Source organism: Amblyomma americanum, chromosome 11, assembly GCF_052857255.1.
Source record: "Amblyomma americanum isolate KBUSLIRL-KWMA chromosome 11, ASM5285725v1, whole genome shotgun sequence".
NCBI classification, from domain to species: Eukaryota; Metazoa; Arthropoda; class Arachnida; order Ixodida; family Ixodidae; genus Amblyomma; species Amblyomma americanum.
Genome location: NC_135507.1, coordinates 123,009,209 through 123,134,816, shown reverse-complemented (window position 1 = coordinate 123,134,816; position 125,608 = coordinate 123,009,209). Strand labels below are relative to the sequence as shown.

At 46.7% G+C, this 125,608-nt stretch overlaps 2 protein-coding genes across 2 annotated transcripts; both read left to right on the top strand.

Moving 5' to 3' along the window:
• Positions 1-7,885: 7,885 nt before the first annotated feature.
• omd (integrator complex subunit 5 omd) lies at positions 7,886-73,808 on the top strand. The gene is made up of 7 exons (XM_077643688.1): positions 7,886-9,017; positions 21,453-21,649; positions 26,794-27,078; positions 40,414-40,557; positions 51,529-51,864; positions 65,335-65,733; positions 70,830-73,808. The coding sequence occupies exons 1-7, from the start codon at positions 8,081-8,083 to the stop codon at positions 71,349-71,351; spliced, it is 2,820 nt and encodes a 939-aa protein (XP_077499814.1). The 5' UTR covers positions 7,886-8,080; the 3' UTR covers positions 71,352-73,808.
• A 2,750-nt stretch (positions 73,809-76,558) lies between these two features.
• On the top strand, positions 76,559-77,218 carry LOC144110593 (alpha-crystallin B chain-like). The gene has a single exon (XM_077643612.1). It carries the CDS (start codon positions 76,559-76,561, stop codon positions 77,060-77,062), a length of 504 nt encoding a protein of 167 aa, XP_077499738.1. The 3' UTR covers positions 77,063-77,218.
• Positions 77,219-125,608: the final 48,390 nt, after the last annotated feature.

Sequence of the window (125,608 nt, the reverse complement as noted above, 5' to 3'; positions counted from 1 at the left end):
CATTGATTACGAGAAAGCATTCGACTCAGTGGAAACCTCAGCACTCATACAGGCATTGCGTAATCAGGGCGTAGAAGATCCTTATGTCAAAATACTGGAAGTATATATAGCAACTGCACAGCTACCGTAGTCGTCCATAAAATCAGCAATAAAATTCCAATAAGGAAGGGCGTCAAGCAAGAAGACACGATCTCGCCAATGCTATTCATCGCCTGTTTACAGGGGGTATTCCGAGGCCGTAATTGGGAACAGTTGGGGATAAGGATTATTGGAGAATACCTAAATAATCTGCGATTCGCTGATGGCATTGCCTTGTCGAGTCACTCAGGAGGTTAACTGCAAATCATGATCAATGAGTTTGACAGGCAGTGCAGAACAGTTGGTCTAAAAATTAACATGCAGAAAATCAAAGTAATGTCCAACAGTATTACAAGGGAACAGCAGTTCACAATTAGCAGTGAGGTGCTGGAAGTGGTAAGGGAACGCGTCTACTTAGTGCAGGTAGTGACCGCTGATCCGTATCTATACAGGCAAATAACTAGAAGGATAAGGATGTGGTGCATCGCATATGGCAAGTTCTCTCAGATCATGAATGGCAGTTTACCAATATCACTCAAGAGGAAAGTATACAACAGCTGTATCTTACCGGTACTCACCTACGGGGCAGAAAATTGGAAGCTAACGAAAAGAGTTCAGCTTTAGTTAAGGACAACGCAGCGATCGAGCCATGGAAAGAAAAATGGTAGGTGTAACGTTAAGAGACCGGAAGCGGGCAGAGTGGGTGAGGGAACAAACGCGAGTGAATGACATCCTAGTCGAAATCAAGAAGAAATGGGCTTGGGCAGGGCATGTGATGCGAAGGCAAGATAACCGCTGCTCCTTAAGGTTAATGGAGTGGATTCCAAGAGAAGGCAAGCGTAGCAGGGGGCGGCAGCAGGTTAGACGGGCGGATGATATTAAGAAGTTTGCAAGCAAAGGGTGGATGCAGCTGGCAAAGGACAGGGTTAATTGGAGAGACATGGGAGCGGATCTACTTTGCCCTGCAGTGGGTGTAGTCAGGGTGAGGATTATTATTATGATAGTTTGATTTCAAGCGTTTACGTAAATGCTAAACAATTTTTTGCAATTGTGAAGTCGACTATAAACAACCGCTTCATTAGCAACCTCTGCGATTACCTCAGCGCAACGGGTGTTCACTCCTTCTTTTAACTTTCAATCCCGTGCATTCCTTGCCCCCCCCCCCCCCCTCTTCCTTTTTTTTCAACTTATGCCTCATGGCACACTTCTCGAATAAAAAAAAATTCTCTATGATTGTAAGGTACACATTGCATGCATTAAATTGCGTGCATTCATTGTGCACAGACTGATCCTTCTTTCTGTATTGCGTGAAAACTAAGCAGGAGTGATCGCTTATGTATTGCGTGAATGATGCACGAAATGATGTACTGAAAAGTTAGTTGCCACGTTTGAGATAAATTTACTTGACCCCTATGGTGCGTCGACGCGCATTATCTCTATTGTACGGAATGCTGTAACGTAGACATAGCGTATTTTGAGAAATATCTCTTTTTGACTGAAAGTAACGGGAAGGATATTGTATCGCGGTCTGATGGAAAACGGCGCGAAAATAAGAGAAGACACCGGGCAGGGAGCCCCAACCTCCGGTAACGGCGAACAAAACAAAAAAGCTTTTATTTGGGGTAAGTGGGTTATATAGGCTGCATTCCAATACTCCCAAGTAGACGGCTACTTAGACGTCTAGCCGGACAGCCGCCATCTTGGGACGCGTTCCATTTCTCGGCGAAGCAGTCTCATAAGACTGCTTCTCCGAAGTCCACATCGATGCAGGCTAACTTGCTGTCTAAAGATGGCGGAGCTGATGTACGCGGATGAGCGAGTCGTACTCTTGCGGGCGTCGGAGTGTACACGGACTATAGGAAAGGAAAATGTGAGTCATTTCATTATTATTTGGCACGCAAACTAGTGGCTAATTAATCTTCGTGCACGTGCGATTCCTAGCAGTGAATCACGCAGGAGAAAATCGTGCAGTTGAGAGCTTTGCTACAGCAGCGGACGCTGTAGGTCTGTTTACGTGATCCGGCATCTGACGATGCTGGATCTTAATTAGCACCTTGATTTTAGAGAATACTCGTCGCTGTCGTTGGTTTCCTCGACGGGCGTTAAGACGGCTGGCGTGACGGTTAACAAATGTGTTCTTCTGTTGCTGTATTAGTTGCATCAACTCTTTCGCGTGCGTTCTTTTTTATCTCTACACTCTCGGAACAAATACACCGGCATGTTGCGAATTGATTTTAGTCTTTGCAGGATTAAATATCGCTGCTGTATTTAGGTCTCTCGCTGTTTCCGAGTGCCACGTACGGCAGACAGCAGGTTTAATGTCACGTATGTGTTTTCCTGTTGCAGTGTATATTAGCTGTATCGCATTTCGCGCAAATTGATTACAGTCTTTCGTATTCTTTCTTATGTTTACAGGACCGTCTGGACGAGCACGTTCGAGGAGCATGTACAGTTTAGCATCAATAATAAAAGAATAATCTCATATCTCTTTAGCGTCGTCTTCGGGGAGCGGCCCCGTCTGCTACAAGTAGATTGACCGATAGGCACATCCACCAGTCCGGTTTACGCGCAAAGTCATTGCAGAAGAAATGTGTAAACTTGTTGAAAACACGTTTTTAATTATCGTTATTGCTCAGTTTGTGAAAAATAGTAGTACAACTGTTCATAAGCTTTAGTTACATTATTATGCCGCGAGGCGGCGTGAGCAGTAGACAAGTTCCAATACATGGACATGTAGACTGCTTCCTAGACGTCTTGTTAGACGTCTAGTGTATTGGAACGCAGCCGTAGACTGCTTCCTAGACGTCACACTAGACGTCTTGTTAGACGTCTAGAGTATTGGAACGCAGCCATACCCTCGGCTAGGGGGCGCACAATGTTGTTTGCACAGAAATGAGTTCAACAGGTTGCCAACACGCAACATGGAAACGGTACACCTGAGAACGCCACAGACATGTGTCAATAATGCCATGGAAAATGTTTTCTTTTCTTCATACATTGGCCGGCTGGGAGGTATACGAAGTTTCACCCCTCTGCTTCCACGAGGGCATCTCTCTCTTTCTTATTTCACTCACCTTTCTCCCTTCCCTTCAGGAAAAAAAAAACCTAATGAGCATGGACGCCTCACTTCAGGTGTAGTTTGCAAGGTGTTGTGCGCGGGTGCTTTTTTCTTTCTTTATTACGGACATAACACGCGTGCAACCAGCACATATATTATTATTTAAATAGATTATTTCTGTATATTACCTCTCGTCCTATCCTCTCTTCCTGTCCCCTCACCTCTTTCATTTAATTTCTCACTTCTGCCTGCTATGCTTTATTTCCGCTGCCGCAGCTCAGGTGCTAGTATCGGTGGCAGATGCCGGGGCTAGCAGAAATCTATTCATTCCTTTTTTATTATTATTTTAATAAACCACTTACTACTAGTAGTAGTAATACTTCATGAGCACTAGCCACGTGGCCGCTTGAAGTCAGACTCTCTCCTGAATTTTTTTTTCTCCTTGGCAAGCACCCTGAGGCTTGTTCACTTTGTGTCTTCAAGAAACACATCTGTCGGCCTTCTCTCTACCATGTACATCGTATCGACAGCAAATGCACGTCTGATAAATTTGCTGCCGCTGTTAGTAGTTATTTATGAATAAAAATATTGAAGAAAAATATGTTGGTGCCCCAGCATCTGCCATCGAAACCTGAAACACGTGTGCTGCGGCTAGCGTGAATAAAACGACAGGGAGAGGGAAAGAAAGGGGGGGGGGGCGATAATAAGAAAGCATAGGGTTAGGGCGGAGTTTTTTTTTAGAAAAGACTGCGCAAAACAGACAACACAGGAAGAAGACAGACGAAACATGCGCAACTTGCAACTGCTTATTCAATTAGGAATTGCAAGTATATATATATATATATATATATATATATATATATATATATATATATATATATATATATATATATATATATATATATATATATATATATATATATATATATAATAGCTTAACGGGGGTCTCGGTTCTGGCAGTCTTGATGCCATAGGTAGCATAAGAGGGCTCTCGCACAGTTTCCGCCCTCGCCGTTAGATGACGTTCTACTTCACACTTGCGGTATTACAGGACGTGCTACGTCCACCGCTATGGACGAGGGTGGCGCTGGTGAACACTCTCAAAGTTCGCTTACACGCAAAACATAAACACCCTCGAAAGCAGCAGATTGGACAGCCGTCGCCGTAGCTCAGTTGGTAAGAGCACCGGATGCGATATTCGGAGGTCGTGGGTTCGGATCCCACCGGCGGCATGGTTGTTTTTTCTGCTGCTTAATAAGTAATTTTCTTTAAAAAAACTAATTGATTGGCACTAGATATTAAAAAAAAGAAACATTCCCCTATGCACCTTGTCATATATATATATATATATATATATATATATATATATATATATATATATATATATATATATACACTGTGGGGTTTGAATGGGGAGATAAGTACGTTCTCCCCACTCAATCGCGGCTGACACGGTTCAAAGCCGCCCGGACCCCACCCCGTGATCGCGTACGCTACCGAGCGCACGCCAACCACGGCGGGCCTTGCTCTGAGGGAACAAAGGAACGACACATTGGCTGACACAAACAGGCATTTATTGCTACAGAAACAATAACGCCAGCTAGCAACAAGGTACGCTAATGAATCGAGGTCGTCCGACTCACCAGCAAGGTTCCGAGCGAATGTTCGCCCGCGCCAGGGCAAGGGATATAAACTCCGCAGGCCGGACGGGACGAGTACGGGAGCCTGTCTCCCCGTCGCTTCTTCGCCCCGCCGGCGAAGAGCGGAGCCGTGAGCGACGCGTCCGCTTGCGCCGACGATCCCCGCCCAAGCCCCCATGCCCCTCTCCCGCGCGCGGGCTTTGGCAGTCTCCGCGCAGCGATGCTGGCGCCCTCTCTTGCCAGTTAAGGTAACTCACAAGGGAATGCGCTCAGCCTCGAGGTGAGACCGCCGCTGCACGGTGCCTCGCGGGAAAGCAATCTCAGGTGGCTGCATATATATATATATATATATATATATATATATATATATATATATATATATATATATATGGAGAGTGGAACGAGGGCAGGAGAGTGGAACGAGGGCAGCAGAAAATGGAGGAATGTCTGTGTCACTGGCGACGAGGAGTTTTTGCAGGCCGGGTAGGGACGTCACACAAGACGGTATCACAAAGAGGTAAAAAGGAAACTTCCGCGCGGGCGCAGTCAATAACGGCATGATGAGTGGAAAGGAAATCGTAGCCCAGGATGATGTCGTGTGAGCAGCGAGACAGTACAATAAACTCGATGGTGTATAAGACGTCTTCGATGAGAACACGGGCCGTGCACGCCGCTGAGGGATGAATGCGCTGTGATGAGGCGGTGCGAAGCGAAAAGTCGGAAAGTGCGGTGGTCACCTTACGAAGACGACGGCAAAGAGCTTCACTGATGACTGATACGGCAGCGCCCGTGTCGACTAGAGCGAGTACTGCGACGCCGTCGACAAACACTTGAATTACGTTAGTGGGAGAACACCGAGGACTTGAAGAGTTCGAACCAAGCGCAGTTCTTGCCCCGGGAACTGCGACTGTTAGTTTCCCTCAACGGTGCCGGTAGAACGTCGGAGTGGGGACGGGGAACGGCGACGAGGGGAAGGTGATCGGCGAGCTGTGTACGTTTGATTGTCACGAGATACAAATTCGGAACTGGGCGGATTTCTCGGAGAGGGCTGGTCTGTATTGTAGGAGTAGTTCCATAGTTCAGGTCGAGAAGGTGGAAGGCGTTGGCGGCAAAGGCGTGCGACATGGCCCGGCAGCCCCGACCTTTCCGCCTGGACTCCAGCCTGCGATAAAGCCTTTGACACTTTACGCCGCCTTTTGGTTTCGCCGCCCATTCTACGCCACTTTGATCCGGCTGCGCCTACGGAGATCCACACTGATGCCAGTGTAGTGTGGTAATCTTCATCGATATAACCACTGACATGCGGCTTCTTAGTTCCAGGGTGGACGGGAACGTACCCCGCACCTCCACCAATTGTGGGGGTGTGTTTATTCGGTGAACCCAGATGATTCCAGCCGCTCAGGGGAGACTCGCAGCGAAGCGTCAGGCGTGGCGAAAGAGCAAGGCAGCGAACAACTTCTTCGTCCTTGAGAGCGGCAGCACGCGACGCATGTCGGTGGTTATATCGATGAAGATTACCACACTACAATATATATATATATATATATATATATATATATATATATATATATATATATATATATATATATATATATATGCAAATAGGCAAGAGCAGAGAGGAGAACCCAGACATGCCCACAAATAGAAACGATAAGATAACAATTGCCTGGAGAAAAAACGTGTCTTAGCACATATCTATAAAGACATTTTCTTTTTTGTAAATTGTAAACGAGGATGTGCTTACACAATCGCTTCCGCCTTTGTTGATGTGGAACGTCTCTATAAGTTCACGGGCTGTGGGATCTTTGCCCCTGATTAGGATTTTGTTTTCTAATAAACAATAAGCTCATAGGTAAAATTTAAACAGTTCTCTTGCAGCTTAGAACTACCCAAAACCAGGCTTCCCGAAGTCTAGAAGTTGCAGTTTTTGGAGATTAGCATAACCCTCATGCAATGGCGATAGCGCTTGCTGGATGTATTGCCCACGTGCACGGAACGAACTGTTGCCATTTGATTCAGCCCACTCTAAAGCAGTTAAAACGCGCCATCGCTGTAATGTGCCTTCAAGCTTGCATGAAAAAATCTTGCTGCCACAAAGCGCAGGCACTTAGGCTGCAACAAACTTACTTTGCTGATAAGCTCAGTTAATTGGTGAAGCGTTACTGAAAAAGGTGAAAAAAGAAAGGTGCGATAACTGTGCAAAAAAAAAAACGATGTTTCCAAACAGAAAAGTAAACCTGTGATAATTCCTTATATTCAGAAGGTGGCACACAATCTGAAACATATGTTGCGGCAAAGTTTAAAGTTCCTGTAGTTTTTTTTTTCCCGCCCCTACGAACCTGCCCTCCTAGTGTTGCAAAACAGATCCTAACAAACCGAAAAAAGTAGAATGCTAGGTAAAACATGCCACGCCGTTCGTAAAATGTGCAATGGGCGTAGTATATCAGACCCGCTGGCGGGTGTGAAATCTCACATTGGACGATTAAACGGGCCGATGTATTAATGATCGCCTTGCTGACCATAACCACGCGTTAAAGAACGCGCGGGTACTCTCTGACCACATCATCTGTAAAGCTTGCGAAGAGAAATAAGAGAGAAAATATCAGGCGAAGCTGAAGGAAACGAAAATCAAAAGCAGGGGCAAGGGTACCACAGCCTGTGAACTTATAGTGGCGTTCTACATACACAAAGGCGGAAGCGATTGTGTAAGCACGCACACCCTCGCTTACAATTTGCAAAAAAGAAAGTGTCTTTTTAGATATGTGCTGAGACACGCTTTTTTTCTATAGCAAATTGATATCTTTTTGTTTCTATTCGTGTGCATGTGTGGATCCTCCTCTCTGCTCTTGCCTAATTCACTCGGTTCCTAAGTGAATAAGCAGTTGCAAGTTGCGCATGTTTCGTCTGTCTTCCTCCTGCGTTGTCTGTTTTGAGCATAGCCTTTTTTGAAAACCACGCATTAACTAGCCCCCCAGAGTGTATTGGTAGGGCGGCAATGTACACCGTACTCCTCAGATAATCATGCATGAAGTGAACTGAAACCGAAACTTCACACAGTGGCTTGTGGCTTGCGGAAATAAGTTGTATTGCTGGAGCCGGAGTGCAATCCAAATCCGGATGGGGCTCAACGGCGAGCTGCAAAGCGCACAACGCGCTGAATTTGTGGTCTTGTCTCGAAGTAAATTTCATTTCGCCAAAGAGGGCAGCTTTGGTCCACAGTGCCTACGCGATCATGCACATCTTGTACCCCTTCGCGCAAGCAGATTAGCTGGTGCCAACAAGCGTTCCGGGCGCCGCGCGGGGCATGTCAAGCGCGATGCATTCACACGGCGACAAGGGCGGCGGCACAGCGCCGGACTCGACGATGGCCGTGCTCGGCGACTTGCGTCTCTTCCTGGCGGGCACCTCGGGTTACGATAGCAAAGTACGGGGCCCGGATGCCGCCAAGGCGGCCATCCGGCTCTTGAAGACGCTGCCCGTGGCCCGGGAAGCCGTGCTCGAGTACATGCACAACCTGTTCGACGACGCCGTGAACCGGCACATCATGCGGCTCGACTCCGAGGAGACCGGCGTGCCCGTCGAGGTCGAGGACGAGATGGCCGTCGAGGAGGTGCAGCAGGTGCTGTCGGGCTTCATCGAGAGCAACCTGGGCGCCTGGGCGCCCATCATCTCGAGCTGGTCGCTCGAGCTGCTGGGCCACCTGACGCGCAAGTACGCGGACCGGCGCATCGTGCACTGCTCGTCGAGCCTGCCCGAAGTGCTGCAGATGTGGATGGCGTGTCCGGCGACGCGCACGCTCATCGACCTGACCACGCAGTGCCTTTCGACGCTGATCGACACGAGCCCGGACAGGTGCATCGACACGCTGCTCGAGACGTCGGTGCAGCATTCGCCCCACTTCGACTGGGTGGTGGCGCACATCGGCTCGTGCTTCCCGCACACGGTGATCACGCGGGTGCTCGCCTGCGGACTCAAGGACTTCGTCAGCCACGAGGATGAGCCCGAGGCCGTGCTGCGGCTCGAGAAGAAGGTGCCCAAGCTGGCCTCGGTCGTCGGCATCTTGGGCCACCTGGCGGGGCCACACGCGGCCGACATCCGGCGCGCGCTCGTGGCCCTCATGCAGGAGAGCTTCGCGGCGAGCCCGACGCGCGAGCAGCTGGCCACCATCCCGTTCCTGTTGCAGCTGGCCTCCATGTCCGAGCACCTGCTCACCGCCGTCGTGTCCGAGTTCACCAGAGTCCGTGAGTCCGCACCAAGTGGTGGTGCTCAGGAAATCACCGCTGCGCACAAACGCCAACAGGCAGAAACTAGAACGGCATCGTGCTGTTAGCTGGCGCTTTGTTTCAGTTTCAAAACACCAATAGTCACACCAGCAAGCAGCAGGGCAACATACTCCATTTTGCCCTTTCGTGACTCTAGTTAAAGGGACACTGAGGAGAAATTGAAGCTGGACAAAAGCACCACTCTTTCTGAAAACAAAGCTCTTGTAAGGTAGAAAAGAGCAAGAACTAAAATACAGGTATAGCCGTAACAGGCCAATTTTGTAACTACAAGTGTGATGATGAAATAGAATAGAAAAGACACCACAGATCTCCCAGGCTGAGAAACGTGCATGACGGTTACGGGTTTCATAGCTATTGATGTATATAAGTTTTGTTGTGAAACCACCAGGACACTTTTATCGCACGAAAAAGACGGAAAAAAGTCAACCTGAATATTTGAAGTGAAAGAAAACCTCCAATTGGAAGTGCAGCAAGCGGCCAGCATAGTTTCGACATGTTTTGGTGTGCTTCGCCGCTATGCGTTCTGCATGCCTGCATGATTTTGTTATGCGCCTCAATTTACAAGGGCGGACCAGCAAAGGACCTTGAAGTGCCTCTGTCAGCGCCTCCACGCTAGCAAATGCACCTTTTGGGGTGTTCGCTTCGTCAACATAGCAAGACGCTGGGCTGCATAACCAGCCCTACGAGGACTATTATTACAGAATTTAAATATGCCCGCATGTACCATTCACTGCACATCAGTCGTGATGGTGGCTCAGCGGTGACAGTGACGCTTCTGACTCCTCGGCGCTAGGACTTTCTTGCCAGACCCACCGCCTCAGCCCTCAAACGTATCACACGCTGTGTGGGGTTGAGGTCGCTGAATGCAGGCTCCAGTTCTTAACTGCGACAGCTTCGTTGTCAAAACTGGGATCCATTGTAATGTTGGTGCAAACATAAACGAAATGACGACGGCTGATAAAGGCCTTCAATGTCCGTCCGGCAGTAGTTTTCATTTCGGCAGCTGCTAGGCAGGAGCGCAGCACTCGCTGCTAGCAATCACGGAATTCTCATTTCTATTCCCACCGCTTTTATGTCACTCTTGTCCTCTTTCGTCATCAGAGAGTCCCAAGTTTGAATCGTGACGGCGGGAAAAAGTTTTTCGACTTCGAATCCAAATCTCTTAGCAATAAATGCACCTTTCTCTGCTGGACAAGCGACAACAGAGCCACAAAATGCCGAACTATTGGCATTGATAGCATTGTCCCCAGTGTCCTTTTATGGGTCATTGCAGAATTTGACAGGTCCACACGCCAACACTGACTCTAATGTCACAAATCAGGTTACCGGCTATCCCAATGTCACTGCGCAGTCTTCAAAAACCTGCATCTGTTGCATAATGAGAACCCTAATGCCAAGTTTTCCAAGCCTCCTCCCACTTTTCAAAGACAAAATCACTTTGCTTGAGTGGCTACACTTGCGGAATGGACAACTGGTCTTCTGACACACAGAGTAAATTTGTGATTGCATTTGGCAAAGGCTGCATTAGCCTTCTTGTGGAAAATGCTACATGGAAGCCACCACTGCTATTATTTCTTCAAGCGCCATTGCCAGCTAAGCACACCAACTCCACTCCTGTGTTGAATAAAGGGGCCCTGCATCATGTTTTAATGTATCGTCAGTAATTCCTTATTTAATATTATCTAGAAAAATTTTGGAAGAGCATGAGAATTTAGACAACCCAAACCAAAGTATTTACTTTACAACATCTTGGAGATATAAGTACAGGGCAGACTTTTTGGTTTAAACTAAAAAAAAAAAGTGATAGAATATGTCAAATCTATTTCCAAATTTGATTTCACCTGTAAAAGGGTCAGTGTGCTAGCTGGGTATCTAGAAAATTAAAAAAGTAAGCCTGTGGCCTGGTGAGACTCCGGTACCATTGGATTAACGCTGTTGTGCATTTTGAGGCATTCTTGCGTTCTTGCATGCCTCTGCAGTACAGGATGCACCACACCTTCGATTACCGTCTGCTATTGAAGCTCTGTTAATTCTGCCTCTTGAGTGCCTGGTATTTTAACCCCTTAATGACCCATTAAGTTGGGATACGGGTTTTAAAGTTTTTCTTCTTGTAAGTGTATTTTTTTATGTACATTCTGAATATGCAATTAGAGTTCGAATAGCACAATTAGAATTTGAGTCATAAACAGTTTTGTGATTTTAATTGGGCTGTTCGTTGCAGGCGATTAGACAAAAAACATATGTAGATTATTCGAAATATTTACAGAATTGAATCAGCCAAGATGCACTTTCTGTGGTCATACTGTTTTCACTCTTGCCTCAGTGCAAAATACGAACATTAGTAAAAAAAGATCTATGAACAGAACACACAAAACTGGTTGGCTGGTAATTTAGGAAAGCACTTAGTTAAATTTAATGCATAATCTGAAAGCCAGAAAAAATAGCATCACTGCAGAGCTCTCCTTTTCCTGAATAAATTTATATCAAGGTCATTTCACTCGCCTCAGGCAAACCAGATAGAAATGCCATGAGGCAGAGACTGCATTTGTGAAATCACAAATGGAGATAAAGTGGCTTGAAATCTCTGTGCTCTTATTGAGTCGTGCGAACATCCCTGTAGCTTTGGCTACGCTGATGTGATGCCATCTTAAGAGATGTCAAAAAAAGGAATGCAAAACGTGCTTACAATGGTAGCAAAATGGCGCCGATTGGAGAGCGGTTTTGGAAGTCCGAGTGCTTTAAGCGGAACACAAATTTTGACGCTCACGCTTTGTTTCTAAGCCATGCGATTCTCTAAATATTCTTTTTTTTGTACTTTGGGATTGCTTTGAGCACGGATATTTTACAGAAATATGGTTCGAAGTATATTTAATGCAAAAAACTGTTTTTTCTAAGGATCCACCTTTTCGCAATTTTTTTTCGATCTCAAGTCAGGCAGGCATTCCCCCTTAAAGAAAGGGTGGAGGGAGAGGTGTACTAAAGTGGCTAATTTTTTTTTTGTGGAATGTGGAATGCTTCAATAACATGTTTAAAAGACAAAAACATCTGTGGAAACATTTTATGGCAGAGAATAATGTGTCTCATTAGAACCTCCTTTGTCTTCAGACTCATTGTTGTTTAGTCTCTCCATATCTTCTTCCTTTCAAGAATAAAACTTGAAGTTGACATCGTTATCACTGGCGCTATGATCATCCTGAAGGAACACCTTTCCACACTATAATGCTGCACGGATGATGCTATGTTTGCTTGAAAGTGCGGGAAAATCTGATGGTAACAGGGTAAGCCTCAACACACAAGGAATGCCTCTACCATTTAGTGTGAAAACTCTCACTGTATAAAAGTGCTGGTGCTGTCATCCATGTTTTAAATGAAAAACATTATTTGATGTGCACAACTTGCCCAAACCCAGTTAAAAACCAGTGAAACACCCATGGCAGGTGAGCGTGTCATAAGGAAAAAGTGGCGATCGCTCATGACCCCTTAAGGTATTAAATGGGTTCCGCCACTGCATGTTAGGACAGTGACACAAAACCATGCAGAACTTTCCCGGAAAAGTGTCATGTTCTGGCTGCTACAATGATTGTCACGGATCTTCCCGGAGAACACTCAGACCGAAAGAATGGACTAGGCGATAAATGTACCCACATAGACGCACATTTAATACACCCTACGTGACACAAACACTAGCACATGAAACTAACTAACAAAACTAACACAAAACACAAAAGCTATCAATACACACGACCCGGGAACACTGCTACTAGCGTCTACTACTGGCGTCCTACTGTTAGCTGTCGGCATTCGTGCTCACGGTTGATTCGGTGCAGATGCGGCGTTGCATAGGTCCAGTAGCCAGCATCCAGGTGGCGTTCGACATGCTCGGGCGGGCGTTGTTGGCTGCGTCATACAAGCTCCCGGTCCAAGCGCCCGTGGAGGTGATGCCGGTGATGTTGGCGTTGTGGGCACCACCCGGATGGGTGGCAACTGCACTGAAGACATCCCTGGCCGTAGCAGGTGGTAGTGTCCTCTGTTGACTCCCCGGCACGGGCTCACAAATGACAGGAAGTCCACTGTGCGAAGCCGTAGAACTCCAGCTCACCGGAGCAGTAGCTGGCGTTGCCCTCTTCCAACCGAAGCGTTCCTGATCTGCCGGCGCCTCCCCCCCCCCCCCCCCCTCCCCCCATGCCTCGCTTTCCCTGGCGCTTTTATAGCCTTGGCGTTAGTCCAAGTAATCCTTGTCGTCGTCCTCTTCTTCGTCTCTTCTCCACCAGTCACCTCTTTTCACCTCACTGAATACTTCTTGTTCATCTTCTTTATTCTTTGGTTATTCCACGTCATCCTTATATCGCCATCCTTGTCGTCTTCTTCAAACCTCTTTCATTCATACTTTTATTTCAGACTCCTTATTATATACGACAATGATTCAGCGGCAGTTTTATTGGTGCCAGCAGCATACAGACATTGTGGTGACCCACTTATTCACTCAACTTAGCCCAACGATAACATTTTTGTCCGACAGCTCCATCATTTAAATTCGGAAATCTTCTTGTTCTTTTAATGGCAACATCATTTCCCTTTACAATCACAGCTCTTAGTATGGCCACTTGTGCATTAATTACTGCTAAATTGACTGCCCATGCTGACAAAAAGACATACATAAACTTAATGCGACTTTACTGCACAGGAATACCTCAGTATATTATTGAAAATAAAACGATATTCACTAGTAGAAAATAATATTCACTGGAAAAAAAATAAAACTGAAACTGTGTTCTGAAATAAACTTTAGTTCACCATACTTGAAAAAAAGTTACTGGGGGAACTTAATGAACCTACGTGCAAGTAATGCAAAACAATTGCAGTTCTATTCCAGTCCTATTTCAATCCTCTTCAAATTCTCTTTTAATTATCTCCTATTCTTTTGTAGTTGGTGCAGTTGTATATACTAGCACTGACTATTGCTGGTTAACATTTCTTATTTTCCCACCTTTCATGACATAACTGTTTTGACAGTCGCGTGTTCTGCAACGCCTTTTTTTGGCGATGCCAGGTATTCGTGTCGATAAGCCACCTAATGCTTTTGCATTAATGAAAACTGAGAACTCCAGCGCCTAGATATAAGGAATATTTGAAGTTGTTTGCCCTAGACTTGCATTTGGGATAGAGGTCTGCTTGCCCTGCAGCAGTACTAGTTACCAACCCAGTATTGGGAAAACTTTAGGAGACACTTAATTGCATTACGTGTTGAGAGTGCGATGGCATTGAAGTCCGCCCGGTCTGCTTCTCCTCCTCCGTCATTGCTACTCGGCGCATACACTGAGCCCGTGCAGCTGCCCATGCTCCATCTTCAGTGACATACTTGCGTGGTCGCCCTTCGCTTGCCCATTATGGTCGACATGCGGCGTTGATTCTGGCCCCATTTCAAGCTGCAACGCTTTGCAGTCTAGACATGTCTGCACACAACCAGGTGCACCTGCCAACTGACACCGAGCCTGCCACCGTGCTTGGCCATGTCACATGGTCTCATGATGTCACATACCCCTCAAACCAATCAGCATTCGGCCATGTCATATGGCCCGGTGGTGTCATCACTGTCTCAGCTAATCAGCGAATTTTATGGACCAACCACATTGTTTGTTTCATGATGAGGCTTGTAATGCTGTTGCATTAATAACAGCCACAAGGTGGCCAGGATGGAGGCTCATCATGGCACCATCCTGTGCCATGATGTCTCCTGTGCCTTCTGAGAACGCAGCTCTTGAAGCAAACATGGGAGTGACAGGTTGCAGGTTAAGACATATCGCAGACACCTTGCGATAGTGCATTGACGTCATATTGGCCTGAAGGAACACAGCCATAATGAAGGAGTCTGTGATTCTAAGTATCTACGAGAACTTTTGACCATTTCCTTGACAGGTGTCTCAAGGAGCCTTTCAAGCACACAGAACTTTTTGTTGAGACAACTTCTTCAGATCAATTCTCTTTTCTAATGCTTAGCTGAGCACATTATGTCATCCTGTCAGTTTTAAAAAGTGAGCCCTTTGTGGTGGCATTATAATCCTTCCAATTCCAGGTAGAAATATGAAATCATTCCAATCGATTGCCTCTAAATGTTTAATTGGCTATATAATAATCATTAACAGAGAATACCTAAATAACTGCAATTTTCTGGTGACATTGCCTTGCTGAATCACTCAGGAGATGAACTGCAAACCATGATCAGTGAGTTAGACAGGCGAGCAGAATGGCGGGTCTAAAAATGAACATGCAGAAAACCACAGTAATGTTCAACAGTAATGTTTAGCAAGGGAACAGCAGTTCACAATTGGAGCGAGGTGCTGGAAGTGGTAAAGAAATACTTAGGGCAGGTGGTCACTGCAGATCTGGAGCATGAGAGGGAAATAACTAGAATAAGAAGGAGGTGGAGTGCATATAGCAGATTCTCTCAGATCATTAGTGACAGTTTACCAGTATCCCTCAAGAGAAAAGTGTACAACAGCTGTATCTTACTGGCACTCACCTATGGCGCAGAAACGTAGAGGCTAATGAAAAGGGTTCAGCTTAAGTTAAGGACAGCGGAAAGAAGGCCATGGAAAGAAAAATGATAGGTGTGAGACCGGAAGCGGGCAGAGTGGGTGAGGGAACAAACGCGGGTTAATGAGATCCTAGTCGAAATCAAGTGGAAGAAATGGGCTTGGGCAGGGCATGTAATGCGATGGTTCTTAAGGGTAACGGAGTGGATTCCAAAAGAAGTCAAGCGTTGTAGGCGGCGGCAGAAAGATGGTCGGATGAGATTAATACCCCTGTCACACGGGCACTCTAAAGGCTCTTTGAACTAATGCTCCTTTACGCTCCCAAAGGAGCACTACTTCAAGGGAATTCGTCCGTGCTACACGGTCGCAGAACGACCTTCGCAAGAAGTTGTTAGCGCCCTCATCGGCGAAAAGCGTTAATAAAATTGCAAATCCCACTACACATGTAAATAGAGAAATGTAACATTTTTTTTGGTAAATTAGTTTTACAACCGTATTATGTTAAAGCAACAAACAACAAACAACATGACCAACATGGCGGCATATTTACCGTGGCTACCGTGACGCTCGTATATCTGGAACGAGAGTATGGCGTGGTGAGACTGCCACGAAACAAATGATCTTATATTTTAAAACACCGCTAATCTTATGAAGTGAATTTATAAAATGAAAATTGAACGTTTCTTTTCTCAATTTATTTATGCTGTTAACTCGCTGGGAGAGAGAGTACTCCCTTGAAGCCTCAAAGGACGAACTCGAGCTGCCTTGTTTCGAAGCTCCTTTGAGCTAGGTGTCCTTTGGCGCGTCCGTGTGGCAGCGCGCGTTTGTCCTTAGAGTAATTGAGCGTTAGTTCAAAGTACCTTTACAGTGTCCGTGTTACAGGGGTATAAGAAGTTTTCGGGGATACGGTGGGCGCAGCTGGCAAAGGAGAGAGTTACTTCGAGAAACATGGGAGAGGCCTTTGCCCAGCTGTGGGTGTAGTCAGGCTGTTGATGTACTAGACGGTGATGATGATCTGCAGTGTAATGTAGCTAGTTTAAAACTATTTATTCAATTTTCATGGCAATAAATGAGTCTCTGGTACTAGATAAATGTGAGCATGGCCATAAAGGGCCGTTGAATCAATTTCTGACGAGAATAAAAATTTGATGGAGTGGCATTCAGCGTCCTTTTCCATTTGATGTTACAGAGGTTCCAGTTTATGTGAGTGAGCACAGTTTTGTGAGGCAGCACGACTAAGATGTCAAAAAAAAAGTTTTGATGACCGCGATTTGATTTTGATGACGCAAGGGCAACTTTGCCAAAGAGCTGCCTTGTTTGCAAACATGGTTGGTTTTACAGTGTTATATTATTACATTATAGTTATTACATTATACCATCTGTTATTCTGCTCATTTGTATTCTTCCATTGTATTATGTTATGTCGACGCTGCCTTGTGGTGGTTTTCTGGGCCATGTCAAGCTGTGATTTACACCTTTAGTCCTGAAACCCACCCAGATCACTGGTCAAATAAAGTTGCATTGAATTGAATTACTCGACATGAGGGTTGAATACATATTTTCTTAAGCATTTCACCCCAGAGAAGCCGAGCACCAGGCAAGGGGAAAGCTTGTACCCATTTGGAAAACTGGTGGGTGCCTAGTAGCAGTGGTGATCAAACCACATGCAGGGTGTGTCAGAAGTTCCCAGGCCACAGGGTGCATTCTTAACCCATGTTATGGGGCATTTATGGCATCCCTGAACCTCAAAATTACTGTAGTGGTAGAGGAGAAGCATCATTCTCACCTCTGAGAACCTTAGTTGCTTTGTAGGTGTCGTTAGTGCCTCTTAACTGTGAACTTTTAATGCTCCCTTTACCTGCCACGTAAAAGATAGGCGGTAAACTTCACTTTAATGAAAAGGAAAAAAAAATTACAGTCGATTTGCGTAGTTAGGTCAAGTGCGAATTAGGTGCGCTAGCAGTGTATGGCCATTGTTTTGCATTGTTTATCTTGGGGGCCGTCACCGCTTGATGCATCAAGGAATAAGCCAATTACAGCAGGGCAGTGCCCCAAGGGCATTTATTTGCGCAGCGAGGGGCCGTCTGCTAAATTTTTGTAAAAAAACTTAAGAAATATGCGGCAATGAAAATAACTATTATTTTATTTTGCCCAAACATTGTGTTTAAAGTTGGAAAATATTAAGTAAAACAAAAAGCATTCGAAGTTGTGCTATTAAATTTGCTTGTCGGTAACTTTTGCTTCCGCGGAGATGCACTGACAGCGCTAAAACGTCAAGCCGTTTCACACGAAAGCAGCCTATTCAACACCGTGTTTATTGTTTGTTATGCGGCGTCTGAAATCAAGCTACTGTGCGGTTGACCTAAGTGCGCAGAAAAATTTGAACAAATGCAGTGAAGGCTACGTGCCTACCGAGCGAACTTGCAAGAAACGCTTGGTACGAAATCGACGAAGACAACTTATTGAAGTCTGTGTTTTCCGCCTCTTTCGATCGATCACAAAAATGCCAAAAAGGTGAGGTGTTGCAGTATGGGATGTGTGGTTATCTGTTTCTTTTCCCTTGGGAAACTGAAGACGACCACGAAGTGCGATTTGCTGGGAAAAATGAAGTGCTTTGCCAGCATAAGCATGTTTTATTTATATGTAGCTGTGGCACAGAGGTGACCGCGGGAACCCACCCCTTCTGCGCGCTAAGTTAGCAGATTGCTTCCAACACCTGCCGCACGCATTTGCTTACCATCGGTTGTGCAATGCCGACGTGTGCCTCGTTACCAACGACAGCTTGAAAGCCGCCGGTAGCAAAGAACCGCAGTGCACATAGCACCTGCGGCCGCACCGACAGGCCGCTCGCACGCAAACCTCCCAGTTCATCGGCGACTTCGTCGCATAGTCACTCCACAGTCTGCTTCTCCAGTCGAAAAAGGTGTCGGAATAGCTCGTCAGGCAAGTCAAACACGTCTTCATGTGCCCTCCTTCGCCGTTACTCGCGCCAGCGCAGCCGCCTCAGTCGTGTGGCCGCGTACACCACCGCCATTTTCTGTCAAAAACAAAACAGTCAAATTGACTGCCTCGAGGATGTCACAAAAAACTGTCAGTTAGCACCTGCATAATTAGGTGTAAAACGTCACCACTTCTGCCACATCCGTGACGTAATCTGCAGCCACCCATGACGCAAAAAAGCAAAATGGCCGCCGGCCACGACCGACCAATAGGGGCGAGGCTAATTGACACCCTTTTGACCAGTTTTTGACAACTTTGCTAATTGACAGTTTTGTAATACGGCCCCTGGTTATGTTTTGTTGTGCATGATATTGCTGTGTATTTAAATTGGTATATCAAGTGTATTCTGTTGTGTTCTGCCTGTCTGCATGGCATGGATGAGACACAATAGACTCATGGCAGAATGTTTATTGCAGTTGTTCTATGCCTGTATATCCGTCATGGTTGCAGTTAACGGTTACAAAAACTGTCTTGTCGTCATTTGGAGAGAGAGACATGCAGGCACGCGCACTATCACACACACACACACACACCCACACAAAAGCCGCCGCGGTGGCTCGGTGGTTATGGCACTCGGCTGCTGACCTGAAGGACGCGGGTTCGATCCCGGCTGCATCAATCAAATTTCAATGGAGGCGGAATTCAAGAGGGCCATGTACTGTGCGATGTCAGTGCACGTTAAAGAACCCCAGGTGGTCGAAACTTCCGGAGCCCTTCACTACGCCGTCCCTCATAGCCCGAGTCGGTTTTGGACGTTAAACCCCATAAACCATAAACACACACACACACACACACACACACACACACACACACACACACACACACACACACACACACACACACACACACACTCTCTTGAACTAAGGATTTAAAAAAAGCTGGGTGAAACCAACAACATATTGTTTCCCGTCGTGTGGCGCTCAAGGTATTTTTAATCTGCTTGATTAGTTAATTAGCTGCACTTAATTATGGAAATTTTATACTGTTACCTTTAAGGTCATGAGAATTTTGTTAAGTTTTAGATGGAGTTAAGATTTATAGCAACATCCCTAATGCCTAAAGAAAGCCCGCGAAATGTTAAAAAAAAAAAAACACGTGACTACGCTCATGCACTACAATGTTGCGGCGCTTCCAACCATATTTTGAACGCACTAAACATGCACACTGACTGTGCCCAAGTAAGTGGCTGCTGCTCAGATGACATACTGCAACATGATAAAAAATTAAAAAAAAACTGAGGCGACCTGAAAAACCCGACTTCACTGCCTTTCCTTTTTCTTTGGTTTTGTCTGTGCCTAGGCTCACTAGAAGCTCCGTCTGAACTGGCTGTTGATGACCTGCTTATCACTTATTGCAGATATTGTCGTGCACTTTCTATGTTCAGGAATATTGTGCTGACGCACTTTCAAGGCTATGCTAAGAGCGGCTTCGGCTGCTCGCTTCGAAAATGTGAGCACACACGTTCCGTTCACTCAAGGCGTGCTTGGCAGCACTATAATGTGGTAGCGCAAAAGCGCTATCATGTGGCTTTTTGCATATTTAGCGGGCTTTCTTTAAATGCCAGAAAAAAGGACCACTGTGGAGTTCGCTGACCATTCCGCGAACTCGTTGGTCTTGTGTTTGCAAGGAAGGCCGCTCCAGTGGGGTCGGAAGTCTCCAACAAAGGTGCCCGTCCCGTCCCTGCCTCCCCTTCGTGCGGCGGACGTCCTCGTTTACGCCGCGCCGTCACGGGGATGACCCGCCGGGAAAAACGCTAACCATGTACAGCTGTCGACATGTGATTGTTAAGGGGTTGACGAGGTTTCGGGGGCGCACGAGATACGGCTGAGTATTAGCCGAGTGACCGGAAACCCACTATTCCCGTAACGACTGTGTTCGTCTCGTGCCGTGTATTCAGTAAACACTTTAGGAATCGTTTTGTCGCGTGTGCGAAAGAAAGTGGTAAAGGCTGGGCCGTGGGTGCCGTGGGAGAGGGTGGTCGCGTTTGTGCTGTTTGTCTATTTGATTGCAACCTCTCCTTTCCCAAATGTTTAATCAGCACTCTTTCCCCAATCTGTGATTAGCTGGCGGAAATCCTTATTTTCCTTTCCCTAACCACTGATTGGCGAGATGGGTCGTTTGTTATCTTATTGGTTGCTGTCCCCGCTAAGGGCGGAGACAGAGGGTTTAAAACCAAGCGCTCTGGGTTGAGCGGGGGCTGAATTCGTCTGATCCACGATTTAGTCATGTAAATAGTTTTCTCCTTGCTTTGTTTCTTCTCGTTTTTTTACCTATGTTGTAAATAAATAGTTAACCTTCTCCTTTCCTTGAGTAATGTGAATGTTTGCGAGTAGAACCACCGGGTCATCAAGAAACCCCGATTTCATCATCAAGTAGTTTCCTCTCATCGCCACCGGAAGGGGAAACACAACTACCACGTAGAAGATGTGCTGCTACAAAGAACTGGATCAGTTGTTTCGTAACCCCCTCTACAACTTAAAGAAACCTATATGACCCTAAAGTGACTATTAAATTTGTTTCACAAATAACCTAAGCTAATTAACTAATTAAGCAGAGTTTTTAAAAAATACTCTCAGGAGCATCACGTGATGGGAAACAATGTTGCTGGATTCATCCAGCTCCGATGCACTACTTTCTTTTAATCCTTGGTTAAACTTACGTGAAACACCCTGTATAATATGTCGCTTGCCAGAAGGGCGAGAAGAACAAATGGCTTTCCCAAGCATGTGGGTTTGAGCGCAAGCACACTGAAAGTTATCTCTAAGAGTTATATTGGGATTGCTCATGGCGTAATTGGTGACTTGCTGGCTGATCCCCGATTGGATCTCTTCCATGTGTGTGTGTGAACCCCCTCCCATAGTGTCAGCGGACACTCTCAACAAACTGTCGACGCTGATGGCCAAGTGGGAGTCGGCCAAGATCCCGGGCACTCGAGACCTGCTCAGCCTGACGGTCATCTTGATCGTCCAAAGCGGCTCAGGCGACCTGCGCTTCCTCAGCCAGATCCTGGACATTGCGTCTGGAGAGAGCGAGTTCTCGCCCGCACTTTTGCCAGCGGTAAGTGAGGCTGTGCACTTGCACCAGAATCTCTGCGAAATGGATCTTGGAATTTTAAGAGCTTTTCAAGGTTTGCACATTTTAACGAGCCTTTTGTTGTGTGTGCACCTCTCCTCTTGTGGTCATTTGTCCCAAATTTAATAGCTTTGTAGGATTCCATTCATCTGCAAGTAATTAGAGTTGGTGATATTATGATTCAATATAAAGGGGCTCCAAAACACCTTGTGAGGAGACTACATAAACCCTCTCAATCACAGCGTTCTGTCGTCATGAACACTTCAGCCAAATAATACACTTCTGCATGCTGTAGAAAACTCACAGTCACGTGCGAAAGTTGGCAAGCCCTTTCTGGTGACTTTCCTTGCTCGCGCCTTCCTCCAGCTCATGCTGCTGTGCGTATTTCTGTTCATGGATGAATATTAGTTAAATTGTTTTTGGTGTCACTCAGCTACCATGCGCGGCCAGTGAGCTGTGCGTCGCTGCGGCTGGTCATGAAGCTCCACCCCCCCCCCCCCCCCCCCCTCTTAGAATATTTCCTATTCCAGAGCGGGTCGCGCCAACCATTGAGCTTGCAAAAAGTGACGAGGGGGGGGAATAGGCGCGAGCACACTAACATTCAAATTTGACTACACTCAGCCTCTACAAAAAGCGTTTGAAAAATTCTTGCTGGAGGATACTTGTGAAGCAGCGTCCTTCAACATCCCATGAATACCGCACCTTTTTTGAAAGTCCTTTCCTAGAGCCTCTTTAAAGCCATGTTACAAACTCTACCCATTCATTGGTGGCTGCTTTGCTCTTGCCAAACAACAAAAAGAGGTCTTTAATGCTTGTTTCTAGTAATTTTAAGAATTTCACAATGAGGTCTATTGCTTACCGGCACCAGTTCAGCCATTCAACACATGCACAAGAGCTGACTAGGGTGCAGGACTTCAGGTTTTGCTCTGTAAATGCCTGCAAATGATTAAGTGCTTCTGTCTTGTTGATTTTGACGAAATCCTTCCACCGTGCGCATATTTTCGAGGGGAGTCCCCTCCTTTTTTCCTCTTCTGTTTGCGGAGAGGGGTTGAAAACAACTCGTGGGTTGCATGGCAGCAGCAAAGCCAGTTTTATTGGTCGACATGTGAAATATGCAGGTGCTTCACCCATGCCTCGACCCTTATTTTGTGACCTCGCAATGGACATAGCACAAAGGTGAAAAGAATACATTTCAGCATTTAAAAGTGTAGGCTGCTTCTTAACTGAGGAGTGTTTGTACGTGATGGACTCTCCTGTTGTGATTTTCAGATCATGTCCTGATTTTGAAAAGTGTCCCAATAATAGGGCTAGCTGTCGTTAGACATTTACCAAGCTATTTGCTAAGAATTCATCTTGACCTTCTTGTCCCATATTGTTTCTAATTTGCGTTCAGTTTCGCAGAAAAGTACAGATTGCCCCATCGTCCAGACCTCCTTTGAAGTGCTCAGTTTTTTTTATGAATATGGGAGTTAATTGGCCATTGACTTCCACTGCTCCATTTCGTTGTTAATGAACTTGTGTCTCTGCTAAAGGGATCTTTTGTCAGCCTGCAATCCTGAGTGTCAGCTTTATGGAGAAAACTGAGTTGCCAGAGTTGTGTGTGCAAAACTTCTGAAATTTATTGGTTAGACATGCTAGTAGCACAAAAAAGAATACTAGCAGAACAAAAATAGTCTGCTGCACTGAGCCTGAAGTTGATTACAAGAAAATTAAAATATACTAAACGTTGCACATGCTCTTAGCTGCCATTCTTGTGATTTTCAGCTGCGGAGCTAATACACCGCACTTTCTGTCTCCTTTCAATTTTAAAGATTATGATGGCTGTGCCACTAGAGAGAGCAGTCACATGAGGACATGAAGCGGAGGTAGACATGGAATGAATTGCACATTACGCTTGTTCTGAGTTCTGTGCTTGATTTTTTTTATAGTACAGCTTGCAGTTCCTACCTCTTCCATTTTTTTTTTTCGGTTGGTAGTGAATGGGCCCTATGGGTGAAAAGGGGCATGACCTTCCTTGACATCCCCATGATCAAAAATCTGGTGGCACATTTGTTAAAATATCTTGGAAGTAATCTTGGAAGTATGTTGCAAAGACCCTAAAGCACTAAATAAAACCACTCTCATCATTTACGAATCAAGCACCCTGCATAAAATGCAGTGTGAATGGTAAAATGAAATGCTCGAGCATGCACAGAAGATGCCATGGGCATGTGAGACGAAGTCTCGCAATAGGAACTGAATTCCAACCATTCCACATGGTCGTCGAACTCACCACTGCTGCTCTAAAAGAGAAAAAGAAGTGCTCAGTATAGCTTGCTGCTTTCCAGCAGTCACAACAGACGCCATGAACGGTGACCAGCGGATTGCCAAAAGGCTGCAGGATCAAGAAAATGGGGCAAAAAACTGGCTTAACATTCATTGCGTTCCTACTAGTGTGATACAGGTCAAGAGATCCTTAGAATTTTTTTTTTCGCAAAGCACGTATTCTTCTGAATATTTAGTAATGCAGTGTCTATTAGCATATCTAGACTGAAAAGAAAATGTCATAGTATAAATTAAAAATTCACAAATTTGAAAACCAGAGAATGTCTTCACCCACACTGTGGTCCTAGGAGTGCAACAAAATAAACGAGGTCAAAATAGATAAAACAGCCATGAAGAAATTTGTTCTGCAATATGAATATTTGAGCAGAATAGCTTGACGGAGAGAAATGCCCATTGTTCAAGCATTTCCCTGCAAAGTACTACTGCCGTGGTTTACGAAACAGCTTTTTTTTACAGTACTTCCCAATTGATTTCAGTGATGAAACTTCAGGACAACATGAGAAACGAGGCATACAAGCGGATACAGCAAGTTTAAAAAAACTCAGTTATTTCTGGCTATTTTTTGGGGCTTCAAAGCTGTGTCCCCCCTTAAGTTTTCTCAAATATGGGTTATAACAGTTTCGTCAGTGTTAATATTTTGATGCTTCTTTAATCACACCGAATGGGGAAGCGTATCAAAGCATGCTGTATGGCAGGCGGAAAAAATTGGAGCCAATTTAGCCTACTTGGTCAAATGCGAAGTATGTGCGCTAGCATGTGTCATTTCATATCGCTTTTGGTTCAAGGATAGGGCTTCAAGGTCATGCTTCAGGCACAGATTGGTGACATCTGTGGTTGGGTGCCTTAGAGGTAGAGCACTATAAAATTTTGGGACCGCACTTAATGCACCTTGTGGGGGCACTGTTATAGCAGTGCATTCTAAATCCATTGCGCATGGATGAAAGTTGATGAGGACGATGACATGCTATACATCTATACATAGTGTGAGGGTAGCGGTAGTTAAACATGAGGGGTGACCAGTTGCGGCTATAGCATAGTGCTCTCATGCAGTGGCCAGTGAAGCTCATCTGTTCACACTGTCATGGGTTCAAAACCCAGTCGCGGCCATATTTATTTTATTTCTGCACGCCTAGCTGGCTTCAGACATGAAACAGAGAATGTTTTTTTTTTTTAGATTGGAAGTCTTTGTGCTAGCGCACTAAAATTTCAGTCTGTAACCAGTAGCATGCTGTCCTCACTTTTGTGCTGCTTGCTGAGATGCATCAGCATGACACTGATTACGCTTGGCATTTATTGTGGCTCTTATTTCTCCCACAACAGGGTGCCATATGGGTAGGCATTGTGGGTTTACCAACAGCCCTGCATGCTGTGAACTGAGTTCTCATAGTTCAGTTTATTCCACAGCCAGTTTTGCTCTCCTAAGCCGGAGAGAGTCTCTAATGTTTTGTGATTTGCTTTATCTTGCATGCAAGTTAACTTTTCAAGCAGGTGTAGTTGACCCTCAGTGTCAAGGCCTTGCTAGTAGTTTTTCTTTTTTCGCCCTTGATCCATGTTTGCCCCTTGTTTCTGTGTCATGCATCGGGTTTTGGTGGTTTATGTATACTGTGGCAAGCCGGCGCAAATGGATCAAAAGGAAATCTGGGTCAGTATATTATGAGAATTCTGAAAATGGAATTCAGCTTGGAATCAGTCATCATTATATTATACCAACCCTGGAATGTGGCTTCTCCACTCTAGAACTTATCATACTGCTTACCAGGCTACTCACTACAGCAGAGAATGCTAGGTTTGTTGTTGCTACTGTTAATGCTTTGGCGTTAACAGTAACAGTGCAAGTGTAGTTGCCAGTGGGGCCACCTGCCACGGTGTGCGCTCTGCTACAAACTTAGTTATATACCTATGCAAACATTAGTATCATCACCACCAACCTGACTTTGTCCACTGCCTCTCTTGTATCTCTCCAATTAACCCTGTTCTATGCCAGCTGCAGCCACATTATCTGCACAAACTTCTTAATCTCATCCGCCCACCTAACTTTCTGCCGCCCCCTGCTACGCTTGGCTTCTCTCGGAATCCATTCCGTTAGCTTTAAGGGCCAGCAGTTATCTTACCTTCGCATCACATGCCCTGTCCAAGCCCATTTCTTCCTCTTGATAGGATGTCATTAACCCGTGTTTGTTCCCTCACCCATTCTGCCTGCTTCCGGTCTCTTAACGTTGCACCATATCATTTTCCTTTTCACAGCTCGCTGTATTGTCCAACTTAAGTTGAACCGTTTTCGTTGGCTTACCTTGGATGTAATGAACCTTAGTATACACCTTGTGTATAACGACCTCTCATGTGTTAACTTGGGATTTAATTAATTTTTTGTGTTAAAAGAGTTAGATGTTAGGCTAGTTGGGTTTGTGATAAATTATACATATTTTTATCGCAACCAGGACAGGGACACAAAGAACAGAGACAAACAAAAATGTGTTACCCTGGGATATAATGAACCGATGTGTGCCACTTCAGATGTAACAGAATTTCGTTTCTGGACCTTGGATGAACTTAATGTGTTCACCTCATATGTAATGAGCTTAGTATGTTGACCTCGGATATAACGAACCTAAGTGTACCACCTCGGATGTAACGAATTTTAGTGTGTCAACCTCTGATATACCGTAATGAACGTTTGTCTGCTGATGCATTGAAACGCTTCACCGAGGATCGGCCAAGAGCTTTGTTTGGTTAGCTGCAAGGATTGGGCTTTTAACAATGACCATTGCAAATGCTGGGTGCGTTGTATCTGCACGTGTGCACAGGTGCCAAGTGCGGCGGGCATCCTTCTGGACAGCGTGCTGCTGGAGATGCAGCAGCGGGTGTTTGCAGGCACGGCAGAAATCCCGCTGCTGTCGGCGCTTGAGGGGCGGCTCTCGGAGCTGTGTGGCTGGCTGCAACGGACAACTCCGCGCTGTGGGCCACGCACCATGTGGCTGTGGAACGCCCTGTCGCTCATCTGTGTCCACCGCAAGGAGAAGACAGCCTTGACCGTGCTCAGCCACCTGCTGGGGCGCATTCACAGCTCAACCGAGCTGCTCTTCTTCCAGGTACTTGCTCTGCAAGACCAGCAGCCAATCACGATGAGATCACACTAGGGCCTGGCCGTAATGACAACCAAAGTGGCACTAGCAGTTGCCGTGAATGACCCTGCAGTGCCTGGCGTACCAGCTGTGGTACACGGTGGAAAAGTTTGGATAACTCTCACTGCTTCTTGCAGGGCTGCATAAATTGCCATATTTGCCAAAGCAGAGCAAAAGTGCCCACTGCCAGAGTTATGGGCAAGCTGGTCATCGAAGATGCATTCATGCAAGCACTAACCTTATGGCAGAACAGCCTAAAATTTCTTGGTCATAATGTGGCACTGGCAGGCGATGGAGCAGATTTGAACTTAACTCATGACCTACTATGCATGCCTGCGTACTCGAGCGCAGTTTTGTTGTCTTTGGAAATTTTGGAATTATCTAAATTAGGTCAATTTCATTCTAATTACATTCTAAATGCGTTTTTTTTTTTCTAGATAGCTCTCCCTTTTGTTTACATTTATGCAAGGAAGGGATTGTTTGTGGTGAAATCATAGAAGTTCATAGCCTATATGCTACATTTTCAGTGCTTAGCTGGTAGAAAGTTCAAGTTTATACAGTAATGTATACATTAACATTACATTAAACATTACATTAACATTACATCAACATACATTAAACGTGGAGGCTAATGAAAAGAGTTCAGCTTAAGTTAAGGACAACGCAGCGAGCCATGGAAAGAAAAATGATAGGTGTTACGGTAAAGGGAATATGCAAAGAATTCAAAGTCGCTTGTAAATGTTTTCTATGTTTAGAAATGATGCTAATGAGCATTCACACCAAGCATAAGTCTTCGGAACTGATCCGGCAATTTATTATAAATATAAAAAAAACGTGTTTTTTAAAATTCGCGGGCCGATTGGTGTGCTCGTAGTGACCGATTTTGGAACGAAAATCGTGGAAGGAAGACGTCACTGTACCATGACGTCGCCAGGCCACCACACGTTGTCATTCGCTGGAGCCACGGCAGCCACGATGTCACGGGCACACTTCGGTAGCCGTGAAAATCGTCTGCTTGTGCCGCCGCGCGACCCTCTCGGGCAAGCGCGGGCCAGGGCATTGCCTTCGCGCATGTGGTTTCAATTTTTCTCTGCCGCCTCCTTCTGTCGGGAGTTCCGGAGCCACTCGCACGGCTCTTCGTGCGCACGCATAAGGCTCGATGCCTATCGCGGCCGTAAGAGCGAGCAGTCGCACCTGGAGGTCCGGGTTTATTACTGCTAATTACAACAGACGAGAAGCAAAAAAACCCGATGTGCGCCGCAATCCAGGAAGGCGAAGAGAGACCGGAGAGATGCCGCCGACGCTGCTGCTGGGGGGCTAGGAGCGAGAACCGGAAGTTGCAAAGCAAACGTCATCTGGTGACGTATTCAAAGGCGGGGCCCTGTCCCCGACCTGTTTTCTTTATTTTTGTCTGGTGCCCCGCGTGTACGAGTTGAGGGAAGAGAGGAAGAGCGTAATTTTTAATCATCTTTATCTTCGTTGTTATTGATGCTAGCTTAAAAATCCTTGCGTTTGGGTGACGAGTGATGAAATGCCTATCTCTCGTCTGCTTTACGTAATCTCAATTAATTTATTGCATAGTCCCTTTAAGAGACCGGAAGTGGGCAGAGTGGGTGAGGGAACAAACGGGGCTTAAGGACATCCTAGTCGAAGTCAAGGGGAAGAAATGGGCTTGGACAGGGCATGTAATGCGAAGGCAAGATAACCGCTGCAGTCCTTAATGGTAATGGAGTGGATTCCAAGGGAAGGCAAGTGTAGCAGGGGGCGGCAGAAGGTTAGGTAAGGGGGATGAAATTAAGAAATTTGCAGGCAAAAGGATGCAGCTGGCAAATGAATGTGTCAATTGGAGAGACATGGGAGAGGCCTTTGCCCTGCAGTGGGTGCAGTAAGGCTGATGATGATACATTAATACTGAATACAATAAAATTAGTACAGAAGGAGGTCCCACAGTATTCAACTGTCAGGGGAACCTGCTAGAACATAACAAGTGGGGTAAAATCACAAAGAATGCTAAGTAGTGCATCAAGTAATTAGTATAAAAATACAATATCTAAAAAAAGCACTGGTTTCAATAAAATGCGACAATAAAAAAAGAACAGGTAAAAGAAAAGAACATTGTGACAGGTCGGAAGGATTTTATGTTGATCTTATTGCCTTTCCCTTTATAAATCGATTTCATTTTACACTGTTTTCAGCTGTGTGGAATTTGCTTATTTGTTATGACTACCTCCAATGCTTTTATCAGCATTTCCTTGCCTCCTGGGTCGAGTTCATTAATTAGCTTGATTGGAATTTCGTCTATCGCTGCGGACCTGCATTTTGGAATATTTCCTTCCGCCTTTTTTCAGTTAAGAAGGGTCACTTCTAAGCTGTTCTCTATTGTGCTGTCCTGTGTTGCTCCCTCATTTGGTGCGATTACCCCATTGTCTTTCCTAGATGACTCAGCTATAACTGATGAAATGTTGTTCACAGCATCATCTCCCCCTAAACATTTTCTCTCGGCATCGTGAATCTGTTCCTGCTTTCTTTGATTCGCTTTGCCCAGCCAGCTTATATGGTTCCAGAATTTTCTTGACCCCCCCACTTTAGTTGCATCGCGAACTTCAGCCAGCCAGCAATCAGAGGACTGCTTTATTTTAGCCTGGACGAGGACCTGCACTTGTTGTTTCTTTTGTCGATAAGATTCCCATTTTCGACCTACTTCCTCTTCACATAACTGCGCCCTCTTTGCTTCTCTGTGTTCCCGTGATGCCAGCCGTCATTCGATGGCCTCCCTAATTTCCTTATTACACCAACTTTGTGGCTTCCTCTTTCCTCTCCAGCAGTTTGCTCCTTTTACTTGTTTTATTTTTGTACTAATGAGGAGTTCTAACTTATTATAATCCCACTTTTCCATGGGATGCGTCTCTATTGCTTCCTCTATGCAAGCCGCTATTTGCGCTATTTGCTCATCATTTAATTTTGCGTACTCTTTCTGACTCCCCTTCATTTCTCTTTTGAGCTGGGCTCCAAACTAGACTAATACGCTTATAATCACTACCGAGGCTGTACGTCCCCTCTTCGTCTATTTCCATCATTGCGAGCTTGTTATACATCCCCTGCGAGATTAAACAGTAGTCAATGGTCGTTTGCCTGTTACGGGATTCCCACGTGATTAGTCCCTCACACTTAGTTTCTCTTTTTACAATAACAAGGTTGTGTCGCTCACAGAAGTCTAGCATCAACTTCCCTATGTAATCTGTGTATCCATCCAGATCCTCGATGTGGCCATTCATGTCCCCTAACAGAATAATATTGGCGCCTTCTCCAAACTGCTTTATATCGTCATTGAGACACTTAACTAGATCCGTGTTTTCTTGCCTGTATTTGTCCCCTGTCCCTAAATAAACTACTCCTAGCCATGTCCTTTTACCGGCAATTGTACCCGATACCCAGACATGTTCTTTTCATGTTGACTTTATTCTTTGCCAATTTGTTCCTTGATGTATCAGCATACCTACTCCTCCTCCCTTACTCTCCGTTGTTGTTCTGTTGCTGCCTTCCCAGACGTAGCCATCAATAAATGGTGGGTCTTCTAAATCCCTGAGATGCGTCTCGCATTGCGCGTACACACCTACTCCTTTGTCCTTCAACTGCTGTTCTATCTCTAAACACTTCGCTCTCTTTCTACCGCCTTGCATGTTTATGTACCTGATCCTGGTGTTAAATTTCTTTTTTGTAGTTTTTGTTCCTGGACCTACTAGTGGCCACTTTATTGACGTCAGCCTCCATTGCTGCACTTTCTACTTTGCTTCTACCTACCCCTATGCCCTGAGCCGCAGTGGACCCCCTAAAAAAGCTAGTGCCCGGCCTGCCAGGTGCGAGCCGATCTCTGCTCCTACCCTTTTACTAAAATGGATGTCATCTGGTATAAACCCTTTGCTAAAGCCTGCTCTATGCACTTCCCTGTTTATGTCTGCCACTTCAAAGCCTTTTTTCTGGCTTAACTTCCTTATCTCTCGATTATCAGCCACAACGTCCTCTCCATTCTGTCCTTGCACCTCCGGCACTGTGGACACCACGATCTGAACTTGCTGTGCTATTGCCCTTAAATCGTCAACTCCCTCCGCTAATCTTTCCACTACTTTTGCGGCTTCACCATTCAGGGCATCATTTAGCCCTGCCGCTACCACTACCAAATTACGCTCTGCAACATTCTCAGAAATTTCGCTTTTTGTCTCTCTCAGTACTGCGTCCATTGTCCTACCTGGGAATGCCCCGACTGCTACCCGCTTATCACCCTTTAAACTCTCCATTATAGTTCTTTCGCACCTCCTCATGTTTGAGTCACCACTGATAAGTGCTATACTACGTTTCATACATCAGGCACAACACTGTGAGAGGTACAAAAGTAGCCTGCATGGGAAAATAAAGGGAGGCGATTTACTCCACGCTTGCTCTGTGGCCAAGTGGTCTCAGCCACGAAAAATCAACAGCGTGGCATCAGCAATAAAAGTGCATTTAATCACACCCATGACAAATGTGTAATGTAGTAAGCCTGCAAGCAAAGCATTTACTAAGTTTCCCTCACCACAAATAAAGCACTACTTTTTGGTCATGGATGCAGGCAGCGCAAACAAGAACGCTAGCTTTGACAGTATCGCACCTGATGCATGAAACGGACTATAGGGCATTCTCTTCCTCACGCCGAACTTCAGGATTTCACTGCCTCTTATCAGTGACTGTGACCTCATTCCTTGGGGTTAGCTTTTTCCCCTTCTCTCCATGGCATCCAGACTTCCTAGCTGCCACCTGTGCATAGCTGTTCCAGTCTGACCCTGCCTGACCTACTTTCTTATCGCTGTCCATGCCAGCGCAGGCGCCATCCACATAGCTAGCACTGGAATGTCTACCAATATGGCCTTGGATTGCGGTGTCAGCCATTTTTGCGTCCAACAATTGACAAAGCTGTTCTTGAAGTTAGCGCTTCTCTGCCCTCTCTACCTGTAGCTCTCTTTCTAGCGCATCCATACTTAACGCTATGTTGGTGTTCGCCTGGTCAGCCCTGTCCAGGCGTGCACTTAATACGCAGCACTTGCACGTAAAATTCGCTTCTTCGGCTTCCTCTACAGATTTTAACCACGTTTTCCTTCAAAATCACCAACGCCTCACACTCCTTGCATTTAACCTTCAATTGTTTGACCATTTTAGCAGCACTCGATTACTGCTACCACAAATTGCTAGAATATCTACAGGCTAAAAGAAAAACCACTCGTAAGCACGTGATCAACTAAAATTCTGCCTACCGCCAAAGCCGATCACCTAAGAAGCGAATAGCTACCTGTCTAAACTAGTTAACCCATAAATGAGGGCTACAGATCTATAGCTGCCGGCCAGAAAAGACTCAGCCGTTAGGTCACTGACCTGCTCTTTTGCGAGCACTTCACCTAACTAGCCTGGGTCTAAAAACTAGCCTAAATCTAAGCTCTCAAAATATTAAAGGAAAGAACCCATCTATTTGTCGTAGTACGGCGCTGTCGCAGTTGTCTGTCCGGTCCCGTTCACCATGCATAATCCGAGATGCACTGAGACAAGCATCCGCATCGCGTGGCTGTCAAAGCCTTACGAAAGGTTGCTTACGTACGCGCTGTGACCCGCAGCCTCGGGCACCATCCGTGGGCTGCACATGGAAACTCCTGTGTGCACACATTTCAAAGGCTGTTCCCGCGTAAGTCACAGAAAGTTTAGGTGCGTCCCTTACAGGGATCTTTATTTTTTAATATTTCCTTGGGGAAAACAGGGTGCAGTCCATACACGGGTGCGGCTCTTGCAGGCTTTTATACGTTATATATTTTTCCAGCTAGAAGAACAGTAATTAAGGTGACTATGGCTGAATGCATAATGTTATAAAGGTGTGATGTTTGACAAATGAATGCGGAATGAAACTTTATACATGAGTGATTGAACACGGCAATGAAACTTTTAAGTGCTTATCTTGAGTGACGCCTAGAAACATGGGAGTTTCGGAAATACTAGATGCGGCATGGTTATCAAGTGCCAGTGATGGCGAAACATCTATGATTGTGAGAAGAGACTGAAATAACATGACAGTTGTTCTTTTTTTCGTATGTGGGGGGGGGGGTTCATTTGCAGCATGTTGTTTTCGGTTTAGTTTGGTTTATCAGGGTTTAAAGTCACAAAGCAACTCAGGCTGTGAGGGACACTGTAGTGAAGGGCTCTGTATAATTTCTTCGACCACCTGGGGTTCTTTAACATGCACTGGCATCGCATAGTACACGTGAATCTAGCATTTCGTCTCCATCGAAATGAAACCGTTGCAGCCGGGATCGAACCCGTGTCTTTTGGGCCAGCAGCTGAGCATCATAACCACTGAGCCACCACCGCGGCTAGTTACTTAAATAACTGTGGATGAACCCAAGGTGAGGAACGGAAATTTCTAATGATTCAAGTTTATGAACAAGTTTTAGTTTGGTTTTTGGGAGTTTAACGTCCAAAAGCGACTCAGGCTATGAGGGACGCCGTAGTGAAGGGCTCTGGAAATTTCTACCACCTGGGGTTCTTTAGCGTGCACTGACATCGCACAGTACACGGGCCTCTAGAATTTCGCCTCCATCGAAATTCGACCACCGCAGTCGGGATCGAACCCACGGCTTTCGGGTCAGCAGCCGAGCACCATAACCACTGAGCCACCGCGGCGGCATAATGAATGAGCATGTAGTGGTTAATTGTGTCGAAAGGTTTTGTTATATTAATGAAGGTGAAATTCGAGGCTAGTTACAAGCGGTAAAAAGCTGATGTGTAATTTAATATTTGCTTGTTGTGCCAGACCACATGACATCTCATAAGTGCCTTTATTGCTAGTCGAAGCAGGAAACGTGAAGATGAACCTTTGCCAGTTTTCGTATTCTACCATAGATCACACAAATATTGCAGTGCGCGTCTGTTTGTTCCGAGTCTGAAGTAATGTCTCACAAGCACAGTAAAGAAAGTGTAAAATGGGCCTCACAACATTCACTGTGTGTGAGTAGGGAACAGCGTCATTTGGCAGTGATGAGAGGCAGGCAGAGTGCTTGCGAGCAACTTGCTTATGGGTTGACGGTGTTCACGAAATGAACGTAAACCTGTAGCAAGGAAAGTTGCAACAGTATGTTCAGTGGTTATTGGTGCAATACCGTGGCATATTTGCAACTCTTCTTTTTCTTATTCTTTTTCTTATTATTATTATAATTATTTCAAAACTTTCTTTTGTTATGTAGCCAAGTGGACAGTTTTTTTACATTTTCAGAAAATGGTTCACCCACTGTTCACTTCTTTTTCTTCTTCTTCTTCTTATTATTATAATTGTTTCGAAACTTTCTTTTGTTATGTAGCCAAGTGGGCAGTTTTTTTACATTTTCAGAAAATGGTTCACCCACTGTCATGAAATAGCTGCATGAAATCTCAAGCCTACCTTGCATGGGAACAGTATCGCTATAATGCTTCTGCCTTGCAGTCATAGCAGAAAGAAGCAAAGATAACACATGTAGTGGTTGTTTAGGAATTGAGTCAGCTACCAAATTTTGGTCCTTGCCTGCGTTGCATTTAGTAACATAATCATTGGATGCGTACTGCTGAAGGTACCTCTTGGAAATAGACATTTGCAGGATGGAAAATGTTTGTTATATGCAATAACACTCATTACTACTACAATAGTGTAATAAACTATGAGGAGTCATACTAGGTGGGACTTGAAAGTGTTGTCAGGAGGCACTTTACGTTGTCGTCCACTCCCAGGCCCATTGTGTCTGTGGGTATCACATTGTGCATTTCACATTAAAGATTGGAAGTGCTGCATATGCTATCTCGGGGCCATTGCCAACCAGTTTTCCAGCGTTAGCCATGTATTTCTAGGTGGGCATTTGTGCACTCCTGTTTCATTTAGTACCAGTTTAATAAGGAGCAGAGGACTTCAAAAGTTTTTTTTTTTTATTTCTCAACGTACTGTTTGAAACTTGTCATGCACATATATCATTGAATGCTGATTTCAAATATGCATTTAGATTTCAAGTATCTCGCTTGGAAGAAAATATATGGCAAAATAACATCCTAACAAGCCTATTTCTCACAGGTTTTTGTGGTAATTTCTCGGTTAAAAAAGGTATTTTAAGAACATGTAGGTATTCCCAAATGACCTCCTCAGATCCTAAACATTTCCTTTTTCCTTTATTCATGATAAATTAGTAATGAGGTGTTACGTTCAAGGAAAGACAGGACAATGTCAGCTGTTCAGTGCAGGCGCCCGACTGACTAGGCAGTCCGCAGCACGTTTATTAGTAGCCGTTAAAAACGCCCCCTGCCGATTCGGCAGGTTGTCATAATACAACATTCCTTCCCTCTTTATAGAAGAGGGACATGCACAATAAAGCTCATGAATGAAATTAAACACAACCTGAAAGAAATGGTTTATGGCGAATATCGCACCACGCCCTCTCCTCCTCCGGGTTCGGCCGCTTCGACGAAGGGGTGTCCGCTGCGTTGGCTGCATTGTTCTGGTACACCCCGAGGCACCAGCATCCGCACAGGAAAACTCGGGCGGTGCGTTCGCGTTCTCCTCAGAATGGCCTGAGTCGATGTTTCCAGCAACATTTGCAGTCGTAGTATCAGGTGACACTACACCCTCTTCCCCAGCAACGACGTCGCCAGCCAGAGTGCTTGGAAAAACCACATGCGGTGCTACTTGTACACGATCGTGGTGCCTCGTCCACACGCAGCCATCCAGAAGTTTCAGCACTGCTGCAAACCCTTCGTCCGTCTCCACCGCTGCTGGCACGCAACTCGTCCCAGGCTGGAAATTCCGCACGAATACCTGTTTTACCCTGACTGACATCCGGTTTCTGCGAACATTTTCGTGTAGCTGCTTCACCATGACTGCCTTCCGGAGATCCGGCCGAAGTAAGTCAAGGGCTGTTTTCAGCTTCCTGCCCAGTAGCAGCTCAGCAAGACAGCAGCCAGTTACCTCGTGTGGTGTGGTCCCGTATGTTAGTAGGATTCTAGCCAGCTGTGTACGAATATCTCCCGATCCGGCCTGCTTCAGTTTCTGCTTGATGGTCTGCACTGCCCGCTCCGCTGCGCCGTTGGACGCTGGGTGGTATGGTGGCACCAGTATCTGTTGGGTGCCGTTCTTCTGTAAAAATGCCTTGAACTCCTCACACGCAAACTCTGGGCCGTTGTCCAACACGACGACGTCTGGCAAGCCCTGACCTGCAAACATCGGTCTCAGGCTCTGGATTGTAGCTGCTATGGATGGAGTCGTCACCGGATAGACCTCTATCCTTTTCGAAAATGCGTCCACCACAATGAACAAATGCACATTCCGCACCGGACCGGCGAAATCTACGTGCAAACGAGACCACAGCCTCTCTGGAAAAGGCCATGGCCTAACAGATGCTGGCCTAGGCATCCGCTGGTTCTCCTGACAAACACGGCAGGCCTGGACCGCTGCCGTAATGTCTCCATCCAGTCCCGGCCACCAAACAAGGCTGCGGGCAACCGCTTTCATTTTCGAGATCTTGGGGTGACTTTCACGTACCATTACTGAGTTAATGGTGACCTTAAAATCGCCACAAATGCGTACTCTGCCGTCTTGTTTGACCACAGGCACGACAGGTGCGGCCCACCTTGACGGCCGGACAGGGCGTACGATGCCTTCTCTTTTCATGCGTTACAGTTCTTCTATTACTTAGTCTCGTAGTGCAAATGGCACCTGCCTCGCTTTAAAAAACTCTGGTTTTGCCCCTTCCTGTTATGAAATCTTGGCTTGTACGCCTTTTAACGTACCTGGTGACACCGAGGAAACGTCTGCAAATTCCTTGACGAGGCTTGTCACGGAAGAGACTGCATTAAGGCCCTTCGGTTTCGTTATGGTAATCGCGAACGCTTCCACCCAGTCTCTCCCTAACAACGTCGGACATGGTCCTTCCACAACGAACAATGGCAGCGTTGCCTCGCGGGCTCCTAACTTTGCAACGGCCGTAATTTTCCCCAAGACTGCCGAGAGCTGCCCTGAATAACTTTTCAATTTGACGTCAGAGTGCTCTAACTGCGCTCCAGGAAACATGACGTTGAACTTATCCTCACCTATGATGGAGACACTGGCTCCGGTGTCTAATTCCATCACCAGTGGTACACCATTAACGAAGACTTGGACCGGCATAGGCTCAGGTCCGGCCACTTGTAACGTCCACATGTCGTAAGGTGCATCCGTGTCGTGCGTCCGTGGCTCGGGAATCTCGTCCATTTTGTGCACTGAACGCAGTCTCATCTGGTTTCTCTGGTCCACCGCCAGATCGCTGCAGACCCTTGCAAGATGCCCTTGCTGCCCACACTTGAAGCAAACACTGGAGCTTAGCCGGCACCGCGTCTCCGATTGTTTGCCGCTGCACCGCACGCAACCCCGCCGCTCAACCGCAGGTCTTCTCGGCGTTCGTTCCACGAAATTGGCCGCCCCTGTCTCGCTTGTAATGTCAACGCTGCTTGCGTGCACAATGCGTTTGCATCCTTCCTCGCGACTTCAATGGCAGTCACCGACTGCTTGGCCGATTCCAGGTTAAATTCGCGGCTTCCAGGAGGCGTGTCTGCATTCCTGTATACCACAGACAATCCGATCCCTCATCACGCGGTCACGCGACGTCTGTCCAAAATTGCAGTCATCCACAGGCCTGTTAAGTGCCGCAACGTAGCCGCTGACGGACTCACTTTCATGTGTCTGCCTCGAGGAAAATTTGAAACTTGCGACGATTTCGGACACCTTCGGCTTGAAGTGGGAACTCAAAACTGTGAAAATTGCCGTGCGCATCGCATCCGCAGGCTTCGTAGGCGCAAGCAAGCTTCGTAGGCGCAAGCAAGCTTCTCAGCAGCGAATATGTTGTCGGCCCACAGGTTGTCAGGAATACCGCTTTCTGCTTTTCTTTGGTGATGCCGTTAACGGCGAAACAGCTGAGCACGCTCCTGGTACTCCGCCCACTCGGTTGTGTCTGCGTCGAACGGTTCCAGCTTTCCGGTGGTCATCTTCACCTGTTAATGGTGCACACTTGCCCCGCAGCACACTAAACCAATTTTCCACCAAATCCAATCCTCGTCGCCAGTTGTCACGTCCAAGGAATGACACGACAATGTTAGCCGTTCAGTGCAGGCACCCGACTAGCTAGGCCGGCCACAGCACGTTTATTAATAGCCATTAAAAACTTCCCCTGCCGGATCGGCAGGTTGTCAAAATACAACATGAGGTCAAAAGTAGACTAAAAACTCTCTGTGGTTTTTTTTTTCTGACTGCAATTTATTTATTATCAATAAAATGACTTCATAGTCAATTTTTTGCCTTTAGGATGTGTGGTGGACCTTTGGAAATGTGTGCATAGTCTTAGAAAAGCTCTTTTTTAACTGTGAAATTACCTTAAAGGCCCTTAAGAAATGGCCTAATTAAGTTATGCTATTAAAATATGTCATACCAGGCGGGAGATGCAGCAGCTGGTAAGCGTGGGTGAAAAAACATTCTGAGGACAATTACAACACTCTGTGATGCGAAAGTGTGTGCTCTGTCTGCTTCGGCAGCGTGAATGGCAGGGTGTTCTCGGTGGTGGCGCTGAGCCTCTGCTCGGGCAGCATTTCCACCAGTTGTGTCGCTCATTCTTTAGAAAGAACTGACTAAGACTACTTTGTATTGTATTACATAAGCTAATGGTTTATGTTAGAAGGACAGCGCTGTGAGTGGCGTGGCCTACGCAGACAATCTAGCGCGTGCAGCACATTTCACAGCACCACTCGCCAGCAGAGCGGAGCATGGCGCGATTGGGAGAAGGCAGTGCATGGGTGCTCGTGGGCGCGGGCCAAAGCACACACACCTCCCCTCCCCTAACCACCCTATCTCTGCTCATGCTGTGGTGATGGACAACAGCACGCACACTCTGGCGCCATCTATGAGCGGGCGGCGATACTCTCGTTCGCTCGGTCACACTGGCAACCGCGACGCGGCTTCACCCAGGAATGGGTGTTTAGAGAATGTATGCCAGTGCCTGCCTTTTTTTGTCTTATTTTTAGCAAGGGGAACATGCTTCTCTGGAGTCTGCAAGGCTTTGGGGCTCTCAAAATCATTCGCGTGCACAGAAAGTCCTAAACATCCTGCAATGTCTCTCCATCTGCCTGAGCAGCTGTTGGCAAAAGGGAGGCAGGAGTGAAGAGGGCGGGTGCATGGAGCAGGCAGAGTTTTGGCATGCGTGCTTGTGCTTCTGGACTGTTTTCGTGGCAACCGCTTTAACGCTACACAGTCCTCTTCCATTGGAACATAGAAATTGCATTTTAGAGTCAGCTCTTAGGCGCCCAGTCCTGTGTTCCGTGTTATAGTTATTGCAGGCATCAGCGTAGTCGTCGATATTGTTGGTGTAACCAACTGTCCAAGTAGCAGAGCAAACCACCACCTGGAAGTTTGCTCCCCACTAGAAGATCCTGGAGAGTGGCTAGCAGCGTAACACGCCACCTGCCAGCGGTGACAGGGAGTGTGTGAAGAGCTCCACTCAAATTTCACATTGCCAACTACCATAATCATCTGTCAATTTTTTTAAGCTGCAGGCTACAGGGAAAACGCGGATTACAGAAACATACCTTAGAGCCAAGCCGCGCAACTGCATCTCATACATCGCTTTCCCATGCATCATTTGCCAAGACACGCTAGTTCCGTCTCCACGCCTTCTTTGGTTCGCAACGGTAATGGAGCTGCATTAACATATATTAGTGTGGGAATAGGAAAAACAAAGAAAAATACAGTCCGAGCATGATTCATGCCGCTTGTAAGTGTTCTCGGCGTCGGTGTGGGTGCAACGCACCGGAAGTCGCCGGACATGGTTGCGGCCAAGCACCGATGGAATCAATACAATTCCACTTTAGCCCTGTTGTTATTCCACACACGCTAAATGTAGGCTGTCAATATGCTGGCATGGGATGAACCTTATATCGCGGAGTGACATTTGTGACTGCCACAGTTGCCATGTCACAGCCGAGTTTGTATTTTCTTTGTTTCTGTGGAATCTTGGACACGACTGGCTCATGAAAATAAACAATCCAGAAAAACACAGCACCTAGGAACATAACAGCAGGGTTCTACTGTACCAATAACAGACACAGCCCAACATTTAAATGACCAGTCAGTGTTTGCCTTGCGTCAGCATATTTTGTGCAGCTGCACTTGTCAGATCATTGCATGTTTCATGCAGTTCAATCTGAGAAGTCCGTGTTCTACAGCACTGCCACCCCACCCCTCTACTCATGCAGGCGCTCATCTACCAGGTGGAGGTGGTGCACGTCAACTGTCTGACGCACACTATCTCGCACCTCATGGCGGAGCTGCGGTCGGGCCGCGTCTTCAACCCTGTCCAGCTGGTCGAGAACCTCAAGAGGCTCGGTGGGAACTCCCATGTAAGTGGAGAGGGAGAGCTCCCTCTCTCCTTTGCGTCTTTGGTTGTGCGCTGCAGTGAGGTGTCTCTGTACCCTTGCACTTTATCACTGTTGTTTTGAGCTGCCTGAACATAGTGCGACCATGATTAGAATATGAGGGTCATGTCTGCAGGTACAAAGCAGGAAAAAAAGGGGGGGGGGGCTCTTCTATGCCTCGTCATCATAGAAAGGCAAAGCCGCCTTCGAGCCTTAACAGAGTATGATAGTTGCTGCCACCATTACTGCGCAAAAGTTTTGCGCACCCCCCTGCTGCACATGATTCTCAGGCAAACACCAATGTGAAGATAAGCACGGACTCCCGCCTCAGTGATGTAGTGTCGATTGTCTGCTTTCGAGTCCTCATAAAAGTGGAACTATTCCCAGTCACTCAACTACATGGTGAGCCATGCTTCCCAAAAGTCAGCTACTGCTCTTGGCAATATTTAAACCAGCTGCCACCTTATGCGCAAAGGTTTTTGAAAAATTTCACAGCAGCACGCAAGTTCTGTGTGTCCGAAAAATGCGTCAGGCACTGACAGTGGCAAGCCTTCTGTGCACCTAAGCAGGTTACTCTCATTAACATGCGACATTAGTGGCACTGCAGACGTTGAAGGTGTCTGCTTAACCTGAAAGGCCAACTGAAGAACAATTTTACTCTGACCGCAGCGCTTCTTGACATGTTGGGTACATCATAAAACTAACCATGACAATGTTCTGCCTTTCTTAGAGGACCGGTAGTGTTGTTATAAGTACAGTAATCCCTCGTTATAATGAAATCGCTTTACTCGAAATATCGCTTTATTCGAAATTTTTTCCGGTCTCGAGCCAAACGCATGCATTTTAAGCCGCATTACTCGAATCGCACGAAGAGGTTGACCCGCTTAGAGCGAAGTGGCGAGTGGAGGCATCGCCACCACGGCGGCGACCCTTTTGCGCATGCAGTGTCAAATTAATACCGCCAACAAATTAGTCTCATACAGGCGCAGAACACTGGTCGCACACCCTTTGCCGTGGTCGACGCGAGGAGCTACATTAACAAATCGGGAAGACGGCTTTGAGCTAGCCGGTCTAGAAATATGCTTGCCGCTCATCATAATCAGCCTGCATCGCAATAAAACACCGCCCTTAGCTTCGTTGCACTTTTGACGGTGCAAATTGAGTGATAACTTGCCGAAAACAAGAAAAATCCGAGCGTCGCCAGCGGCGAGTCAGGCTGCCAACATCGAGGGTCAATGCAACCACGGTGTTTCCCCGGCGATTTTCTCGAGCCGGTCATGCTTGACTCGCGCCATAAGACCAGACAAACGGTCTAAATGCGTGGTAGGGTCATTGAATTTTGTTCCCAAACATCAGTCAACGGCGCGGACGCAACGCTGCACGAACACCGACACTCAAACCATAGAATTAGCACAGTGTCGTCGACAACGGTGCGCCGAAAAACTCAATTGCAAATTTCATACCTGCACACCTCAGGGGAAAAAAAAAATCTGCCCAGTAATCATACGAAGCCCCTACTGCAAAACCATTCAGTTTTCACGATCGCGCTGCATACCTACAATGAGCGGCCAATCGTTTTATGAGCACAACAAACACAACCCCAGACTCGAGCCACGGCATTTCTGTGATCCACCCCCCCCCCCCCCCTTCATGAAAACAGCCACTGCCTTCGAAATACCCCCATAAAAGCGGCCACTGCCTTTGTGATTCGAAATACTCCGAAGGTTGAATGCATGGGCGGCGACCGCGAACTCGTGCAATGCTTGGTTAGATTAGACCAGGGGTTGCACGCTCCCAGTACAGTAGCCGACGGGTAATTCGGACTCCAGTAATTCGGACTTGTATGATATTTCAGACCTCGATGAGGCACCGTCAGTCACCCCATACAAGCACATACATATATTCGCGATGGATATTTCCGACTTCAAAAGTCCGAAAGTTCGATTTTTCGGACTAATTTCAATCGCCTGCGGGCCAAAATCGGCCATCTTATCGGCTTTTCGCCGGCGCAAAAGGCGCCATTTTGGATTGAGGTGGATTTACGCTGCAATTGGATTGGCTTGACTATTGCCTCCTCTAGAAAGATGCCTGCGGCTTCGCTTGCTCACCCATTGTAGCCGCCGTGCCGTAAGTTGCAGACGGTTGTCAAGAGATGGCGCTAGCTACTTCCCTATCTGTGCCAATGCGGGAGGCTGCTCAGGATGGTGAGGTGCCGCGGCGGTAGCAGCCAGTAGCGGGCATCGGCGGCGCTGCTCTAGCTGCTCGAAAAGCGCGACGCGACCCGTCTGTTCAATTGTATTTGAGCGAAGTTGTTGTGTTATGGCCACTTGCAATGAAATTTTAGCTTTTTGCACGTATCTCAGTTGTTGCAGTCAATGTAGCTAGCGTTCACAAGTAACGTAACAAGACGCCCTCAGAAAATATTTTATTTTGACAGATTTGCCTCGTCCTGGATTGTCGCTTACGCAGCATGATGCGAGTCGCACGTAGTTTTACTTAGCGGTAAACTCGGGGCAGATTCAACGGCAACATAAAAGCAAATCATTTGAACTTGGCGTATGCTTATTAAGTCACCTACAATTTAAGCACTTTGCGGGAAATTGGCTTGCGGTCAAGAAACTTGACAACAGCATTCCTGTCGGTAGCGCTGGCGGCATAGTTGGTGAACAGCGGCTTCATGAAGTTGTGTGCATTGAGTTCCAGGCAGCGTTGGCGGTAACGCGTTACAAGTGACGGCATTACCGGTAACGCGTTACTTTTTTTGGTAACTTAGTAACGTACTCGTTACCACTTGGGAACTGTAACGGGTAACATACTTGCGTTAACATTTTTCGGTAACGTGACGTGTCACGTTACTAGTTATTTTTTGTTCCAGTTGTCACCCACTCAGTTTCCTTTTTAGAAAAAAAAGCGCAGAACACCTGAAGTGATGTTGCAAATAAACAAACAGATGCTCTCGACGACCTTTGTTGCGGCTCGCATGCATGCCAGAAAACACCTGCCCTTCGCGACGCATCCAACTAAAAAAAAAGACACAATAGCCACAAAAGAACGAAACGTGCACGAACACGCATTCACGCACTCGCCTTCGCCTACCTCCCCTTCCCAAAAGACTCACACACACAATTCTCTAATGAGTGGAAGCATGCCGAGCATTTTGGAACATCACATTTTCAGAATTACTTCAGCAATGTTTTCTTTGTGAAGTTAGAATTGATGATGAAGTGCCATTTTGTGTTTAATGCCACATTCAGAAGATGGCTTCACCATGTGCCACAGAGTTAGAATCCAACACATGTAACTCTTCAGGCAACTTTAGGCCACTATAACGTTGCTAAGCTCCTGCACATTTGTGCAAAATATCGCGTAAAATGGTTGTTTGGGCTAGAAGTTTTATGTGAAATATGGGCTATATAAAATTGTTATCTTGAGTTCTTGCAGCGAAGACGCACTAATTAAAATTTATAGCCATGAAGTAACGGCAAAGTAACGTGCGGTACTTTTTTTCGGTAACGGTAACGCGTTACTTTTCTTTATAGGTAACGTAGGGCGGTAACGTGTTCTTTTTTTTCTTAGCGTAACGAGTAACGTATTTAGTTACTTTTTTTCGGCAACGCCTACAACACTGGTTCCAGGAGAACCTTGCGATGGTCGCTGTCTGTGTTTCCACAGCTGAGAACTTTGAGTTCCATAAGCACTGCCACACTTCTTTTGACGCAGACCCCCAAAGGTTTTGTGAAATACTTTTTATGGGGAAGCACGTAGTCCACAAGCTTCCGAAGACCAATTAGCAGTTTTACGAGCTCCTGGCTCGGGTAGAAGAGCCCGCCCCGATCTTGGTGGGCAATAAGGCCAAGGAGAGGTGTGGTGCCTTTCTGACCCTGCAGTTGTGCGACGCAGTTAGAGCAAGCAATGCTTCCACTTGCAGCCTTCAAAATGAAACCTCCAACCATAGCGACGCTGGCTTTGTCCGGACCCGTTATGTGCAGTGTCGATATTGTGCAGTGATTCTTTAAGTCGTTCACTGCCTGATCGAGAAACTTATTGTTACCAGTGGCAGGCATAGTGGGGCTCCGTTGAGTCGGCAGCAGCTGCCTTGCGAAGAATGATGTCGAGCTCTGAACGTTGCTCTGGTCGGAGGCAGCAACGATGCCGGTCTTTAGGATTTTTTCAAATTCGGATATCGCGCTCCTCACATCAAGGATGTCGTTGCTACTGGAACTTCGTCACAAGAAGCCAAACATAGACTCTATCAGGTCACTCGGCAATTTGCGTGTGAGCACGAAGCGGAACTTCTTGACGGTCAGTAAGTGACAAATGCACCTCACATTTGACGTGGTCGCAAAGACAAGAGTGTGGCGAGTTTCCTTGCTTAAGAAGCTTCCAGCCGGGCTTTCGTTCCTGAGGTCTTCGATGTAAGCAAGGGAAGGAACCTCAAGCCATTCTAGTCTTGGGTCATCTGCATACGTAAACTGACGGGCGTCAGCGTTATTGCAGTGGATGTGTTGTTGGCAATTGCTGACGTCCATTATTGTGAACCACTTCTGTTTCATTTGCATGAATTCACTTGTGGGTCTTGCTGAAGCGAAGTCCAGATCACATGTGTGGTCGGCCTGATCTTTGAGGTAGCTAAGCATGGCAGTTACAGGAACGGAAAACAACTGAACCGCTGATCTGACGTTCATTTTTTTTATGTTAGATGGATACACGTGTGTTCGGGTCAAGAACCTAACCGGCTTCACTGTCGAGTTTTTCTGCATTCTCTAGAGACTTTTGACATACCGTGATGTGATCTGCTTTTCTTTGCCGAAGTCCTTCGCCAAGAACTGTGACCTCACGTTTTTTATCATGTGACTTTGGTCGAAAGAAAGAAAAAGCTCCGTAGAGGGATCGGCAGGGTGCGATGTCTGTATGTTCGCCTTGCCTCCGCACAGAATATCCGTTGCCGCGACATTCACCTTATGGTTGTCAGTCACCAACCGGACGATGTCGAATGCTACATCGGCTGTCTTCTTGAGCACGTGGCGTACAACTACAGCCAGTTGTTCTCCTGTACAGCCTTTGGTAAAAAAATATCCTACAGGTATCTTAAACCTTGCGTGAAGACCACACAGCAAAAAGCACAAAAGGGAGTTCGCTAGGACCTCGTCTTCTGAGCTGGGACTGATATCTTGAAGTTCGGGGCCCATGCCAACATCACCTACAAATGCATCACTTTGCTTGTTGTAGGTCAGCTTCTCCTGAATCCTCATCTCGTCTACCACAGGACCGCACACCTTCGACTGAGGCGTCTCCAGGTTTTCTAGTTCTGCTTCCAGGTGGCAGTGGACCAGGTCGTTAAACCCAGCTTCTCTGGCAACTGTTCCAATATATTTCTGTAGAGTGCTTCGGCATGGTAGTCTGAGGAGTCCCTTGGACCTGATATGCTCGTACGTCTTTGTCGACAGGTGTCGAATACCGATACAGTGTCTGATTGTGGTTTCAGACCACTGTGGTTTACGCTTTTTATAATTCTTCACTTGGTCTCGAAGTAGCACTGCTTTTGCACTTCCGTCTTCTGCACCGGCCGCAACTTCTAAAACTGCACTGACCAAGCAGCTTTCCTTCAGTTTCTGAAGCTCTTGCTTGTACGCGTCCACTGTTCTGTTCAGCTTGTCAATTTTCGCTCTCAGGGTGCGTTCTTTTTGTCGCCATCGTTTGCGCTGGACGAAAAAACTTGAAGAGGGTGTTGACTCTGTTTGTGTTTGAAATGAACTTTTAGCATGAGCTTTGGTTTTTCGTTTCTTCTTCTCCACAGCTGTGACCGGTTCTTTGCCATGTTGCACAGGTTCATGCGATGCACCACACGGTGCAGTCACATCATGTTCAATGTGGAGTGCGCTGCTTCTACCGTCTGTAAATTGCCCGTTGGATGGCCCAGCAGCATCTGATGTTGTCGATAGCTCACCGGGTAGTTCAACTGAAGGGGCGGCCTTGTCTTGCTCATCTTCACACACGTCTAACACGCAAGGCACACTTGGCGAAGACTCGCGTTTTTCCACTCCTCCACCCGGTTTCGTCGGAACAGCGGATTCCTCCGTGCGCGGCGTTCTGGCACCGAACACACAAGGCACTGCACCTGGATTCAGTAGACGTCGCTTGCAGTCATCCGGAATTCAGATGGTTTGAAATGCAGGCTGCACACAACAGTGTAATCACATGATGGCAACCAATCCTTTCTCGCTATTGCCCCTATCCACTGCTCCTGCGTAGCGCTGTCGGATGGTAGCTCATGAAATGAGACTCCGGGCTCCTTTCTTCGTTCGCTTGAGGTGCAGTTTGGGACGCAACAATAGTGCATAGTGCTTTACAAAACAAAATTCTTTTCAATGTGCACAATGAGCAAGTAAAACTGCTGCTGAAGGGCCAAAATACCGGAACAGTTGCAAGCAGCAGTCAGCAGACGTGTTAAACAGTTCTTCTGCTAATAGTTCTGCAACGTATTTTTCTGAAAAGAATTAAGCTTCATTTAAAGAGTGATTAAGTAGCCTATGAGAGCGTAAAATAAATTTATTTTTGACTTTTTACTTTCAGCTCTGCTCGTGCTTTTGTTTTCGTTTGCTTAAACACGCGGAAGGTGCCATCTCTGCGCTGTCTGCTATGGCGCGAGCGCGCCACAACCGCGCGGTGATGTGTGCATGCGCACATATGTTGCAAGCGGCTGCCACAAGGATCGCTAGCTACTACCTCAAGTGGAAAGGAGAAAAAAGGAAAGGTAAGGGCAGCAGGTTTTTGGCGCACACGGCAGGCGTCTTCCTAGAGGAGGCGATGGCTTGTTGCCAGTAGAGGTCCCTGCGATCTCTGACACTTCGAGGTGGCAGCCGGATTGTCATCACCATCAACTTCCTTTTGTCGCCGACGTTGTTGCGGGCAGTTATCGCTTGTCCCATATGTTGAAAATTGGTTTTTGTGGGAACGATATTGTGCAGGAGCTTACATCTCCGCAGGAAGAGATAAAGGAGGGACTGAGAGAAGACAGGAAGAAAGGCGCCGTAGTGGAGGGCTTCAGAATAATTTTGACCACCTGGGGATCTTTAACGTGCACTGACATCGCACAGCACATGGGCGCCTTTGCGTTTTGCTTCCATCGAAACGCGGCTACCGCAATCGGGTTCCAACCTGGATACTCCGGATCAGAAGCCGAGCACCCTAACCACTGAGCCACCGCGGTGGGTCTCATAAGTTCGCCATTCGCCGTTTCGTCACTTGGGTTTCTCTGACTGAGTGGCACTCAGTCTTCACGAAGTTACATCCGTTCGCCGTTTTGTGATTGCGTCCGGCGGTTCCGCCGCTTTGAACGAAGAGTGCCTTATCTTTGCGTGTGTTTGATGAGCGGTGTGGTGCACACTTGGGTTGTGGACAACATGGCCCCGCCGGGTCCGTCAAAGAAACGTGGGAAGTATTCCAACTAAATGCGGTGACCTTGCTGTCTAGCGTGTACAGTTAGAGCACAACCTTGGCACAAATTCAGGCGCAAATCGTCACCAGCAAGAGAAATTTGCCGCGAGGTAAAATCAGTGACATTTTTAATCCGATTTCATCTCAATAAAGTGATTTTTTGTACTTCACGGATACTTCGGACTGTTCGATTATTCGGACCATTTTTCGGGTCCCTTCGAGTCCAAAAAATCGGTCGGCAACTGTAATTGAACTTGAAACAGCCAAAGTTCACTACCTCTTTTGCACCTGAAGAATGTTTTGCTTCACTGAATACATTGTATTATGACTTCCTCACCGTAGCGGCGCAATTAAAGCTCGACTGCTTTAAATTTTCTTGGGTGGTCGCTTATATCGAATTACCGCTTATAATGAATTTTTCGCCGGCCCGCTCACTTCGTTATAACCAGGGATTACTGTATTTAAAAAGCCCCATAACAGACTACACATGTGCCTGGCAGCGTATTGCACAGTTAGGTAACTTACCAAGCATGACATAGGTCAACATCTGATTAGTTCTTACATTGTGCAAGAGCCATAGCGGTTGATATTACATTTAGGTCGCACAATTGCCTCCTTTCTTGAGTGCTTCTTGTTTCCTTTGGTGTATACTGACTGTTGCTTAAATCAGAGAAAATCGAAAAAAATTCCCTCGGCCTAACCTCCTGCTTGTTAGCGCTCAAAATTTGCACAAAGGTGGCATTTGGCGAACAGTTTTGTTTTAGTTACGTTTGGATGGAGTACTTGCCTGATTCACTCAAAATTAATCGGAAATCTTCACTGTTTGTGGCGAGCAATTTTATTAGATCCTTTCAGTTCTCAAACTCCCCCCGCGGCCGCCGTCGATGTGCGGCCCATTTTCGTTTCCGTTCCCCAGATGGCGTGGTGGTCATGGTTAGCCCTGAGGCCTTAGGGTTTAGAGATAAAAATAGTCGTGTAAATAAATCTGCGGTGGAAATTAGCAAAAAGCGATTGGAGGATTGGTGGCACAAAAGCAGAGAGGTGACATAAGTTTTAAAGTGTAGGAAGGCGTATTTTAAAGAAAATGGCTAATTTTATTAACAGCTTACAGCAGAGTTAAACAAAAATAAAGGAAAAGAAAACTTAGCATGGTGGCAGCTGCCGCTGCCCTGTTTCAAAGGAGACGCTCCTACCTTCCATCCATCCATCCAGCCCGGTGCACTGAAGCGGAGCACTGGCAGTTTGCAGGTCAGATAGCAATGTTTGCCTTGAAATTGTGACATGCAATGCGGCTCAGGTTTTACAGCTCATTAGGTTGTGTGAAGTCTAGTGTCTGACGGAAACCCGTCCGGTCGGGATGGTACATGACGAAAATAGAAGGCGCCAACCAAAAGAAAGGATGGGATGACGTTTCGGCTCCCCCACGGGAGCCCTGTTCACAATGAGGCGTAACGTAGCTGCGTCGTTTATTTATACACATGATGCCGGAAATTGATGCGAAGGTCGCCTGCCTGAAAGTAGCAAAATTAAACTGCACTGAAAATTTGCACATGCTTTTTTCTTTACAATTCCATGGGTGCGCTTCCTCATGTGATTTCTTATACATTTGACAATGTGGGGGACATGACACATGAAGTAGATGTTTTGGGATGGGTGCTCAATAAAGTGATGAGGCGCATCCATTTTGCCTGACATTCCAACCTGGCTCCACATAGAACCGTTGTTGCCAGCCCCGTCACTGATCAAAGCCAGCACTGGTGCACTGTTCTTTTGCAGTTCCAGGACGGCGCTGATTACAAGTTCTGAAAGAACTTTACCGGGAGCTGCTCCTTTTGTCGCAAAGCATGCAACTGGCTGCACCCAATCTCCAAAAAGTGGCATAAACATCAGTACCAATGCGTGGTCGGCAAGTTGTTTTGTGTGTGGTGCTGCAACTCCGCCATAATCGACAAATCCGTCCATTTTGCCGTCCGTAGTTCGAGAACTGGAAACAATCTAGTAACGTTGGTGGCGACGGTGAACCAAAACTGCGAGCTTTCGCAGTAATGATGCCGGTAGCGCCTTCATGTGTCCTCTTGACGAACGAGCACTCTACCGGGCAGGGAGGCTGCGGAGAAACTCATTGTAGAAACGCAAGGTGCGGGGAGGGGTGCAAATGCATGCAACAGTGTTTGCTGCGCCAAATTTTGATAAAATAGCCGAAAAAGCACTGTCAAAGTAACCGTGCAGCCGCTTCCTCCCCTTTGCATTTCGCCGGTGCCTCAATGGTAGTGTGCTCATTCCTTCGGCGAGCACAGATGGCACTGCGGGTGCGATTGCTGCAAAAGCTTGCCGTTTTGGTCCGCCATCACTGCAGACGATAGAAATTTTCGATTAATTCTGACCGAATCAGGCAAGTACCCTATCCAAACGAAGTTTAGAACAAAACTGATTGCCAAGTGGCACTTTTGTGTGAAATTGGAGCCTGAACAAGCAAGCGGTTATGCTGAGATAATTTTTTTTCAATTATCTCTAATTTACTTAACAGTCAGTATGTTGCACTATACGTCATGGATACCATGTCCCAACTTTTTTCTCTCTCTACTAGGATGTTGCCAGAACCTGCAATTCCCACTGTAGTGGAAATTCACTTATGTTCTGTGGCCGCAAGAGAAATGAGCTCGACACGTCGAGCACCAACTGCTGAGGCAAAATAAAAGTTTTCTCTGCTACTGAGTTTGCTATCAGGGAACTGAGCTTTAAAAAAAAAATTCTTTTTTTAGTGTTTGGTTTCTTTGAGACATTGTGGAGAGAAAGGTTTATCCTTTATTCTTTAGGCCAGACATCCCAATTCTACATTTTCTGCAACGAACAAAGAACATATTAGTCTAAGTGGTTTTTATTTGAGTGCACAGATTATTGTGCATTTCATTTTCAGACAAATGTGAACAATGTTTTTTAGTTGTGGGTTTCAGTCTGCATATTTTGGTATGTTTTTGTACAGTCGGGGACGAAAGTCTCTGGGATGCGGGAAAGTGATTTAGGTGCATAGGGGCAGTGTCTGCGAAAGATCACCTTGTGGAAGGGGCACCCCAGACACAAGCCGCAGGTGGCTGGTGTCCACAAATTTATTAAGAGGACTCATTCAGCCAAGAAGGAGCGGAGCCGCCGGCAGCCAGGCAGGCGCAGCAGCGAGATCCGTAGCCATCGAATTCTGATCTGCACGTGCCCTCCAGCGTGCTTATTCTGGAGCCGGGCACAACGCTGCACACTACAACCTCAATTGAATGCCACACGTGAGAGCACGTGAGTCCAGCCTTCACCTCCACTAGCCTGACATGGAGCTACCACCTAATAACAGAGCTCTTGGAGTTCGTTCTAGCAGCTCACCTATCCTGGAGGCTTTTGGTTCTGACAGTACATTTTGTTTGTTGTGCACATGAGTAGCCTGCTCGAGTGACACACTCCAAGCCCGCTTGTGGCTTGTACAGATGCGTGTCACCCATCTACATCTCTCCTCTCCACGATGATGATGTCCAGGTGGGCGTGCGTGTGAGCGGCACGGTGTGCAAGTTTGCCGAGGTGCTGGCGGAGCAGATGCAGCTGTCCTCCGACCTGACGTACGCCGACGCCGTCGCGGAGCTCCTCTCAGCATCTGTCCAGCCGGAGTCCCTGTCGCCTGTGGCTGTGGTCAAGGTGGCCGCGGCAGCCGTCGCCTACTTCTTTGCTGTCGTCTGCAACCCGTCCCACTACGGTCCTTCACGGAAGTACGCGGCCGCCTGCGTGTGCTTCCGGCTCCTGTCGACACTGTGCGCCCGCCCGGTGGCTCAGCACCTGGCACTGAGGAACCTGCTCTCCGGGGCACTTGACCCCAAGGTCAGGGCCTTCTCTCTCCGTTCTCTCATAAGAGCTGGGCTGCTTAGAAATACAAGAGATCTGGCATAGTTTACTGATACAAACTAGAATAGTTTTTTTTTTATTCATTAATACCTCAGTGCTTACAGGAAGCATTCTAGTGGGGAGGGGGCTGAGGAACATACCTGAATACAGTCTCACGTGATTTGAAGGGGATGACTTCAGCCTTCACCTGCTCAGATTAAACTGCTCTAACACGGTTTATTTTTGCAAGAACGCTGCAACAAATGCATGAGCTTAGCTATCCCACGGATTCCTCTATCCTGTACCGTCATGTTAGTTGCGGACGAAGTGGCCTTCTTGCCAGGAAAAATTTCTTGGTCCTTGTCAGCCGGAATGACAACCTTCAAATCATGCTAGACTGTATGTCCAAAAAAATATGCAGACAGAGCAGAAAACTATAGATAAATAAACACAATAGCACCAAAACAAAAACATTTAAAAGCAAAAACAAAGAATGAGAAAAAAATAAAAAGAAAATTGCAGCCATAAATGGCAGTGTGGTAGAAACTGCAGTTTTAGACGCAGGCATGAAGTTAGTTTATATTATGATTTAAGTGCTCTGTGAAAACAATCAGTATCTGTGATAGTGACTGGTGTGACAGGCAGATGTTTCCACTCAGAAGTCCTTCGTAAAAATGAATATGAATCGGTGACTGTGGGCTGTGATGGCACATTAACTTTGAAGTGATTACCAACACATGGGGAAATGTAAGATACTGGTGTAATGTGCTGGCACTTGAGCACATGCTTATCTTATTAGTGTCATTAAAGACGGAAAGACAAGGTTATTTTTCTCTGGTAAGAAAGAAGAGTAATGTTAAGTGCAAGATTTATAGTTGTGATGCTAGGAGTACGGTGATAACTGTTAAGAATGAATTAAATCGATCGATCTTGCACACCTTCAGGGATGTTAATTAGAGTAGCATGACCACTATCTCATATTGAGCATGCATATTCGAGGTTAGCTCTGACATAAGTGACCTAGAGTTGTTTTTTTAGTGACGGTGGAGCAAAGGAAAAGTTATGTTTTAGGTAGCCAAGCATGGGGTTAGCTTTTGACGTAATGTATTCGATGTGTGGTTTCCATAAGATGTTAGTAACATATGCACACCTAGATGTTTGTAAGAAGCTACCATGTCAAAGGGAGTATTATTAAGTACCATATTTGCTCTATTCTAACACGCAGCTTTTTTTTTTTCGGAAAAAAACACCTAAAAATAACATAAGATAGAATCGAGCAAGGAAATGAAACTACGCCAGGAACACATTGGCTTAACAGAATGGCATGGCAGCTTTGTATTTCTCATTGAATTTCTCAGTATTACACGAAGGGAAAGCTGGCGCCAATGTCTATGTGAGTTTCTAAAGCACACTTCTACTGCGGGAACGCCAAAAAGACGTGGCTTATTTGGCTTGGCGAGTGTTAGCCGAAAACTTGGATTCTGCCTCTGAACTGGACCCGCCGTGGTGGCTCAGTGGTTAGGGCGCTCGGCTACTGATCTAGAGTTCCCGGGTTCGAACCCGACCGCGGCGGCTGCGTTTTTATGGAGGCAAAACACTAAGGCGCCAGTGTGCTGTGCGATGTCAGTGCACGTTAAAGATCCCCAGGTGGTCGAAATTATTCCGGAGCCCTCCACTACAGCACCTCTCTCTTGCTTTCTTCTTTCACTCCCTCCTTTATCCCTTCCCTTATGGCGGGTTCAGGTGTCCAAGGATATATGAGACAGATACTGCGCCATTTCCTTTCCCCCAAAAACCAATTATTATTATTATTATTCTGAACTGGCAGCTACGCCGCTGTGCGCTGTGCTGACCACCTTTGCACTTGGATGAAATTATATTTGTAGCGCGCTTTTTAACTCTTCAATAAATATACCGTAAGTGTTAGACTGCTACGCAAACTATCACGGCATTTCTTTGAGGTTTGCCACGAGAAGAGTCGCAGTATTATGGCTCAGTCTACGTTTCATGCCCAGCAGTAGCCAACCCAAATTCGAAGCCTGATCTCCCCAGCATTTCTTTGCCTCTCCATGGCAGATGAAGTGCAGTGCCGCCTGATTTGCCTCTGGGTAACATTGAAAAGCACTTGACGGTATTTCTTGAGCGCCAGTATTATCGATATTGCCTGCCTAGCCTACAGCAGTCATGGATGCCGTTAGGCCTAACGAGCGTCAGAAAAGTGTCCCATCAGCAAGGCACTGACCTGGACTTGAGCCAGCATGGAAATGTCGGTTGTGAAGAGGCACGACGCCAGATTGAAAAAAAAAAGCGACCTTGTGGGTGGAGGCTCCCATCCAGGGTACACAGCATCTTGGTTTAAGGTGTGCACTGCGGATGCCAACAAGCATGAAGGAACAAACTAAGAAAAGCTAACGCTAAAATAAAGTGATCTTGTGCATGGACACGCAAGTGGCAGTCGGGAAACCTCGCACGCATTTGGTGTTCCTGAAACTTATATGCATGATTAGCAGATGCAGCTGTTGAGTCAGAAAGGCCTAACATGGATGGAGGTCAAAGTCAGCAGGTACTTGATTACAAATTTTGTGAAAAGGAGATTTTTGATTCGAAGTAGAGCAGCCATCTGTTAGAAAGGCAATTGAGACAGTGGCATGGCTTGCTTTGTCATGACGTTAGAGCGGTTGTAATAAAGTTTGGTTTGAGATCATTTCTGTATTGAAGCATGAACAATCTGGTGTGCATTACAACCAAAGTCACTGCACTTCTTTCTTGTGGCCTTGAAAAACGGATGCACATTACAATTGAGGGCATGTTAGAATGGAGTAAATGAGGTAAGTGGGGCAAGCTGATTGATTATGGGTAATTCTCATTGATTTGCCTTTAGGAGTGTTTTGTTGCATTTGCCAAAGCATGCATAAGGCATTAATGTTATTGAGGTCACGCTGGAAAGTTAAAGTTGGTTTGGTTTATTGGGTTTAGCGTCCCAAAGCGACTCAGGCTATGAAGGACGCCGCAGTGAAGGGCTCCGGAAATTTCGACCACCTGGGGTTCTTTAATATGCACTGACATCGCACAGTACGCGGGCCTCTAGAATTTCGCCTCCATTGAAATCCGACCGCCGCGGCCGTGATCGAACCCGTGTCTTTCGGGTCAGCAGCCGAGCGCCATAACCTTTGGGCTACCGCGGCGACGAAAGTTAAAGTGTTATTACTTTTTTAGCCTTCCGGAGTATAACGCGGTCATTAGCAAATAGACAAATTGGACTTGAGACCTGATTAGGGATATCATTAATGTAAATTAGACAAAGTGAGGGTGCTAAAGAGAGCCTTGAGGTACCCCTGAACCAACCGGCACTTCAGGAGTGTCACTAACATTTTGTGTACAGTTGGAAAGAAATTTACGAATTCTGTTAAAATCTAAAGGATCAGAGTTTAGCTTGCAGAGTTTTGGTAAAAGTAAGTGGTGGTTAACTTTGTCGTATACTTTTGCAAAATCTAAATAAATGCAGTCTGTTATAAAGGCAGTGTCCAAAAATGCATGGAGGTCATTAAGAAATGTTCATAATTGCGTTTCGCAAAGAAAGAGCACCTATCAGAACTCATGTTGACTGCTATGAAGAAATCAGTTTGATTCCAAAAAGTTAGTGAGATGAGAGAAAATGACATGTTCAAATATTTTACATGGTGCTGATGTCGAGGAAGTAGGCCTGCATACTCCATTTCACACATAGCAGTCAACGCTGCCAAAGCTAGCATACCTGTTCATGGAGGTCAAGTCTGTGCCCAAAAGGTAGTTTGCCATGCAACCAAGGTGAACACGCACATATTTTGTTGTGACAGATCTTAAGTAACGTGAATGGCACCTCCTGGACTCCATTATCCCTCTTGCCACATTTTCACTCTGCAACTCATTGAGACTTCGAGAAGGAAGAATGATATGTGGCAGTATGATACAAGGCTGGTAGGAGGCGGGTAGGGTGAATCGCTCTTACGCCATCCGCACCTTAAAGGTAGTTCACACTCACTGAAAACTCTAGCCAGGGGGTCCGAACACTGAACGCCTCATAACTTTGACCGCGAGTCCCAATGCTAGCGCTTCAATTTATACCACTCTTTGTTTTTGTCCTTGCACTCACCGAGGCTTCGGGAAGAACAAATGATACGTGGTGGAGTAACATGGCTTCGCGGACGCACTACTTCCGCAGCCTCCCCAGTGTTGCCTGCTATGTATGAAACAGAGTATCAAGAGTATCATTGTGCGGATTGTGCGTGGTGCCAGAGTTATGAAGTGGGTAAATAGTCTTTGGGTAAATAGCTGCGATAGTACCCTGCAATAATTCTAACACACGAAAAGGGCCTTTTTGAATTGTTAGTAATCGGGTGGATACCAAATGAGTTGAGCAAAATTGGTTTCATTGGAAAAAAAATAAGTGAGGTGGATGGTAGACAGTTGCTGGATGATGTGGGGCAAAATGAGTGACTGAAAGCAAGGTTAAGTACAGAAATGCAATGTATTACATCACCTTATTCATTAGTAAGGGTTATAACTTGACAATCGTGGCTTTTGATGGCATTTCGAAATCGCTTTGAGCTAGGCCTGAATAACAATGGAAGGGTAGTGTTATAGAAATTTACAACTTTAGCTTCTTTAGAGCACTGGTGCAGGCTTTTGCTGTGACTGCATAAGCGGACCACTTTTCAGCAGTTGGCGATTTTTTTGCAGCACAAAGAAGCCTGCCTTATTATTTATAATGGAATTTCTTCTCTCATGCTGTTTTGGTTTCATCAACCAAACGAAGGCTACGATGTGCACTTGGGCTTTAGGTCACGTGACGTATGGAAAAACTGCAATATAAATGCTTATAATGCTTATACATAGAGTATTACGACGTTAAAGAGCGTGGGGGAAAGAACACTTCCTTGAGGCACACCTCGTGATAGAACCCTTTCGGTGCTTAACGTACTCCCTAACCGTACACAAACCGCGCGATCACTTATAAACGTGTAAATGAATCTTAACATATGGCCCTGTATGCCCATGCCTTGCAAACTGTTTAGAATTGAGCTCTGGAGCACGTTGTCGTAAGCTTTCGCAACGTTAAGAAAAATGGCTAAGGTGGAAAAGCCGAAAGCTCTCTGGTGTTCAATGTGACTCACCAAGTCTAAGACGCTATTTTGGGCACTAAGACCTCGGCTTAATCCTGTCATACATGTTGGCAGTGCCTTGCTATCCTCAAGCCACCACAATAAGCGTTCATTTACCAGCTTCTCCATCAACTTAGCTACACAGGAGGTCAATGACAGGGAGATACAAGACAAGGTCTGTCATGTTTTTGCCAGGCTTCAGTACTGGAACTACATGTGCCACCTTTCATGACGGAGGAACATTGCCAGTCTCCCAAACTCGATTGATGTAGTTGAGGAGCTCCTTTCTGAGTTCCAAGGGCAGATTATTCAGCATTTGATTGGTGATGCCGTCGGGACCTGGTGCACACCGGCGCCGCAGGCCACTGAGCGCAGTCTGAAGCTCACGAAGCGTGAACGGGACGTCCATGATAGACCTGAAGGAAGCAGGTGGTGTATATATATCTATTCCAGAATTAGCGCGTACGAGTGCATCTGCAAATTACTCTGCCAAGCACGCAATAGGTTTTTCCTTGCATATTGCAAGAGCTTCAAAAGGCTTCGAAGGGCGAGATTCTCCAGCAAGGCTGCCAATGACTCGCCATATTCTCGTCATCGGTGAGAAAACAGTCAAACTAGCGCAGAATGAGGCCCATTGCAACCTGTACAGCTTGTTCGTGTGCCGTCTAATAGCAAAATTCAGCCTACTGAAGGTCGTCTTCAGTTGCCTGTCGTCCTTCTTCCGCACGAGTTGGCGCTCCACCCTTCTTCTCGCTGCGCAAAGGTTCCCGAGTTTTAAATCCGGGGCCGGAAAATGATCAGGTAACTTGACCGCCGTAGTTGCTGCTAGCTTACTAGAAATCATTTTGTAAACAACATCACCAGAAACACGTTCTAGGTGCTCTCTGTACTTGTCCCAGTTGACCACATTACTAATTTTAGTACCATGCATACGAAAGTCAACAGCAAACACAAAAATCGGCAGCAAACACAAAAGTCGGATAGTGATCACTTCCCATGCGGACAGGCGCAGTTGACCACCTCACGCCGACGTCGGGTGAATGCAGTGTCAGGTCTATAGCTGTCGTGAGGCTGGAAGCCTCACGAAAGTGGGGCTTCCGTCATTGGTAACACACAGGTCCAAACTGTCAATAACCTCTACAAGTTTGCGTCCACGGGAATCCGTGTTCCTGTCTCCCCAAACGGCATGATGGGCATTGAAATCACCGCAGATGATTCTAGGAGCTGGGCAGCGGTCGCAGAGCTGCTGTAGAAACAAATCCAATGCTACCTTCTTCTGCGGAGGCACGTACACAGATGCCATAGAAAGGGTTTGAGAGCCGAGCTGTATTCTCACAGCCGCTACCTCAATGTCATCCGTGCAAAGATCGGCAACGCTTAGAGAAACATGTGTAATTTCCCTTCTTATGTAAAGCTCAGCACTTCCTGCAGGAAATGACTTTATGCTGCAGTTTTTATGGGCGACATATCCAGTCAAACATCTCCCGCTTGGCAGGCCAGCTTCTGACAGGGCCAATACTGGAACACAAGTCTATTTCAAAAATAGTTTTAGTTCAGCTAACCGACTTAAAATCCCAGCGCAGTTCAACTGCAATATAAATGGCACTTTTCGGTACATATGAGATCCACGAGGTTTAACCCCATCCATATCAGATTGCAAGGAAGTTCGCTGTGAAGGTGGTAATTAGGGACTCAAAAAAAAGCACCAGCTGTAGGAAGTTCTTCAGGTTACCAGGTGCCATCGCTGGAACATGTTAACGCAGGGCCCCAAACAAAACATGAAGAAGGTCAGACATACCTTGATTTTTGAGCTCTTTATTTTGCGCAACGCACTCACTCACAACATCGACAAAAGATGCCGATGGGGACACACTCTTGGCCGCAGTAGCTGGCTTTTTGTCACTTGTGCATATGAGGGTCCCCCTTGCCGTGGAGTCTGGCTGTGATTTGGCCGCCCAGGAACATGGACACTTTTTGCTGGAGGTCGAACAGCCGACTCGCGCGCACTGGGCCTTGGCATCTTGCTGGACTCAGGTCTCTTAGGGACATTGTTGGACAATGCAACAACATTAGACTCTAACACTGGGAACTCGTCTAATCCTGGGACATGCATTTCAGTCGGTGGGGTTTTGGGACCAGCAATAAAAGATATCCGACGGTGCAGAGCGCTCACATGGAAGGGGCAGCCTACGAAACTCGCTGAATGATCACCACCGCAATTGGCGCAAGCCAAATCGGCCTTGCAGGTTTTAAAGTCGTGGTCGCCTCCGCACCGCTTACAGCGTCGATCCTTTGTGCAAACTTTGGCCATGTGCCCAAACCGTTGGCATCTAAAACAGCGTGGAGGAGCTTCAGTGAAATCTGCAACTGCGTGTTTTGTGAATCCCAGATCAATTTTTTCGGGGTGCTCTGAGTTGGGAGCGAATGTCAACTTGATAGAGTTGGTAGGTTTCGCAGCCCATTCTTTTCCTGAAGACTCCACACGACGCACAAGTCGTTTCACGTGCAGTACACCTTGTGGTTTCAGATAATCAAGTAGGTCGCGTTCTGAATACCACTTTGGTACAACCTTAATAACACAGGTGTTCTTCATGTAGGAATGGGGCAATCGCACGTTAACTTTGATGCCAAAAATCTGAGAGCTCTGCAGTAGCTTGTCAACCTGCTCTTCCGTCGAGACATCCGGCTGAAGAGCCCCGTGCATGGTGAAACAACTTTGAATCGGAGCTGATCCCAGCAGTGATTGAATGGCCGCGAAAAGTGAGATGGGATTCTTCTCTCTTAAATCAACTCCCTTTTTCTGTGGGCTCTACCACTACCGGGATCCCTACCGTTCGTTGCTTGCGATGACTCACCAACTTGAAGCCCTTGTTGTCCACGTCAGCCATATCGGCCACTGACTCGTCACCGTCCACGATCGTTGACTCAGCCCCACTAAGCGATGAGGTCTCACTGGACGGGTGGTCGAGTCCATGTTCTGGTCGCTCCACAGCCTGGGAAGCCATGGCCGCCTCTTCCGAGCCAGCCTCCATTGATTGGCGTGGTCCCTTTAAGCTTGCTGGCGCCGGAGCAGCCGTACTCTTCCCATAGGGACAGTACCGCCTTGAAGATGCTGCCATCCTTGCATATTCAAATAAAGCTAGGTAAATTAGAGAAAATTAGGTAAATAAACAGAGCTGAGGCGACAGGAGATCGAACAACGTCTTCGTCTTCCTCTTCCTCCATGCTTATACATACTCACTACAGCACTTAAACCAGCCTGCTTCAAGTAGAGAATTCCAACAAACGATGTATCAGCAGTTATATTCCTATTTTTTTGTTCCTCATGTGACCTGAAGTTCAACTACACATCACAGCCATCGTTCAGTTAATGAAACTTAAACTGAAACAGCATCAAGAAGAAATTCAATTATAAGTTATTTAACAGTCATAGGCAAATTACATGGCATGCTCCTTGTATACCAGTGTGTAACACATCATTTGAAGGAAGAAAAAACAAAACATAAGTTTTGTGTCTGTAGTCAATTAACCCTGTGGTAATGAATCAATCACAGCTCCTAAATGTACGGGCCTGAGCTCAATCAGGGCCTGCAACTTCAAGCTTGGGCCCGGCCCATTCAGTGCTCCAGCCTGTAGTGCTGGGACATTATAACACTGGGTGTTCACTACTTTTGAGTATGCAGGTAAATACTGGAAGAAGCATAGTTTGTTTTGTGGAGTCAACTTTCATGGTTTCATTTTGCCGTTTATTGCACAAGTAGGTTGTTGTCAGGTGCTTGCACTCAAGGAGAGTACAGTGACTATGTTGCTCGGGTGTGCTTGTCACCAGCCAAGGTCAATAAAGATGGAAAGACATTTCGGGAGCACTACGGCTTTCTTGTTCGTCTTGATCTTGGCCAGTGACCAGTACGGTGAACAAGCACCGAGCTGTAGTGCTCCCGAAACGTCTTTCCATCTTTATTGGCCTTGGCCAGTGACCAGCAAACCTCATCACCAGAATTCTCGACCACACGGTATGCCGTCAAACCCTCGACTACTGCTATTTTGTTTGCCAGTTTGATGAAAATTAAAGAACAGAGGAGAAGTTTAAAGCTTTATTTAGAACTTTGGCAGCATCTCTCATTTTAGAAATCCTAAGGATCCTTGAAAAAATAAATTCTGTCCCAGCCATAACACCTGCCTTAACAGCGCACCTCTATGTTACCACATGCATTGGCGACAGCAGCTTTCACAGAAGAATCAAGCCTCATGGCCTCAAGTGTGCAGGTTTCGTCGATGCTGTTGATTTCACAGCCAGTGCTTCAAATCAACAAGCTGCTCATTGCATGGCAAGACTTAGTAACTAGTAGTGCACCATACTCTAACACTGTTGTGCAGATGTCATCACTTCTTAAAGGAACAGAACACTAAATTTTGAGCGCCCAATTTTTTCCGCCACGACGGAAAGCTTGCTAAGGTGCCCAGTTCTGCAACGGTTTTGTTAAAAACACTGTAGAAAATTTTTACCGGGAATTTTTTTATCAGTGCATGAGCCTATTTCTATGTAGGACGATGCTGAAACCATAGTCAGTGAAAGTGATGGTGATTGCACGTTGGCAGATATGATGTACCAAAGAATAATACAAATATCAGCCACCAGACAGTAATGTTAGCTTTATTAGGCTAACTAAGATAGAAGAAATGAATGTATATATAGATAAGAAGACGGACTACAAATTACAATTATGAATATCGAAGTGTAATATATACACAGTGTACAATGCCCTAGTTACAACTTACAAACATCGCTCCGCTCAAGGCACCACTAAGACACACACTCGAACACACACTGCTGCACAAACTCGTCTCACTCGTTTTCCGCTCCTGCTCTGGGCCACACAAATGGTGTTCTGCTCTGTGTCATAGTTGACACTCTCTCATTTGCAAATGTACAAATACGCTCAGAAAACACATAAACACACACAGAAGAGGTGAACACGTGCAAGAGCCTCCCTTCCAAGAATTGCCGGGGATGGAAGCGGTCCCGCGTGCGAACTTCGGGTGTCCCTTCGAAACCGGGAACACTGCTTCGAGGCACAGTGTGCCCTGCCACAGCGTTCACCTACCGATTCTCGCACAGGGCAAAAGAAAGACCTCACCAGCTCATCGTTCTTAAAGAAAAAGAGGATGGTTGTTCATTAAACAAACACACAAAATGAAAATGACGCTCGCTATATAGAGTGGTATCCATTTCAGTTTCCATACCTAAAGCTGTTAGGGCACAGTGACGTGCACCTCGTCAGCAAAAGTTTTGATGGACGATGGTTTCCGCTTCAAGCAAAAATGCAAAACAAAGTGGCATCAGTGACAAAAGCTAACCGCACATCTTCAGCAATGTGAAGGGTGCGTTGCTTTTCTCCAAAGAGTGCAGTGGAGAGAATTTAAACTTTAATGAATATGGGGAACACTTCTTAAAGAAAAAAGCATGCATTTAAAACAAATCAGTGATATTTTGCTGAGGTGTGGTCACATGGTGAGCTACACTAATAATGGCAAGTTTTAATTGCAAGACGGCATTTAACTTTGTTGTATGCGATTTTTAGTGCGAAATTAAAATGGTAAATTCTTATTCCTTCGAAATTGCAGTGCTCAGTTTTCACAATATGAGGCACAATCTTTTCATTGCCACCATAAACTCCTGACTCGTTTCAGTCAGTGCTCGGTCCCTTTAAGGCCTAGAGCCACCGCGGTGGCTGAGTGGTTATGGCACTCGGCTGCTGGCCCGAAAGACGCGGGTTCGATACCGGCCGTGGTGGTCGAATTTCGATGGAGGCAAAATTCTAGAGGCCCGTGTGCTGTGCGATGTCAGTGCACGTTAAAGAACCCCAGGTGGTCGAAATTTCCGGAGTCCTTCACTACGGCGTCTCTCATAGCTTGAGTCGCTTTGGGACGTTAAACCCCCATAAACCAAAACCAAACCAACCTTTAAGGCCTAGTTGACAGGATGTTTGGGAGCTCTATTTACGGTTTGATTGTTGGGCATGTACTGAAACCAGAATTTCTTTGTCCTGACTGCTTTTCCTTTGTAGAAGCTGGGCTAAACTGTGCACCGCTGGGATGGGGTGGGCACCTGGTGTCTGAAACTTGTGCTGCTGCCTGTCTCCTCCTTTCACAACTGGTCCTGAAAGTGAGGACTGCTTGGGTTCCTGGTGACACACTGAAGCCGCTTCTTGTCAAGGCGCGATCACAACGGCAGGCTAGGTGGAGTCGGGCGTGCTTATCACTGACCAACAGCAAGCGAATTCCAGCATGCGTCTTTAAGGGCTTGCATATTTTGAGAACAATGCATAAATGGGCCACCCTACGTGCAGCATCATGTGGATTGTTGACTTTGGTTCACTCACAAAGCAAGGCAAGAATTAATTGCATCCTTTCTGTCTTGAAAATACCTCTGCCAGCCTCTGTTGTTTACTTCAAACAGCTTCAGCGGTGCTCAAGCAGAGCAGGCATGCCTGCAAACCGTTGGCAGCCAACATCTCTTTTCCATTCTTGTGTCGACAGCGCTTAAAAAACACAGACAGAAGACATAGAAGACGACGTCACTTCAACTTTATTCAAGAACACCGAAGCACTGCACATATACCCAAAACACAATGTTCGAAAAAGCCACTGTGTTAAAAAAGCACCGGAACAAGCTGACACGTGAAATAGTGGAAGCCACCGAGATTTCGAGGCACGAGGGTGAATGTGTAAGCGCACCCTCAGTTTCACTGTCGAAAAGAGTGTTAACCTTTCTTTCTGGATCTGTTTAGCTTAATCTTGGCTTTACAAAGGAGTTACATCCTCTGCTTTTTTTGCCAATCTCCTTTTTATCGATTTGATTACTATCTTTTTCTTGCTTTTAGACTTACTTTTTGTTGAATTTCATTTTTTGATGTTTTTTCTTTCTTTCGCTTTTACTGCATCTCATCTTATACCTCTAGCCGTTTTTTTTGTTGGCTTCACCTTTCTTGCTCATCCCCGTTTTTCTAACCTTTTAGTTATATAGTGCACTTCATCTTGTGTGTTTAGCTGCGTTAATTGTTGGCTTCGTCAGTTTTGTTAAATTTTCGTTTGTGTACCCGATCACTATTGTGTTTTCATTGCGTGTTTTTTTCTTGCCACTACGCCTTTCTCAATTTTCAGCACGTGTGATCTTTGTTGGTGTGTATGTTTTGGTTCAATGTTATCGGACCCCTTCTTGCAAATTCCTTTAGTCAAACCGCACCACTATTTCACGTGTCGGAGGTTTTTCTTTTTTAAATGACTTGGTAAAAGATATTTTTTTGTCTCTTCTTGTTCTGGTTTTATCCTGCCCTGTTCAATTCTTTGGTTTTTAGCCCTTGTCATTTTACCGCTACTTGTAGTATCGGTTCTGTTGCCACGAGTGCATAACATTTTCGGCCCTTGTCGGCGCCTGTGTTTTGGGTATACATGCAGTGTTTCGGTGTTCTTGAATAAAGTTGAAGTGACGCCGTCTTCTATGTCTTGTGTCCATGTTTTTTAAGCGCTGTCAACAAAAGGATGGATCACCACCAACTAGCCTGACAACTTGTCCTATTCTTTTACATGTTCCTCTAAAGCAGCAAAATTATTATTACTGGTTTATTGTAAAATACAACAAGAAAGGAGAAGATTTTTGCTGGCGATCCTAACTGGAAGCACCTGAGCTGTGGCCAACTGGAGATAAAAGGGAGAGGGCAGGGACAGGAAGAAAGGGCGGGGCTGGGGCAACACTGTACAAAAAATGCATGTGTGCAGCAAAGAGTTGTGCTCAAACCAAAGATGGCATAACAGCATCATCCACGTGCAGCTTCAAGACATCAGGAGCACACAAGAGTAGTCACCCTAAGGCCTAAATATCTTGCCCTGAAAGCTAGAGCCATAAAATGAGATGACATAGGGGCAACAACTCTGCATCCTGACTTAGCCTGAACATGTAATGGATGGCTCAAATCCACTGTTACATATTGTGACTGAAAATGCAGCCTCTCCTACTTGACACTCAGCTTTTTTTTTTATTTTTCCTTTTCGATATTTTTATCGTGAGGTATTTAAATTCATTTTACAGAAGCTCCACAGACAATTAAAGGCACGCATTTCTTGTGTTGCTCTTAAGACCGAACCATTGCTTGCATTCCATGTGACCAGGTGGAGGTGTGCCTCAAAAAGAGCGTCTCCTCTGCCGCTTCTTTTGTCTCCTGACGTTATGTCTGCCCACAGTCGGTGGACATTCTAGCTGTGGGGAATAGCAGTGCATGCCAATACCAAAGCAAGTGCTAGAGTGGCACTCGTACCGACTGCGCAGGTCTCCTGGCGGTTTGGGTCGACGTCACGACGGAGCAGTGAGGGACCCCAGCGGCGGCCGCGCTTCGTTCACCTGCTGGATGAGAACCAAAAGTTTGCGACCTCCATCAACTTCCCCCAGAGCCACTCGTCCATCGTGCGTGTCGGTGTCATCGGCTCGGGGCTGCGCAGTGTGCCTCCGCCACCAGCCATTGCTGACCAGGAGGTGGCGCTCAACAAGCAGCTGCTGCTCGAAGCCATCACCGCCTGCTGCGCCCTGCCTTGGCGCAACGACCGGCCATCGCCAACGCGGACTCCCCCCATCCCGGGCATGAAGATTGTGGCGCTGCTCCTGGTTGAGATGATCTCATCGGACGTCATGTTCAACGGCCTCCCTTGGCCTGACGAAGACTTCCTCAAGGTGACAGTTGTTCTCTAGTGTAGTAGCCCCATTTCTTCTGTTTGAAAAGTGAGTGCTTCGTGCACGTGCCGTTGTGCTTGCTTTCTGTTCACAGGTTCTTTGAGTTCGCTACCCATGCTTGGACGGCGGAGATGAGCAAACGTGTTTTGTTCATTTCAAGGATAGTGTAATTTTTGGTGTTGGTGCTATTGAAAGCTTGCGAGGGCGAGCCAACAAAGATGGTTCTTTATCGCACACTCATGGGAGGCCTGGTGGGGGAAGCACACAGTCTTTATCACGGGCATTGCAACGTACAGGCGGGGAGCATAGTCGTGCCAAGGGATGGTACCTTCGTGTGTGCTGTGATCGCGTTGAAGCGAGAGGTACCACTAAGGGGAATGCGCTGTTCACAAATTATTTCGGCCGATAAAACTATTACTGTATATATACTCGTGTAAGGACCGTAGTTTTTTTCCCCAATTCTAACCATAATTTTTCCCGGTTCTAAAGCATAATGTTTCGTCCTTTCTTGTGCGAACGCCGAGCGCACCAGACGGGACGCACCAGTGCTGCGGCGCCATGTGTTCATGGTTCCAGGTGGAGTGTGGTGCGCAGGACGGCATGTCCGTGGTCGCACAGAGTGTTGCTGGCAGTTATCTTCTATTCGCTTAAAATTGGTCAAAAATGGAATTTAGTTTGCCTGAAAAAGCTTCAAAGGGCAATTTTGGCTGCGCCAAACTGCTCCAATGTGCAAATTTGCCTGAGCCATATTGCTCCAAAGCACGATTTTACTTGCTCCAAAAATTGCTTGAAAACGACTTTGTGCAGTCCCACCTCTGTACATAGCTAAACCAAAGCTATGACAGCTGTCATTGATTCATGCGCTAAGCCGGTAAGCCTAGCTCTGCAGATTTTTAAATACGATTTTCTCAGCAATAAATGTGTCTTTTGCTGCCAGAAAATGCCATAGAATCATTTTTCACTAAGAACAGAAGTTAGATGAAGTCTCTCTTTAAGTGAAATACTGTGTCAAGCTACATTGACAGGCTAGCCAGAAAATTGCATAAAAGCATGTAAAAGTGAACTACACTTGACAGCACCACTTGCAGACTGCTGCAACTGACCTCATGCTTTCTCAAAACAGCACTATTTCGATGACAGTGGGCAAGCACCATGAGGGAACTGACTTAGTCTTATTGGCAATGCACTTGCAAAAATTATTTTAAAGGTGTGGCGAAGGAGGTTGTTATCCAGATGAGCAAGCGCATCCCAAGGTGCTGCCTCTCCAAGAATTAAGACACACTTTCTACATCCCACGGAAACAGTACTGCACCTCAGTGAATTAGGGCACAGTAAACAGATTTTTTTTACCAGAATGAATCCAACAGTAAAAGCTCATTTATTCGAAAACCCAGATAATTCAAACTGCCAGCATGGTTGCGGCCAACGCCCATGTATATCTATGGCATCGCACCGTTCTCTAATCCGGGCACTATGGTTCTCGCACCAGCTATTTCGAATGAGCTCCCGAAGGGATGCCTTGTTCAGGACCAGTGCGAAAAGCGATCATCCATATAGCCTTACCTAAAACTTAATTTCGTGTTTTATAGTCGCTTGAGCACCTCTGACATGCGTGCAGCGGCAGGCATGATGACAGCAGGATGGTCTTGTTGGTAAGAACAGTCACACTGCATAATTTCGGTTTCATTTTTCGGAGCTTCATGGCGGCCCGGATCAGCCAGTCAACAGAACTCAGCTGCGCCTCGTTCTGGTGCTGATTGGTGCATCTTGCTAGTCTTTTTCTATCGCCATTTTTGTGTCCTCACCACTACAGCACCGCTGAATGCTTCCATTCGCACGCTCACATGTGTCGTTTGCAGTTTGTACAGTGGATGGGGTGAATACTGAATCAAATATCCCCATAGTACTATATTCGATTAGTATTCAAACAAATCAAATAGTATATGTTCAAAATTATTTGAAACGAATTGAATATGCCCTCAAATTTTCGAATAATTGGCACAAAACTCGAACAAGGCGTGCCGTATTTTTCTTCCATGGCTATTTAAAAAATATAGGGACCATACACGTCGCGTTATCGTGCTGCCGCAATCGGTGTGCACGGGATGGAGGGTTCAGCGCCACGGTGCGGTCCATTCGTGCGGCGGTGTTTGTAATCTTTATACATGGCCTCACAGTTTGGACGATGTGGCAGGGCGATGTGGCATGTAGCGGTGAAGCCTCCTCACCCGTAACGCTGCCACCTGTGAGGTGTGCGACGCAGTAGCGGTGGAGCTCCAGTCTTTCACGAAAAAGTTTGCCGCGATGCAAGCGGTTCTTAGTTTTTTCGCGGTCATTCAATAATTCAAGCTTTCAGATAATTCAAACATTTTTTTTCGGTCCTTTGACTCTTGACATAACGAGCGTTTACTGTAGTTGAAAGAGGTATCAAGGTGACGACAGGTCAGTATAAAATATTACCATTGCTACACAGACTCAGAAACAGCTGCATTTCACCACCAGTCCGTGTTTATAGGCAACACCAGTTCATATTTGGGAGTGCCGCTGCGGTGACTCAGTGGTTATGGTGCTCGCCTGCTGACCCGAAAGACGCTGGTTCGATCCTGGCTGTGGCGGTCAAATTTCGATGGAGGCAAAATTCTAGAGGCCCGTGTACTGTGCGATGTCAGTGCACGTTAAAGAATGCCAGATGGTTGAAATTTCCAGAGCCCTCACTACGGCGTCCCTCATAGCCTGAGTCGCTTTGGGACATTAAACCCCCATAAACCTAAACAATCATATCTGGGAGGAATGTTTTCACCATTGTCTAGTCACTGATAAGCACAGCAAGAAACAAGATCAGCATCACCACAGAAAAGAGAAACCAATAATAAACCCCCGCCAAATCGACCGCAGTGCCATAGAATAAGCACAAATAATTAGAAATCAGCCCTAGTGCAAGCAGTAACGAATGTTATCGCCATTTTCAACTGCAGGAGAACGAAATATTCTTCCCGTCTGCAACTAAGGGACAAGCATGGAGTACACTCCTTGTACTTTTCTGTGTGATTATAAACGACTTCAGGTTTTTTCGTAATGACAAGCACACCACAAAATGCACTTGGAAGGAGTACATACGTAACAGTATTCATAACACTGGGATTTGTTCAATTTGCTTTCGTATGCTTGTGAAGAATGGATGAGATGCGGGGTGATGCAAACAGACAGACGCCGACAGGCTGCAGTTTTTTTTTTTTTTTCCACACACCGTCTTCTATGTCGTGATTATTACTTGGAAGTTATTGTGTCTGCACTAGAGATGCTGGTTCTGCACCAGGGAATGTTTTAACGTGACAGTGTTAAGGCTCCCGTTCTGCAGAAAATCTGGCATCATTGGTGTTGGCGTTGCAACTAAAAAATCCCCAGAGACACAACCTAGGTGCGCCACCTAGCTTGCTCGTGTTCTTGTGGCATCATCACAACCTGCCCACCGTATTGTGAGCCAACTGACCACCGTGGCAGGTGACAGTTAAATTATTGATCGGTCGCAAGAGGTTGCTTGAGAAGAGCAACCTTTGTCACTCAAGCCCCACCGGTAGCAGCACCTACCACCGCAGGGCTGTGGCGCATTGTTTAACCTGGGTGGGTTTTATTGGCACATTTTACAAGCTCCGCAGGGACATCCCCGCAGGGGCTTGATGGTGAACAGTGCATCACCACGGACCTGAGCACCCGCGTTTCGCCGTGTGTGGCATCGCCGTGTCCCGGGAAAACGGGATCCTGGTGGTTGAGCCGGTGCTGAGCGTTTGGACCCTTAAAGCCCCTCGGCGGAGGCAACACACCAATTTGGCCCCAGCTTCCTGTAGACGGCACCTCCTGTCTGACCCGCCCGGGGGAATCTGCAGTCGCATTTTCCTGTCCTCCCCTCCATTTTTCACTTTCCTATCTCTTTCTCACAACTCTCCTATATCCTACTCACTTCTCGGTTTTTCTTTTTTTCCTGGCGTCGAGGGTTAACCTTGTGTGACCAACTACCCTGAGTTGCGTCATATTTGGTTATAGTTCAGGTGTACAGCTGGCGTGGGCAGGACATGCTTTCAAGTTCCTTTCCCGTCCCCTTGTTGGGCTCCATGGTGGGTGGCTGGCACCACGACCGAAAAACTACATTTTTTTATGGCTCCCCCCCTTTCAAGACCAGATCGCTCCCTCAAAGGAGGGCAGGCAATTTCTTTCAAAAAAGAAAAGTAACTTTTCCAAAATATCACGTGATCCACAGTGAAGAACAATATAAGCAGGCAAGAATAATATCCCTCTTCCTTGTGTCAAAGTGCTTGACTGAAACATTAGGCATTGGCTGTAAGTTTTCCCTCTGTGCATTCCATAGTAATGGGTTATAACATACAGAAATGCGACACATTTATTGGATCCGATGTGCTGTAACACACTGCAAACTGCATAGGTGTTGCTTCATCATATCATAAACAAGGTTTCATGTTTAGTAGTTAATGTGCACTATCGGGCACGTCACAATCGTCGTCATTGCTGTTGCTCTCGTCACGATCTGAAGCCATCTCCAGCTCGCAGACGAAGTAAGAGCGACTGTCCGAAATAAGCTCTAGATCACTAGCAGCGCTGCCATCAGAACTGCTCCAAGAAGTAGCTATTTTTCTCGGGACGTCACCGCCACCGACATTCTTCATGTGTAATGCCATTATGAAATTTACTGTTGTCAGGTTTAAAATGCGCTAAAGTAGTTTCACTTGTTTCTTTAATGGACAACTGCCCTCTAGTGTTGAAAATTGTAAGCTACGCATTTTCTTTTGCATTGGAGGAAGTACAACATTAGGTCGGACGACTTTGACTCTTCATTGGTGATACTGGTGCAATTCCCACATTTAGTACAGCTCGGGGTTGGCAGTTAAGGGGTTAGATGGTTAGAGTCTTTATTTTTCATGGCCTGGTGCTTTCTTTGGACCTCAGCACTTTGCACAGTGATGCAAAAAATTGTGCATGCTTTTTTTTTTTCTGATTGAAGCCAACGAAGAAGTTGAGCCAACTGTAGTGTTTGCTGAGCCCCTCGTATGGCAAAAAAGGAAGAGCTGTGCTAACCCTCGCAGGTGACCATTGAGCGGGACCTGCACATCCAGGCCATGTTTGTGGACCAGCCGATCCTGTGGGACCTGCTGCGTTTGGTGGCATCAGTGCGGCCATCCCTGTGCTACTGCAGTGTGCTGCTCAGGGCCGTCATGGCTGTCGTCATGACCCACTGGCGCAATTGCCAGGAGAAGGTCGCCTCAGCGGCACACCCCCGGCTGCTGGAGACGACACGTACCGTGCTGCGCACCCTCTCACTGGGACAGCTGCTGCCACCGGCCATGAACAGCCTCGGAGACGTGCTGCCCCTGCTGAGCCCCTTCGAGGTGTCCTGCCTGCTGTCGGATGTGTGGCAGTACATGCGCAACAATGTGCCCAGCCCCGCCCTGTTCACCCACAAGAACCCCACAACGGGGGAGCTGTGGCGCGAGTTCAAGGTGCCTGCGGCCGATCACAAGTACATGGAGCGCCTCAGGGCCATTATGATCAACAAGGTGCAGACGTGCGGAGCAGTCTTCCAGAAGTTCTTCAATGTGGACTCCTGAGTGGGCGGTGGGGTTGTCGGTTCATGGGGTTCTCTTCCGGTCTCCGCAGTGCTACAGCTTTCCGCAGGTTTTTGAGGAACCTAGAGGGAACTCTTTCAGAACTTTGATGTGCCAGTAGCACTACTACAACTCCACCACATGGCCAGCAACCGGCCGATAGGCCTAGAAACTTTCAGATAAAAGGACAGTAGTACTTCCCTAAGTTATAATGCAAGAGCGCATCTGGCCAAGTATAGACACTATCGCCTTGACAAGAGGATGACAAGCCAACAGCTTTTTTTGTTGTTATGTCATGTCTTGCCACGTGTGCATGCAGCCATATGTGAACTGAACAGGAAGAGATTCGCTGCTTCTTAGAATGTCAATTCATCTTTTTGTTGCCAAGGAACTTCATCGATTAATTGAAAACCTGAGATGGCCATCTTACTTTATTGCCATCAGTGTCATACTTGTGCATTTTTTGATGTATTAAAGGTTGTCCATGTTTGGCCAGAAGGTTTGTCTTGCTGAAGCATAAATGAAAACTATGCACATGCAATTGCAAAAAACTGTAGTGATTTCTTAGTCAAGCTGCATGCCTTCTCAAATCTCTTTCTGGGTGGGGAAGCAGTGCTTAAAGTCTGCCGCCATCGAACGGGGTTCTCTAGTGATTCGAGCGGAGGTGGAGAGGGAAATAAAGAGGGAGAGAGAGAGAGAAATCAGCTGTCAGCATGTCTTAAAAGTCTTGTTCCACAAAGGGGAGAAATCATTTTTAAAGGTTGTTGTTTGCACAATTTATGTCACAGACCTGTAGCAAATGAGTCAGCTCTGGATCGACTCGTGGTATGAGGGCACAGGTTTTCCTTTTTCTTTCACCCTTTGTGTAGTGCTAGCTACCAACTTTGTATTTTTCTCCGTCTCGGGCTTTAGAGAACATGCTAATGGTTCTTACTAAAAATGAGAGTAAATTTTCGAAACTCGAGAAGAAATGTGCCGACCACAATTGACAAGAACGATAAGAAATGGTTGCTTGCTTCAGATGCAGGCAGTATACATTTTAGTACAGGGGTTGGGGGCCCTCAGATCGTTTGTCACTGTTGGTGGGGGGTTCTGAGACCCCAAGACCCCTAGCCCTGACCTTAATCACTGGTGGGAAGCACATCAATTTGCACAATTGTCTGTATGATCCAGCACGCTCCAGCCAGCAGCTGGGTGCAGTGTCCACCCTGTCATTTCGTTGGGATGCCATACCGAATGGGACTGCATGTGATATGTTGAAGGAGATGGCAAGCAACCGTTTGCTTCTGACAGAAGTATTTCAGAGCAAAGAAAGTGATCCTGGGACCCACATTCTTCCACACAGATTTCATGGGCAAAAGACAAACGGTAATGGTCTACAGCGACAGCCTTTGTTATGGTTCCTGTTGTCCTTAACTTAAGCTGAACCCTTTTCATTAGCCTTCACGTTTCTGCCCCGTAGGTGAGTACTGGTAAGATGCAATTATTGTACACTTTTCTCTTGAGGGAAAATTGTTTCTTATTAATGCCGTTACAAAGTTACAGCCAAAGTTGTTAGCACCTGCGCATTTTGTGAAAATGAAACTCAACGTCTTCCTGCAACATAAAAACCTGCTCATTTTTGCATTAGTAGTAATCTTTTTTTTTCATTTTTCAGTTAAGACTTATTTACTATGTATGTCTTTTTTTTTGTGTTAAAATGCTCACAAAAGTGACAAAAGATATTTGCCACACGTTACATGGTTATGTCAGGATGCCAACACGGACAGTTTGTTCGTATGATGGCATGTGTCATTTCAGCAGTGGTATCAGGGGTACACTAGACACTTCGAAGCACATTCAGATCAAACCTGGTCCGCACACACTAAAAGCTTGTCTGATAGATGACCGGTGGTGCATCTGGAAATGTTCCCTCCATTCTAAAGTTGCCACAAAAAACACTAAAAAAAGTGAGCTTCCACAGGAGTAGAATCAAAGAACAGCTAGATGGACCTACAAATGTGCTGCATTTTAACTGACCTGGATATTGGTTTATGGCGTTTGTAGCTATCCGTAACCTTTCTCATTTTTATTGTAACTCGCTTTTTGCAATTTCTTCTTACACATTAAATCCCTGAAAGCGATTTTTCGTTGAAACTTTCTATGCTTATTCCTTATATATCTAGCTGTGCAACAAACCCTAATACGTAAAATCGTCCAATTTGTTTTTTTACTGGTGTGTTTTTTCTCAACAGATGTCAATACAAAAACTGTCGTTTTTGGTCATTCCCCTGTTACGCAATGACAACTGAAGGCATCAGTTATTTTGGTTTATTGCACAGCTCATATATCTATGTGTATAACGGCAAAAGCAGTTTGACTTACGGTGAACTGAAAGTTGTGACTGCTGGCATCAGATATGTATGTTTAGTACATTTTTGAAAATGCAAAGAAAATAAACTTGGTTTTTATCTGTTTTAACATTTTGATTAGGATGAAACAATGTCCCTCTTAAGGCTCTTTTCTTGTTTTTATCTGCTATTAAAAAATTTCTTTCCAGAAAAGTGGCCTCATACCTTACACGAGTACCTTCAGTCTACGACTCCAGTACCTTAAATGTCTCAGTGCCGCAATACATGAAGCCTTCGTCGATCCTTATATGAGGCGCAATCCCATTAGGCCTTCATGCTGGGCCATAATTTTACTCCGCCAACCCATGCACCACCCCACTATGGATATCCTGGTGCTCTTGCTGCGCAGGTGATGGCCGACTTCGAGCCGCAGTTTCTAAGCTCGTTTTTTTCGTCATCCGAGCCAGAGTTTGACTGCTTGCGGTGACTCGCCAGCATTTATCCCTCAAGAGAAAAGTGTACAACAGCTGTATCTTACCGGTACTCACCTACGGGGCAAAAACGTGGAGGCTAACGAAAAGGATTCAGCTGAAGTTAAAGACAATGCAGCGAGCCATGGAAAGAAACATGATAGGTGTAACGTTAAGAGACCGGAAGCGGGCCGAGTGGGTGAGGGAACAAACGCGGGTTAGCCGAAATCAAGAGGAAGAAATGGGCTTGGGCAGGGCATGTACCGCGAAGGCAAGATAACTGCTGGTACTTAAGGGTGATGGGGAGGATTCCAAGAGAAGGCAACCGTATCAGGGGGTGGATGAGATTAAGAAGTTTGCAGGCATAGGGTGGGCGCAGCTGGGAAAGGACAGGGTTAATTGGAGCGAGACATGGGAGAGGCCTTTGCACTGCAGGCTGATGATGATGATGACCTAGCACTGAGAGAGAAAAGAAGTTTTATAAATGGCTAATGGTAACAGCTTTAAAGGAGGTCGAGTAACCTCAGCAGCCGTCCTTGGCTGGGCGAGGACCTGGGTGAGGACCTGGAATGCAGAGGCAGCATAAAATACTTCAGCGAAGCGTTATTGGTGTGTGCATGTCTTCCACTCAATGATGATGGGTTTTACCTGGTGTAACTTATGACTTGCTTCATTTTCCCGAATAGCCTGTCATTGTTCCCTCAGCTTACTCTGTATTAACTTAATGCAATCTTTGTAAGATATGTGCATTTTGTTCATTTCTTTCTTCCAAGCTTGTGCAGCACAGAAGTACGCTCTCTCGTTTCCATCTATTCTGACATGGCTCAGGACCCAGCAAAATGTCATGTGTCCTTGTGTAGTTGCTTTTTTGGTGTTGTGAACGATGCTTCCAATTGTTATGGTTCAGCTGCATCTCTTAAATCTGATGCTGTGAGTAAGCTCAAGGAATCAGAACAGATTATGCTGTTTTTGTCATTTATTATTTTGTCTACAGCTACACAGACAGCATAACATTCAGCGCTAATTATAGATGCACAGTTTGCTGTAGTCTCTTTTTTCCAATTTAGCTTGTACTTCAATAATGGCTGCATTTGGGCGAGTTGGTTTTCCATTCTGAACGTAAAAGCGCAAAAAACACAAGGACACAGACTAAGGCAGACAACACGAGCGCTCGTGTTGTCTGCCTTAGTCTGTGTCCTTGTGTTTTTTGCGCTTTTACGTTCAGAATTAGCTTGTACAACAGCACTTTCGACATAATTTCCTTTTTTTGAGCCATAGGTTTAAAATTCTGTATATTTTGTATTTTCTCTTTAATAGCGAGATATTCCTGTAGGTATATGTTCGTGTGGTGTTTGCTATTTTCCGAACTGTGTTAATGTGAAGTCACACACATTTGGAAGGGTGTACCATAGAGGCAGCGGATTTTTTCAATACCAGGCAATACCAGGGAGGGTATCCAGTATTCCCAAGTCTTGGCATTTAACCTTGAAGTGGAGTAGGAAAGGTCTCATCGGGTTTATTGATGAATAATGCTTTGGACGTGCATACTGAGACTATTGGGTCTTCGTAAGGATCGTGTTTTCAGGACATATAAGCATGGTTCTTCTGTCTGCAAGACTTGGTTCATTTGTTTCTACACAGATACTGTTTATTGGAGAAGTTCTGCATGCACCAGCTGAGAGACGTAACCCAAGGTTATGCACTGGGAAAGAAGAGAGAGAAAGAGGTGCCGTAGCGGAGGGCTCCGGAATAATTTCGACTACCCACGGGGATCTTTAACGTGCACTGACATATCGCACAGCACACAGACGCCTTTTGCGTTTCGCCTCCATCGGAATGCGGTCGTTGCGGCCTGGTTCGAACCTGAGAACTTCGACTCAATAGCTGAGCGTCCTCACCACCGCTCGACTGAGCCACCGCGGCGGGAATCCTCACGAATGGGACGAACCCTTCCATAGGAGCAGGGCGGTTTCGATGTTTCGTCTGCTTCCAGCCCCCAACAACTTACTCGCTCTCTACTTGTTCAGCTCAATAAATTACCGGATAAAGGTCGCGAAAACATCGGAAAATAACGCAACTGTCGAATTCAGTGATTTGGAATATCGTTAACGCAAACGCTCTCTCCTCCGCTACGTCTGCACAGAAACGAGCGAGATTTTTCCGGAAACGACGACAGCAGACGACAGAGGCGGAACTTGCTGCTGAGGCCACTTGACCAGTATTGACCAATCAGTGTGCGGCACTGCACGCGGATTCTGCGCGTGCAATCCAGAAAAATCCAGTACACCATAAGAGGTATATTAAAGCGAGTGCGACGATCGCAGTCGCTGCAAGGTGGATGCAAGCCGCCTTGGTCGCTGGAGAGCGTTTGTCGGATCCCGTCTGAAACAGTCCTGCGCTAGTTCTCAGCATGTCTCTTCTTCCTTTGCTGAACCAAACCTCGAACATAGCTCGGTGCCTGCTCGACAGCGGAAGTTACCTGGACGGTGAGCTGTTCGACCCCCCGTTCTACCACCAGCGGTTCTACATCCAGCCGAGCCACAGCCGGCAGGTGTGCCCCATGAGCGGTGGAGGAGACTCGGCCCTGTGCACGACACAGGACAAGTTCGCCGTGCAGGTGGACGCCCGGAACTTCGTCCCCGAAGAGCTGACGGTGAAGACGGTGGACAACTGCCTCATCATCCACGGCAAGCATGAGGAGAAGTCTGACGACCGCGGCTGCTACGTGGCGCGGGAGTTCACGCGTCGCTATGTGCTCCCCGAAGACGTAGACCCGCAGACCATCAAGTCTCACCTGACCCCCAACGGCGTGTTGGCCATCGAGGCGCCTCGCAAGGCCAAGAAAGAGCAGGCCAAGCTCATCCCCATCAAGGTGCACCACGAAGGCAAGGCTGGCAGCCACAAGTCTTCTTAAGCTAGTCGTCTAGCTCGTGGTTAGTATAGGAATACTCCGTTAAGTGTTCCTGCCTTCATTTCTCTATCCACGTGTGTGTATGAACTTGCCCCATCGCTTTCGTGTTTAACTTATTGTCATGAGAAATGCAATAAACATTCCATTTGTGGCCCCGGAGTGTTAGTGCTCTGATCCTGGCGTAAGGCTAACCAGTGAGCTCTGCCTTACTGTGCTTCGACGCAGAAGGTGGAGCCAGCGAAAACGAAACGCAGGACAAGGCAGCGGATGCACATACACAACACACTGGCGCTTCGTCCGGCGCTAAACAAACTTTCAAACGCGGCATACGACGTCTCCACATGAAGTCCACAGCCGCACCACCGTAAACGCGCGCCCGCAACGGCGCTCTTGGAGCACAGTTTATGCAATTGGAAAGCTGTGAGTGCGGAAGTTTGACAAAATACGCTGTTTACAGTGTTTACCTAGCAGCCGCAACGAGAAACGCAGACGTGCGCGATTTTCGATTCTCGGAAAACAACGCCGGGCACGCAGCGCGCAGTAATACAAGTGGTTGCAATATAGTAGTCCGTGTAAACACAAGCGGATGGCTACTGCTCTGACGTTGTAATGATAGAGTCGATGCAAGCGTGGTCAGCAATAGTTGGGCGGCATTCAGTGAACGCCGTGTGGTTAAAATTGCCGGCCGTGTGCAGCGGAGCGCCGGTCAACATAAATCACATGGCGCGCGGAGTGAGTGAATACGCGTACCGTGCTGCGACCGTTTGAAAGCGCAAGTAAGATGGCTGCCGCTTCGGAAGCGCTGTCGGAGAGCTCGGAAGAGCCAAAAAGACTGGCGGAGGCCGAGAATTCGGCGGAGCCCGAAAATCGGACGGAGCCCGAGGGCTCGGATGGCACTGAGAACACCGTGATGGTGCCTGCGGACTTGGTGGAGTCGGTGCTCTCGGAAGAACCTGACGCGCCGGAGAAGCCGCAGGAGCCCAAGAAAACGGACAAGGCCAAGAGGACGGCAAAGACCAAAAAAGCGGAGAAGCCCAAGAAGGCGGCGAAGCCCAGGAAGGGCCCCGCGAAGTCTAAAAAGACGGCCGAGAAGCGCAGGAAGTCGGAAAAGGCGTCCGACGAATCCGAGAAACAAGCAGGTAAGTCGAGAAGGTCTGACAAGTCGAAAAAATCTGACAAGTCGGACAAGTCCAAAAAGCCGGAGAAGCCCGCCAAGCCGAGGAAACCGCCGCGCGAGAAGACACCGGAGCCCGAGCCGGTGATATCTCCCGCCGATTTCCGCTACCGCACCAAGCCGTCGTTTTACCCGCTGCAGGCGAAGCAAGTGGCGCTCAACGTGCTGGGCGCCCTCATCACCGAGACCAAGAAGGGCAGCACGACGAGCATCTACGAGCGCGCCGCTGTGCTCACGGGCGTCAGCATCCGCGCGCTCTTCAAGTGGGTCGCCGAGCACGAGCGCAACGGGCACGTGCTGACGCCGCAGACCAAGCTGCGCGGCGGGAAGGGCAAGAAGCGCAAGAGGAGGAACGCCGAGGGCATCCTCGTGTCGCCCGAGGAGTACGAGCAGCAGGCAGCGGCCGCCGCCGAGGCCGCGGGCCTGGACCCGTCCGCCGTGCCGCCCAAGAAGCCGCGCAAGCAGTCGCCCAAGAAGAAACGCGCCGTGCCAGCCGCTGGGGGCGACAACCCCGGCAACGGCGCCCCGAGGCGCGCGCCGGGGGCCGCCAAGCGCGCCCCGGGCACCGCTTCGCCACGCAAGGCCCCCAAGGACCCCGCCGCCGCCCGCAGCGTGCCAGCGGCGATGATGCGGCCTCCGCCGGCGGCCGACGTGCAACGCATGGCCAACAACGCCATGGGCGGCGCGTACGGCTTCGCGACGCCCTGCTTCGATGCGCGCGAGTACGCGGCCCGGATCGCGCCCATGATCCGGCCCCAGCTGGACGTCCGCACCGGCACGGACAGCAGCTGCAGCTACGCGTCGCCCAGACCCGCGGACGACTTCGGAGCGCGGCACTCGCCGGTGGTGCGGCCGCCCGATGCCGGCCGACCGAGCTGCGGCTACGCGTCCCCGCCGGCGGACTTCGCCCGGCACTCGCCCGTGATGCGGCAACAGCCGGACGTGCGGCCGCCGGCGGACAGCAACGGCCTCATGGCAGGCCGCGTGGACCCGAGGGACTACGGTGCGCGCAACTCGCCCGTCATGCGACCGCCCGACATGCGCGTGGACGCCGCCAACAGCTGCAGTTTCGCGATGCCGCGCGCCGACGTCAGGGACTACACGGCCAGGAACACTCTGGTGACCAGGCCGTCGCAGCCGAGGCCCACAGACAGCTTCCTGCGGATCGTCGACGTGCGACACTATGAGGAGACTCAGGAGCTAGTGAACGCCGCCGCCGCCGTGCACTGTGCGCAGCAGCAGCACCCACAGCACCACCAGCAGCAGCAGCAGCAACAACACCAGCAGCAACAGCACCAGCAGCCGCCGCACCAGCAGCAGCAGCAGCAGGCATTTGCTCACGACATCACTGCACGACCCACTGCAACCTGACTGGCAGCCGTGAGAAGAGATGTTGGCAGGTAACAGACAGTCACCGCCTCACCGTGTGTAGGCACATCACCCATGCCAACGAACAATGCATCATTGACATTGCCGAATACTGTTCCTGTGTCCGTGAGTCGCTGTTAGCACATCAAAACTAAATTGCCTACACGTGGCCGGTGGTGTCTGCAATGTGTGCTTGTGGTTGAGAATGCTTGTTCATTTTGGAGTTGCCGTGCAGGGTCCGCGCTGACATGCATCACAAATGGTCATCCTTACTGCTATGCGAATCCAGGAATGCAGATTCACACGCAGGAGCTGCTCTTTCTTGCATGGCCACAAAGATTTACAAATTGCACTGCCACTAGCGCTTAAGGGGAGATGCAGGTGTTGAAATGGTAAAAAAAAATGAAAATTTAGGTTTTTCACATATAGCATATTCAGGTTCAGTATACTCCAATTCACAAAGTTAGGTACAAAGTACCTACCAACCACTAAAACCATGAATACAAATGGAGCCAATGTGGTGTCCAGTGGTCGCCATCTTCATCTTGTTCGAAAGCTGGCACCCTTTCCTATGTCTTGGTACTACTCACTAATATTGCGAAATCCTCTCGAAACGTCCACATTCCGCCATTTTTTGAGGCCTCTACAACAACCTCCGAATGGCTGGCACACCACTTCGAATGCGATTACAACTTCTTTGTTTTTCCAATTTTTTATGGTGCAATTATAATTAATCTTATACCTTTGAATTCAAAAAGAAACTAAATTGTGTACAATGCTATCTTTTTGTGGCTGAGTTGAACATATCAAATTTTGTTAACAACATGTCACCTAATTATATTTCATAATTATGGTGCTTTGACATAATTGAACATATTTAAAAGATGGTGTACATCAATATCAATATAAATAGCATAGTGCCACATGCCATGCCTTTGGCTACAGCTCCATTTCAGTCAGAAGCAAAAGATATTGAGTGAAACATCTTAACAACCCGTAAGGAATTGCCTAATTAGGCTTCAGTCCCTTAATATGAAGACTAAATAATATATACACTGAAACTAGATATGTTGTTAAAAACATGAGGAATAAATACATATATGCACATAACTTCATTATGGAATCTCTAATAATAAACATTTTCATTTTAATACCAGTGTCTCCCCTTAATGCACTCCATGATGAGATGATATACATTTTTGCTAAACTGTCTTTGAACACTAAATTCTATTTGGAACTTAAGGAGTGGTAATGCACAAATGAGTAGTCGTGAATGCTTCCCACATTTCTATTTGTTGATTTACTGCTGTGTGTGAATTGGCCTAAAAGTTGACCGTGAGACTGCTCTGTTAAAGCATGGAATATCAGGTTCCTATCGCAATTGCAGCTACTTTACTGGGGAAAATCTAAACTAAAGATGCGAGTTTCGAATTTGGAAGGAAGAGTTTGTTGTAGTGACTGCACACGGCAACTTATGCGTGTACTGTGCTGTTGAAGTACAGCCTTTCATTTTTATTCATTCAGTACATTTCTGCAACATACCTTAGATTTTCAGTTGTATGGTCCAGTGAACTTGACACAGCTCGTATGTCAGCTTTTATCTTGTTATGGGACGTACTGCGTTCCAGGCAAAAGTTCGCACCCCTAGAGTTAGTGTCTCCTGTTCAGTCAGCAGATTCTGGTATGCTCCTTGTAAACGTGCATTTCAGTTTTTTTAATCGGCAGCGTATCGCACTGGGGCACATCCCCACCATCATAAATACTTGCTCTGAGGACCAGGTCAACTTGCGAGTGTTTGGTTACAACAGACTGCATTAAGAATATATTGGCAGGTTGCAGATTTTCAGCTTTGTTTGTGACATTGGTGCCATTTAGCTTTGTGAGGCATTGGTCAGTGTATTGGCATCCTGTGCTTTCATGGCTAGAACTTCCACTTGGTTTTTTCCATGCGGGGACCGAGCCCTACCCTGAGAAGATCATTATACTCCTCGAGAGGCAGTATTGTCGTTGGAAGCAGCTTCTTCAGAGCACGGTCATGACAAACTTCCCAGCTTCATCATGGTTAGCTCTCTCTTGCAGTGCTGTGAAAATAATCTTTCAGGAGTACCGGAGGATATGTTTATGCAGAACTGTTTGATCGTGCCGGTTGCAAAACTCCCCATAGGGCCCACATATTGAAACCTGGTGGTCTGATTGTTGCTACACCTGTAGGCGAAAAAATAAGCTGCACACAGTAGCAGACTTCGAGATAGTACATATGGGAGTGTAGGAACCTTAACCCAACCTGAGCTGTACTCGTCATGGAATATTGTACAATATCGCCAATGACAAGTCACACTCATCTGGTCCGATGTTGTGTTGCTCCCACAGCCAAAGATGAGTTGTGGTCGACAGCTGCATTTCTTGCAATTTGCAACACTAGAGAGCGGAAGTTGTACTTGGAACGCGTTTTGCACCTTTATCGCGTGTTTTAATCCTGACACCAGTCACTTTCACAGAAATCTCCAGAAAAAATTTGGCACTTTTTAAAAGTTTTTAGGGAATTAATTTGGTAGTTAAAGGGTTAATGACCTTTCAGGCTATGTGTGAGTCATTTATTGTGCTTGAAGCAAGTTTTCCTGTTGTGCAGTGCCTTTTGGTCTAGCTGTTGACATTGAAGCCTCAGATCAAATCCATTGCAAACAGCCTGAAATAAGCAGCATCTGTAATCAGGTGTAAAGCAATGAAAATTGGAAACGATTAGGCTGAAGTACACATGATCGATTGCATTACCATTGGCTTTCACATTCTGTGTCCACTATACCAGGTGCCCTAGCGAAACGTATGCAAGTTTTTTGATAAGACTGAGTGACCTAGACGAGCGGAACCGAGCGCTGTTGAGAGTCGTGTGGTGTAATTTGCAGTATTTTTTCATTCTGTGAAGTTAATTAGTAAATACTTATTTATCAGCTTGACTAATTTGTTAGCATGATCAATGATCAATTTGATTTGGTTTCATCCATGTAGATGTAGGACGTGCTCTCTGAGAACAAGATACACTCTTCGGAGCAGTGCCTCCAACATGGCTTTCCATTTGCACTGGCCATAAGATATATGCCGACAACTGTAGACCCATTTGGCAGACTTTCTATTTAGGCCAGTAAAAAAGTTCATGTCAGTGGTGCCTTGGTGTAAACATTTCAGCCTGCTGTTTTTTAACGCACACCTACCGCTTCCAAATTGACACTTTTTCCAGAAGCCGGTATTTAAGAAGTGAGCTAATTAGTCTTTTTTAATTGACTAACTTTTCAGAACACAAAAATTACAGCACACTTCAGTGGTGTCACTGGCCAAGACACTTTTATCTTTTTAAAAACATGGGTTACGTTTAGCTGCAACACCTGGTTGGTACAAAACAATAATTGAAGCAGTTCAGCATTTGCACTTTTTAATGTTTCTCGACCGAACTGCAATGAACAATCAAGACCATTGCATAGACATGGCATATGGTTCGCAAGAAGATAATTGAGACAGAAGCCGGAATAAAAATGTGACCGCATGGGCGGAAAACTGTCACTGCTATAATACACAGTCATGCATATTTGGCTGGAACACCTGGGAAAGTTACCGTTGGCAACATACTGGCCTACCCATACCTAAATGTCACATGCACAGAGTAGCATAAATGTATGCTTTGCTTGAGAAGTAATTGCATTGGCTAAGTTGTCTGCATCCATTGAGAAACTGCTGGCTGTGACTCCTGTTTTGATGGATGACTCCTGGATGGATGAATGGATGGAAGACCCTCTTTAAAACAGGGCAGTGGCAGTGGCAGTCGCCACCATACGCAGCTTTTTTATTTCTTTACTTTTCTTTGAGCACTCTGTCAGACTTAACGATGTTATCTGAAAAATTGTCCATTATTCTTCAGGTTCAATTTTTAATCCTGAACTTCTGACCTTTTGTCAGCTGCCTGCATTTGAGCCATGAATCTTCCGGTCGCTGTTTTACAGCAGATTCATTCGCACGGGCTTTGTTATCTCTAAACCCTAGAGCCTCAGGGAGAGAGAGTGACTGTGCATGCAGTAACATCCGGATGGATAATCGCCGCATTCTAATGTTCAATAGTTTCCGCAGATTTACCACACATCACACACATGTCATCATCTCTGTTAAATTTCTTTGTGCAGCTCGCATTCTAAGACACCCTGATCTAGTACGGCGCTGCCTCTTCAGTTATCATAGAATGATTCCGTCTTGGTTTGCCTTTTCCCTATTTCTGTGTAGTTCTACAGTCTGCTTCATTTCCATTGAATTAATCCATCCTGTTCTGGTCATTTTTTCAAGTTGTGTCCAGCTGTGCTTGCTTGCTTGCTTGGGGAGGGTTGAAATGCACAGTGGAGCATGTAGTAGGCGGTTCTGTTATTGTCGTGTTGTGCAAACACGTGGATGTGAAACATTGCCACTGTGAGGTGGTGCTTGTACATTGTTTTTATTTTGCGCATGTCTTTTAAGCTGCAAACCCAAAGAGGTTAGAATGAGGCGGTTTTTTATTTTTTATTTGCTTTTGGTATACTGTTACTAGCCCCACGAGGTCTTTACCTGTGTGCAGTTTTGTTTCATCCATTTTGTGACTGTCTTATTGCACCGAACACAGTTGCCGTTTAGCGAACAATTCTGTCAAGTGGGCCCCTGCATATTCCACACACGTTGCAGCTGTTTTGACTTTAGTGTGCAATCTATAATGTTTCACAGTAAGTGTGTCATTCTCACTGAGTGTGTTATTTCAAACTGGTACATTAATGTTACGGGACCTAATATTTGTTAAATTATACTTGTCATCATCAAAAGTTTCTCATCGGCAAGAGCTGTTTCAGAAGCAGAATAGACTTGTAGTAGTCCACGTGGTAAAAGCGGGCAGTTGTTCTGCTGTAAGTAAACAGGACACAGTCGCATGATCTACTAAGGTTGCTGGTGCCAACGGCAGCTGGAATCCTTTGAGTGCACTGACTTGTTGCACCTATGTGCCACTGAAACACAAAAACAAAGGCACACTTTACCTGCTTAACATGCTCGTTGGTGCCAGGATCACGTTCCGTTTGCACCAAATCTGTTGCAACTTTTACCCATTTGAAAATCTCACCGCTGTCCCACCTCTCCCTCTCGTTTGCAGTTTGCATACACCATGCTTTTACATGAAATGCCCATCGTTCGTGCACCTTCGCTTCTGTGGCTGCCCAGCAGTTGTAATTTGCGGAAACCAGCTTTTACCATGCATAGAAGCAGAATTCATTGTCAAACATAAGGACTGCATCTATGCATTCCCGTTGTAATGTGTTGCACTTCTTCGTTTGCATGCAGTCTGCGTACACAGCTTGGTTTAGATGCCTCTAGCAAGTTCAGTTTACGGCATTCACGATAGAGCCACAGGTTGGCCTCTTTTTAGCATTATGTAAGCTGTTTTTTAACATGCTGATGAGCTGCTGTGTTTTTAACCTGTGCATGTTGAATACATAGCGTCATGTTCACTGAATATTATGCACATGAGTGTATGTGTGTCTGTGTTGAGTCTTGTTTCACGTGGTACCAACAGTTTGTAGTTGCTGAAATGCTTTGTCTCTGTCGGGGTGCATTTGAGTTGCAAACGTCATCGGTGCCTAATAGAAAAGAAGGCCATGAAGAACTTGTCTGTTTTAGCGTCACATTTTTTCTGTACCCATGAGGTAACTGAATCAAAACAGAGGTAACTGAATCAAAACAGAGGCCATGTGGTGTGGAGTTCAAGTGTCTATGTACTCCACTCTGGCGTGAAGTTTTTTTTCTTTTGCCCCCAGAATTTTTGGGGGTGACAAAATGACGGTTTGAGAATGCAATGTGTGCATTTTTATTTCCTCCTTGGGGCCCAGTGCTTCATGAAATGTGTACAGTCCGAAATACATTCTGCGAGACTTAACGCCTGGAGATTTCTCACTGTCGAAGTGGACAGATCCCTGTCGACAAGAGACTTCCTTGGCACCTCTTGGTTTTCCTGCGTTCTGGATGTGTCATACAAGCTTGGCTTCTTGCGCAAATGACAGCCTTTCCAAACATGAATAGTTGTTTTCTAAACACCTGCAGTGCATGCCTTGGAGACTTGCTGCCCAATTATATTCGGTGCATCATGAGATATCTTATGCCTGGTCCATGACTGTCCTTCCTTGGGTCACTGTGACGTCATGCACAACTATGGAAATCTGTTTGTGCTGGTCACCTTCACTAGCCACAGTGTCTGAGAGTTGCATCTCCTAGAGATGCAGCTGCCTACTTCCAATAGACGCAGATTTCATGTCGCAAATAAAGGTTTAATTTCAAGAGCCCTGTTGTCATGAAGACCACTGGCCTTGTTCTTCGTGGCTGATAGCAGCGAAGTGATAACTGGTGGCTGTCCAATCGTGCATCGGTAGTGTCCATTAAGCGGCTGTGACAGCGTTAATGGGCCCAGGCTCGTTCAAGAACCCCAGGCGGAGACAGGTTGCACTAATGCACATGCATCACGTTTTTGTTTTTTGTTTACGACAAGGAGACGATCTGAAGCACACAAAAGACACACAGGGGAACTAAAGCGCCACCATGATGCAAACATGATGCAAGCAATGATCGAATTAAAAACTGTTGGGCAGTAGTCCAGGGCCCCAGCAACTACTGTCCTACTGCGTGTGCTAGTGTGCGTATTGTCTGTCACATTCAGATACCAGAGCCCACCTGCACTACTAAGCAAATAAGAATGTCTCATTCCCAGTCTAGTCTTAATTGTAGTCTAGGCCATCTGCTGGATTTGAGGAAAGGAAAGGCATAACCGGCTTACTTTGTGGATGGACACCAGAAGCATGCCTAAGAGAAAAAACAATCCCGACTAAGCTAGCTGGTGTTTGTTTTTTCTCACTGGGCGTGCAGAAAAAGTCAGCCAGTTTTTCGTCTTTTCTTTCCTCAGATTCAGTGGAGGGTCTAGACTGGAAGCTAGACTTTTATTTGTTTCATCCAAGTGGGCCCTGGTTCTGTCGACTGGAACCACACTGAGACAGCTGGTGACATATCATCAGCTGACAGTGGGGTCAGCTGGCAACAGAGTGGCGAAATCTGACATGATTAGCAGGAGGCGGGTGCCAGCAGGCAACAGGGTGGTGTGGGGCTGCGCGGGCAGCCTGACCGCAGACCTGGGTGCCTGGCTGGTGCTGTCTAGCTGGCCTTCAAAACGCCAAGCTCCAAGGAGACGTGTCCCGCATTGCCTCAACCGTGTCCATACTGACCACCGATGTCCCACCACTCATGCACACAGCTGCACTTTGTCATTCTGGCCATGCTTCGCATACGAGCACAGTCCATGTCGTTGCAGTGGTCACCACTAGTATTTATTTGGTGCTGGTACGTACCTTCGGGCCAGAGAAGTCAGCATTTATTTTACCTTGTTCCTCTTATACGTACATGCACCACATCCCTCTATAATGGGACTTATTTATTAATTTAGAGTATTCGCGGAGGTACCATTGCATAGTAGAGAGGGAAGGAGCAATATGAAATGTGAAAGTGCTATAGAATACTTTTCTAGAAAATGTAAGGCATCTAGATTAAATGCAATGTGCAAAAATACATTATACAATGCTATCCAAAATAGTATGTGCAAGAAAATCGGTCTTGGGAAGGTATAAGCACATTGCAAATGCAAACTTTACATCAGGTTGTATTATGCCATTCTCAAGCTGTCAACATCAGTTATGCTGGTTACTGATGTGGGCAAGTTATTTTAGCTTTTGCTACTCCGGGGGTTGGGGTGGTGGGGGAAGTGAATAAGAATGTGGCATTGTGTTACAATGGAAAATGTTTCTTTTTTGATGGTGGTTATGGCTAGGTCAAATTTATATAGTGGTGATTGAACCTAAAGAGAGCGTTGAGTTGTGTTATGAAAGGGAAAAAGTATGAGAAAAGTAGCTTTTGCGAACAGATGATTACAGCAGGTGTTACTAATGTCATCATCATCATTCATGATCAGCCTGATTACCCCCACTGCGGGGTAAAGGCCCCTCCCAGGTCTCTCCAGTTAACCCTGTCCTTTGCCAGCTGTGGCCACCCTATCCCCGCAAACTTCCTAATCTCATACGCTCACCTGACTTTCTTTCTGTCCCCTACTACGCTTGCCTTCTCTTGGAATCCACTCCAGCGGTTATCCGGCCTTCGCATTGCATGCCCTGTCCAAGCCCATTTCTTCCTCTTGATTTTGACTAGGATGTCATTAACCCACATTAATAACACCGACTGTCCCAATATCCTTAACTGCATTGCATGGTTGTGTGTATTTGTGTTGTGAGAGATGTAATACACAATATTATCAGTGATGGTATGAATGACAAGTTTTGGTGAATGTACTTTGATTTGAACTGTGCCTTAGAGTTTGTGTGATTTCCAAGAAAGATTATTAATTAATCTGGACACCCAGGCATCCTTAATAGAGGAGCTATATCGATTGTTTTCCAGTCGTAGAGTATGGTGCCAGATTACTTGACTGTGAAAAAAGTCATTGTGGTATGCATTGAACAGTGGTCCACAGTATTTTGTAACTATTTATTGTTGATTTCATCTGCCTCACATGACAACTCAGGCTTTAGTTTTACAGCGTAACTGTCAATGGCTCACACTAGGTGTGAGGGCTGTGCATCGAGCGATGGTGTAACACCTCACGCGACATCTCCTGCATCAAGGAGCCACCCAAGTACAGAAGTCTGTATTTGATCACAAAAGCACTAGCAGCTGCTGTAGTGAACGGCACTTATGGGAAAGCCTTTTGTAGAGGAATTTTTTCATGTGGCTTTTGTGCCTGCATGCACCAAAGGCACAATAAAAATATAAACAGCAAACATTTTTGTGTAAAATATAACTCGGTCCACAAGATGGCTGTAGGATTTGTTGCAGGCAACTGACCGGTGATTACAGGGGATGAAAATGATCCAGTGACTGTTTTAAGAACAGTTGTGCAAAACATGGTCATTACTGGGGCTCCAGTACATGAGTAATGATATGGTAAGTTTCTCATGTAAGACATTAGAATCTCTTTGAATTAGTCAGTAATAACATTTGAAGGCTATAATAATAATAGTAACCTAGTGGACCTTAAAGAACTGAAATGATTTCTCGGTATTTTTTGGTGTCCTAAGCAATGTCTTAAGATTTTCTTGACGTTTGGCCTATCTGAATGAACAATATTTTTTCTGTTGGGCAATGGATTTAGAAGCCTGCTGTTTGCTTAGACGCTTCGAAGGGGAATGCACCACACAGGGAGGTCAAATTTTCTTTCAGAAATTGCTATAATTAGTTACCAGGGAGTGGTGGAAGGTAAACTGACAGAAAAGTGCCAAGAAATAAGTAGAGTTCTTTGTTGAAGGCAGAGTATCTGGTTTATTGTAGTCTCAAAACTATTTTTTTTTGCAATTTTGCTAGGTGTTTTACTAGGCAAGTGGTTTACAGTATACACATAACTGGGTAAGAGCGTATGAAGAAGTTGAGGAGTAGTGATGTGCTTTGTGCTGCACAAAGAGTGACAAGCTGTCACAAGTTGGAGCAATCAGCTGCTAGAGACAAACAGGTTGACTTCACTCAATAAAGGCCTGGGCTAGCACTCATCGACATGACCAAATGGTTAGCAAAATAGATTCATAAAGTCATGCCTGGGCTCTGGGCAAACCAATGGTAATCTAATTTTAACAGTCTTGCAGGTTATCACAAAAGGGTTAGTTCTTTGATTGTGATCAGTAGCACACACTTAGTATTAATTCTAATTCACGTTAACTGGTGCAGAACTCTATATACTCATTAATAAAGAGACTCGACTTCAATATTTGGGAATTTTATTTTCTTCCAGTACGAGGTTAGCTTCTTAATTGCTATCCCTGTCCTACCCTGCACTATATTCTCTCGCTATGATCATTTCTGACCTGACGGCTCTGAAATCTCCTGGGCAAGATGGTATTATTAGCGTGTTCTATAAACATTTTCCACTTTCCCAATGCCTGTTCAATGCCTCCTGTATACTTTCTGTGCCTGGGCGAACGCTCTCTTCAGGCCGTCGGGCGCTGGCTCCGCCGCCGCTCGCGGCACTGTGTGAGTAGAAACAATAGAACTCCTCATCCTAAAATGCGATGGTATCCATCCCGATGTCGATGCAGGCACAGTCACTCTTCCTGAGGCCTTAGGGCTTAGAGATAACAATAGTCATGTAAATAAATCTGCGGTGGAAATTAGCAAACAGCGATTGGAGAATTGGTGGCACAAAAGCAGAGAGGTGACATAAGTTTTAAAGTGTAGGAAGACGTTTTTTTAAAGGAAATGGCGAATGGTATTAACAACTTACAGCATAGTAAACAAAAATAAAGGAAAAAAAACTGAGCATAGTGGCAACAACCACTGCCCCATTCCAAAGGGGATGCTCCTACCTTCCATCCATCCATCCATTGCCAAGGACGTTGTGGCTGTGAGGAGGTTGTGGATGTTGTGGCTGTTAATAGGGAGATAAGGAAGCCAGGAGAAAGGCTTTGAAGTGGCAGACAAACAGAGAAGTGCATAGAGCTGGCTTTCGCGGAGGCTTTACACGAGGTGGCATCCACACAGGGACAAAGATGGATGCCTGCAGCCACTGAAGCTAGTGCAAACTACGTTGGACTTCTCACACGGAACAGCTGGCATATCTGTCCAAGATCAAGTTGTGAAAGCAGAAGCCATTTTTGCTATGTCCGTCGCGCCGAGATCGGGTGGCACCTGGCAGGCCGGGCAGTAGCTTTTTTAGGGGGTCCACTGCGGCTCGGAGCATAGGGGTAGGTAGAAGCAAAGTAGAAAGTGTAACAATGGCGGCTGACCCCAACAAAATGGCAACTAGGAGGTCCAGAAAGAAAACTACAAAGAAGAAATTTAACCAGAGGATCAAGTTCATAAACATGCAAGGCGGTAGAAAGAGAGCGAAGTGGTTAGAGATAGAACAGCAGTTGAAGGACGAAGAAGTAGGTGTATACGCGCTATGCAAGACACATCTCAGGGATCTAGAAGACCCACCATTTATAGATGGCTACGTCTGGGAAGGGAGCAACAAAGGAAGGGAGGAGGAGAAGGTATGCTGATACATCAAGGAACAAATTGGCAAAGAATAGTCAACTTGCAAAGAACATGTCTAGGTATCGGGTACAATTGCCGGTAAAAGGACGTGGCTAGGAGTAGTTTATTTAGGGATAGGGGACAAATGCAGGCAAGAGAACACGGATCTAGTTAAGTGTCTGAATGACGATATAAAGCAGTTTGGAGAGGCACCGATATTTTTCTGCTGGGGGACACGAATGGCCACATCAAGGATCTGGATGGATACACAGACTGTAACGGGAAGTTGATGCTAGACTTCTGTGAGCGACACAACCTAGTTATTGTAAATAGAGAAAGTGTGAGGGACAGATCACATGGGAATCCCGTAACAGGCAAACGACCACTGACTGCTGCTTAATCTCGCAGGGGATGTATAGCAAGTTCGCAATAATGGAAATAGACGAAGAGGGGAAGTACAGCCTCGGTAGTGATCATAAGCGTATTAGTCTAGATTGAAGCCCAGCTCAAAAGAGAAATGAAGGGGAGTCAAAAAGAGTACGCAAAATTAAATGACGAACAAATAGCGCAAATAGCGGCTTGCATAGAGGAAGCAATAGAGACGCATCCCATGGAAAAGTGGGATTGTAATAAGTTAGAACTACTCATTAGTACAAAAATAAAAGTAAAAGGAGTAAACCGCTGGAGAGGAAAGAGGAAGTGACGAAGTTGGTGGAATAAGGAAATTAGGGAGGCCATCGAATGACGGCCGGCATCACGGGAACACAGAGAAGCAAAGAGGGCGCAGTTATGTGAAGAGGAAATAGGCCAAAAATGGGAATCTTGTCGACAAAAAAAACAGCAAGTGCAGCTCCTTGTCCAGGCTAAAATAAAACAGTCATCTGATCGCTGGCTGGCTGAAGTTCGCGATGCAACTAAAGGGGGGCCAAGAAAATTCTCGAACCATATAAGCTGGCTGTGCAAAGCGAATCACAGAAAGCAGGAACAGATTCATGATTCCAAGGGAAAATGTTTAGAGGGAGATGACGCTGTGAACTACATTTCATCAGTTATAGCTGAGTCATTTAAGAAAGACGATAGAGTTATCACCCCAAATGAGAAAGCAACATAGGACAACACAATAGAAAACAGCGTGGAACTGACGAATCTTAACTCGCATATAGTGCACAACACCGTTCAGACTGCTGCCGATTGCCTGCGATTGGATATTGAGGCCGTGATTGTGAAAATCTACTCGAACATTTACATTTACACAGTCAGGGTGGAGTCTCAAAGAGTTTTGTGATTTTGCATCAGTGGAGTACCAACGGCGTCTGGGCTATAGCAAGACCAGGTGGCTGGCATTGATGCCAGCTGTTGAGAGGGTCCTAAAGCTCTATCCAGCTTTAAAGGCATATTTTTTTGTCCATAGACAAGTGTCCGTCTCTCATCAAGTCGTTTTTCGAAGACCCATGTGGAGATTTCTGGCTCTATTTTCTGCATAGTCAAGCTGCTATGTTTGAAGCTACTGTACTCCAAATTAAAGGAGACACGAAGACAGCTGTGCAAGTCTACAGCGCCTTAAGCCAGCTGCAGACCAAAGTGCGAGAAAGATTTGAGCAATCATTTCTGCCATCAAGTGTGTGCTCAAGGGCAACAGAGCTTGAAGAACAGGGACAAGTTCGAAGAGAACAGGCTGTGAATACTGTGGTGAAGTTTTATGCAACCTGCGCGTCATACCTCGACCAATAGTGCCAGCAGTTTGATGAAGTCAGAAGCCTTCTATGGGTCTCGCTTGGGTCATCCCCATGCTGGGATGACGTGCAGAGAACTGTAGAACTCATAACTTCAGAGTTCAATCATGTCACTGTTGATGGGAATGCCATGTTTGATGAAATCAATAATGTTTCACATTATGTGACCGCTGAAAAAATTAAGGAATGGAAGGCGCAGAAAATATCTGTTGGGGAACGCTGGGTGGAGATTCTCGGGCACTTCGAGAAGAATGATGCGCCTTGTGAGAACTTGATGACCGTGCTGTAATATTGCATGTGCCTGCCACGTTCAAATGCACCGGTAGAGACGGTGTTTTCTCTCATGAACAAGATATGGACCGCAGAGAAGATACAGCTTAAAGTGGCGACATTAAGAGCCATGCTTGTGTTGAAGGTAAATGTACGCATGACGTGCGAGCAATACTTTGCGCATCTTTGCAAAAAGGAACATTTGCTGATTGAAATACATTCTAGCCAGAAGTATTAAAGAAGGAGAAACTTTTCGCACAGGTTGATTAGAAAAACGAAATAGCTTTTGCATGTTTGAAATAAAAATGTATGATTTAATGGTCTCTTCGCGCCTATCTACCTGCCTGCCTACCCCCCCCCCCCCCCCCCCCCCACTTTGGGTTCCATAGAATATGGTCACATTAAATATTAAGCACGTCACAAAGTTCACAAAATGTGTAACGAAGGTCGTTTATAGCATTCCTCTTACGTGTAAAAAAGTGTACATAGGCCAAACAGGGCATTGTTTTAATGAAAGAGTGCTAAACACTTCAATCTAGTAAATGATGGTGTCAGCTGCCATCTTGCCGTACACTGCCGGTCGTGCAAATGAAAACCTATGTTTAAGAAAACGCAGTTTCTGGGTCACGCCAAGGACAAGCTTCAGCGTGAAATTATCGAAGCCTATTTTATTAGGAAAGCCGGTGACAATTGCGTCAGCACGCCTTCACTGTCATTGCTGGAGAATGAAATGGCTTTTTTGGATGATTGTGATTAGGTTTCACCTCATGATAACTGAATGTATTTAAACGTCGAGCTTTTTCAAACAAAATCAGTTGGAAGTGCAGCACAGTCCTGTCTTGTTTGTTCCTTGTCTTCTGTGTGCGTTCTATTCATGCTGCGAAACTTGTCTCCGTTATGAATAGGGTTTAGATATAACAATAGTCATGTAAATAAATCTGAGGTGGAAGCTAGCAAAAAGCGACTGGGGGATTGGTGGTACAAAAGCAGAGAGGTAACATGAGTTTTAAAATGTAGGAAGACGTTTTTTTAAAGGAAATGGCGAATTTTACTACCAACTTAAAAAAATAAAGGAAAAAAACAGCATGGTGGCAACTGCCATCACCCGTTTCAAACGGAACGCTCCTACCTTCCATCCATCCACGTCGGGAGTTGCGTCGGGTGCCTCCGCTCTCCTCGGGAATACCAGAAGCTGGGCTGGCGCTGATCGGCCGCGCGCGGTACGATTCTTGCTTTCGCGTTTGCATGCGTGTTTAATTGCATTCATGCTTAAGTTAGTATTCCGCATGCAATCTGTCCCTATGTATTTAGAAGCGCTGAAAAGAAAAAGATGTGGGCATACCCGTGAATTTCTCACAGACGAGACGTATATCTGGCGATTCTGCTCACTGCCTATTCCACAGTGGTGTGTGTCAAATATCTGCTGACAGAAAAGAAGTTATTTTTCGTCCCCACCCGAAAATTCAACAGCGATCCAATTGAATCCCTGTTTGGCAGTTTGCGAATGTCATCCGGGTGTATAACGACATGTTGGATGTTCGGGCTGCACTGTCAGGTCTCGGAAAGGTACTGAAGACCATGATCGCTGCGTCTAATTCAGCATCCAATATTGCCCACAAAGAATGTGCTTCGATGTCAAGGCTCATAGCCGCTGATCTCCTCTCTTCTGCGCAACCAACTTCTACTTCAGCTCCACAGCCTCCCCTGACGTCGACTGTGCAAGCAGCGCCGAAGCTGTTGAGAGAAAGATTGGTGCTTCAGAGGCTTACTACCACAATTTTGCCACAGCACCTGCCATCGCTTCTGAACTCGGCTACCGCTTATGTGGGCGGTTACATTGCACGAGTTGTCGGCGAGCATATAGAATGCGAGAACCTTACTTTGTGTACGAAGACGGTTAGCAACCAGCCACTCCTTCAGTTCACCCGCAGCCAAGACCGAGATGGGCTCCTCTACCCGTCAGATCAACTTCTATTCGTTCCCGACACAATAAGAGCTTTTGCTGACCGTGCCCTGCAGGAAGATCAGACCTTGCAAAAGCCTCTCGCTGCATTAGTAGAGCACGCCGTCCCAGCTATTTGTGCTTCAGAGATGCTAAGTGCAAGAGCAATGGCAGAAACGAGCACAAGCTTAATTAAGCGCATGAACCGGCTTGTTTCCTGAGGCCGCTCCTCTGCAACTACGCATTCAACGTTACTGGCAAGCATGACGTAGTTAAACATTTTTCAAAAAAGCCCCTTTCGCGAAAGTACGCGAAACTGTGAAACGCGAAAGTACGCGCGAACCGGCCATGTGGGAGTTGGACACCACAATAAATGTTGTTTTTTTCGATTTGGAGTAAGTTTTGAGTCACAAAGCACCGTTATTGAATACATGAACCCCTATATCTTTTTTTATTCGAAAAGTGTGCCATGAGACATAAGTTGAAAAAAAAGGGGAAGGAATGCGGGAGATAGAACGTTAAAAGAAGGATTGAAGGCCCGTTGCGCTGAGGTAGTCCGCGCAGTGCTATCTTCAGGCAGATGGTGCAGCGACACGTTACATAACTGACTGCACTTACAGCAGGGCGCATTTTTCGCGCGTACCGCTGAAAGTTGAGAGTCAACACTGCGACCCGAGAAATAGTGCTGCAGGAAAGTGCGCGGCCAATCAAGTGATGATACCACATGGCACAGCTCCACATTTTCTGGCGCCAACTGTGGCTTCGGTGGCGACAATGGTAACTCTTAAAAACTTCACGAAGGAAACGCGGGATCAGGTATCGATTTGGAAGCAGTCTAACGGCTTTACGTGCTACTTAGCGCATGCCCTTCCGGCTTGCGTCGTCTGTTACATGAGTAAACAGCACGCAACAGAGCTTTTTCAGCGCTCAAGCTTTCAGTATTAGCTGCTGCCAAACACTGCTTTCAAATAAGGACCCTCAGACAAGCGAGCTTAAAGGTGACGGAACAATATTTCACAAATTGGATTCAAACAGACGCGCGCTGTCATATCATTGCAGCTAGCAGACGACGCGCGAGCGCATTGCACAGCAATAGCCGCAAACGGCACGCCTGAAATGGGCCGGTTACCCTTAGAGACAAGAGCTTCCCAGCTCCCTTTTAAAAACGTTTTGATTGTTCTTGAAACAACATGAACGCAGTCAAAAAGTCAACGACAGAACAGCTGCGAACGGTCTGCGTTTCTATGAGCGACGGTGATGCGAAGGGCGTCCTGCTCCGGTGGCGGCACGTGGCGGCGAAAGGCCGTACTAGCCCCGACTGCCGGCTCCCATTGTTCACCTCTCCTTTTCCCAGGCACAGAAAGTTGAGGAGGGACTGGCCTGTTTTGATCACTGGTTTTGATGGATGTTTTCCAGGCTTCTTGTGATGGTTTTTTGCCCCCCACTTTCTATTGTGAGCATATTATATTAAAGGGGGCCCGAAACACATAATCAGTGCATTTATTTGCCTCTTGATTGCATATAGAATGAGTTATAGTGATGCTATTAGCATTGGTCGTACCGCATATACTCTAGTTTTTAATATTTTAATTAGCTCGCAAAAACCAATTCATGGCGCTGACGGTGTCACCATGTAGTGGCGAATTTTAGCAGTGGATATGACATCACTTGATGATTGGACAAATAGTAAATATACTGCAAATTGTGCAAATAACTAGAGATACGTTTAGTCATGTTTGTGTTTAGTCAACTTGTTTGCTTTAGCTTCGTGCAGATAAATGCACTGCAAAGTAAGTAAATTAAAAATACACCACCAGAGGCTCTGGCTACTCTTTGCATCGTAGAGTATTTGCATCGAAGGACTTAGCGCCCCTCTGTAAACATCCTACGACCTAGCACACAACACTTATGGTTACTCTCTATGTATCAGACATGGAGGAAGAAAAAAAGTTTTTTTTCCTCCATGGTATCAGATAACGGCTTTGCGGAATCGATCCGATCGAGCCATTGCACTCTATAAGCGTTCGATTCTGCTCCAAGAAAGGATGCAAAGAAAAAAGCCGTTCGTTTCACATTTAGCAGTGCGCATCGTCAGCTTGTGGAGGATCACCGGGCAGCGGCGTCAGATGGCGCCACGTCCTCGTCAACAGTAAAAGGGGCTTTAGTTGCTTTACAGCGCGCGCTCCTTGCAGCGCGAAGCAGTAGCGGTACGCCGTCACACCGTCGCAGTATCTCGCGCTCGAGTTCGAATCCAGTCAGGGAACGTCACTGATCATTGTTCCCCTCTGCGCCGTCGATATGACGATGAAACATCGCTGGGTTACAGTGAACTAGAACCTTTACAGTGGCTCGAGTGGACGCCTGACTCATCGTTCGCCACGTGCCTCCTTCGGAAGAAAGTATCTGTCGTCGCCCGCACGTGAAGCGAGCGCGCTGGTCGTCTGCTACTGCGCATCTTTTCGCATTGCTATCGTCACGGCACTTCGCCTCTTTGGTGCCTTCTCCTGCGTCAGTGTCTTGATGATGCCGCCCAAGCGGCGGTTAAACCACTGTTACGCGCCAGGCTGCACAACTGGGTACGCAAGGACAGCCCAAGAGCGGAAGTTATCTATTTTCAGGGCTCCCGAAGATGAAACCCAAAGGCTTGTTTGGAAGCGAAATCTGCGCAGGCTCAACAGGCCGCTTGGCACCGATTGTGCAGTTTGCGAACTCCACTTTGAACCGCACCTCATTTTGGGGGAGAGGGGTCCTTCAAATTGACAAGCCAGCACAGCGCGTGGTGATCGCTGACCACCTGTAACGGTCGTCCGTACAGGTAGGGGCGGAATTTTGACGTAGCCCAGATGATGGCAAAGCACTCCATCTCAGTTGTAGTATTTTTAGCCCCGGTCTTGGAAAGGGAACCGCTAGCGTATGCGATGACTTTCTCCAGCCCGTCGCTTTTTTGAACGAGGACGGCGCCTAGGCCAACGCTGCTTGCGTCGGTATGAACTTCAACGTTTTCATCAAAATGCGCGAGGATCGGTGCGGACTGTAAACGACGCTGAAATTCCTTGAAGGCTTCTGCTTGCGGCGCTTCCCATTTAAACGGAACGTCTGCCTTCGTCAGTTGGGTCAGGGACTCGGCGATGCGCGAAAAGTTTTTCACAAATCGTCGGTAATATGCGCACAGTCCGAGAAATCTGCGCACTGCTTTCTTATCGGCTGGCGGTGGAAACTGTTCAATAGCAGCTGTTTTCTGCGGGTCTGGGCGTACTCCTTCCTTGCTAACGATGTGGCCTAGAAACAGCAGCTCTTCGTAGGCAAAGTGGCATTTCTCTGCTTTCAAGGTTAGGCCAGACAACTTGATTGCGTCTAGTACTGTTCGAAGTCTTTAGAGGTGCTCTTCAAAGTTCGAGGCGAAGACAACGACGTCGTCTAAATATACCAGACAAATTTGCCACTTCAGGCCTGCCAGCACTGTACCCATTACTCGCTGAAACGTCGCTGGTGCGTAATAGAGACCAAATGGCATCACCTTGAACTCAAACAGCCCATCCGGAGTGATGAATGCTGTCTTCTCGCGATCTCTTTCGTCGACCTCAATTTGCCAGTAGCCGCTCTTGAGGTCCATCGATGAGAAATATTTGGCGTTGAAGAGGCGGTCCAGTGTGTCGTCGATGCGGGGGAGGGGCAGACGTCCTTCTTTGTTATGTTGTTCAAGCGGCGGTAATCAACGCAGAATCGAAGTGCGCCGTCTTTCTTTCTCACTAGAACAAAAGGTGCCGCCCATGGGCTGTTTGAAGGCTGGATGACGTCGTTGCGAAGAATTTCTTTGACTTGGTCCCGGATGGCCTGTCGTTCTCGCGGTGACACATGGTAGGGGCTTTGACGGAGAGGTCGGACGTGTTGGTCCGTGATAATGCGATGCTTCACAACTGCCGTTTGTCGGACCTTCGGCGATGTCGAAAAACACTCACTGTAGCTTTGAAGCAGATTGCGGATCTGGTCTTGTCTGTTCCGGTGCAGGGCTGGGTTGATGTCGAAAGTGGGCGAGTTCTCTTGGTCAGGCGAATCTTCTGCGGAGGGGTCGGAGAGGACGAAGGAGTCTCGTACGTCGGATATTTCGTCGAAGAAAGCAATCGTCGTTCCTCTGCTAATGTGCCGGTATTCTTCGCTAAAGTTAGTCAGTAGTGCTTCGGCCTGGCCATTGGGGAAATGTGCGATGTCTCTTGCGATGCTGATTCCTCGGTCTAGAAGCAACTGCATGTTCCCCTCGATGATGGCTTCAGCGTTAATGGCTTTCGTGGCGCCTACGGACACGATAACGCTTGAACGGGGTGGGACGCTCACTTATTCCTCCAGGACACTCAGGGCGACGTGATTTTACCGAGTTTTCATCGAAGCGATGGCTTCGTCCGTCGAAAGCGTAATCAGCTTGGATCGCAGGTAGATGATGGCCTGACGCTCATTAAGGAAATCCATACCAAAGATCACTTCGCGGGAGCACTGCGGTAGCACAACAAAGGTCGCAGCATAGGTATGTCCTTTGACAGTCACTCGCGCTGTACATCGCCCTGATGGCGCAATGAGGTGGTCCCCTGCGGTACGAATTTGTGGGCCGTCCCAAGCCGTTGTGAATTTTCTCTGATGCGCAGCGAATGTTCCATTCATCACTGAGTAATCGGCTCCTGTGTCGACTAGAGCGGTAACTTTCCGGCCGTCGATAGTCACTTCTAAGTCGGAGGTCCTGGCTCTTGCATTGCATGTCGCTCTCTGTGTCGGGTCACGGCTTCGTCGCGTATGCGAGTCGCGGGTGGGGCGTGTGGTCGAAGCTTTTCTGGGTGGCGTCGTCGTTTTGAAGGCAGTTTGCGTCGTGGTCGGGGTTGTCATTTTGTGCGGCGTCGGTGCAGCGAGTGTAGGTTCTTCATGCGGCGTCGCGGGTGCAGCGTCTTCATGGGGCGTGGTCGGTGGAGGATCTTCGGCGTTTCGCTCGTGAGCAACCTGACCTCCAGAGGTTGCTGCCCTTAGCTTCCCCTACGGGGGCTGGGAGACCTTCCTCGTACCGCGGCTGCGTAGCTGCGGCGTGGCGACGCAGAGCGCGAGGTTGACGGCGATGGTGAGCGCGTAAAGCGGTTCGGCGTGTACTCCTCTCGACGCAGGTACTCGTCGATTTCCTGCTGACGTTGGCCGAAACGTGGTCGTGGGGCGTTAACGGCAAATCCCCGAAGACCGATACGTCGGAACGGGCAGTGACGAAGAATATGGCCGGCCTCACCGCAATGAAAGCACAACGGCCGGTTGTCAAAAGTCCTTGAGGAGTCCTTACTGCAGCGGCGTAGGACATGGCCTGGGGTTCTGTGGCCGTCGGGGTGCCAAGTGCCTGTTGCACTTCTTCCCGTACCACATTCATGAGAGTCGCTGCCTGTGGCTGTGGGGAGGATGCCAGTAATCGGCGCAGCTCCTCTCGGACGATTTCGCGGATAACTTCCCGCAAGCTGTCGTTGGTGGTGGCCGTCGTGTCTGAATGGATTGCACAGGCAGAGGGAGGGTGATTGTACTGCTGAGCTCGTACGAAAACCGAACAGATAGGAATCGAACACTCGCGACAACCTCTCTAAAGTAACCAAAAATACGTCCCGATAAACTTTCGGTTGAGACAACAATATCCGGCAGTGCATTTCCAAGCCTTAATTGGCACACAGTGCGCAAAAACGTATCACTTACATCACGCGCATAAAAACAAAATCTGCTTACGATCTGCCGTAGAAATAAGTGCCTCAGACTCAGGCCACCGTCCTTGACCCGCATAAACAAATTCGTCCGGCTGCATCGTTCCCAGCCCGCAGCCCACACAAAAACGGCAAAGATCCGGTGCAGTCTCTGTACGTTCATCCTTGCACAATGCAACACTTGCATTACGTACCACAACCTAGACATAAAAAACAGATTACACACTGTGGCCCTTGCGAAAATTGACAGATGTTGCCCTTTCCACCTTTCAACCTTTCTGTTAGCAGGAAGAAGTTGTATAGGGATTTGTGCGATATAGTTCTTCCACAACCTATGTACAGGGCCGTATACAGTGGAGGCCTGAGACGCGACGTACTTAAGCGTGTGAAGGCGACGCAGGTGCTGCCAAGTGCAAAAACATTCTTCTTTCAGTTACGTATCGGAACACTACCAGTAAAGAAATTTTTGGAGGGGAAGCATTTATTTCTACCTTGGTGATCACATTGTTTAATCTGTAAAAAGCCGGAGACAATAGACCACGTTTTTTTTTGCATTGTTGGGAGGGGGTATACTTCTGGGACATCTTGCAGAAGACTTTAAAAAAGGAATTTCCGCTAGACTCTCATGGAATACAGTACTTGCCTGTAGAGAGTGAGGATGAGACACCATTCGACCTTATTATGCTAATGGGCCTCCACTGTATTTGGCGCTCCAGAATGGCAGGATATCATTGCGATCCTGATGCACGTCCAGCACGGATCTATTTTCAGGAGTGTATGCATAAGTATACTGAAATTCAGAAACTCACTCCTGAAGCTCCTGAGTGGCTCGAAAGAGTTAAGCCTTTGGTGGCGCTTAGACAGTTTTGAGTTTTAATATGACGAAGACACAACCCACCAGGCGTATAGTGTAAGTATGGTTCATTGGGCCGTGTAAGTGTATTTGTGTACTGTGGTTCTTGCCGAAGTCAGGCAATAAAGAAAAAAAAGTACGGCTGAGCTCGGACGTCGAGGGTCTTCTCAATCGCGCAGGCTTCTTGCATTAATTCCTCGACTGTTTTTGGCGGCTTGCGGACGAGGCTGACAAAGAGTTGTTCTTTTACGCCGCGCATTAAAGTCTGAACTTTCTTTTCCTCGGTCATCTCGGAGTCGGCTCGGCGAAATAGGCGCTTCATCACCTCGACGTAACCGCGGACGGACTCGAGGAGTCGTTCGGCTCTTTCTTTCCTCACGACACTGGTGAATACCTTCAACAGTTCTCTTTTGAATAGCTCCCATGTCGTAAGGGAGGACTCGTGGTTTTCGTACCACGTGCGTGCGGAGCCATCCAATGAGAAAAATACGTGTCCAATTTTTGCCGCATCATCCCACTTGTTGAATGACGCCACGCACTCAAATTGGTCCAACCATTCTTCGGGTCTTCGCCTAGGGATCCATTGAAAGTTGGCGGCACCCGCGGCCGCTGCAGTATGATCGGTGTCGACATCTTCGGCGAGGTTGCGGTGCTCGTAGCAGCGTCTTTTCGCTGTCTGGTGCGGTACGGCAGTTTCCCGAACTCAGGCTCCTCTCTCTGGAGACGTCGGCTGGCTCGCTGAGCTGCTTGCTCGTCCTCGGGTGCGAAGCGCTGAGGGCTGGCGTCACGGCTTGAAGGGGGCGTCCAGAACATGGAAGGCTAAACAGCACCGCCACCAGATCTCACATAGTGGCGACGGCAGTCGAAGCGACAAGCGTTCTCGGCGGTCGTCGAACAGAATGCCCGCCGCTGTCGGCCGTGCTCAATTTAAAGCTGATAGCGAACTTTCTAGATAAAGCGTGCAAAGTTACTAGAACATTCCGGAACAACGTAGAATCAGCTTTGCCTGGCTGCAATCAATCAAGACAAATCTAGTCGCGTCTTGCGTCGCAAACAAAGCGCTAAAGTGGTGTGGCGGCAGATTTGAAGAACGAACACTGCAAATATTCGCGGCAATATTTACAGGGTGTATTAGCTCTAACAAGCTCCACCAGGACAGCATCATGGATGTACTGGCTGTCATACATACCAAAGAGATGGCAGCTATCGGATTCGATGAACACAGAAAAATATTGACAGCGAGCATGATTAGGTTTTATGTTGTTACGCGAATGCAGTTTTAAGTCAAAGGGTCGGGATGCGGCACGCAGGAAGTCTCACCAACATTTAAATCTAAGTCGCATATGAAAGCGCATCGAATCTGTTGAACAATGGTTGACTATGGTATGCAGTGAGCATATGCTCCGTAAATAAAAGTGCACTGGTGGATATGGCAATTGTGTTGTTTATTGTTGTAGATATGATTCTTCCAATAGCTTGTGTATACCGATAGCAAAGATCTAAAAATGAAGTAAGGAAAAAAATTACACCAGCAATTAAACCAGGAATGCATGCATTCAATATAGTGCATTCGAGCGCGTCGCGTTCGTAAAAAGCCGTCTCGCCGCAAATAACGCAGTGAATTTGGAAGCGTTTGCCAAATATGGTCAAATTAAGGAAACAAGTATACAACCATTGCCTTTCTTCTGCGACAAGCTTCCTGGCTTATGCGTTTTCGTTTCGGGGCCAATGATTAAGGCTGAACCTAGACTGTAGACGTTTTTTTATTTGGCATTGAGCGTCAGGCGCAATTAGGCACGTATTTTATGCGGAGTGCGCCATCAGTCACAGATAGAAGTTCGCCATATGTACGACGCCCAAGTATCCAGCTCAACCACGCGCGGGAAAACCGATAGGCGATGCAGTGCCCATTTCCGGCCTGACAGCACAACTACAACTTGTTCCCACGACAGTATCGGAGCCTTGACATGAGTAAAACGAAGCTGCAAGAAACAAAAAGCAAATGCAAGAACGTCTGGCCCTGGCTACTCTTACAACACTCCTTGTATAAGTCCTACTACATAGGTACAGGCAATGTCTTAGGAAATGCTGAAGACATTACATTCTGACAATTCCGGCATTCTTCGGACAAGTTTTCTGTGCAACGCAAAGTGTGCATCATACATAAAAAAAGATGTAGCAATCCTTCTAAGGTGAGCTTGCCTTCTTTGATGAGCGTTGCCATGCAGGTACATGCCGCAACCAGCCCCTTGATGACAACCCTCTCCTGTAAATGTTTCAGCTGATCCTGATCATGAGGGGGAAATAATTAGAAGGCTAAGAATGGGGTGGAATGCATATGGCAGATTCTCTCAGATCATGAATAGCAGGCTGCCAATATCCCTCAAAAGTTTACAACAGCTGTATCTTACCGGTACTGAACTACGGGGCAGAAACGTGTATGGTAACGAAAAGGGTTCAGCTTAAGTTAAGGACAGCAAAGCGAGCCATGGAGTGGAAAATGGTAGGTGTAACGTTAAGAGACCGGAAACGGGCAGAGTGGGTGAAGGAACAAACGCGGGTGAATGGCAATTAACCTAGTCGAAGTCAAGAGGAACAAATAGGCTTGGGCAGCGCATGTAATGCGAAGGCAAGATAACCGCTAGTCCTTAAGGGTAACGGAGTGGATTCCAAGAGAAAGTAAGCGTAGCAGGGGGCGGCAGAAGGTTAGGTGGGAGGATGAGATTAAGAAGTTTGCAGGCATAGGGTGGGCGCAGCTGGCAAAGGACCGGGTTAATTGGAGATAAATGGGAGAGGCCTTTGCCCTGCAATGGGTGTAGTCAGGCTGATGATGATTATTATGATGATGACTGCAAATGTTTCACACTTTGCAGATGGCTGGATCGCAACTTAAAAAAAAATGAAGCAGTAGTTAGCACACTGGGGCACACAATCAGAATTGTGTGCAGTTTAATTACGTAGACCCTAGCATAATTATAAGCTATTCCACACATCACTGCAAGAATCGGAAGCACTGGCTAGTAAAATTTTTCTGTATTAAAACTGATCCAAACCCCTGTTCTGAAGTGAGTCTGCCTGTAAAAAAGCAATATTTTCTGACTTTTTCATCTATCTTATGCAGAATACCTCCATGAATGACCTGAAAAAACGTGGTTCAGCAAAGGGCAAAAAAGCCAAAAACAGCAATGCTTTCAAAAATTATACCCCGACTAGAACAGAAATGACAGGCTGCAGTTGTGGGCACAACCAGCATAAATTAAATTTATATATACTATAAGCTTTAAGAGCCACACAGTTCCTTTGCAGCTAGTTGATAAAAATCTTTTGGAAGTGGCAGTGCATATCAATGTAATGGAATGTGGTTACTTTGAGTCTGAAACTAAATGAATAACAGCAGATGAGCTCAAATGTCAGTTGATTTCATTGAGCAGAATAAGTAAAGGGTAAAATGGACTTCAGTTAAGGAAGTAAATGCTCATTCGGAGCTACTGAAATTCAGCTTTACGGATACTTCAGAAACTTCGCACTTTAAAATATGCTGCCAAGGCAACCAATTTACCATCTAAGCTAACCAGGTCAGACAGCAGTCGGCAGGGCTCGCCTATTGAGAGCGCACACAAGTTGGAGTACATTTTAATTAATAGAGATATTACTCAGTAATACCTACCTTCATGTGGCTGCAAAGAAAATCTATATAGCGTTCTCAGAAACACAGCGAGAAGCTCACAGATATGTAAATATAAGGAAATTTGTTCAGTCATTACAAATAATGTTTTTGAAAATTTTGAATCAGTTGAGTGGACGCTTGCTATTTTGTCCAGACCATGAGAACTTTTAAGAAAGTTCTTCAGTGAACATGAACTTCATGACATGCCTGATTCGAGATGTCACCTATGTTGCTGAGCTCGCGAATCTGAAAAAAAACGCATAAGAGATGAATTCATCAATCATAAAGCCTGCAATATTACATAATCTACAGCCACAAATGCAGCTGTGTGGATGCGTCAGCCCTAGCAGCAGTTGCTAGACGTATACAAAGCTCCTGCCTTTATGTGCCCGTTTCTGCATGAGGAAGTTCTCATCTTTGGTTGCATAAAACAAAGGTGATCTCGCTCTTTGTGGTGGTATCAGTTTTTAATGTTCACTGCAGTGAACACGCATCAGTAACCATGACAAGCGCAGTAAACTGAATAAGCTCAAAAATTACATTGAACTGATTTATAGCTTCCCTCAAAGTTGAAAAAACTTGACTTCACTGTGTAACACCAGTATGACACAGCTATGTTTTCCATTCTGTCATATTCCTGTAGTTAATCTTTCATGCTCTCCTACTGATGGGAACGGCGGTTAGCAGTACGAAGAGCACTTCAGGTCTTCGTCCGGCGACACGTTGCCGGTTGGGGCAGCAATTCCAACTTCTCAAAGCAAAACTTATTTATTAAAGACGGGATTGAAATACAAGGCAGTAATGACAAGGCAGTTTAAATGAAAGGCAGTTTAAAGAAAGGCTGTTTAAAAAAGGCTGTTAAAAACGGCCGAGCTTGAGACTCGGCGCGCTCGTCCCAAGTCGTCGTTTCCCGCGGGTTTTAACCCCTTCGATAATTGGGCGGAGCTTGAGTAATCTGGCTCTCGCCCAATTTGGACCAATAGCAAAGCAATTGCATCGTATGTACAAGTGGGCGGAGCCCAGGGCTCGCCGGTCCGAGCCCAGTGGAATGCGCAGCTCGCTGCATGCGCATTCGATCCACCGGTTGCCACGCGTCGGGACATAAAGGATTAGTGCCGCCTCTCACCCTAAGCGCGGGCGTCACGCCTCGACGTACATTCCTCGATTCCCCCCTTACCCGGGCATGATCGCTCCTTGTAACAGGTGCGGGGGGGGGGGGGGGGGGGCATCGGCCCCGTGGGCTGTCCCGAGCCCAGTGGAATGCGCAGCTCGCTGCATGCGCATTCGATCCACCGATTGCCACGCGTCGGGACAGAAAGGATTAGTGCCGCCTCTCACCCTAAGCGCGGGAGTCACGCCTCGACGTACATTCCTCGATTCCCCCCGGGCATGACCGCTCCTGGTAACAGGTGCGGGGGGGGGGGGGGGTCCCATCGGCACTGTGGGCTTCCACTTAAGACCTGTCAAAGAAACAGCATCAGTTTCACTACACCTGCAAACACAGTGAAGAAAATGCTGTACTTGCCACGGCGTTCTGTACTTTATTGGAGAGTGTCATCAAATTTTTTAAAACGCTTGAATTCTTTGAATGGCTTCTTGATAAGTTGCTCCTGTACGTCCACAATGACTTGTGCCTGTCGTTCCAGGAGGGCTATTCGCTGCTGCTGAACAATGCGAAACACTGTGAGGCGATTTAAGATGTCTCGTTGAAACTCTGAAAATATACCACTTCTTTCTGCCGACAAACTGTCAAGGATACTGTAGAAGCTTGGGGAAGTTGGTGTGAGATTGTTTTTCAGCAGCGCAAAGGACAGAGGACAAGACAAATGCACAGATACTTCGGGAAGTGAGCAAGATGAAACAACCAAACATCTGTGCAACTACTTAAGTGCCGTTTAGCTCCATATACTAGGGTGTTATGCTGTACCATATATACTGTAACCAATGCACATCATTACGCTTAGCTACAACTTTATCTTAGCAGTGCAGCCAAAGCTACAAAGACGAAATGCCCTCTCTCCCTACGCTGTGGAATATAGGTAGTACCCAGTTGCAGTGAATATTACTTTCTTAAAACATGCATTCACATTCCTCATTACGTAAGGCGCGCTTCTTAAAGAACTGCAAACTTTCAAAACGGAGCATCACTGAAAAGATAGGTTGCTTGGTTTTCTCGCGCTTATCCACTGTCGGTTTTTAGGACACGATGTCATTAAGTCTCCACGCTGGGTAATATTTGGTCGACGCCTTTGCCGCCATTCTGGTCACATCATAGCATCTTCCGTAGCATCTTTTGATCACTTATGTATTATTTTCAAATGTAAATGCTGAGCAAGACTGCAGTGTGCCATGTGGGTGAACATCTGCTGGCAGGTGAATAATGCAATGAATCCCACCCCCATTATAGGAAACCTCATCTTCCCCATACAGCACTGCAAAACACTTGATGAAATACAGTAGGAGCGACTCCGTTTATTCGGCCTAATCTTGACAGAGCGTTGGCGTGCTAGGAAGGTCACTGCAGCATGCAATGTTAAAAAAATCGCAGTACACCCTTTTTGGAAGTAGTTTGCTAAGGATGACGGGTCGTAGGTACTGAATAAGCAAAAGAAACTCCGGTGCTTACCAGTGATTGTTTTCTTCGAGGAATCTGGGCTTCCGCACAAACTCTGTGGGCACATGTGGTGCCATTGAAGCACTTGTTGTAGACACTTCTTTTCTTTTCGAGGGACCAAGTCGTGTCACCAGCGATAGAAATCCATAGTTTACCAACTTTCTTACGACTCCCAAGTAAACCAGGCGCATGAAATCAAGTGGAGAATATCTTTGATGGAATCTATCGGAAGTTCTGTTACCACCGACATCCCGACCTTGTGTTCAGGGTATAACTGGAACCAGAACGTACTGTTTGTTCGAGGTGCTCCTGCTGATACAGGGAAGTGCATCTTGGCGCCAAAATTGCGCTCACCAATACACTTGGAGCAACCGAAGTACCCAGTATGACCTTTTGTCTCAAGTACAAATGTTTGGGCAGAAACATCACAGATAATGCTCAACTTCACCACAGCTAGCAGTTTTGCCTACAATGCATATACGTACCTGATTTCAGACTAACTTTCCGCTCAGCAATGCGTTAACTTAGGATGTTAGCACAGTGGGACTTTGACGATCCAACAAGTGCTCCGATCAGAAAAAGTGCAGACTGTTTGCTGATTACACGACACTGAACTAAGCATTGAATCGGAAATTTTTGTTGCCTGGAGTTCTTGGACAGAGGCAACCCATAAGTGTTTAAGTTAATATGCACAGATTCATGGATGTCATTCGTTCCAATAATACAGTTCAGTCCACGAACAATGCCAAATGGCAGCACTGGCCTGGAGGCAAAAGTGCTATTCCCCCAACACTGGATGTATTGCGAGGATTATGCAGCAGTGTATTGCATCTGAAGGAAGACTCGAAAGACAGTCAGGTAATTTTAACAATCCCAGGAGAGATGTGAATGAGAAGTGTAATTCTGTCAAATGAGGTCTTGGGCGAGTTGGTTACTTTTCTTAGGCATAGTAGCAGCGCAAAAAAAACACACACACAAGAGAAGAATAGACACCGAGAGACATGCACAGACGCTGCTACTGACAGCCAGTCCTGGTAAATGCGCACTTGCTGTCATAGCTTCGATCGCAGAATTTTGCCAACGCGCTTCACATGTCCCCACGAAGGGGAAACAGAGCCAAAAATGGCACTCATTTCTTCGGGAATCCGGCCTTTCCTCAGACAGACGGCGATGTACCTTGATCGGGAAATTGCGTAGGCAATGGTGACGATTAAAGCATTGACAGAAGGAAATTGTTGCTTAACACAGAAAGAAGAACCCACTGTAGAAAAAATATGCTTCACTAAAACGAGTTCTTGGGCGAGTTGGGTACTTATCTTAGGCATAGTAGCAGCGCAAAAAAAAGAAGAAAAGACACCGAGAGACATGCACAGACGCTACTACTGACAGCCGGTCCTGGTAAATGCGCACTTGCCGCCATAGCTCCGATCGCAGAATTTTGCCAACGCGCTTCACATGTCCCCACGAAGGGGAAACAGGACCAAAAAAGACACTCACTTCTTCGGGAATCCGGCCTTTCCTCAGACAGACGGCGATGTACCTTGATCGGGAAATTGTGTAGGCAATGGTGACGATTAAAGCAATGACAGAAAGAAATTGTTGCTTAACACAGAAAGAAGAACCCACTGTAGAAGAAATATGCTTCACTAAAACGAGTTCTTGGGCGAGTTGGTTACTTGTCTTAGGCATAGTAGCAGCGCAAAAAAACACACACAAGAGAAGAAAAGACACCGAGAGACACGCACAGACGCTACTACTGACAGGCGGTCCTGGTAAATGCGCACTTGCCGCCATAGCTCCGATCGCAGAATTTTGCCAACGCGCTTCACATGTCCCCACGAAGGGGAAACAGGGCCAAAAAAGACACTCACTTCTGGAATCCGGCCTTTCCTCAGACAGACGGCGATGTACCTTGATCGGGAAATTGTTTAGGCAAAGGTGACGATTAAAGCATTGACAGAAGGAAATTGTTGCTTAACACAGAAAGAAGAACCCACTGTAGAAAAAATATGCTTCACTAAAACGAGTTCTTGGGCGAGTTGGTTACTTGTCTTAGGCATAGTAGCAGCGCAAAAAAACACACACAAGAGAAGAAAAGACACCGAGAGACACGCACAGACGCTACTACTGACAGCCGGTCCTGGTAAATGCGCACTTGCCGCCATAGCTCCGATCGCAGAATTTTGCAAACGCACTTCACATGTCCCCACGAAGGGGAAACAGGGCCAAAAAAGACACTCACTTCTTCGCGAATCCGGCCTTTCCTCAGACAGACGGCGAGGTACCTTGATCGGGAAATTCTGTAGGCAATGGTGACGATTAAAGCATTGACAGAAGGAAATTTTTGCTTAACACAGAAAGAAGAATTCACTGTAGAAGAAATATGCTTCACTAAAACGAGTTCTTGGGCGAGTTGGTTACTTGTCTTAGGCATAGTAGCAGCGCAAAAAACACACACAAGAGAAGAAAAGACACCGAGAGACACGCACAGACGCTACTACTGACAGCCGGTCCTGGTAAATGCCACTTGCCGCCATAGCTCCAATCGCAGAATTTTGCCAACGCGCTTCACATGTCCCCACGAAGGGGAAACAGGGCCAAAAAAGACACTCACTTCTTCGGGAATCCGGCCTTTCCTCAGACAGACGGCGATGTACCTTGATCGGGAAATTGTTTAGGCAATGGTGACGATTAAAGCATTGACAGAAGGAAATTGTTGCTTAACACAGAAAGAAGAACCCACTGTAGAAGAAATATGCTTCACTAAAACGAGTTCTTGGGCGAGTTGGTTACTTGTGTTAGGCATAGTAGCAGCGCAAAAAAACACACAAGAGAAGAAAAGACACCGAGAGACACGCACAGACGCTACTACTGACAGCCGGTCCTGGTAAATGCGCACTTGCCGCCATAGCTCCGATCGCAGAATTTTGCCAACGCGCTTCACATGTCCCCACGAAGGGGAAACAGGGCCAAAAAAGACACTCACTTCTTCGCGAATCCGGCCTTTCCTCAGACAGACGGCGATGTACCTTGATCGGGAAATTGTGTAGGCAATGGTGACGATTAAAGCATTGGCAGAAGGAAATTGTTGCTTAACACAGAAAGAACAACCCACTGTAGAAGAAATATGCTTCACTAAAACGAGTTCTTGGGCGAGTTGGTTACTTGTCTTAGGAATAGTAGCAGCGCAAAAAAAACACGCAAGAGAAGAAAAGACACCGAGAGACACTCACAGACGCTACTACTGACAGCCGGTCCTGGTAAATGCTCACTGGCCGCCATAGCTCCGATCGCAGAATTTTGCCAACGCGCTTCACATGTCCCCACGAAGGGGAAACAGGACCAAAAAAGACACTTCTTCGGGAATCCGGCCTTTCCTCAGACAGACGGCGATATACCTTGATCGGGAAATTGTGTAGGCAATGGTGACGATTAAAGCATTGACAGAAGGAAATTGTTGCTTAACACAGAAAGAAGAACCCACTGTAGAAGAGATACGCTTCACTAAAACGAGTTCTTGGGCGAGTTGGTTACTTGTCATAGGCATTGTAGCAGCGCAAAAAAACACACACAAGAGAAGAAAAGACACCGAGAGACACGCACAGACGCTACTACTGACAGGCGGTCCTGGTAAATTCGCACTTGCCGCCATAGCTCCGATCGCAGAATTTTGCCAACGCGCTTCACATGTCCCCACGAAGGAGAAACAGGGCCAAAAAAGACACTTCTTAGGGAACCCGGCCTTTCCTCAGAGAGACGGCGATGTACCTTGATCGGGAAATTGTGTAGGAAATGGTGACGATTAAAGTATTGACAGAAGGAAATTATTGCTTAACACAAAAAGAACCCACTGTAGAAGAAATATGCTTCACTAAAACGAGTTCTTGGGCGAGTTTGTTACTTGTCTTAGGCATAGTAGCAGCGCAAAAAAAACACACACAAGCGAAAAAAGACACCGAGAGACACGCACAGACGCTACTACTGCCAGCCGGTCCTGGTAAATGCGCACTTGCCGCCATAGCTCCGATCGAAGAATTTTGCCAACGCGCTTCACATGTCCCCAGGAAGGGGAAACAGGGCCAAAAAAGACTCACTTCTTCGGGAATCCGGCCTTTCCTCAGACAGACGGCGATGTACCTTGATCGGTAAATTGCGTAGGCAATGGTTACAATTAAAGCATTGACAGAAGGAAATTGTTGCTTAACACAGAAAGAGGAACCCACTGTAGAAGAAATATGCTTCACTAAAACGAGTTCTTGGGCGAGTTGGTTACTTGTCTTAGGCATAGTAGCAGCGCAAAAAAACACACACAAGAGAAGAAAAGACACCGAGAGACACGCAAAGACGCTACTACTGACAGCCGGTCCTGGTAAATGCGCACTTGCCGGCATAGCTCCGATCGCAGAATTTTGCCAACGCGCTTCACATGTCCCCACGAAGGGGAAACAGGGCCAAAAAAGACACTCACTTCTTCGCGAATCCGGCCTTTCCTCAGACAGACGGCGATATACCTTGATCGGGAAATTGTGTAGGCAATGGTGACGATTAAAGCATTGACAGAAGGAAATTGTTGCTTAACACAAAAAGAAGAACCCACTGTAGAAGAAATATGCTTCACTAAAACGAGTTCTTGGGCGAGTTGGTTACTTGTCTTAGGCATAGTAGCAGCGCAAAAAAAACACACAAGAGAAGAAAAGACACCGAGAGACACGCACAGACGCTACTACTGACAGGCGGTCCTGGTAAATTCGCACTTGCCGCCATAGCTCCGATCGCAGAATTTTGCCAACGCGCTTCACATGTCCCCACGAAGGGGAAACAGGGCCAAAAAAGACTCACTTCTTATAGAACCCGGCCTTTCCTCAGAGAGACGGCGATGTACCTTGATCGGGAAATTGTGTAGGAAATGGTGACGATTAAAGTATTGACAGAAGGAAATTGTTGCTTAACACAAAAAGAACCCACTGTAGAAGAAATATGCTTCACTAAAACGAGTTCTTGGGCGAGTTTGTTACTTGTCTTAGGCATAGTAGCAGCGCAAGAAAACACACACAAGCGAAAAAAGACACCGAGAGACACGCAGAGACGCTACTACTGCCAGCCGGTCCTGGTAAATGCGCACTTGCCGCCATAGCTCCGATCGAAGAATTTTGCCAACGCGCTTCACATGTCCCCAGGAAGGGGAAACAGGGCCAAAAAAGACTCACTTCTTCGGGAATCCGGCCTTTCCGCAGACAGACGGCGATGTACCTTGATCGGTAAATTGCGTAGGCAATGGTTACAATTAAAACATTGACAGAAGGAAATTGTTGCTTAACACAGAAAGAGGAACCCACTGTAGAAGAAATATGCTTCACTAAAACGAGTTCTTGGGCGAGTTGGTTACTTGTGTTAGGCATAGTAGCAGCGCAAAAAAACACACACAAGAGAAGAAAAGACACCGAGAGACACGCACAGACGCTACTACTGACAGCCGGTCCTGGTAAATGCGCACTTGCCGGCATAGCTCCGATCGCAGAATTTTGCCAACGCGCTTCACATGTCCCCACGAAGGGGAAACAGGGCCAAAAAAGACACTCACTTCTTCGCGAATCCGGCCTTTCCTCAGACAGACGGCGATATACCTTGATCGGGAAATTGTGTAGGCCATGGTGACGATTAAAGCATTGACAGAAGGAAATTGTTGCTTAACACAAAAAGAAGAACCCACTGTAGAAGAAATATGCTTCACTAAAACGAGTTCTTGGGCGAGTTGGTTACTTGTCTTAGGCATAGTAGCAGCGCAAAAAAACACACAAGAGAAGAAAAGACACCGAGAGACACGCACAGACGCTACTACTGACAGCCGGTCCTAGTAAATGCGCACTTGCCGCCATAGCTCCGATCGCAGAAATTTGCCAACGCGCTTCACATGTCCCCACGAAGGGGAAACAGGGCCAAAAAAGACACTCAGTTCTTCGCGAATCCGGCCTTTCCTCAGACAGACGGCGAGGTACCTTGATCGGGAAATTGTGTAGGCAATGGTGACGATTAAAGCATTGACAGAAGGAAATTGTTGCTTAACACAAAGAAGAACTCACTGTAGAAGAAATATGCTTCACTAAAACGAGTTCTTGGGCGAGTTGGTTACTTGTCTTAGGCATAGTAGCAGCGCAAAAAACACACACAAGAGAAGAAAAGACACCGAGAGACACGCACAGACGCTACTACTGACAGCCGGTCCTGGTAAATTCGCACTTGCCGCCATAGCTCCGATCGCAGAATTTTGCCAACGCGCTTCACATGTCCCCACGAAGGGGAAACAGGGCCAAAAAAGACACTCACTTCTTAGGGAACCCGGCCTTTCCTCAGAGAGACGGCGATGTACCTTGATCGGGAAATTGTGTAGGAAATGGTGACGATTAAAGTATTGACAGAAGGAAATTGTTGCTTAACACAAAAAGAACCCACTGTAGAAGAAATATGCTTCACTAAAACGAGTTCTTGGGCGAGTTTGTTACTTGTCTTAGGCATAGTAGCAGCGCAAAAAAACACACACAAGCGAAAAAAGACACCGAGAGACACGCACAGACGCTACTACTGCCAGCCGGTCCTGGTAAATGCGCACTTGCCGCCATAGCTCCGATCGAAGAATTTTGCCAACGCGCTTCACATGTCCCCAGGAAGGGGAAACAGGGCAAAAAAAGACTCACTTCTTCGGGAATCCGGCCTTTCCTCAGACAGACGGCGATGTACCTTGATCGGTAAATTGCGTAGGCAATGGTTACAATTAAAGCATTGACAGAAGGAAATTGTTGCTTAACACAGAAAGAGGAACCCACTGTAGAAGAAATATGCTTCACTAAAACGAGTTCTTGGGCGAGTTGGTTACTTGTCTTAGGCATAGTAGCAGCGCAAAAAAACACACACAAGAGAAGAAAAGACACCGAGAGACACGCACAGACGCTACTACTGACAGCCGGTCCTGGTAAATGCGCACTTGCCGGCATAGCTCCGATCGCAGAATTTTGCCAACGCGCTTCACATGTCCCCACGAAGGGGAAACAGGGCCAAAAAAGACACTCAGTTCTTCGCGAATCCGGCCTTTCCTCAGACAGACGGCGAGGTACCTTGATCGGGAAATTGTGTTGGCAATGGTGACGATTAAAGCATTGACAGAAGGAAATTGTTGCTTAACACAAAGAAGAACCCACTGTAGAAGAAATATGCTTCACTAAAACGAGTTCTTGGGCGATTTGGTTACTTGTCTTAGGCATAGTAGCAGGGCAAAAAACACACACAAGAGAAGAAAAGACACCGAGAGACACGCACAGACGCTACTACTGACAGCCGGTCTTGGTAAATGCGCACTTGCCGCCATAGCTCCGATCGCAGGATTTTGCCAACGCGCTTCACATGTCCCCACGAAGGGGAAACAAGGCCAAAAAAGACACTCTCTTCTTCGGGAATCCGGCCTTTCTTGAGACAGACGGCGATGTACCTTGATGGGGAAATTGTTTAGGCAATGGTGACGATTAAAGCATTGACAGAAGGAAATTGTTGCTTAACTCAGACAGAAGAACCCACTGTAGAAGAAATATGCTTCACTAAACCGAGTTCTTGGGCGAGTTGGTTACTTGTCTTAGGCATAGTAGCAGCGCAAAAAAACACACACAAGAGAAGAAAAGACACCGAGAGTCACGCACAGACGCTACTACTGACAGCCGGTCCTGGTAAATGCGCACTTGCCGCCATAGCTCCGATCGCAGAATTTTGCCAACGCGCTTCACATGTCCCCACGAAGGGGAAACAGGGCCAAAAAAGACACTCACTTCTGGAATCCGGCCTTTCCTCAGACAGACGGCGATGTACCTTGATCGGGAAATTGTTTAGGCAATGGTGACGATTAAAGCATTGACAGAAGGAAATTGTTGCTTAACACAGAAAGAAGAACCCACTGTAGAAAAAATATGCTTCACTAAAACGAGTTCTTGGGCGAGTTGGTTACTTGTCTTAGGCATAGTAGCAGCGCAAAAAAACACACACAAGAGAAGAAAAGACACAGAGAGACACGCACAGACGCTACTACTGACAGCCGGTCCTGGTAAATGCGCACTTGCCGCCATAGCTCCGATCGCAGAATTTTGCAAACGCACTTCACATGTCCCCACGAAGGGGAAACAGGGCCAAAAAAGACACTCACTTCTTCGCGAATCCGGCCTTTCCTCAGACAGACGGCGAGGTACCTTGATCGGGAAATTCTGTAGGCAATGGTGACGATTAAAGCATTGACAGAAGGAAATTTTTTCTTAACACAGAAAGAAGAATTCACTGTAGAAGAAATATGCTTCACTAAAACGAGTTCTTGGGCGAGTTGGTTACTTGTCTTAGGCATAGTAGCAGCGCAAAAAACACACACAAGAGAAGAAAAGACACCGAGAGACACGCACAGACGCTACTACTGACAGCCGGTCCTGGTAAATGCCACTTGCCGCCATAGCTCCGATCGCAGAATTTTGCCAACGCGCTTCACATGTCCCCACGAAGGGGAAACAGGGCCAAAAAAGACACTCACTTCTTCGGGAATCCGGCCTTTCCTCAGACAGACGGCGATGTACCTTGATCGGGAAATTGTTTAGGCAATGGTGACGATTAAAGCATTGACAGAAGGAAATTGTTGCTTAACACAGAAAGAAGAACCCACTGTAGAAGAAATATGCTTCACTAAAACGAGTTCTTGGGCGAGTTGGTTACTTGTGTTAGGCATAGTAGCAGCGCAAAAAACACACAAGAGAAGAAAAGACACCGAGAGACACGCACAGACGCTACTACTGACAGCCGGTCCTGGTAAATGCGCACTTGCCGCCATAGCTCCGATCGCAGAATTTTGCCAACGCGCTTCACATGTCCCCACGAAGGGGAAACAGGGCCAAAAAAGACACTCACTTCTTCGCGAATCCGGCCTTTCCTCAGACAGACGGCGATGTACCTTGATCGGGAAATTGTGTAGGCAATGGTGACGATTAAAGCATTGGCAGAAGGAAATTGTTGCTTAACACAGAAAGAACAACCCACTGTAGAAGAAATATGCTTCACTAAAACGAGTTCTTGGGCGAGTTGGTTACTTGTCTTAGGAATAGTAGCAGCGCAAAAAAAACACGCAAGAGAAGAAAAGACACCGAGAGACACTCACAGACGCTACTACTGACAGCCGGTCCTGTAAATGCTCACTGGCCGCCATAGCTCCGATCGCAGAATTTTGCCAACGCGCTTCACATGTCCCCACGAAGGGGAAACAGGACCAAAAAAGACACTTCTTCGGGAATCCGGCCTTTCCTCAGACAGACGGCGATATACCTTGATCGGGAAATTGTGTAGGCAATGGTGACGATTAAAGCATTGACAGAAGGAAATTGTTGCTTAACACAGAAAGAAGAACCCACTGTAGAAGAGATACGCTTCACTAAAACGAGTTCTTGGGCGAGTTGGTTACTTGTCATAGGCATTGTAGCAGCGCAAAAAAACACACACAAGAGAAGAAAAGACACCGAGAGACACGCACAGACGCTACTACTGACAGGCGGTCCTGGTAAATTCGCACTTGCCGCCATAGCTCCGATCGCAGAATTTTGCCGACGCGCTTCACATGTCCCCACGAAGGAGAAACAGGGCCAAAAAAGACACTTCTTAGGGAACCCGGCCTTTCCTCAGAGAGACGGCGATGTACCTTGATCGGGAAATTGTGTAGGAAATGGTGACGATTAAAGTATTGACAGAAGGAAATTGTTGCTTAACACAAAAAGAACCCACTGTAGAAGAAATATGCTTCACTAAAACGAGTTCTTGGGCGAGTTTGTTACTTGTCTTAGGCATAGTAGCAGCGCAAAAAAACACACACAAGCGAAAAAAGACACCGAGAGACACGCACAGACGCTACTACTGCCAGCCGGTCCTGGTAAATGCGCACTTGCCGCCATAGCTCCGATCGAAGAATTTTGCCAACGCGCTTCACATGTCCCCAGGAAGGGGAAACAGGGCCAAAAAAGACTCACTTCTTCGGGAATCCGGCCTTTCCTCAGACAGACGGCGATGTACCTTGATCGGTAAATTGCGTAGGCAATGGTTACAATTAAAGCATTGACAGAAGGAAATTGTTGCTTAACACAGAAAGAGGAACCCACTGTAGAAGAAATATGCTTCACTAAAACGAGTTCTTGGGCGAGTTGGTTACTTGTCTTAGGCATAGTAGCAGCGCAAAAAAACACACACAAGAGAAGAAAAGACACCGAGAGACACGCACAGACGCTACTACTGACAGCCGGTCCTGGTAAATGCGCCCTTGCCGGCATAGCTCCGATCGCAGAATTTTGCCAACGCGCTTCACATGTCCCCACGAAGGGGAAACAGGGCCAAAAAAGACACTCACTTCTTCGTGAATCCGGCCTTTCCTCAGACAAACGGCGATATACCTTGATGGGGAAATTGTGTAGGCAATGGTGACGATTAAAGCATTGACAGAAGGAAATTGTTGCTTAACACAAAAAGAAGAACCCACTGTAGAAGAAATATGCTTCACTAAAACGAGTTCTTGGGCGAGTTGGTTACTTGTCATAGGCATTGTAGCAGCGCAAAAAAACACACACAAGAGAAGAAAAGACACCGAGAGACACGCACAGACGCTACTACTGACAGGCGGTCCTGGTAAATTCGCACTTGCCGCCATAGCTCCGATCGCAGAATTTTGCCAACGCGCTTCACATGTCCCCACGAAGGAGAAACAGGGCCAAAAAAGACACTTCTTAGGGAACCCGGCCTTTCCTCAGAGAGACGGCGATGTACCTTGATCGGTAAATTGCGTAGGCAATGGTTACAATTAAAGCATTGACAGAAGGAAATTGTTGCTTAACACAGAAAGAGGAACCCACTGTAGAAGAAATATGCTTCACTAAAACGAGTTCTTGGGCGAGTTGGTTACTTGTCTTAGGCATAGTAGCAGCGCAAAAAAACACACACAAGAGAAGAAAAGACACCGAGAGACACGCACAGACGCTACTACTGACAGCCGGTCCTAGTAAATGCGCCCTTGCCGCCATAGCTCCGATCGCAGAAATTTGCCAACGCGCTTCACATGTCCCCACGAAGGGGAAACAGGGCCAAAAAAGACTCAGTTCTTCGCGAATCCGGCCTTTCCTCAGACAGACGGCGAGGTACCTTGATCGGGAAATTGTGTAGGCAATGGTGACGAATAAAGCATTGACAGAAGGAAATTGTTGCTTAACACAAAGAAGAACCCACTGTAGAAGAAATATGCTTCACTAAAACGAGTTCTTGGGCGAGTTGGTTACTTGTCTTAGGCATAGTAGCAGCGCAAAAAACACACACAAGAGAAGAAAAGACACCGAGAGACACGCACAGACGCTACTACTGACAGCCGGTCCTGGTAAATTCGCACTTGCCGCCATAGCTCCGATCGCAGAATTTTGCAAACGCACTTCACATGTCCCCACGAAGGGGAAACAGGGCCAAAAAAGACACTCACTTCTTCGCGAATCCGGCCTTTCCTCAGACAGACGGCGAGGTACCTTGATCGGGAAATTCTGTAGGCAATGGTGACGATTAAAGCATTGACAGAAGGAAATTTTTTCTTAACACAGAAAGAATTCACTGTAGAAGAAATATGCTTCACTAAAACGAGTTCTTGGGCGAGTTGGTTACTTGTCTTAGGCATAGTAGCAGCGCAAAAAACACACACAAGAGAAGAAAAGACACCGAGAGACACGCACAGACGCTACTACTGACAGCCGGTCCTGGTAAATGCCACTTGCCGCCATAGCTCCGATCGCAGAATTTTGCCAACGCGCTTCACATGTCCCCACGAAGGGGAAACAGGGCCAAAAAAGACACTCACTTCTTCGGGAATCCGGCCTTTCCTCAGACAGACGGCGATGTACCTTGATCGGGAAATTGTTTAGGCAATGGTGACGATTAAAGCATTGACAGAAGGAAATTGTTGCTTAACACAGAAAGAAGAACCCACTGTAGAAGAAATATGCTTCACTAAAACGAGTTCTTGGGCGAGTTGGTTACTTGTGTTAGGCATAGTAGCAGCGCAAAAAACACACAAGAGAAGAAAAGACACCGAGAGACACGCACAGACGCTACTACTGACAGCCGGTCCTGGTAAATGCGCACTTGCCGCCATAGCTCCGATCGCAGAATTTTGCCAACGCGCTTCACATGTCCCCACGAAGGGGAAACAGGGCCAAAAAAGACACTCACTTCTTCGCGAATCCGGCCTTTCCTCATACAGACGGCGATGTACCTTGATCGGGAAATTGTGTAGGCAATGGTGACGATTAAAGCATTGGCAGAAGGAAATTGTTGCTTAACACAGAAAGAACAACCCACTGTAGAAGAAATATGCTTCACTAAAACGAGTTCTTGGGCGAGTTGGTTACTTGTCTTAGGAATAGTAGCAGCGCAAAAAAAAACACGCAAGAGAAGAAAAGACACCGAGAGACACTCACAGACGCTACTACTGACAGCCGGTCCTGGTAAATGCTCACTGGCCGCCATAGCTCCGATCGCAGAATTTTGCCAACGCGCTTCACATGTCCCCACGAAGGGGAAACAGGACCAAAAAAGACACTTCTTCGGGAATCCGGCCTTTCCTCAGACAGACGGCGATGTACCTTGATCGGGAAATTGTTTAGGCAATGGTGACGATTAAAGCATTGACAGAAGGAAATTGTTGCTTAACACAGAAAGAAGAACCCACTGTAGAAGAAATATGCTTCACTAAAACGAGTTCTTGGGCGAGTTGGTTACTTGTGTTAGGCATAGTAGCAGCGCAAAAAACACACAAGAGAAGAAAAGACACCGAGAGACACGCACAGACGCTACTACTGACAGCCGGTCCTGGTAAATGCGCACTTGCCGCCATAGCTCCGATCGCAGAATTTTGCCAACGCGCTTCACATGTCCCCACGAAGGGGAAACAGGGCCAAAAAAGACACTCACTTCTTCGCGAATCCGGCCTTTCCTCAGACAGACGGCGATGTACCTTGATCGGGAAATTGTGTAGGCAATGGTGACGATTAAAGCATTGGCAGAAGGAAATTGTTGCTTAACACAGAAAGAACAACCCACTGTAGAAGAAATATGCTTCACTAAAACGAGTTCTTGGGCGAGTTGGTTACTTGTCTTAGGAATAGTAGCAGCGCAAAAAAAACACGCAAGAGAAGAAAAGACACCGAGAGACACAGACGCTACTACTGACAGCCGGTCCTGGTAAATGCTCACTGGCCGCCATAGCTCCGATCGCAGAATTTTGCCAACGCGCTTCACATGTCCCCACGAAGGGGAAACAGGACCAAAAAAGACACTTCTTCGGGAATCCGGCCTTTCCTCAGACAGACGGCGATATACCTTGATCGGGAAATTGTGTAGGCAATGGTGACGATTAAAGCATTGACAGAAGGAAATTGTTGCTTAACACAGAAAGAAGAACCCACTGTAGAAGAGATACGCTTCACTAAAACGAGTTCTTGGGCGAGTTGGTTACTTGTCATAGGCATTGTAGCAGCGCAAAAAAACACACACAAGAGAAGAAAAGACACCGAGAGACACGCACAGACGCTACTACTGACAGGCGGTCCTGGTAAATTCGCACTTGCCGCCATAGCTCCGATCGCAGAATTTTGCCGACGCGCTTCACATGTCCCCACGAAGGAGAAACAGGGCCAAAAAAGACACTTCTTAGGGAACCCGGCCTTTCCTCAGAGAGACGGCGATGTACCTTGATCGGGAAATTGTGTAGGAAATGGTGACGATTAAAGTATTGACAGAAGGAAATTGTTGCTTAACACAAAAAGAACCCACTGTAGAAGAAATATGCTTCACTAAAACGAGTTCTTGGGCGAGTTTGTTACTTGTCTTAGGCATAGTAGCAGCGCAAAAAAACACACACAAGCGAAAAAAGACACCGAGAGACACGCACAGACGCTACTACTGCCAGCCGGTCCTGGTAAATGCGCACTTGCCGCCATAGCTCCGATCGAAGAATTTTGCCAACGCGCTTCACATGTCCCCAGGAAGGGGAAACAGGGCCAAAAAAGACTCACTTCTTCGGGAATCCGGCCTTTCCTCAGACAGACGGCGATGTACCTTGATCGGTAAATTGCGTAGGCAATGGTTACAATTAAAGCATTGACAGAAGGAAATTGTTGCTTAACACAGAAAGAGGAACCCACTGTAGAAGAAATATGCTTCACTAAAACGAGTTCTTGGGCGAGTTGGTTACTTGTCTTAGGCATAGTAGCAGCGCAAAAAAACACACACAAGAGAAGAAAAGACACCGAGAGACACGCACAGACGCTACTACTGACAGCCGGTCCTGGTAAATGCGCCCTTGCCGGCATAGCTCCGATCGCAGAATTTTGCCAACGCGCTTCACATGTCCCCACGAAGGGGAAACAGGGCCAAAAAAGACTCACTTCTTCGTGAATCCGGCCTTTCCTCAGACAGACGGCGATATACCTTGATGGGGAAATTGTGTAGGCAATGGTGACGATTAAAGCATTGACAGAAGGAAATTGTTGCTTAACACAAAAAGAAGAACCCACTGTAGAAGAAATATGCTTCACTAAAACGAGTTCTTGGGCGAGTTGGTTACTTGTCATAGGCATTGTAGCAGCGCAAAAAACACACACAAGAGAAGAAAAGACACCGAGAGACACGCACAGACGCTACTACTGACAGGCGGTCCTGGTAAATTCGCACTTGCCGCCATAGCTCCGATCGCAGAATTTTGCCAACGCGCTTCACATGTCCCCACGAAGGAGAAACAGGGCCAAAAAAGACACTTCTTAGGGAACCCGGCCTTTCCTCAGAGAGACGGCGATGTACCTTGATCGGGAAATTGTGTAGGAAATGGTGACGATTAAAGTATTGACAGAAGGAAATTGTTGCTTAACACAAAAAGAACCCACTGTAGAAGAAATATGCTTCACTAAAACGAGTTCTTGGGCGAGTTTGTTACTTGTCTTAGGCATAGTAGCAGCGCAAAAAACACACACAAGAGAAGAAAAGACACCGAGAGACACGCACAGACGCTACTACTGACAGGCGGTCCTGGTAAATTCGCACTTGCCGCCATAGCTCCGATCGCAGAATTTTGCCAACGCGCTTCACATGTCCCCACGAAGGGGAAACAGGGCCAAAAAAGACACTCACTTCTTAGGGAACCCGGCCTTTCCTCAGAGAGACGGCGATGTACCTTGATCGGGAAATTGTGTAGGAAATGGTGACGATTAAAGTATTGACAGAAGGAAATTGTTGCTTAACACAAAAAGAACCCACTGTAGAAGAAATATGCTTCACTAAAACGAGTTCTTGGGCGAGTTTGTTACTTGTCTTAGGCATAGTAGCAGCGCAAGAAAACACACACAAGCGAAAAAAGACACCGAGAGACACGCACAGACGCTACTATTGCCAGCCGGTCCTGGTAAATGCGCACTTGCCGCCATAGCTCCGATCGAAGAATTTTGCCAACGCGCTTCACATGTCCCCAGGAAGGGGAAACAGGGCCAAAAAAGACTCACTTCTTCGGGAATCCGGCCTTTCCTCAGACAGACGGCGATGTACCTTGATCGGTAAATTGCGTAGGCAATGGTTACAATTAAAGCATTGACAGAAGGAAATTGTTGCCTAACACAGAAAGAGGAACCCACTGTAGAAGAAATATGCTTCACTAAAACGAGTTCTTGGGCGAGTTGGTTACTTGTCTTAGGCATAGTAGCAGCGCAAAAAAACACACACAAGAGAAGAAAAGACACCGAGAGACACGCACAGACGCTACTACTGACAGCCGGTCCTAGTAAATGCGCCCTTGCCGCCATAGCTCCGATCGCAGAAATTTGCCAACGCGCTTCACATGTCCCCACGAAGGGGAAACAGGGCCAAAAAAGACACTCAGTTCTTCGCGAATCCGGCCTTTCCTCAGACAGACGGCGAGGTACCTTGATCGGGAAATTGTGTAGGCAATGGTGACGATTAAAGCATTGACAGAAGGAAATTGTTGCTTAACACAAAGAAGAACCCACTGTAGAAGAAATATGCTTCACTAAAACGAGTTCTTGGGCGAGTTGGTTACTTGTCTTAGGCATAGTAGCAGCGCAAAAAACACACACAAGAGAAGAAAAGACACCGAGAGACACGCACAGACGCTACTACTGACAGCCGGTCCTGGTAAATTCGCACTTGCCGCCATAGCTCCGATCGCAGAATTTTGCAAACGCACTTCACATGTCCCCACGAAGGGGAAACAGGGCCAAAAAAGACACTCACTTCTTCGCGAATCCGGCCTTTCCTCAGACAGACGGCGAGGTACCTTGATCGGGAAATTCTGTAGGCAATGGTGACGATTAAAGCATTGACAGAAGGAAATTTTTTCTTAACACAGAAAGAAGAATTCACTGTAGAAGAAATATGCTTCACTAAAACGAGTTCTTGGGCGAGTTGGTTACTTGTCTTAGGCATAGTAGCAGCGCAAAAAACACACACAAGAGAAGAAAAGACACCGAGAGACACGCACAGACGCTACTACTGACAGCCGGTCCTGGTAAATGCCACTTGCCGCCATAGCTCCGATCGCAGAATTTTGCCAACGCGCTTCACATGTCCCCACGAAGGGGAAACAGGGCCAAAAAAGACACTCACTTCTTCGGGAATCCGGCCTTTCCTCAGACAGACGGCGATGTACCTTGATCGGGAAATTGTTTAGGCAATGGTGACGAATAAAGCATTGACAGAAGGAAATTGTTGCTTAACACAGAAAGAAGAACCCACTGTAGAAGAAATATGCTTCACTAAAACGAGTTCTTGGGCGAGTTGGTTACTTGTGTTAGGCATAGTAGCAGCGCAAAAAACACACAAGAGAAGAAAAGACACCGAGAGACACGCACAGACGCTACTACTGACAGCCGGTCCTGGTAAATGCGCACTTGCCGCCATAGCTCCGATCGCAGAATTTTGCCAACGCGCTTCACATGTCCCCACGAAGGGGAAACAGGGCCAAAAAAGACACTCACTTCTTCGCGAATCCGGCCTTTCCTCAGACAGACGGCGATGTACCTTGATCGGGGAAATTGTGTAGGCAATGGTGACGATTAAAGCATTGGCAGAAGGAAATTGTTGCTTAACACAGAAAGAACAACCCACTGTAGAAGAAATATGCTTCACTAAAACGAGTTCTTGGGCGAGTTGGTTACTTGTCTTAGGAATAGTAGCAGCGCAAAAAAAAACACGCAAGAGAAGAAAAGACACCGAGAGACACTCACAGACGCTACTACTGACAGCCGGTCCTGGTAAATGCTTACTGGCCGCCATAGCTCCGATCGCAGAATTTTGCCAACGCGCTTCACATGTCCCCACGAAGGGGAAACAGGACCAAAAAAGACACTTCTTCGGGAATCCGGCCTTTCCTCAGACAGACGGCGATATACCTTGATCGGGAAATTGTGTAGGCAATGGTGACGATTAAAGCATTGACAGAAGGAAATTGTTGCTTAACACAGAAAGAAGAACCCACTGTAGAAGAGATACGCTTCACTAAAACGAGTTCTTGGGCGAGTTGGTTACTTGTCATAGGCATTGTAGCAGCGCAAAAAAACACACACAAGAGAAGAAAAGACACCGAGAGACACGCACAGACGCTACTACTGACAGGCGGTCCTGGTAAATTCGCACTTGCCGCCATAGCTCCGATCGCAGAATTTTGCCGACGCGCTTCACATGTCCCCACGAAGGAGAAACAGGGCCAAAAAAGACACTTCTTAGGGAACCCGGCCTTTCCTCAGAGAGACGGCGATGTACCTTGATCGGGAAATTGTGTAGGAAATGGTGACGATTAAAGTATTGACAGAAGGAAATTGTTGCTTAACACAAAAAGAACCCACTGTAGAAGAAATATGCTTCACTAAAACGAGTTCTTGGGCGAGTTTGTTACTTGTCTTAGGCATAGTAGCAGCGCAAAAAAACACACACAAGCGAAAAAAGACACCGAGAGACACGCACAGACGCTACTACTGCCAGCCGGTCCTGGTAAATGCGCACTTGCCGCCATAGCTCCGATCGAAGAATTTTGCC

Bases quoted from the DNA above. Each gene is read 5' to 3' on its own strand.
- omd (XM_077643688.1), top strand. From the start codon at position 8,081: ATGTCAAGCGCGATGCATTCACACGGCGACAAGGGCGGCGGCACAGCG. The intron at 27,079-40,413 runs GTACTTGCTCTG...CTACTCATGCAG, and splicing joins CCGAGCTGCTCTTCTTCCAG to GCGCTCATCTACCAGGTGGA. The intron at 65,734-70,829 runs GTGACAGTTGTT...TAACCCTCGCAG, and splicing joins CTGACGAAGACTTCCTCAAG to GTGACCATTGAGCGGGACCT.
- LOC144110593 (XM_077643612.1), top strand. From the start codon at position 76,559: ATGTCTCTTCTTCCTTTGCTGAACCAAACCTCGAACATAGCTCGGTGC.